The 144,179-nt window shown below is 45.1% G+C and overlaps 2 protein-coding genes across 11 annotated transcripts in view; both read left to right on the top strand.

Moving 5' to 3' along the window:
• Positions 1-23,434, top strand: part of pan (transcription factor pangolin) — a 227,348-nt gene extending 203,914 nt beyond the window's left edge. For 4 of the 5 annotated variants that reach the window (XM_089583200.1, XM_089583198.1, XM_089583202.1 and 1 more), the window contains 5 exons: positions 1,054-1,251; positions 3,037-3,415; positions 6,373-6,532; positions 9,450-9,522; positions 18,126-23,434. In XM_089583200.1, coding sequence (XP_089439326.1) covers positions 1,054-1,251; positions 3,037-3,415; positions 6,373-6,532; positions 9,450-9,522; positions 18,126-18,495 — 1,180 coding nt within the window. In that variant the 3' untranslated portion in view covers positions 18,496-23,434. The remainder of the gene's footprint in view (positions 1-1,053; positions 1,252-3,036; positions 3,416-6,372; positions 6,533-9,449; positions 9,523-18,125) is intronic. The other variant, XM_089583199.1, reaches the window with a different exon arrangement.
• A 34,586-nt stretch (positions 23,435-58,020) lies between these two features.
• On the top strand, positions 58,021-143,751 carry Tsc1 (tuberous sclerosis 1 protein hamartin). Of its 6 annotated transcripts, none has more exons than XM_089583194.1 (22): positions 58,021-58,260; positions 58,385-58,500; positions 58,898-59,001; positions 59,226-59,375; positions 61,143-61,290; positions 61,539-61,705; positions 62,674-62,747; positions 83,539-83,720; positions 84,154-84,267; positions 84,987-85,069; positions 87,808-87,913; positions 90,225-90,565; positions 95,006-95,315; positions 113,931-114,103; positions 114,268-114,333; positions 118,574-118,704; positions 119,096-119,192; positions 121,385-121,622; positions 121,729-121,817; positions 125,465-125,533; positions 133,987-134,095; positions 143,064-143,751. In XM_089583194.1, the coding sequence occupies exons 2-22, from the start codon at positions 58,404-58,406 to the stop codon at positions 143,339-143,341; spliced, it is 3,126 nt and encodes a 1,041-aa protein (XP_089439320.1). In that variant the 5' UTR covers positions 58,021-58,260; positions 58,385-58,403; the 3' UTR covers positions 143,342-143,751. The 6 variants fall into 6 exon arrangements, with proteins under 6 accessions (XP_089439320.1, XP_089439319.1, XP_089439318.1 ...); XM_089583193.1 differs by having other exon boundaries at positions 90,222-90,565; positions 114,271-114,333; XM_089583192.1 differs by having other exon boundaries at positions 90,222-90,565.
• Positions 143,752-144,179: the final 428 nt, after the last annotated feature.

Below are 144,179 nucleotides of genomic sequence, written 5' to 3'. Positions count from 1 at the left end.
ACTTGCACTAGAAGTAATTAGTGGAATTAAACAGAGTCAGTATACTTTACCTTTGTCACTTACGCCTAAATGATAACACGAAAAAAAAATTCATCAGAGATACTTAAGACTGCTCACGTGTGGGAATGCGAAACATTACTGTTGTGGGGTGTATTGTTTTTGTGTAATGTTTATACATGCATTAAAGTTATTTTGTACAGTTTCTGAAAGCCACAGTACCGTACAGAGTTCCTGGTGATGCCCACGCGTGTATGCTACCACCCAGAACGCTGTACGACTATTTGTTACATAACAATCTTGATATGAAAGTCTGGAAAGGCATACAAGAATATGTCCTCAGTTCGAATCCCTGTCTCAAGGTAGCTTCCAGCTGGACTAGCACACGTAAGCTATATCCAACGAGAAATGGCATGACACCACCCGGAATGCTGTACGTCAAATGGTTGCATCACAATTATAGTACGAATGTTGGGAAAACTGGCGCCACATTGAGGTTGGTCAGTGGGGAGTATATATAGACGAATGACACATATAGGATTGTCTGAGGTGGTGATGCTTGGCTTGCTGTGTGCATCATGCAGCCACTTAATGACATCACTCTATTTTTCTTGCATGGCTGGGATTTTCTGTACTATCTGCAAGTACACACACATACACACGCTTGTGTGTATACGTGTAAGAACCCCAGGTGGTCTAAATTATATCTTAGGCCCTCCACTGTGGCGTACTTCATAGCCCAAATGCCGTTTTCTGATGATAAGCTCCACATCACCCCTACCGTCGCTTTAAATGCTCTTTTTGCTTTCACCTGTTGATCATACTCATTTTGCCCTGTCCCTAAATCTAGCATGGGTGTTGAGTGTCTTGTATGCTTTGAGTATTACCACACTATAAATTAGGTAGTCATCCATGCATGTCTTCACAGCTGGATACTGACAACCCAAACCCTTGTAGCATAATTGAATGTAGGAATTGATTGCGTGCCTGATTTAAATTTTGAATTGTTTCATGTGGATGCACTTGTTGAGTCTTGTCTGTACCAATTTTTTACAGGCACTCAGCAGCTGCTGGCATGTACCCAATGCCCCCGATGGCTTCCGGGGGCTTCAGGGGAGGCAGCAGCTACGCACCACCTTTGCCAAGGCTGAACCCTCCTCTGTTGCCTCCAAGCATCATGCCACATGGCCTACACCCGGCTCTAGTCACTCCGGGCCCCAAGCAAGAACTCTCTTCCCCTCTTCCTGACACAAGGTATGGATGCACAGACATGCTGTAGCCATGTGGTGTGGACTGGCAAATTGCCACATTTTTCTTGTCAGAAACCTGCAGAGCCACTTTTTCAAGGGCTAAGTAGGTAAATACTCTTCTTTTTCAGTAGTATGCATTGCGAGTTGTTATTATTATTATTTTTTTTTTCCAGAGCTTGGGTTGCATAGCGTTATCCAGTATTCAGTATTCAGTATGGCAATATCCAGTATTCAGCCAACCTTCTGGGACACATTTTTGTTGGTGGTTGGAGAAATTGCATGGCTTTAAATTTAGTCATCCCCTGGAAATTTTGTGCTCTGTGAATGAAGATGTACGTTTTTTTTCATACTGCAACCCCCCTGCTGTAAAGCCTTCAGTTGCTGTGGGGTAATATCTGAATAAAGAATTACGAATTAGCAGATGCCTGCTTCAGGTCAGATGGAAATAGATCTGATCTTAGGAGTGCTTGTGCTAAATGATTTACTTACACTGAAATACAACAAGGCAAACATAAGAGACACATGTAGCGCACACTTTATTTCAACCTTGTTTTTTGTAAAGGATCTCAAAACGAGCTGATTGCAGACATTTTGACTATGGACAGAAAGGAGAGGCTGTAGGATTTGCAGTGCAAGGTATAGTCATTAGTCCAGTGCATTTTGGTGTGAAGTTTCAACTGGTTGGCATTCATTCCCAAGCCCTGTTTTAGGCATTCATTCCATAGCTATCGGCTACATAGTTATCGGTTGATATGGGTCCGGGATGCTTCCTGGCAGTAGATGTAACAGCTGAAGGCAGTAACTACATGGTGAGTTAGGGCGTCTCATTATATATTGTCTTCTGTTGCACGTAACTATTCCCAGGAACAACTGATATTTTTGCATTACCTTTCAAGGCATTTTATGGGGTATTTGCTTTTTGCCTCAAAGTGCAGAGCTGCTGTGTATTGATTGAAATGTATGAATGTACAGCCAGCAGTACCTTTAGCACTGTCTTGTGGTAGCCACCTGCAGCATTGGTGAGGCTGTGCACGTGAGCTGTACAAACGGGGCAGCAGGAGTGAGCTGCAAGCATGTTCATTTTTTTCAGCGACGAGGAACACACATATCACTCACTGGTTTTATCACTACACTGTCCACTAACATTCATGAAAAATGTGTTGTCACTGATAACTATGTTCCGAATATCACCACGTCTTACTCAAAAATGTCACTTCAGAAAGAGAAGCATTTTCTTTGAAAAGATGGATATGCTCATGTCCCACCACAACTGCCAAGTTCTCGCTGTGTGTGCATCTAACCTTGTCATGATGAGACTGTGCTTGAGGCATCATTGGTCACATGCTGTTGCGCTTCTATCAGCAGATTGATGCTGTATATGAACATAAATGTCTGGCTTTTTTTTTTTAATGCCATTTTCACATTATGAGTTTCACTTAGTTGCATTTGTGTGTCACTTGAAAAAATATCAGCCCTTCTCAGTTGAATAATTATCTTGACATAAAATTGCATCATCTAAGTTATTGAATGTTTTTGTTTAGAATTCTGCTCATTGAATTTACTTTAAGGCTTAATTTAAGGTTTGCAAGAACCCTTCTTGTTGTCTCTTTTTACTGTAGTGTTCCACTGCTGAGTATGAATTTGTGGATTTGATCACAGCCACAGCAACAGCGTTTCAGTGGATGCAAAATGCTAACATGCTTATGCACTGAGTTTTTGCCTGAGAGTTTGTGGTTGTGCTTGTGCAGCTCTACAGTAGGGCTTGGTTCTGTTGCTTCTACCAATGCAGTGTGGCCCCTACATTTCCCAGGCACCCTCTAGCCATGTACCACCCGCTGGACTCCTCCAAGTGCAACCAGGGGCGGCCGAGCTCACGCGGTGACCTTGTGAACGGCACGACAGCAGGCCTCAATGGTCATGGTGGAGGGCCACCTCCCAGCCAGCCAGCAGGCCACCCACCCAGTAACGGCAGTAGCAGCAGCAGCCAACCGCACCAACCACAGCAGCAGCAGCATAATGGCACGGAGAAGAAGCCCCAAAAGCCGACTAACCATGTCAAGAAGCCCCTCAATGCCTTCATGCTGTACATGAAGGAAATGCGTGCCAAGGTAGTCGCTGAGTGCACCCTCAAGGAGAGTGCGGCCATCAACCAGATACTCGGGAGAAGGGTGAGCCTCTTCAGTTTATTTTCATTGCTTGATGGTATAGCAGCCTTGTCTTCAAAACTCCCCTCAGAAGTGTCCCTCTTCAACAAAAAATGCTTAGACTCAAAGGAGTATAGCGACTGTTTGGCTGTGAAATGGAAAGAAAGAACATGACGGGAAGAAGTCTGCTATAAATTTTTCCTAGTCGTAGGAGGATTCCACACGGCAGTGTATATGTGCACATAGTTACAGAGGAAGAGCACACAACCAGAGTATGGTTTCTGTACTCCTTTAACAAAGATGTTTATCGGTTATATTCCAGCCTGCAGGGCTCTTTTTGCTGATTACACCCTGAAAATGAAACCACACTGTTACTGAAATGATACGCAATGTGTTGGTGAAGCAGAAGACAGTCCCTTCGGATAGGCATTTTGTCAATTTGTTGAATGAAACAGGCAGAAAGTGTACAAAAACCATGTCTCTCTTTTTTTTCTTTTTAAGTTTGAAGTTTATTCATTCTTTTAGTACAGGAGAAAGGAGAAAAAGCAAGAGTTAAAGGCATAGCCTGACAAGGGCTCTTGCTTCATCCAGCAGTCAGGGCGAACAGGGTGCATATGTACACGAAGGTTACAATAACAAAGCACATATGTAATAAATAGATATTTATACACATATCTTGCATAAAAATCAACGTCATGGAAAAGAAGGCAGTACTAGGATCAAAATTTCGGAATTATACAAATTCAAAACAACATATAGATATAGATACAGTCAGACATTACCATAATAATTTTCTAATAACCACTTTCTCAGTAAATGGTTTGATATACACGAGCAGAAATCAATGCTATGTTCGAATTTGTTAAGCAGAACAGGGACCTCGTAACTGACATGTTGCAAGCCATAATTAGTACGGATTCTTGGGGTTTTTAAAGTTTCCTTGCGCAGGCTGTACCGGCTGGGTGACTTGGGCATAGTATTCTCATATAGCTTGTTATGTTTTATGTATTTTGCTAGTCTAAAGTAGTATATTTGATTAGCTTTAAGTAATTCATGTTTAAGGAACAGGGGATGCATTCGTAAGTCTTGGGGTCGGCTTTGGTAATTTTAAAAAAATCTCTATCTTTTTCTGTAACATTGTTAATCTGGTGTAGTTTTTTTTTTTAGTTGTCGTTCTCCAGAAAGGCTACAGTATAACATCCTTGAATAAAATAATGTGTAATATAACATTTTCTTTAACGAAAAAGGTATCAAATTACTAAGTTTATAAAGGCACCCGACAACTTTGCTGAGTTCTGTAGTACATAACTTATCCACATGTATGTTCTTCGATAGATCGCTTGGAGACCGCACTTCTAAAAACATCTGAGTAACAACTTGTTCTATTCTAATATTATTAAATATTATATTTGTGTTTCTGTTAAAAGGCAAAAATATATATCTTCTTGTATTACTTGCGTTTAACTCTAGCTTGTTCATATGCAGCTACAGTGATAATGAAACCACATATTCATTAACCCCGAATTCTAAATTCGTAAGCGATGTGGATGCAGAAAATACATTGGCATCATCAGTGTACATAATTAAGCGAGGTGAGTTGGGTATATCTGTTGTATCATTTATATAAAGATTAAATAATATTGGTCCAAGTATAGACCCCTGCGGGACACCACTGATTACTTTTAGCCTCGGTGATACATCAGTCTAGCAGAAGAGTGATGCTTTCATAAAGTGCCTTTTCCAGCTGTAATCGGGCAGCTTCTGATTGTTTTTTTTTTAGCCTGTTAGAAGCAGTAAGTTCATGTAAATCTAGAGGTGTTTACGTGGGAGGTTTAGGTATGTGATGTCACAAAGCTGATCATGGACTACGAGAGGTGCCATAGTGGAGGCCATCAAATTAATTTTGATAACCTGAGGCTCTTTTGTGCACTGAAGTTGTGCAGCACATACATGATTATTAAAATGAACCTGCTGTGGCCAGGATACGACCCTGCGTTGTTGGGTTCAGCAGCTGAATGCCACAGCCACTCGCCTATCTGGGAGATCTTATGCAATTCTTGAGAAAGTCTGAAGAACTGAAGGCACCAAGACAAGCACATTTTGTCCATTTTTTTTAATTCTTTTGTAAATCTATGCTTCTTGCAAGGCTCCCTTTATATGCAATCCTTCCACTGAGTGTGCACATTGGTCATAGTATGTGTATTGTTTGTTAGTCATAAGGAATCGGTTTTGCTGGCCCTGTGTAATCCTAATCCTTTGTGTGTTGCGATGCCTAAAACTGCATTTTATGTGCTTTAGTCTAAGGCAAGCACCTATACTGGTACTTCATTGCACATTGGGGAACCATTCTTGTTGCTTGTACTGGGTGGAACTTCTTGGCCAAACTATGGCCAATTAGTGCAGAACATTGCAGTTGTGCTTACTGATTGCATTTACTCAAAAATTTTGCAGCATTGAATATGATTTGACACCTGTCGTGGTGACGCAATGGCTGTGGCATTCTGTTGTTGACCAGGAGGTTGAGGGTTCAATGCTGAGAGCAAAAGCGACATTTGAGTTGAAGCAAAAAAGAAATTAGTGTGGATTCGGCACTCTTGAAGCCCCAGTAGTTGAAAATTAGTTTGAAATCCAGCATGCCTCATAACCCAAGTGTAGTCTTGGCATGTAAGGTACACTAATTATTTGTTAATTGATATTAATGAGTACAGATAAGAGAATAAGTGGTTAAAGGCTATGTGATCACCTATTTTGGCACTGCATATCAGAGGTCCTTTCGTGGAAAAAAAAAAAGGCTTTACCATGTTGCATCTTGCACATTACTGTAAAATAATAGTTTTATTATTTATTATTTTGTCAACTATAGTAGCTAAAACCTTTTTTCTATTAGTGGAAATACAGTTTCCTAGATTGCTGGCCCCCTTGTTTTTGTACACAGCGTCTTCTTGCATGTATATATGTGCTTGTTTGTCCTTTCACAACAGTGGCACAGCCTTTCCCGGGAGGAGCAGTCGAAATACTATGAGATGGCACGCAAGGAGCGGCAGATCCATATGCAGCTGTACCCTGGTTGGACAGCTAGAGATAATTATGCCATCAACAGCAAAAAGAAGAAACGCAAGAAGGACAAGAGCCAGGATGGAGGTGAGTGACCACCTAGAGCTCCTATTGCTGGTTTAACCCATTGCTTATACTGGTAGCTCTTAACTGACTTCATGCTGTTACATATGAACGGGCAGTAAACATAAGCATAACATTGTCTCTAGCATCCGTTCTACCATAGCTAAAAGTAATTATAGGTAGGCAAATAAGTCCACTGCAGACTTGGAGAAAGCTAATTTTGTTTGACATGGGGTATCTGTATTGAATGACCTGTCATCCAAATTAAGCCAACCACCTCAAAGGCTAGTTCAGCTAACCTTTACTCAGTCTTCAGAAATAATTGCGCTGCTTTAGAAAAGGTTTTTGCAGTTTTATTGTGCATTTGCAATACAATAAAATCCTGCGTGTTTGTTATTCAGCAGGTGTATGTTTCTTTCCTATCAGCATTAATCTCAAGAATGAGCTATAACTAACACAGTTGACCGTACTTCATTCCTGTTTATGCATATCTGATATACATATATAAATGGACTTTTTGCCTAGTGCACTGCAGAAACCTTTCACTGATACACTGCGTGCTGTTATTTCTATTCATATATAGCAAACACGAAATGGTCTGGCTAAGCTTTGTGATGAGTGCATATGCCAAGTTATTTGCTCCATAGTACTGCTGTGTCTTCAGGCATTTTGCAGTCCTTTTTCATTTACAGTTACACTTGAGAGCTCAAAATTATTCGTCCTTGGCAAGAAAAAAATGGCACTTTAATGTGGCAAGATTTGTCTGCACCTTAGGAGCGTACAATATTTGTCTAGTCTTGGTTATTAGGCCATACATAAACTACTAAAATTCTAGGTGTGTTGTGACAGCAGCTTTTGAAAGTAAAACACAAGTTGCATCACGACAGGTTCGCTGTAAATATGCGGCTGAATGCGTGCGATGGTTTCTCATCATGTTCTTTCTAAATAAGTGTTTCATTAGCTAGTCATGTGCCTCTGGCAAACTAGGTCATGAGGTACACAAGGGTCACATTGGCAGTTGGCAGTATGACACATAGCAGAGCTACTGCCTTTTTATGTCACTGTTTTGAGGTACTTGTAAAGAGGGTGAGATAAGGGACTTGGCTTTTCAACTAGCTTTTTTTTTTTTTTTTTTGCACTTTGCAAGAACTCCCGTTTGAGGATCATGGCCTTGCAATCATTTTCCAAGCCATAATAAAGTGCATACTATGAAACTGAGTATAGTAGTTGCAGTAGGTATTGGCTCTAGAGCTCTATCCTTTCTTAAAATAAAGAGCAGTAATTAATGGCCTAATGAGTAGCTACTAATTTTGTCTTTGGGTTGTTTTTCTTTTATGTTAGGATGTCATATGCATGTGTAAGTAGGTGTGTGTTAGAGAACAGGCACTCCTCTAGATGTGTTGGGAGGTTTAGAATAATATCTGAAATGTGTGTCGATATGAAGATTGCTGTGTTCAGATCCATTTTAACAGGGTGTGATTGGGCTTCAGCTAGACATCCAGAAAATTTCACCATAAATGTTTATGTAGATGGGGCTTCTTCATGTAGATAGGAATTTACACGGGGTAGGACATAGCTACATTTTTGTAAACCTTGCTTTTACACAAGTTTCTTGTTTTGGTTCCATCAGTGCACTTTTTGTCAATTTTGTTTTGTCATATTCTGTTTTAGCTGCCTCCCGTACCTCTTTGCAAAGACCCCTTGCACTTCGCCCCTTATGTGTTTGCTTTGAAACATGTTTTCATGAGGCCTTTGCAGCTTTGGCTGCAGTATTGCCACAATGTTTTCATTTACTTTTGTCCACAGTGGCCACCAGTCTTTGCTTGTTTTATGATTTAGCAATGTGTCTTTATGTGCGTGTGCGTGTGTGTGCTTGTGTGAAGTTTTACACTTGCGTGTGTGTCTTGCTGCTTTCTTCTTTCGCACATTCCACACTAGTCTCTCATCATTTCTCTTTTTGATTGTGACTTGACTGTGCATGATCCACACGCCAGGGCTCCTTTCACTGAATGGCTCGTTCGTTTGTTACACTTCTGACATGCAGCTGTGGCTAGGTCAATGGCAGTGTAAGTAAGATTTTGCTGAAAACTCTCCTTCACACCCTTTTCAGTTTGCTTCATGCTTTAAGCCCCCTATTTTTCCCTTTTGTTTTCATATACCTGGGTTACTTTTGCGCTTGCCTGCATGTATGAGTTCAGAACTCCCCGCATGGCCATTGGCATGCTGCATGGTTCACCATCTTTGATACACCTACCCCCCATGTGTCTGGTGCATTGCAATAATTTCTGGCCGGAAAATCCACTCTACTCAACTTGTCGCTTCCCGCTTGTGTTTTCCTCATTGACAATTCATTATGCCTGCTGTATGCTTTATGAATGTAACACGCTTTGCTAAGTTTCTTTTCTTACATTCCCATCTTTTGACCACGTGCAGACTTTTTTTGGCTGATAATTACTTTTTAGGTATTGTTCAGGCATTAATATTCTTTTTATTTTATTTTACAAATAATGTATGTCCAGTAACCATCTTTTTACGATCAAAAAAGTGCACTAAGGAGCAAAAACTTTGCATTCATTCTCTTTTCAATAATATGCTTCATATACTTGAGCACAACTGATAAATTTAGTGCGCATGTCATGACTTGTCCTTGCTTTCTGGGCGGTTATGAAGCAAACGTTACGAGAACACATATATGATGTGAAATGACGTATGTATGCTGTTTTGCTTTTATTTTCTGTGGGCTTTGAACAGATGATCACGTTTTGGCATGTCATATGTTTATTCCAGATGAGAGTTATGTTCCAATATTCCATTGAAGTTCGATTTGGTTTTTGCACCTTGTCATTAACTCAGTGTGTGTGTGAATGGTCAATCACAGTGTGCCAACATATGCCTGACAGCATGAAACATCTAATGCCTTTGAACCCCTCAAATGTTGCAGATCTAAACAATCCCAAGAAGTGCCGAGCAAGGTATGGCTTGGACCAGCAGAGTGACTGGTGCAAGCCTTGTCGGTAAGAATGCATTTTATTGCAGCTTAGTTACTCTTGGAAAGAGTGGAATTCAAGTCCACAAATAGTTTAGCCTAGTCTCTTCTGTGTGAGCAGCTTTTTCTGAACGGTGACTTTCTTTGGGGTATTGGAAAATTGTCAACACAGCTAGTTGGCCTTTGGCTTGTGTTTTTACCCATAACTTTAAGCATCATTAACAATAACCAAGGCAGGTCGTTTAAATCAAAGCAGTTAATCTTGTCAGTAGAAGTGCAGTGGCGATTAGTTTTAAGCTTAGAGCCAGATGAAGTGTTGAGCTCAGGAAATTTGTGGGGATAACATGTATGTGGCTTGGGTGATATGGAAATAATTGGAGACCATTGGAAGAGGCCTTTGTCCTGCAGTGGACAGAACTCAGCTGGTGGTGGTGGTAATGATAACTGGCGAGGTCTTACAGTTTTATCAGTTAGTGGCCTTGATGATAAGAGTAAAATCCTGCTGTGAGAAGAGAAAATTTATTGGCTGCAATAAAATTGTCAAACCAAGTAATCATCTAGAGTGCCATATTTACACACATATAACACGTCCATGAATTTAATGCAAGGGGGGAATTTGAAGCCTCACAAAAATGAAAAATAAAGGAAAAAAGATATTGCGATTATAACGCAATCGCGTCCTGTTCAAGGCAACTATAAGCCAACTGTGAACTGAGGGTTCGGAAAAAACTGAAATGACAGATAAAAATACGGAAGCAATGAAAATTACCCTCAAAGGGGGACACTTAATCGCTGATTACGGGTGACTAAGCAATAGCATAGCCGCTCCTCATAGACACCCATAGTGTGACCCACTCCCATAGACAGTTCGACAGTTCGGGCCGCCGCGGTGGCTCAGCGGTTATGGTGCTCGGCTGCTGACCCAAAAAACGCGGGTTCGATCCCGGCCGCGGCGGCTAGAATTTCTTTGGAGGAGAAATTCTAGAGGCCCGTGTACTGTGCGATGTCAGTGCACGTTAAAGAACCCCAGGTGGTCGAAATTTCCGGAGCCCTCCACTACGGCGTCTCTCATAGCCTTAGTCGCTTTGGGACGTAAAACCCCCATAAACCATAAACCAGTTCGACAGTTCGACTCCTGACTAATGACTGGCGCAAATTGTGACCAGTAGTTCTGTGCTAGGCTTCACGCAGATTCGAACGCGGTCACTCCCGCTCTTGTGCGGCAATTTGGGGGCCCACAATTTTTGCCCCAGAAACTGCTGCCTCGGCGAGTGTGACAGCAACACAACAATGTCTAGAAAACACCTCAACGGACTCCTTATGCTGTCGCATAAATCGTCAGTATTATTTGTGAGGAAATGCTTCAGAAATGCACGCACAATCATTATGCGCAACAAAGCCTCCAGCACCTGAACGCCAAGCACTAAGCAGCAGCCGCCGTCACTTCCATGCCACCGCTGCTTCGTGTTTCATGCTGCCCAATCCTTTGCACGTTTGCCCTTCTTTTCTTTCCCCCTCTCCACTCAACTCTTTTGCTATATCTTCTCTTTCTCAACGGCCTGTGCTGCGGCCCCAAGGTGTTCAGAAAGCTGTCTTCTCCTAGCAGCTCCTGAGCTTAGTAGAGAAGTTTGCTGTAGCCTAATTGAGGACGAACGAGAAAAAAAAATCTGGGCATATTTGTACCTTGGTTCCGAACATAAAGTGAGATGCATTCATAAATCGATAAACTAAGGAGGAAAAGCTCATATTGTATTCCTGTAAGTGCAGTAATCATCCATAATCAGTAGATGTGTACAAATATTCTTAACTTTAAATAGTTTGTGAATAGTATTTACTATTATATTCAATTCGCACTGCACTTTCATTATTCGAAGCTCCTAAACATGCATAAATTACGAAATTCCTGTTCATCGAAACTGTCAGTGAAACGTTGTAACATTTTCAAGTGACAGTATCTTGCACATGTTATATGCAGAAATTACAAATGAGAAGAGATTTCTGGAGCGTGCTGTATCATGTCGATCTTGATCTTTAGGCAACCTGCCTGTGCATATGCTAGTGAAAGGCTGTATACATATGTTTCATACGCGTAATAAACTAGTTAGAAGTGGTGCTTCATCCTGTCATCTGCCTCGTGTTTTGTTCCATTTTTTGCGCCTTAAAAATCAAGAATGGACATGTCACACTTTCACTTTCCTCGTATAATTTTTTGCCAGCGTGCTGCTCAAGCCCTTCGCACATAACGCTAGGCCTTGTATAATATACTCTGACGTGCTCATGTATAAAAGCCACTGGCATGCTCGTGGGTCAGAAAACGAAGTGCAGCACCATATGGCGCGTCATTATGTCGTGCCACGATGCAGTTGTCAACCAGCTGGAAACTTGACTGGCACCAATCCTCTCTTTTTTAGATCACTACGATAAGAGGCGTGGCATGCCCAGAAGCGGCTGGCTTGTGGAGGATAGTGGAACGGGCGAAGTTGCGGCTCGCGAGCGCTGCTGCGGTTGTTTCGCGGCGACTACTTTATTTTGATCAGAATATAAAAATTGCATATCTTAGGCCACACAGGACAAGATAATAATGTCTGACAGAAACATAGGCCTCTAAGTCAGCTCGCACAACCGCACCACGCGTAGCGCAATCTGCACACTAGGGCATCTAGCAGCATGGTTTTGTTTTTGTGCCTTCGGTCCGCGACAGTGTATGGGCCCATCATGTAGCTTTCAGTCCAGCAAAATCGGCACTCAGTGGCTAAGCAGCCTACGTGTTGTCATGATGGCTGCATTTGGGGCAGCACTCCACAACTGGCACTTTGTCTCAGGTGTTGTGAACGAGCGTGGAAGGGAGGATGCCGTTTATTTCAGCTGAGGTTGCTACTCTTGTGTCCATTTCGCGATCCACCTTGTTGCGTTTTGTCAGCAATGCTTTGCCCCTCCGATATTCGACCACTGATGTCACTCCTCCAGTAAGGAGGTATCTGACCACCTTACAGTGGTTCATTATAGTATTCAGTAAGGTCCTCTGTAATATGAGCATTAACGGGACACTAAAGAGGAATACTAAGCAAGGCTAGGCTGATAGGTTAGGGTCAAATGATAGCAGTTAACTTTGAGTCCTTCTTGACTACATTCTTAAAAGAGAAAATGCAATAGCATCTGGATGTTGGCCAGCCGCCATATATTCTGAAAGGCCCCCCAAATTTTAGAAGTAGGCCCACCCCAGAAAATGGATTAAGGTGAATTAGTGGGGACTCGTGGTGGATTAATGTGGACTAGTGGGATTAGGTGAATTAACCCATATATGCCTAGCATCCTACATGTAAGACACCACTTTTTGCCCTGTAACTCTGAAAGTTTATTATGTAAAAGCTTGTGCTTGCTAGCATAGGTTCAAGAGGGTCTAAACTTTTCCTGTTCAAGGGTCGTGTTGTTTGCATTCAGTTTTGTGCATTTTGTGGGTTCAGAAAGATCCGGCAGTCTTCTCTGGATGCCATTTTTGAAATTCAACCTCACTGACTTTGTTGTAATTCTGCGAGCAAAACAAATTTTTGTACATTATCTAAGGAAACCACCACATGGCGTGAGATTTTAAAGTTTTTGTCAGATGTTTGGAGCTTCACCTCATGTGAAGCACCTCATGTGAAGCTCCTAGCGAATTTGCCTAGTATCCTGCTTTGTTGGACACCTCAAAAGTCAAGGTTGAGAAAAATATTTTCACCAATAAAAATATGATTCTTAATTGTGAAGTGAAATAAACATTTTATGTCAAAAAATATTTGAATTCTTTCAAATTTCTTAAGTTTCGGCAGACTATATGGGTTAATGTGGATTAGTGGGTGGATTAAGGTGAAAGAGTGAGTTGGGTTGGTATAATTTCATATAATCCAGTGGAAGGTACTCAAATATTCTAGTCCTCAGGTTCTCAAATTTGGTGGTGCTGATGACGTTGCAACCCCTTTGACCAATTGGGGAATTTCGTTACCGAGAAACCCAGAGGCTTTTGCAAGACAATCAAAATTCTATCAAATTTATATGTCAATTTTACCGAAAACGATGCGTTTATGAGCCAGAAAATTGTGTAAAAGCGAGGTACATGTGACACCACCACTTGAAGATACGTGCAGCAGCAACGAGTGACTTATTCGGTTGGTTGGTTGGTTTATGGAGTTTAACGTCCCAAAGCGACTAAGGCTATGAGAGACACCGTAGTGGAGGGCTCCCGAAATTTCGACCACCTGGGGTTCTTTAACGTGCACTGACATCGCACAGTACATGGGCCTCTAGAATTTCTTCTTCAAAGAAATTCAACCGCCGCGTCCGGGATCGAACCCGCGTCTCGAGTGACGTATTCGTGAGCTTTCTGGAGGAATGCTATTTTACCGTTTCGATAGGCAATTACTGTCGAAACATGGGGAAAGCAGCGCAGTGAGCATAACCGAAAATGCGAATAGTCTCGTAGTTAAAACAGTGTGAAACAGACAGCCGGGAGAAAGGTTAGTTAGAAACCCAAACGCCGAATCAATCGCCTTGCATTCTGTGGACTCAGGCTGCGCGTAGCCATTGTACCCTGCAAGTTCAGAACTGCAAGTTCAGAACTGCAAGTTCAGAACTGCAAGTTCAGAACTGCAAGCTCTCAATGGCGTTCACGCTGTGTGTGCTGGCTGCGTGGCCGGTGAAGCAGTTTCATTCTCACTTCAGCCATCAAATTGGCTACTTTGTGCAGGCTGCGGGCGTTATGAAATCACATCACAAAGTGTTTGTTTCTTTATTTTAGTATGTACTCATGCAGACATGCACATGCAGGGACGTCATCAATGTGTGAAGCGCTATGCGAGTGCGTGGTCTTCCATGTTTTCTGCGCAATAGAAAGGCGAATACACTTTTAGATATGCTGAAAAATATCTGAAAAGTACCACATGCATGCACGATGACCTTTCATTTGGCTCATAAGTTTCGCAGTGCAGGCCATCATTTGCTCAGTATGTGAGGTGCCAGCATGCAAGCCAGGGTTTGTCATGAGAAAAATGTTCAATTATCTGATACATGTTCATCAGGATTATGCATGAATCTCCTGCTCACAGTCCTAGCTGGCAGGTGGCAGACTACCGTTAGGCGGTGCATACCCTGATTCGTTTCTGTTTGCAAGCCACAGGAAGCAATTCACATACATAGAAATCGCAGTGCCCACAGCAGAGTCGAAGGGTTGTCTGCAATCATACTTACTGCTGAGTTAGTCTACAAACACGCGATAATTGACAGCACAGTGTGCTGTTTGATTAGAAATGCAGGAAGTTTTTCACTCAGATGTGGTGTTGAATGAATTACGTTAGAGCACGACTACTGCCGACATGATTTTGAGCATCCCTCGAAGCTTACATGTACGCTTCACGACAGCACACAATGCACCGAAGACCACGCACTCATGTTATCGTTGCCGATGTATACCTGTGTGAGTGCAGTCAGCAGTTGTTCTACAACCTGTGGCTGCCCTTGATAACTTCACGTGGTTTCTTTCACACCCACAGAGCCTATTTCTATTTAAATCGCAAGTTGCAACAAGATGCAGGTGCATGCAATGAAGCGGAGAACCCTTATCAAAAGAGTGGAGGGTGGAGGTGGCCCGCACTTGCACCTTGCCGCCATAACCCCTGTTCTGCTGACTTTCAGTTTTCAGCTTTCGGCCACAGTTTTGGTCTTAGGAAGTGGCGCCTTTGATTAGTCTGATCGCAAAGACGTCATACAAATGACGTCGCAGCAGTTTGTTTTTCTCAGGTGCTATTCTGTCCTAGCCACCTATCCACGCACAAAAAAACATCAGTAATATTCCCATGGAATAATCTATTTGCCTTTAGATTCCCTTTATGGTATGAGGCTGCCTTTAAAAAAGCAATATTTTTCATAAAATTCAATTTTTCGAATTTTGTTTCATAAAAATGCTGACCGATTCCTGAACAAACTAACGAAAACAATGCTTCTGATCAACATCGTTACAAAAATACAGCCAAAGTTATAACCGTCTGCATATTTTGCGAAACCGAAACTAAACGTTTTCCAGCCAAATAAACACCTAATTTTTGCATTGTTAGTTATTTTTTTCTTTTTCTTTTCTCAATTTAGACTTATATAATATCAGTTTGTTACCATCTATGCCTATTTTTGTTTGTATTTATGACTAAAACGCTCGCAAAAGCAGCACAAGATGTTCGGGACAGAGGTATGCTAGATGTACATTAGTATCATACCAGGTCCGCTAACACAGAAAGCTTGTCTGACAGGTGACCAGCAGTGCATCTGGAAATCTCTTTTGGTGTACTGGTGCCACAAATAATGCACACAAAAAAATGTAGGCTGCCACACGAGCAAAATCAAGGAAAAGCAAGACTGAGGAGGAGCTTAGCTGCAAATGTGGTTGATTTTTAAACCCCCAGGACTTTGGTTTATGGCATTTGTACCTCTTCTGACTCTTTGTTCTCATTTTTCTGGAAACTCACTTTTTTGCCATTCCTTCTTACGCAAGCAGTCCTAGCTTTATCCCCGTGTGAAATTTTTCATTGAAACTTTGTGCACTCATTTCTTATAGATCTAGCTATGCAATGAACCACAAGAAATAAAATCGTGCAATATGTTTTTTACTACTGCATTTTTTTTTTTCAAAATATGCCTATATGAAAACCATTGTCTTTGGTCAATCCCCTATTACACAATGACAATTGATGGTATCATGACTATTCTGGTTCATTGCACAGCTTCTGTCTTTATGTGTATAATAGCAAAAGCAATTTGACTTGCGATGAACTAGTTTAAAGTTATGACTACTTGCATTAGACACACATTTAGTATATCTGAAAAAATAAAAATGAAATCATTTTCATCATCTATTTTGACATTTTGATTAAGATAACATCCTTTTAAGACAGACGACTTATTTTCTGTTTTTATCTGCTATTAAAAAAAATTCAGAGAAGTGGCCTATCCAGGATTTGGAATTAACCGAGCTTGAATCATCGAGGTTTTATTGTACATTGTTTACAATTTTTTGAATAACAACTGCATCTAGTGAAAAGAAGTTCAAAACGGTGATTATGGACTTCTTTTCACATTTAGACATTTACACGGTAGTATATAGTAGTCGCAGAGTTTGTCCAATATAGGTAGCGTGTTCCCGCAACAAAATTTTTTTGCCTGGGTCCTATTTTTTTGCTCTGCTTGGTTAATTTGAAAACCCAGTTAAGCCAAATATTTTTCGCAGTCCCAGTCACTTCAGATTAATGCGGTTTTACTCTATTAGTCTGCAAAAAATTTTACTACTGCATGATTCCTGCTTTTTTATTTGATGCCTGGTAGGCAAGAAAGGTATACTATGCTGATGATGGGTGAAAACAAAATTTGTTTGCGGTATATGTTTTTTTTTTTTCATAGCTGTGTTTTGTGGAAATGCATTTATCTTTAGTTCAAACTAACTTTACTGATATTTAAAATTATTCTAAAACATTCAGTTGAATTCACAACCAATTTTTATTATTAGTATTTGCTTTGCAACCAAAAATTTTATATTTGCGCACCTCTAATATTCAGTGGCACCTCACAAATTAAAGGAAAGCGGTGAGCTAGAATGAATGGCTGTAATTTTTGCGATGTTCAAGATGCGTAAATACTTTCACATTTGATGCTTTTGTGTCTGCAGCCATCATCATTTGTGAATAGTGAAGCATTCAGTGCAACAGTGTAAACTAACCTGGCTTGGAAGTGTGTGCTGTACCTGCTTGCCCTTCATTGAAATTGAAGTCATTGAAGTGGTGATGATGTAGGCTTTGCATGACGTCATGATCATCATCATTGACCACACTAACGCCCACTGCAAGACAAAGGCCTCTTCCAAATCTCGCCAATTAACCCTGTCCTGTCCCAGCTGCGGCCACCCTATCTCCGCAAACTTCTTAATCTCATCTTCTTATCTAATTTTCTGCTGCCCCCTGGTACGCTTACCTTGTCTTAGAATCCAGTCCGTTACTCTCAATGACCATAGTTTATGTTGCCTTCGCATTACATGCCCTGTCCAAGCACATTTCTTCTCCTTGATTTTGACTAGGATGTCATTAATTCACATTTCTTCCCCATTTGACTCTGCCATTTTTCTGTCTCTTAATGTTACACGCATCATTTCCCTCTCCATAGCTTGCCGTGTTGCCCTCAGTTTAAGTTTAACCCTTTTTTATTAACCTGCACATTTCTGCCCCATAGGTTAGCGCCGGTAAGTTACAGTTGTTGTATACTTTTCTCTGAAGGGATGTTGATAAACTGATGTAAAAGAACCTGCCAAATGCGCTCTACCCCAATGATGTACTGGGGTGGAGTCATGTATTGGCAACAGCTGTGCCTTCTGTAATGACATGGCTTTGCCTTTGTGTTTGAAATCTCATCAGGAGGACTTACTCATAGTTTTACTTACTTTGGGACCTCCTACTGAATATTATCCTCATAATATGAACCCCGTACAAAAGACTGGATAAAAAAATCGGAATTTTAATTCGATAGTGCTTGACCATAGTGCCTTTTTGCTCCGTAAAGTGCTGAGTAGATGTAGACTTGTGCAATGCCCTCAAACTGAGCCCTGTGTTTCTCTTTGTGCAGCCGGAAGAAGAAATGCATCAGGTACCAGGAGGGACTTGATGGCAATGCAAACGAGAGTGAGGACAACATCGGGTCAGTGGAGGCCCCTACACCTGAGTCGCACACAAGCCACGGGGGTGGGGACACAACCACCACAACGAGCACAGGTAGCCCCTGCACCAGCTTGGGCACGCCTGAGCCAAGCCCTGGGCCACCCGTGCGACGGCCTGACTGCTACAGCCTCAACAAGCACCACCCACTGAGTGTGCACCACCTGACGGGCCAGCCACTTGTCAAAAGGGAGCCTGATGACCCCGTCGACATCTTGACTCCTCCATCTACAGATTCCTCCACGACACCTTCTTCCCTGCCCCTACTGACGGTCACATAGCGAGAGCTGCCAGTGGGGCCATGGCCTCATGCCCGGAGGACAGTGCACTGGCTGGGTGGCTCCCTACTTGCACATGTGCGCAGGACTCCTTCTCCGCTCCTCCCACACTCCTGGAGGCACTTCACGGGTGCCCTGACTGGAGTGATGTGAGTCTCGGAGACTGGCATCTGCACTCGAACAGTGTGGTCTGTGATGACCAATGTCCCCGTTCACTGCAGGCTGTGTCACATGTGTGTCCAAAAGCTCTCGAGTTGCTTAGCTGCCAGGACACTCAATGTTAGCAGTCCTTGTCACAGCAGAGACATGATCTTGCAGTGCATAGTTCTGCAGGATGTGTCAGCGTGTAGTAGAGTACACTTGCCTTTGGCCTTGTGACGTCTTTGCCCTCACTAACTTGAGCGTGATTTCTCACTCTTGATTGTTCACTGCATGGCAGTGTCACTGTGGCCAGGCAACTGCTGCAATGCACCCACCTAGGTGTAACACCATGGGGGTCATTGAGACAGTCTGTGGGGGGCTTCTTGTCCATTCTTCTTGACTGTGGAACCACATAAATGCACAACAAAAAAATTTTAGGTGGCACATGAAGTGCATCTGACAGCACTTTATGCATGATTTCCACTTCAGGATTCACGGTGGGCAGCCTGGGGGAAGAGGTAGCAAGTGGCTCTGTTCAAAGTATATGCAGCTGCAGCATGTTTAAAAGTAGCTGGATGCACCCCCAGTCAAAACAAGGCAACGCAAAGTCTTTCTTGACATTTGTCTTTATGAAAAAGTCTCGCACCTCCTCTTCTTTTGTCAAAATGTTAAAGCGAAAGCTATTGTAGCCTTGAAATATGACTACTGATTATTGTGATAATGGCTTCTAGTGGTTACCAATGACACCAAGCTATATGTCTTTTGTTACCATTGTTTCAGGAGAGCAAGCTGCCGGGCTAGTTGGTGAAGCATGTTAAATAGAATTCAGCGCAAAAAAGCAGACAAGGGACGAAGAGAGAGACACCGTGACCGTCTCATTGTGTCTCTCTTCATCCCTTGTCTGCTTTTTTGCGCTGAATTCTATTTAACTTACCATTGTTTGCTTTCTTCATATGCTAGGGACTGTTGCATGTTGGGTTCATTTTAAGCTGTTTGAGCAAAGTGCCTTGGCTACTAAACTTTTGATAACTTCCAAGGTTTTAACGCTGGTAAATTGGTTTTGTGGGGCAGCGGCAGTCATTATTTTAGGTTAGAAACAAAACAGAACATTCTATAAAGGAATTCAATAGGCATCTGTTTATTTAGCTGGGGATGATTTGAGTTTTTGTTCAATCTAATCTACTGCCAAGGCCCAGCCAATGTCATTACATTTTTGTAACTCCCTGTTAAGTTGGTCTTTGCACAGATTTATAAAGTTGTCTTAGTTTCACTAGGATCTAATGAATAAAATTGGGCTGTATGCTAGGGTTTATGATTTACCCTTACGTACACTGTTGAGAATTGCTAAATCAGATCATTCAGTGGCAACACATGTAACATACTAGGTTGTTTGAAAAATGATTTTGCCTTTAATTCTGGTCCTTAAAAGTTTGAAATAATTTTAAAGTGTAAAGGGGTGAAACAAACATCCCTTTGTACTGGCGAGTATAAAGGGATGCTCATTGTATACGATACAGTCATGTGCAAAAATGGTATCTGTATGCGGCTAATTAATGGAATTGACAATTATTAAATTTAGTGTTCCTAGCACTAACTGACCACAAAACATGCCCACTAGTTACATTGGTAATGGATGACATATAATATTGGCTTCATGCATCAAAAAGAAGTGATTCAGTGATGTATGCCAAGTATACATCTCTAGAGGAAATTGCTTTGACAGGGGCACTGAGGACCTTGCGCTGAATTCGCCCGAGAGTCAGAACCGAAGAGGAGTGAAGAGAGGAATGTCAGTGTTAATTAGAATGGAACGCATTTCATTTCCTTGCATTTCCTGATGCCCACTGAAGTGAGGTGCTAGCAGCGGAGGGTGGTTTGCGCTGTGCCATTCAATGTGGGTGACAGGGGGGGAGGGTGGCGTGATGCTCTCCCTCTGCTGCTTTCTCTGTTGGGCTGATCAGATGCTCCTCAGTGTGCCACCTGCTGCCTCTCCTGCGGCCTGCCGTAGAGAGACGTTCCAGTGTGAATCCCTCTCCCCCTTCCTTGTACATAGCTTTGACATGAGACAGACAGGACGCAGGGAGCTGGATATACTCCCACCTGTACAGTGATCAACATTGCGCCTTCTGCCTGTCTTGTTTACTCATATGCCATGCTGGAGAGGAAGCATAAAAATGATATGTGCCAACATTGGGATGGGGGAGGGGTTTGTTTCGTACTACAACATAAATGCAGTATTCTTCCCTTCCCCCGCATCCCAAAATGAAGAGAAAGTGTTAGCGGGGCCATGTACATATATCCTTGTCACTGTGAAGGCTCTTCAAATAATTGTGCAGTTTTCTTTCAACTCTCCAGTCTCGTCTCAGTGCGCCAGAGTCAGCATAGTGTTAAAACTGTCTGGAACAGAATCATTTTCTCTTGCCAACCTCATTGTAAACAGTCACCTTCACCTGTTTTTGATCTCAGCTATGAGGCGAGAGATGTTTGAAAGTACATGCTCAGAGAAAGGTAAACATGATGAAGGCTGCATTCTTGTACCAAAAATATATATATATATTTTTTTTCACTTGTGGCAGTCTGTGTCACTGGTTTTCTATTTGCAAGGATCAATGGGGGTAATAAGCTGTGTTACAGCACTTTCTATAACTTGTTGTTTTTGTTGTTTTCCTTTTACACTTGTGCTTTTAGTGGTATGTTTATGAGCTTTTAATTTATGTGTTAAGGGAAGTGTCACCAAGCGGCATTTTATTGAGCATGCCACCAAAACATAACAGTATCATGTGACAGGGCTTTCTTCACTTTATATAGGCTATGCTTAGGAAAACAAACTGAGGAAGCTACGCTATGTAGCTTTGTAGTGCGCATTCAGTGTATTCGGCAGATTGTGTTCCTGCATTTCAATTGAAGGTTTGATGAAACCTTTTTTTGGGGCACTATGTTACATGAATAATGAAATGTCGTAAGCAAATGTATGCTTAGTGCTGGTGGTTTGTTGTTCACCCAGTCTATTGCCACACTGCTGTCGACATGCTTTCACAACTCATCGGATGCATGGGGGCCAGGTTTGGTTGAGAAAGGGAAGGAACTGCTTGTGCAGTGTTGGCTTGTGACAGCCAGCTTTTTCATGATTAATATTTCTTACCTGTCACACTGGTAGTAAGTTTTTTTTTTCTTTGATCAGTGAAATGCAGTGTTACCATTGGATTACATATTCAAACTGTGTGCTCTTTACCAGATTTTTGGTTCAAAATACTTTGCCTGCACTGAGTACAAGGAGGTCAGGCTAGTAGGCTTACTAAAACAAAGCTTTGTTGTCTTCAGACATGCTGGTGATCAGAAAATATACAAGCAGATAGTATGCCAACCTCGGCCCCCCCTTTGTCATCCTGGTTAACATGTAATTTCTTGTCTAAATGTAGTGGTACATATCAGATCTATTCTGAGGTCTTGCACACAGAGAATAAGCTCCTCAGTGGTGTAAAGCTGTTGTTAATAAGCACAGTGTCGTCATCACACATAAGCAAAAAACGGGCGAAGAGGAAAAGAGAAATATACTCAGGTAATTTGTGTGACTTCAGTTTTCTCATCTACTTCTTAATTGCAGTGGGAAATTGGTAGACATATATATGCTTGACAATGTCTTTAACCAATTCTGGCTGAACCGTAAGTCTGAAACTACCGCATAATCTTGTGTAAAGGCCGCACTCCTGTATGGGCCGCACCCCGTTTTGGGCTAGATAATTGAGAAAAAAATATGGATACTTTTTTTTTGATCGATTATGGGCTGCACCTTCAAAATCCACACCCAAATTAAAGCAAAAGAGTGTGGCTCTTGCACAAGTTTATACGGTGGTTGATTTCTCATCTCAAATCAAATGAAGAAAAGGTACACATGCACTCTGATCATTTTTTTTAAACTCATTTCTACATTTCTACCGTACAATCAAAACTAATGCTGTGCATGCTGGCATTGTGCATACATATTTGGCTTCTTTTACATAAGCTACAAGAGAGTCGTGTGAGTAGGTGGCAACTGCATTTTTTTTAAACCTTGCTTTCAAGCCTTGTGTATTTAATGCAAGCGAAGTGATAAGTGTTTGGGGGGTGAAAGTGCTTTTGAAGGTTTTATGTGTTTACAACACTGCTGAGGAAGTGAGTCATTTTTAGTTGCATTGGTGTGCATGTGGAACTTGCTGTTTCCTGGTGTCACAACATGTTCGAGCATTTCTTGGGAAGTTTGAGAAGCCTGTGTGGTCATACATCACCCATCAACTGTCCAGTCTTAAGAATCAAAACTTTCCTTCAGAAATACTGCTGTCAGGAATGATATGCTTAGTTTGTTGTTCCTAATAGGGCAGACACAAAAGTGCATGCTTGCATTTTAGCTATGTGCAATGAATCCTGCCTGAGGTCATGTGCATTAGGTTTTTCTTTTTTTTTTGTAGTAAAGAAATAAGAATGAGGAAAAACTGTAATCGCCATGCCTGCTATTTCTCGTTTGTTTCCAGAGGTTGTGTGCAATTTTTGAAGAAAATGAAATGTGTACTTGCACATGTTGTCATGATCACAAGTCTGTCTGTTGCATTATCCCATATTCAAAGATTGATGTGTTCACTTTGATGCTATGTGTTTGTATCAACTGTTCTTTTTTTTTTCTTTAAGAGTGTATTGTGAGTGGGCAGCTTTGGAGAATGAGGAAACTGAGCAGAAAAGTTTGTAGAAGTAATGAAAAAGGATGTTGCATTTTTCATTGAGTTCATGGCTGGAGGAGTGCTGTAATGATTAAAAACAAATGAAACTACTTTTGTCCCTGTTTTTGTTTTTGTTATATGCTAATCCACAAAAATGATTTGAAAGGTGAAATTTTTGGTAGAAACAGAAAAGTAAAAAAAATGGTCTTGCGATCTACAGGGTCAGTCCTGAAAGTAATGAGACAAGTCACGGCATTGCATGTGCATGCACTAAATCGGGAAACCGCTTTTGGGGGAAGGAGGGGGAACCTTCAGCTTCACAGTGCAAAGACCTCAGTTGGCTTCGAGCAGGTCAAGCGAGTGGACGGGTTCGAACGTGTACCCCTGTTTCGTCGCTGCATCGAGGAAACCATGGAGCGAACGTTGGAACGCTCATGAATGATGAGCGGTAGGTGCGTTGCCTGTAACGATATCTCGCCATTAACGTCATTAGAACACAGTGGTGCAGGCGTGTCCAGACGCTCGAGTACATCCTCGCCGATCTGGTGCAAGAAGAAAGCCAGCGCAAATGGGCAGTGGCGATGAAGAGGAGAATACGCGAGAATACAGAATACGAGAGGAGAATACTGTGGCGAGAGGGGATGGCGTTAAAGTCCAGTCTGCAGCATTATCGGACACACAAGCAAACCATCGCCCCCGAACGCTTCTACGACAACGGCGTCGGGAGTGCTTTGTTTTGTGAAGCACTCGTGGGTGCTCTCCGCACCCTGACACACCGGCGCCATTTCAATCCCTTCCCCGAAGTGCAAGCTACCCGCCGCGGTGGCTCTGTGGTTAGGGCACTCGGCTACTGAGTCAGAGTTCCAGGTTCGAACCTGGCCGCGGTGGCCGTGTTGTTATGGAAGCGAAACGCAAAAATGTGCCCATGTGTTGTGCGATGTTAGTGCACGTTAAAGATCCCCGGGTGGTTGAAATTATTCCAGCCCTTCACTGCGGCACCTCTTCCTTTCTTCTTTCGCTCCCTCCTTTATCCCTTCCCTAACGGCGCGGTTCGGGTGTCCATAGAGATGTGCGACAGTTACTGCGCCATTTCCTTTCCTCAAAAACCAATTTTCATTTTTTCTGTGCTGGATATGCGGAGAGGAAGAAACCATGGACAACCTCATACTACTATGCACCCTGGCCAGTCCCCCGCCGTGAGTATGTGCCATTAATCCTGAGGACATAATCATCATACTACAGTGTACAGGTTTGTCCTCGCGGCACCAAAGAGCATGTTAGAACGGACGGTGGTAGCCGCACAGGGCATTATCCCCGTACCTTGAGACCAGTGGGCGCCGAACACGCAGAACCTCCCCGCACGACGACCTCGGAGGGATTATATGCCCTTTCTGGGAAAGGGGTCGGGACGGTCGCGGTGGGGACGGGAGATAGGGTTGTCATGGCGGTCAGTGTGTGTTGGGAGTGTGTGCTGTGTTATGGACATGCCGTGGTCGGTGATATAGTATGCTGCCTTTTCTCATCCATGTAAATAAATGGTGGTTGTTGTGTTGTAGAAAAAGAATGTGTGTGGTGGCGAGTGATTAAAACGCCAAACGGATCACTCCGTTGCTACAGAGCATCACCCTACCACAACCCCTGGTATAGTGCTCTAGAGTATTCTAGAGCAATATCCCTGGAGTTTGTCGAGTCCGACTCAACCTCGCCGCAAGCATGAAGATCACCAAAGAAAGGCTTGCGTAGTGGTGGAACACAGTGCGACATTAATCAGCAAGTGTGGTTGGGTGCACATGCGGGCACCTTTTTTTTTCTTTTTTGTGTGCTGTTCTTATAGAGGCCATTCCCTGCATTTAGCCGTCTGTCTGTCTGTCAAGCCGTTTTGTGGCAGGCTGCTCATCTGCCCACCCTCACTGAGCATGAGCAGCCTGCCCACCGTGTCGGGCGTCGGATCAATACATCCTTAGAGGCTGTTTGCGAAGAGCAACTTGGATAGCAACCCAAGCCCCCCGATGGCAGCACCTGCCATAGAAGGGCAGTGACGCATAGTTTGACCGCTGCACCACTGTGCCAGGAGAGCTAGGAAGACTCCCAGGGATATATGAATGTAGAGAATGGCCAAAGATCCGTGAACACTGGACCTGAACACCGGAACCGAAGTGAAAACCGAACTGCTAGCGCACCTAATTCGCATCTGGCCTAACTACGCAAATCGACCATCATTCTCTTCTATATTATTTCTAAGCTAGGGCGCAGACTTTTTCGTACCCGCCCGTTACAAAGGAAAAAGCCACACGTCATCATCGTCATCTGCTAAGGTGCCCCGATGGGCCAGCGCCGCTTTCAAGGGTGGCGTTACGAAGTAAGAGCATCACCGTGGGAGACACGACTCTCGTTGGCGCCATTTTGATTTTACTCTCCCGCTTGGTTGCACTGAGCGCAGTGCGGCGGTGGGCTTTTTGGAAGAGAAATTTGCCATTTATTTAGAAAATTCTGCACGTTTATTACTCTAACAAGTTGTACCAGAGAATGATGAAATAACTAATTTTTATCACCCAAATGTCCCCAATATTTCACTCCATCTTCCGTGAAGCTCGATGCCTTGTGAACAGTCGTCAGCTTCAGACTACAAATGTAACATTTCCACGGAATCCAGTGACCCGCGCATACTCAAATTACGAATACTTTTCCAAGAACCATGAGTGCTTTATTTTGAGCTGCAGCACAGCCGCACCCCGCCCCACTCCCTCCGGTATGAAATAAACGGCGGGAAGTGAGGGAAAGGAGGTTTTTTTCGTTTGCGGGATGCAAACACAGCATAGCTGAAATCCATCGCGAATGTTTTGTGCCGGCATACGCCATAAGCATGGAGGTGCCCATAAGAAAATGGGGATAGATTTTATTCATTGATATACCAATTACCCGGCGTGCCTATGTAAGCAACCATATTACGCGCAGCAATATGGCGGTCACTTAGCGTCGTGGCCACACGAGCGAGGCAATCGTGTGGTCCCGCAAATCACCTTGGCCCCGCCTATGGCGAGGCGGAGGGGACTTTAAGCGCCCCTCCCCATGTCCTTTTGTGCAGCGTGTTTTGGGCAGCGAGCAGCTATCAGTTTTAGCTTTTAGTATGGTCCCTACGTGTAGTTTTGAACTTCGCAGTGGTATGGCGGTTGGCAGGACACAGTGTTACCACGCTGGAGCCTCCTGCCGCGGGGAGCCGGGACATTTCACTGCCAGACCCAGAATTGTCATGCGCGTGTGATCTTCATGTCAGTCCCATGGAGGAACAACTTCGTCTCTGGAGAAGGACGCGGCGCGTAAACGAGTGGCCATGGCTCGCAAGCTGGAAGAGGTGCCAAGCGGAGCTATGGAGCCCCGGGAGCCGACCGTGTCACCAACGCGATGATCCTAAATCTAAGCCTCGATCACATCCAGGCCCTTACCGAATATCTCAACGATGAACAGTGGCTCAACAGCCAGGTACCATTCCAGTGGCGCCTCGCAGAAATAATCACCATTCCTAGACCTGGCAAACCTCCTTCCTTGGACGCACTCAGACCAATTTCCTTCACGTCACGCTTGGGCAAGGAACGAGCGATCCAGACAAGACTCTAAAACTGTATCGAAGACACCAGTTTGCTACTCACACCATAATCCTTCCGCCCCGGACTGTCGGCCCAGGCCGCGTTCCTACTTCTAAACAAGTCTTGACCAAGATTTCGCGTGGTGGAGAACACCTTATAATGGCCCTCGACCTGAAAAGGGCATATGAGAACATTTCGCATGAAGCTATTCTTTCCTGACTAAACATCCTAAGTTGCGGTGAACGCAATTTCATTAAGTCAAGGCTTTACTATCTGACAGAACAACCACCATCAAATCGGGACCACCTGCTCCGACCCCGTCAGCATCCACAACAATTAACGGCACCCCACAGGGCGCCATTATCTCCCCCATTTTATTCAACATCGCCATGCTCTTCCTGGCCGGGGACTCCACATCCTGTCTTACATCGGTTATAGACCCTATGTCGATTATATAACCGTATGGGCAACCAAGGTTTCTCTCTCCCAGAAAGAAACCGCGCTACAGGCAGCAGCGACGGTGGTTGAACATTTCGCCCAACGTAGCGGTATGCGTTACGCTCAGGCAAAACCGAAATTATTCGAGTCCATGGAAGAGGTTACGCCTCCAGGCTCGGTGGACACCTAAATAAAGAGTCACAAAATCAAAGAGGTGAATATCGCCTGCGTCCTGGACCTGTGGATTCAGAGCAACGGGGTGGGCTTCTCACACAGTCAAAACCCTCAAAACAAGTGAACCAAATCAGCCGCATAATCAGACGCACCATCAAACATCGCGAAGGGCTGAGAGAAGAGACTTTGGCTGGTGAATGCCCTCGTAATCAGCCGGATCGCCTACGCTTTCCTCTATCAAGCCCTACACAAAACGGAGAGAAGCAGATTGATCCAATCATTCAGACTGCGTACCAGACGGCCCAAGGCCTACTCATCAATAGTTCTAATGAAAGTCTCTTAGCCCTCGGACTTAGCCCTTTTGATGAATTACGTGACGCAGTTCTCATATGAAGACCAGGCTCCACCCACCGTGGCGGGCAGAGAGATCCTCAAATGGGTAGGCACCCTGGAAGACCTGTGAGCATGCACTGCTATCCAAACAATTGCTCTCGCATGGGATCGGCCACCATATTCAGGTGTCCCAAATACCAAAGCATGCACCTTGAGCTGCACGCAGGCCGCCACTTGGCCTGGGTTCGGCGCCTACGCAAAACGCTGGAAACCGAATAGACCACAGGCGTCCGAAGAATCTACGAAAGACTTCCGCTACCGGATGTTCGGATGTCAGATGGACGCCGAGTTAGACCCCGAATAGGAACTGCGCACATCCCTAGAACCATCCCTGGGACCATCCCATTTGAAAAAAAAAAATGCTGGTGGTTTAGGTCGCGGTTAAACCTAGTGTGTACGCGATAGCTTCATGCACATGGTTATACGTGGTAAAACTCTTTATTCAGCAGACGGTGTTTCCTTGGTTATAGCTATGAGGACACTGCGGTGATCCGTGAAGAAGTTCGTCTTGGTTTCAGCTTGGCGTATCTGTAGGTTAGACTGCACAGTTTCTCGCTGCAAGATCAAGTTTATACAGGACCCCACTGCGTCGTACACCTACTGAGCATGCGCGACGTGCGCAGCGAGGCTGCGGAGTCAGCGTCTGTAGCTACTACGCATGCGCGACGCGCGCAGTGAGACTGCGGAGTCGGCGGCGGCAGCGGAGCAGCCGGCTGCGGCGCACCTGTGGCGTCATACGCGGGGCACCTGTTGCGCGGCGCACGCGCAGTAGTGGCTTCGGCTCGGCCCGGTGACCTTGGCTTTACATGGCGTAGTGAAGCTACCGTTTCAAAGGACTCCGCGTGTCGATGGAATTGCATAACCAGGCCTGGGGTGTGAACTGATATCGGAGACCACAACCGAGAACCCTCGGCCCTTGTCCCCAGCGGCTGCGGAGCAACTGACCAACTGGCCAGGTCTGGCGGCGGTCAGACCTGTGACGCAGCCGAGGGTGCTAAGAATCTCTTGCTCCGAACAGGCCGCCATTGGAAACAACCTGCCAACGTTTAATGCTTGAACCTTATCCAGTGAGGCTAGACAAACAGTGCTGTTCGAGGAACTGGCTGGTATTAAGTGGGATGTGATAGGGCTCAGTGAGGTTAGGAGGACAGATGAGGCGTATACAGTACTAAGGGGGGGGGGGGGGGCACGTACTGTGCTATCTTGGATTAGCGGACAGACGAGAACTAGGTGCGGTATTCCTCATCAGTCAGGATATAGCTGGCAACATCGCAGACCTCTATCGCATTAACGAGAGGGGGGCAACAATCGTAATTAGGCTTAATAAAAGGTACAAGCTGAAGGTGGTGGCGCAGGCCTACGCGCCTACATCCAGCCATGATGACTAGATCGTTGAAAGCTTCTATGAGTAGGTGGACTAAGCGATGAACATAGTAAAATCACAGCACACTGTACTGATGGGCGACTTCAATGCGAAGGTAGGCAAGAAGCATGCTGGAGACCAGGCGGCAGGCGACTATGGCATATGCTCTATAGGAACAGCAGGGGTGAGTTATTAGTACAGAAATAATTTATGGATCATGAATACCTTCTTCCGCAAACGAGAGAACAGGAAGTGCATGTGGAAGAGCCCCAATTGTGACTTCATATTATGCGCCCACCCTGGCATCGTGCAAGATGTGGAGGTCCTCGGAAAGGCGTGGTGTAGCGACCACAAATGATAAGGTCTCGCATTAGCTTAGACTTGAAGATGGAACGGAAGGATCTAATGAAGCAGAAGCCCATTAACGAGTTAGCGGCAAGAGAGAAGGTAGAGAAATTGGGGATTAAGCTGTAGAACAGATATTCCGCTTTAACTGAGGAAGACGACCGTAATGTTGATATAATGAACGATAATCTCACAGCTGTCATTACAGAGTGCACCGTAGAAGTAGGCGGTCGGATGGTTCGACAGGATACTGGCAAACTAGCTATCTCAGGAGACGAACGGTCTGATTAGGAAACGCCAAAGCATGAGAGCGTCTAACCCTTATTAGGATCGGGTGAGCGTGGTCGGGTCGGAGAAGGGACGAGGAAGGCGGGAGACGGGGTTACGAGGAGATAAACAAGGAAGGAGATACTTTATGCAGGAATATTTACATTATTTACAACAAAGGGTAACTGAGAGGGTCTCTCAGTGTAAGAGAACGTCTTCAGGAGTCAACAGGAGTGCTCTGGAGTCCTCAAAACAACACCCGTTAAATAACGCACGGAAGAATGACGTGTCCAATCAGACGGACCGTTGTGGATACTGTTGATACCGCCCACGGCAGGGCGGCGCTGGGCCGTGGGGCTCTCCCGCAGCTCGGTTGATGGGAGAGGGTAGGGGCTCAGTAATTAAACACTGCTGTCTTTCACTCAGCACACCACCACTCTGTTCGTTGACCCGAGGGTCGACTCAGCCACGGAACGCCGCCATCGTCGCCGCATCTTCGGCCTTCGGCGGTCATTGACCTTCGCCGCTGCCACCATGGTCCCACGGTCCTGGAAGGTCGCTGCCTTAATCCACTTAGGCAGGAAGGGAGCGCGAGCTGCCTTAATCCACACAGGCAGAGGGGGGGGGGGGGGCATCCCAAACCCAACACCCTACAGACAGAATAGATTTGGAGAGCTGTCAAAGTTAATAAGTGCAAAGTAGCCGGCATAACAAAGTTTAATATGGAGAGAATCGACCATGCTCTAAAGATAGCCTAAAATCGATGAAGAGGAAACTAGGCATAGGCAGAAACCAGATGCATGCGTTAAGAGACAAAGAGGGCAGTGCCATGAGCAATATGGATAAGATAGTTAAAGTATCCGAAGAGTTCTGCAGAAATCTATACAGTACACAGTGTAATCAGGACATTAATGAGAGAGGCAGTAGCGCACAACAATGGGACATCCCGCCAGTAGTGAAGAGAAAGTAAAAAAAGCCTTAGAAGCAATGCGAAGGGGAAAGCAGCGATCAGGTAACAGCAGGTTTGTTGAAAGACGAAGGGCAGATTGTGCTAGGAAAGCTAGACACCCTGTATACGCATTGCCTTATGACCTCGTACATACCAGGAGCTAGGAAGAACGCTAACACTCTCCTAATTCATAAGAAAGGAGACTTCAAGGACTTGAAAAATTATAGACCGACTAACTTAATGTTCGTTGCCTGTTAGGTATTTACTAAGATAATCACAAATAGATCTGTCACGACAACCTTAGACTTCAGTCAACCAAATGATCATGCAGGTTTTCGTAAAGGATACTCGACAATAGACCATATTCACACTATCAATCAGGTGATACAGAAATGCGCAGAATATAACCAACCCTATATATAGCCTCATTGATTACGAGAAAGCATTTTACACTGTGGAAACCTCAGCAGTCATGCAGGCACTGCGGAATCATAGTGTATAAGAGTCTGATGGGAAAATACTGGAAGATATTCATACTGCACAGCTACCATAGTCCTTCATAAAGTCAGCAATAGAATTCCAATAAGGAAGGGTGTCAGGCAGAGAGACACGATCTCGTCAATACTATTCGTTGCCTGTTTACAGGAGGTATTCCTAGACCTAGATTCAAAACAGTTGGGATAAGAGTTAATGGAGAATACGTAAGTAATCTGCGAGTCGCTGATGATATTGCCTTGCTAAGTCACTCAGAAGATGAACTGCAACACATAATCAATGAGTTATACAGGCATAGCAGAATGGGTCTAAAATTAACATGCAGGAACCCAAAGTAATGTTCAACAGTCTCGCAATGGAACAGGAGTTTACAGTTGGTAACCAGTTGCTGGAAGTGGTAATGGATACTTAGGGCAGGTATTGACCGTTGATCCGGATCGTGAGAGAAAAAGAACTAGAAGAATAATAATGAGGTGGAGCTCAGGTTCCACCAGATCATGAATGGCAGTTTACCAATATCCCTTAAGAGAAAAAGTACAAAACAGCTGTACTTTATTGGTACTCACCTATGAGGCAGAAACGTGTACGGTTCAGATTAAGTTAAGGACAATACAGCGAGCTATGAAGAGAAAAATGATAGGTGTAATGTTGAGGGACTGGAAGCGGGAAAAGTGGGTGAGGGAACATACGCGAATTAATGACATCCTAGTCAAAATTAAGAGGACGAAATTTGCTTCTCCATACTAAACTTCCTTATGTCGGCTACCTTGGGCTTATTTATTAACTTCGATAGCTCTACTAGTTCTATTCTGCCTGCAGAATTAGTCGCTCTCATGCTTAGGCGTTTCTTAATCAGATTTTTCGTCTCCTGAGATAGCTTGCCGGTATCCTACCGCCTACTTCTACGGCGCACTCCGTAACGATAGCTGTGAGATTATCGTTCATTGTTTCAACATTACAGTCGTCTTCCTCAGTTAAAGGGGCACTGAAGAGGAATTTGAACTCGACTTTTTACCGCGGGAACTCAATCTACATGTTCCGAGCATTCTTAGAAACTTCGAATTATTGTCCTGCGCGGCCGATATCCATAATTTAAATCGGATTAAACATCCCGGCTCCCGCCTTTTTTTGAACTCGCCGCAGACCATAGGGGGAGTCAACTAACGCATGGAGTGCCTTTCAGGCAGTCGCGTGAAGGCTTCGCTTTCGCTTTTATTTTTTTTAGCTTTCAGTGAATAAGTAGACCCAGTCAGAGGCAACATAGCTGCAATTTAGGCCCACGGAAATAAAAATACGCGTGGGCACTTTGCTTTCGCCGATCGCTACGTATGACTCCGCCGATGGCAGAGAGGCAAGTCATCACTGGACTGGCTGAGGGTAGTTGACTCCTCCTACCGTCTGCGGCGAGTTCAAAAAAAGGCGGGAGCCAGGACGTTAAAATTATTGATTTAAACCAATTTAAATTATTTAAATTTACCACACAGGACAATAATGAGAAGTTTCTAAGAATGTTCGGAACGTGTAGATCGAGTTCCTGCAGTAAAACGACGAGTTCAGATTCCTCTTCAGTGCAACTTTAAAGCGGAATATCTGTTCTGAAGCGAAATCCTGAATTCCTCTACTTTCCCTCTTATCGCTAAGTCGTTAATGGGTTACGGTTCATTAGTTTCCTACGTACTCTCTTCAAATCTAAGCTAATACATCCTTACCATTCTGTGGTCGCAACAACGAACCTTTCAGTGGACTTCCACATCCTCTACGATGCGAGGGTGAGCGCATAGTATGAAGTCTATTTACAGACAGTATCTGCCAACACTGTCTACCGAATGTCTACCGAGTGTGTAGACAATATCTACCCACTCACTACAGCCAAGAAAAAAGGAAAAGTGAATTTTTAATCAATTCTGCTCTTTGCCCGCATTTCAAAATGTTTACGGAGGAAAATTCTCTGTGAGTACCGCAGATGCCCCGATTCGGCCCTCCGTTTCCGGGCGTATCTCGTTCTTTGCGTGTATGTCCGGATATGGTACGGAAATTCCGATCTTAGTTGGGCGTCCGTGGCAGATTGTTAGCCTTGTGGGGTATTTTCGCAGGCAATGGGCATGAAAAGTACACTCACATGACATTAATTTCGCTGCAGCTTCAAAAGCTGTAGAAAGCTTCATGAAAGGCACCCTAACAGCAGTTATACCCCACCCCTCCTCTACACCTGCCGTGGAGTTCATTGGTTGGGACCACGTGATTGTCTAGACTGAGTGCTCGAGTGGTATGGCTCGTTACGTGCCGGAGATGCTTGCTGCGGGCCTCTTGGATTGAAACTTTTTTTTCATGTGTGCCCAGCCAGTCGTTTTACTGCTCCGTGTCTCTCTGGTGTGCTATCGTTGACGCCAGAGGCACTTTGTGTGAAAAGCACAGGCGACAGGGGCATGCACGTCTGCTGCCCTTGCACCAGAAAAAGAGCTTGTGGCGTCAAACACAATAGTGAAACTGGCAACTATGCCTGAACCGGATGGCAGCCCACCGCAGTTGAGCAATCCGCTGCTGACTGGCTCTTACAGGATTGGAACAGATGTTCTTTGCGATCTGTAGTTGTATGACGGCGGAAACGAGAAACGCAGCGCATTTCAGCTCAGAAAAATTTGGGTGCTCACTGAGATATTTATCCTAACAAAACGTGTCCATACGCTTTGAAAACTGAACCTTGCATACGTGCTCATAAAAATTGTCGGAGAAAAAGAAGTTCAGTGGGTGACCGCGCCCATGTGGGACAAATTCATACGTCCAGAAAGAGTGAATCCGCGGGACATCTATGGCTTCACTGTCAGCGGACTTTCAAAAGCGGATATCTGCCGGACATTCGTTGGTTCACTAACGGTGGACCTTGATTGTTGTCGATAAAAGACATACGGCAGACATCCTGTGAACATCCAATGTGGCCCTCGTACGTTCGGATCGGGAAGAGACACCGGAGAAGTGTATGATTTCGCAGCCTACCCGGACGGTGACACATTCATGGTAGCGGCCCTGGATCATAGTTTCAACGCGGTTCTAACAGCCTCTATGCGAACCGAGAACACAGCCACAGCAGAGGCTGCTGCACTGGAACTGGCTATCAAACATTTTGATAACATCGGTACCCCTTCCCACATCATCACCGGCTCTCAACAAGCCTGCCTCGATTACACGACAGGCCGACCACCCATTCGAGCGACGATCATCTTTGGCTGTCACCTTGCAGAGTATCATCGCACTACGTGGATCCCAGGCCACGAGGGCCTCGAGAGGAACGAGAGGGTTAAAGCTTTAGCTCGCGATCTTACCAACCATGTGGAGCTGCCTATCCTACACCCCCCCCCCCCCACACACACACACACGCCCGTACCTTGTCCCCCTACTTACTACCATGCGTGGCAACCCTCTAGCCCCTCGGCCGCCATACTTTTGCGAGGCTCCATCTGATGGAGGAAGGAAGCTCAGGAGAGGACCTCGCTAAAATTTTAGTTCACTTTACTACCGTCATTCATTCATTCATTCATTCATTCATTCATTCATTCATTCATTCATTCATTCATTCATTCATTCATTCATTCATTATTTTCCATTCTCACGGACGGAGGAAGCCGAGGTAAAATATGCATGCAAGCAGTTTGAAGAGCCCTCGACTCCCGTACAAGGAACAGCAGCGGAGGGCATACACACTATCCGAGCTGAGCTGCACGCCAAAAAGTGTGCCGGCAGTCACGCGCTTTCGCAAGGACTACTGGAAGTCTGGCTGAGCTCCGCGGCGTCCGCTGCATTGTCTGCTGCTCAAGCGCGCTCAGACGGAGGCCAAGTAGGGGGGGGGGGGGGGGGGGGGGGCAGGGGGTAGCCTTCTCACCCGGCTTCAAAAAATGTGACGTAACGTCTCTCATGAGTGTTCCCTTCCTTCCATGAGTGTTCCCTTCCTTCCATGAGTGTTCCCTTCCTAAATGGGAGTCGAGGGCTCCTCAAGCAAGCTGCTCGCGCTGCAGCTTGAGGAGAAGACGCTGCACAAAGGAAGATGGGGAGTGGGCAACGCACCCCACTTCTCTAATGGCGGGCCGAAGGGCGATGACAAAAGACCCCTCCGCTGTAGTGCTCTGGAGCACCATATACCTCCGCCACGCATTTGAGTGGGGGTCATTACCGGATTTGCCGGACAATAGGATTGTATCGCTTGTGTGGGCGCGGCTATGCTAGCCACCATATAGTGTACTAGAACGTACCACCATAGCGCGGCTAGGGAGCCTTCATGTGCCCTAAGCGCCAACGTTAATGGAACTAGCGTTGCTGAGCGCGGCACGATGTGACCGCCATCTTGTTGCGCGTCATGGTTGCCTGCATAGGTGCGCCGTGCAAATGACGTCATGTGAATAAGCTCCATTCGAAAACCTTCAGAATATTCTAGTACATGTAATCCAGCGGCTCGACTGCTGTATTTATCCACCACCACACAGGCGCCTCGCCTCAGAGGAAGCGTACGCCTGGCGTCGAATTCAAATACCATTGTAAACCTCTCTAGTGTCCACAATATGCATACCACTCAATACCAAAACATCTGCCCTTTGTGCAGCACTAGTCCGACATTCTTTCGTATATCATGGCGGAACCAGGCAAAACCGCAACATTACAGACACCGGACACGTCACTCGAGCAGTGGGAGGTACAACTGACCAGCGTCACCGTGGAGAGCAAAGGAGTGCTCATCCAACTGGTGCGCTCGTCGGCCGCCAAGGTCACCGGGGTCCTGGATCGAGGACTCCAACCACCAGCTCAGTCAACACCTTTTTTGGTCATTAAACGTTTTTTCTCCTTTTCCTGCTCCTCCACGTAAGCACTCGCAGACGAAGCAGTCGGCCGAGGTGAAACGCACAGCGCGTGCATGCAAACGCAGAGATGTGGGTGCGCGAGCTGCAAGCAGCCCGTGAAGGACGACACCATCCATTAAACGCGAAAACTCTACGGAAAACCGCATCGCGCTCGTATCAGCATTATCATGAATGGGCAATCGCCATATAATTTTAATGCGAACGCATTATTAGCCTCATAACCTGGAAAATGCGGTTGTAGGGTGAAGCCTCTGAAGTTAGTCACGTGCATCCGATCACGTCTCCCGCTAAACTGCAATACACTCTCGCGCTGTGCATTGCGCGTAGCCGTCTTCAACTTCCATCTGTACGCAAGCCATCAAATGAAAGGAAACTCGCTTTCAGGTACGTGGCGTTGGTGTTCACCTGCAAAAACCTGCTTTGGCACAACATTTTTTGGTTAGTAACGCTAAACCGCCAGCAATATTTTTATTTATTTTGAGGTTCGTATTTTAGAACGAAGGGCTCGCTTCATGTGTTTTAAAGCAAGACACCCATTACGCAGTTATTATTCTAATAGGCAAAAATCGTTAAAAAAACATGTCACGTGCATCGCCTTCCAGTCTTGCATGCGAGCACAGGCCTGCATAGCATTTGCGAGTTCACTTTTCTCGTACGTCGCTCCAAAGGATCCAAGCACAAAGACTAGCACCACTAGCACCACCTGTAGGGGCGTAACTGCGAGCTGCCGTCGCAACTGTAGGGTGAGGCTACAAGCATGACCGACGTACAGGGTTGGTCAAAAGTTCCCAGGCCGACGCACCGCTGCATGCGCGTCTGCTCTCCACTGTCGCGGCGCTGGCATCACAGGCGCGCACCGGCGTTCACCTGCGGCGAGGATGGACGCTGCGAGGGCATTCGTCCCTCTCAACTTTTTGCTCTCCTTGGTAACAAAGCTGTATAGACCAGATTTTTGAGCCTCTCCCGGGCGCGGCCATTTTGCGCCGACCGGCGCGCCGCGGTGCGGGCGTTTCTTTGGGGACTGCGGGGCCGCGGCAGTTCCGCGGCCGCGCCTGCATATAACCGCGCTTCGGGCGCTAAAAAAACATTGTCGAGCATACTTCCGCTGCGTGGCTGTGTTGCATGAAGTATTTATGTTATCAAAGCGATAACATTGACGCGTTTTAATGACATTTAGTTTGATATTCAGGTTAATTGTGCCGGCGGTTAGAACGCGCTCGTGCTTATATCGAATTCCGTCTTGGTGCTCCACCGCAAAGAAACTTTTTGTTCAATATCAAGCATTAGGTGTGCGGCTAGCATGCAGTTCCAATTCCCATGCACTCTTATTCCTTCCTGCCGGCCGGCCATAGAGCCCCCCCCCCCCCCCCCCCCCTTCTACAAACAGGGCTTTCTTGTCGCCGCGCCAGTTTATCAACAAATTACCGCTGTGCGCTCAACTGAGTCGCAGCGCCAACAGAAAACAAATTTTGTCATCGTTTATGCAACCTAGTGCATAAAAACGTACTTTCGCTTAATTTATCAAAGCTTGGATAGATATGAGCAGCTAATTCAGCTTTCACTAATTCTGAGGCTCGAAGTCGCGTTATTTTATTCAGGAGCTCTCGCCGCGTGTGAGAGCGTTGCGTAGCCCTTTCGATAAGTGTGGAAAATGTAATGAAATCGCGCATAGTATTTTCCTATGAATAAGGTAGATACCGCACCGCTACGGTAGCTCAGTGGTTACGGCTCTCGGCTCTGACCCAAAAGACGCGGGTTCGATCCCGGCCGCGACGGCCGAATTTCGATGGAGGTGAATTCTAGAGGCCCGTGTTCTGTGCGATGTCCTTTACCCCCCACATCGCTCTGACATGCGTGCGGAAAAAGCAGCTGAAACCGCTAGCGGTCGTGCTTGCAATCCTGTGCATGAAATGTGTTTAATGGGAACAAGAGCAAGCTCAGCGCAAGGATGCCGAACACGTACTGGTGATCGAAAACACGCGCTCCGTCGGGACAACCTTCAGTCTGCAGCTCGCCTATCCAGTTACTACTCCACTCAGTCAAATCAATAGATCTACATTCTGATGCATAAAATTATCATAGATGACATCGCACGTAAAAGGCGACAACAAACGACACGACAGCGCAGAAATCTGCTTAGAATTGCCGGTTTCCAGTCCGTATACACTACCTGGTGGACTACCCTTGGATGTCACGTTAACGAGTAACTGCGCACAAGATAACCGCAGTACTGTCTGGAAGAGGGAAAATGCGAGTAGTGACGCACAGCACACACCCTCATACGTTAGGTGATGGAGCACAACAACGGCAGAAGCGAACACGTAAACATGCGTTCTGCGCGCGGCGCCGGCGCGACCCGCAGTCCCTCGGGCCGCGCGCGCCGACAGACGGCGACTGGTGTCGAGAGTAGGAGCGCGCCCGCAGCCTGCGTGCGAGGGTAAAAAAATCTACTTTTGAGCCTCTCCTGGGCGCGGCCATTTTGCACCGACTGGCGCGCCGCGGTGCGGGCGTTTCTTTGGGGACTGCGGGGCTGCGGCAGTTCCGCGGCCGCACCTGCATATAGCCGCGCTTCGGGCGCTAAAAAAACATTGTCGAGCATACTTCCGCTGCGTGGCTGTGTTGCAGGAAGTATTTACATTATCAAAGCGATAACATTGACGCGTTTTAATGACATTTAGTTTGACATTCAGGTTAATTGTGCCGGCGCTTAGCACGCGCTCGTGCTGATATCGAATTCCGTCTTGGTGCTCCACCGCAAAGAAACTTTTGTTCAATATCAAGCATTAGGTGTGCGCCTAGCATGCAGTTCCAATTCCCATGCACTCTTATTCCTTCCTGCCGGCCGGACATAAAGCCCCCCCCCCCCCCCCCCCCCCACCCACCCCTTCCACAAACAGGGCTTTCTTGTCGCCGCGCCAGTTTATCAACAAATTACCGCTGTGAGCCCACTGAGTCGCAGCGCCTACAGAAAAGAAATTTTGTCATGGTTTATGCAACCTGGTGCATAAAAACGTACTTTCGCTTAATTTATCAAAGCTTGAATAGATATGAGCAGCTAATCCAGCTTTCACTAATTCTGAGGTCCGAAGTCGCGTTATTTTATTCAGGAGCTCTCGCCGCGTGTGAGAGCGTTGCGTAGGCGTTTGGCTAAGTGTGGAAAATGTAATGAAATCGCGCATATTTTCCTATGAATAATGTAGATACCGCACCGCTGCGGTGGCTCAGTGGTTACGGCTCTCTGCTCTGGCCCAAAAGACGCGGGTTCGATCCCGGCCGCGGCGGCCGAATTTCGAAGGAGGCGAAATTCTAGAGGCCCGTGTACTGTGCGATGTCAGTGCACGTTAAAGAACCCCAGGTGGTCGAAATTTCCGGAGCCCTTCACTACGGCGTCCCTCATAGCCTGAGTCGCTTTGGGACGTAAAACCTTAATAAACCAAACCAAGCTAAGGTAGATACCAACAGCAGAAAGATACTATAGATAAACCTTTACCCCCCAGATACCTCTGACATGCGTGCGGAAAAAGCAGCTGAAATCGGTAGCGGTCGTGCTTACAATCCTGTGCATGAAATGTTCTTAATGGGAACAAGAGCAAGCTCAGCGCAAGGATGCTGAACACGTACTGGTGATCGAAAACACGCGCTCCGTCGGGACAACCTGCAGCTCGCCTATCCAGTTACTACTACTGAGTCAAGTCAATAGATCTACATTCTGATGCATAATATTATCATAGATGATATCGCACGTAAAAGGCGACAACAAACGACACGACAGCGCAGAAATCTGCTTCGAAGTGCCGGTTTCCAGTCCGTACACTACCTGGTCGACTACCCTCGGATGTCACGTTAACGAGTAACTGCGCACAAGATAACCGCAGCACTGTCTGGAAGAGGGCAAATGTGAGTAGTGACGCACAGCACACACCCTCATACGTTAGCTGATGGAGCACAAAACGGCAGAAGCGAACACGTAAACATGCGTTCTATGCGCGGCGCCGGCGTGACCCGCAGTCCCCGACAGATGGCGACTGGTGTCGAGAGTAGGCGCGCGTCCGCAGCCTGCGTGCGAGGGTAAAAAAATCTGGTCTATAAGGTAGTGCGGCGTCTGCTTCGACTGTTTACGCCTCTAATTCCGCTGCGCTGAGGGGCATAGCGCAAGAAAGATTTTGCAGATGCCAGCTGGGGCTCGTCAAAATTGGCATCTAACTGCAAATCAACAAATAAACCGCGTAGTCAGGAGAGGTAAAGAAGCCTAAATAAGTACGAGTGGCGTTTTTGCCGATACCGTGTTGAAGAATTTAAGTCTTTAAGTCTACATTAGAAGATTGCTGATGTAAGCTGTCAAACTACGCGTGCCTAAAGCACTTTAGAAAAATATAGGTGAGTTCGTAGAAAGGCTCCGGTTCTTTGCTTCCGATGTCGAACATTAATTCCAGAAATTCCCTTGTCTCTTGTTCATATTCTTCAGGGCTGAGTGGTTCCGGATTTAATATATGGGTGTGTTCAGATAAGCACGGTAATTTATGTCCCATGACCATTTTTTTTTTCAATGCAATTTTTATATTTGATGGACAGATGTGTAGAAACAAATTAATATTACTTAATTTTGCAAGAACGCGCTTTGGTTTTCTCGGGAAAAAAAAATCATATTTCACGAAAGATGGAAAACGTCGCTTTTCTAATTTCGCAAAATCGCAAGTTTGAATGCTTGCAGAAAGAAAAATAAATCTTGGGGGAATCTGAACATTTTTTCAGCAAATATATGCAAACTCTTCTGTTTGAAGCAGGGAAGAATTTTTTTCGCCCCTTATTACAAATTCGCAAACATCGTTTAAAAAGTTGTGTGCCAAGAAGGGCACAAGAAGGAGTGAGAACGTGAAGCTGAATATTTTCGATAGTATTTGTCGGTCCATCTTACTGCCGTCAGGGAAAATTCCTACTTCTTGAAAGGTTATATTTTTTTAGTGAGGTGTTAAAATCTTCTGAAACATTTCGGAAACTGGCCAAATTTGACTCGGATTCAAAAAAATGACTCAATTACGATTTTGTTTAAAGTTTTTCTAGCAGTCTTTTAATTCCTAGGCCAACAAAGTGTTCCATTATATTGTTTTAAATTATAAATTTAAATGCCTAATGCAGACCATACTTCGTTCAGTTACGATGGATATTGCGTGTTTAAAAGAGTAACAGTAACGAATTAGACCACGAACTTCGGACATGTGGTCGAATTCTAGTTAGCATATAGGCATATTGTCAGAAAATACTTTCGAAGAATGTTTTTGCTTGTTAGTCTTGCTTTTAATTCGTTCAGTGTGTATCGCGCACTCTCTCGGGGAGCCATATTCTGCCAGGTGACTTTTTTAACGCTTACAGATCCTTCTTTTAAAAACAGTGAGGGATACCTTGGTGTGGTCGGTGCACTTGGACAGAACAGCAATGCGGACATTATGTTCGTGACGAAGTACTAAAATTAAATAAAATTAATTAATCAACCTTTTATTTTTAGTTTTAGGACACAAAATTGTATCGCGAAATTGAAGATCGTCAACATCGAGGACCAGCCAAGTTTATTAATTTTCTGAGTCGGCATTGTGGTTCGAAATATCGAGCATCAAAAATGCGCTTTTGTATGCTCGTTGAGTTGGCTTTCCCGCATCAAACTTTTATAAACTGGCAGCGCTCGCATTTTGAACACAGTAAGTAGAGACTCAAAAGAAGAAAACATATGCTTTTGGCGACGATACCACGCGCAGCAACACCAAATGTGGAATGCGGGAAAGCCGACTCAACCAGCTTACAGCAGCATGTTTTTAACGCTCGATATTTCTAACCACAATGCCAATTCAGAAAATTAAAAAAAAACTAGGCTGGCCTTAGATGTTGGCAGCCTTCAATTTAGCAATATGATTATGTGCCCTAAAACCAAAAAATAATAAATTGATTAGCTAATTTTGATTAATAATCATATTTTAGTTGAACTTTATCGCGTACATTGTGCACCTTGCTGTTCAGTCCAACTGCACAGACCGCACCGACGTATCTCTCACTGTTTTTAAAATAAAAAACCGTAAACATTTTTAAAAAATCGCCTGGTATAAGGATCCATTCAATTTCATTTGGTGTGACGTCATCAAACGAAAGCATCAAACGAAAGCAGCAAGCGGCCATCACAGAAATCACAAGGTGTCGGGACCCCACGTCGACGATAGCTTTCGCCACTCGCCGCACCCGCCAGCTAATCATTGGCTGCGATATGCAACCAATGGTGAGGTCCGGTTGCCACTGAGCCAATGGTCTGGTCATTTCCCACGGACTCCTGAAAGCCGCGGCGACGTCAGCGAACAGCAGTGACCAATGCCAGAGGACCGAATGGATCTGAAATGAAGTGTATAATGGATCCTTTTATTTATTTTATTTATTTATTTATTTTATTTATTATTACCCTCAGGGTATAAACATTACAGAGGGGAGTGGGTTTTAATCAATAAACAAACAAAAAGTATGCACAGCAACAAGAACATACAAGTAATACTGTAAGTGGCAGTTAAGTTTGGTTAAGAAATGATCTAAACAAAGTCCCTAAACACTTAATTAATATAACACAATGAAATTCGCGATAACGTTTGAGTGTACACAGTGGTGAAATTAAATAATATATGAACACACAGGAAGAGAGGTAGGTTTTATACAATGTTTAAGAAAAACTCGCGTGGTCTATATTGCGCACGGCAGACTGAAATAACCAAAATTTATCGATTGTTGCAACGGAAGAGGGAAGGCGGTTCCCGTCTTTAGATGTGCGGGGTATGAATGAATCGGAAAAACATTTAGTGTTGCATGAATTTATGCCAACCTTGTGAGCGTGGTCAACGCGTGATGATACATATGAAGGCGGAATGAGCAATTTACCGTGTAAGTCATCATGGTAAAATATCTTATGAAAGAGGGATAACCGTGCATGCTTTCGACGAAATGTGAGGGGTAGCAGATTGAGATTAGATTTCATTGAGGATACACTAGCGGTGCGGTGATAATTAGAGAAGATGAAACGAGCTGCATTATTTTGAATCATTTCTAGCTGGTTAATGAGATCAGTAGTGCCCGGGTCCCGAACTGAAGATGCGTATTCAAGTTGCGAACGAACTAACGTTTTGTAAAAGAGAAGCTTGGTACTAGAAGGGGCCGAGCGAAAGTTCCGTTTTAAGTAGCCTAGCATGCGGTTAGCTTTGTTGACAGTGAATTCGACATGACTGTTCCAGATAAGGTTAGAAGCGATATGAATGCCTAGGTACTTGTATGACGCTACTGATTCGAGAGCTACATTGTTAAGGTGATACGTAGGTGAGTTGCTAGATGACCTTGATACGCACAGGAATTTACACTTGTTAACGTTTAGCGTCATTTGCCATGCTTTGCACCAAGATGAGATGTTGTTAATGTCAGTTTGAATTGCGCGTACGTCATCGTCGGTTATTATTTCACGGAAAAGGACGCAGTCGTCTGCAAATAAGTGAATTGATGATGTAACACAATCAGGCAGGTCATTAATGAATATTAAGAAGAGTAAGGGCCCAAGCACGGTACCTTGAGGAACGCCAGAAAGAACGGGGTGTAAATGTGAGTTAGTTCCATTAGTTGCTACAAACTGCTGACGGTCTGTTAAAAGCACTCTAGCCATTTTAGTACGTCAGTATCGAGCCCTATCATGCGCAGTTTTAGTAGCAAAAGCCGGTGACAAACTTTATCAAAAGCCTTGGCGAAATCTAAAAATATGCAATCTGCAGTGGAACGATGATCAAGAATTGCATGCAATTTATGAGTAAAGAGAACAAGTTGCGTTTCACATGAATATGACTTACGAAAACCGTGTTGTGCATGATGAAAAAACGAGTTTGACTCTAAGAAATTTGCTATATGTGAAAAAAGAACGTGTTCTAGGATCTTACAGGGGATGCTGGTGATTGAAATAGGCCGGTAGTTGTAAGGTGAGTGCTTGTTTCCAGATTTATGTACTGGAATCACCTTCCCTATCTTCCAGTCTGCCGGCATCGCGTTATTTTCTAGAGACTGCTGAAATAATTTAGAAAGAATAATGGAGTAATATATCTTAGTGCTTTTCAGAAATTTTGAGTTAATGCAGTCGATGCCGGCGGCTGAAAATGGTTTCAGGCCGTCAATGATTTTGGCGATTCCATCCGGGTTGACGATAACAGGATACATTGGCAGATAATTATGGGCGCAACAATAAGGTAAGTCGTTTGGCAGGGATTTCGTGAAGTAGCTGGAGAATACATCATTTAATACAGTGGAGCATTCATCGTCAGGAACAGGTTCGTCATTAGCGCTTGTTAAAATAATTTTAGACCGGTCTGTAGGATTGATAACTTTCCAGAACTTTTTAGGATTATCTACCAATATATCGGGTAAAGTCTTCGCAAGAAACATTTTTTTAGCATTTTTAACTAATATAAGCGTCGTTTGCAGTACCATACAAAGACCAACGAAACTGACTACATGAGGTGTTAGCAAGCCGGTATAAGCGCTTCTTCCGGTTAGATAAGCGCCTAATGTATGAGTTATACCAAGGTGCCTTTGGATTATACGAGATATTTCGGATGGGAATAACTCGATTGATAAGCTCGGTAACCTTATTCTTGAAGAGTGTCCAGTTCGTTTCAACAGAGCGTTGCTCGAAGCCTTCTAGGAACTTTGTTAAAAAGAGGCTTAACTCACTGTTGATTTGGGTAAAATCTGCACGGTGATAATTGCGCAGTGTTTTAGTTGTCTTTACTCTCTTTTGTTTGGGTATGTTAATAGTAAAATTCAATGCAAGATGGTCACTCCGCCCTGGCAGGTATATTATTTCTGAACATAATTCAGGGCTCGAGCACAGGACTAAATCTAATATATTAGCAGTGGTGTCCGTTATTCGGGTAGGTTGTGTAACTATTTGCGTGAGGTTAAAGCACGAACAAAAATCTGTGAATTCCTTGGAAGTAGAGGAAGTTGAATTAATAGAAGCAGTACTCACTGACCAATCAATGCCAGGAAGATTAAAATCGCCCAGTAAAAATATAGGTGTTGTCGGAAATCGTGTAGTTACGATGTTGATACTGTCATGAAGCTCAGAGACAAACGTCGACGATGCGTTTGGTGCGCGATAACAAGCCCCTATAATGAATTGACGGTGCGTCAGTTTCAGATATACCCATATTATCTCTAATCCAGTCGTGACATTAAGGGCGAAAGATTCGAAATTTTTGTTAATGGCTATAAGGACGCCACCGCCTTGCCTTGCATTCCTATCACAACGATAAAATTGAAATTTGTTAGGTGAGTCAAGGATTTCGCTGTCGCGAATGTGCCCATGAAGCCATGTTTCGGTTAGTACTAAGATATCAGCAGAGCATGAATCAACAAGAGATGAAAGTTCAGTTCTTTTCCTGATGTTGGTATACAAGACGGACACGTATGTTGGGGGAAGGTGGCAGCCACTGCCCCTCTGTAACCACTAATCACATGATAACGCATTTTGTTCCTCGGAAGAGGCAGGCGGGGGTGCAAGACTAGGAAGCGGGTTACGGGTGACAGAACGTTTCGGGCTAGTGTAGGGTAACTCAGATATAACATCTGTAATAGGATTGTACGTAAAGCACTTGTTATCGATGACTAGCTTATTGTACTTAAGCTTGAGAAATGGCAAGTTTGGTAGGGATTTGGCATATTCGATCAGCCTCTTTCTAGTTTCACGAGTCGCTGGTGAAAAATCCTCAGTTATGCCGATTTCGTTTTCTTTTAGTTTAGCTTTTAACTGCAAAACTTTTTCCTTTGATTTGTGGCTGGCGAATTTTACTATAACGGGGCGGTTACGGGAGGGGTGGTGTTGTCCTATTCTATGCGCGCGCTGAATGTCAGCTGAAGTTATCTGGTTACCGAGCAAGTTTAGCACCTTCTCTTCGGTCTGTGCCCATGTTTCGTTTTCATCAGGAATTCCGTGAAATAAGTTGTCTCGCCGGCTTCTGTCCTCGAGTTCGTTCATACGCGATTGCAAAAGCTCGTTTTGTTTCCTAAGATCGTTGATAGTGTGTTCCATATTTTCTTTAAGACTGTCTATGGCTTCCACCTTGCGCTCAACGTCCGCAAGCCTGCTGCCCAAGTTCCCGAGAACCGATTCGATTTTTTGCTGACCTTGACGGACTTCTTCAATACTTTTTTTCATTTCAAGATTACTGGCTGTTATTGAAGCAGACTGGTCCTGTAGCACTTGGAGGATGCGCAGTATTTCGTCGTTTTGTGAGGTTACTTCTGAAGTATTAGCCGTAGATGGTTTGACTTTATCGGGGGGGCTATCTTTCGAATCTTGACGGATAACATTGCGTGTCGAGGGGCCGGGGTTTTCTTCGACATCTCCCGACATCAATAACAGAAGGCAATTGTTTAGACACTCGGATAATATATGAAAGAAAACCCGTGGGCACGGGAACAGCAACAGGCAACGATTTGCGTTCTTTTTTGCGTATACAGAAATACAGTTACGCACCTGGAGGAGTAGAACAGGGTGTTTGTCAGACATGGCTGGCGCCGTGCTGTCCTTGCCCACTGAAGGGTGCAGGGCGTTGCTGTAGGTTTATATCCGGCGGTTCCCAGTGTGTAGATGATGATGCAGCTTGCCACGTGAAGAAACGGCTATCGGGGATTGCCAGGAGCGCTTCTGCGTCGCCTGGCGGCAGAGGGATGTCAGCCTGTAGTTGAACGGGGTTGGCCGCAGGATAGCGGCTTTCGATGAAGCAGTTGGGATTGGGTCCACTGCCGAGCTGGAAGCCACCGTGCACCAAGACAGAAAGCAGGACCTGGAGCAGTAGAACAGGGTGTTTGTCAGACATGGCTGGCGCCGTGCTGTCCGCGTAGTAGTACGGCCTCATGTATTGCTGATGCCAACAAAAGACAAATATTCTGTCTTCCTAACACGAATATTTTAATTTTTATTTATTCTTAGTAGTGTACAATTAAAATATTTCTTTATCTATTGTTGTATTATGCGAATATTATATCGCAGCTGACCTCCCATAAAAATTGTTGCTTATTCTTTTTAAGACGCCGACTCTTTCGAATGTGAATATCAGTACCCCGGTGTGAAAGGGGACAGCCTTTGTCAAAAGTTTGGAGCCCAGGCGGTTTGCTTCTGAGCCACACTGTGTGGTTCGTAATGCATCTCCAGCGCTCCAAATTTCCTGAAGGTAAGATGATTTCTAGTCCTGCCTCCTCCAATGGGTAGGGCTGCCACGAATGTTACAGGAGTCCCACTGCGAGGCTTAGAAGCAAACCCCCTGGGCTCTAAACTTTTGACAAAGACTGTACCTTTAAATCGCGATTTAATTTTGGCTGAGGTATAAGCCGGGGCCGGCTATGATAATAATAGAAGTATCACTTCTTAGAGTTTCACTGAGAGCGAACATTAGCCCATTAACGCTCTCGTCGCTTATGTATATGGTGTTTTAGCCAACCAAACAGGGTCAAATGAAAATCCTACTGGCTCAAAAACGAGCAATTAGACTAATGGCAATTGTACGATGGTGTATTCATACGGACCCCTGCTTCATAAGGTTCACTATAATGAAAATTGCGCAGTTATATGCATACAAATTACTGTATAAAAATGCTGTTTCAGCTAAGGATGAATTTATTTCATCAGGTCTTAACATCACTCGTTCTATTTTATCCTACCATATACGGCGCCAAATCACGTGGCCAATATCTTTCTGCCGCAGTAATTATCGTAACCAGTCACTAACATATAATTTAGCACGCTATCTTAATGTTTTCAAAAGAACGACATCATACTTGGAGACTTCAAAGCGTGAATTAATCACAGTTATTCACGTTTTTGAATCTACATAGAAAGGACACCGCGATTATAGCAAATACGTACTGTCTGCATACTTTTGTTTTACTTGCAGTGTATGTGTGCTGACTTCAAATGAATTTCTGAATATAACATTGTGAAATGCGCCCGTCATAATTTTATGCAGCGATAACAAAGTATGAATTTCGTAGAACGGTTAGGTGCAAATATTTTTGTGGTTGTATTTATTTTTATTTTTTTTTTTTGTGAGAGCGCTCTCCCACTCCTATTGTGATCAGCTGCTGGGGCTATACGCCCCGGCAGAGGTCGCAGGGTGGCTTTCGAGCAGCTTTTTGCCCTGCGTCCTTTCTCCTTTGTTACTTTGTAATCTTGAGAGAGTTATTAAAAAAACACTTCAAGACTTTATGACTTCATGGTGATCTTACAATGCAAAGTCTATGGACAAAATTTATTCTACGCATCGCAAACTATTTCAACGTTCAATGTTCAAGCAAAAAAAGAAGGAAGCAAACAAACAAGCTACACAGCAAAAAGGCAAGGATATGCAAATAAACAGGCAAAAAACAAACAAAACGATCATTAATTGATTTGTCAATCGATTAATAAGCAACGTTTTGTACACTTATAATTTCAGATATAAGATAACCGGTCAAGCCAATTAATTAATTATTCGTAAGTGTGATTTAAATAAATAAATAAATAAATCCCTTGCGGCAAAACTGTCTCGGTTTCTTTCGCATGAAAAAGGCATGTTCGCCGAGGCGCGCGTACCTGCGCGCTCGGTCCGCTGGCTGCGACGGCTGCCTGTCCGACAGGAAGCGTGATCTGAGTAGCGTTCCCAGCGTCTCTCGCTGGGCTTCGCGTGTTTTCGGCCGCGAGGGAAACGCGCGCCGCTCGGGTGCAGGGAGAGGGGGAGGGCGAAGATGTCTCCGGCACTGTTCGGGCGCGTAACGCGAGTCCACGGGAGGAAGAGCGCGATGCGTGCGAGCTACCGGATCCGTGCATCCGACGCACGTCGGCCCTACACACTGACGCTAGCCAGGGCGGCTGCTACGCCGAGACCGCGCGCAGAACCTCCGGCTACGCCCAGACGTCGTCAGCTTTAGTCGTCAGGACAAGGTGGCTGTTCCACGCGACGCTCAGGTCCCTCTCAACTCTACTCTTCGTTGGAGGTCTCCACGGCAAGGTGCGAGCCGAGGTCCGATGATGGGCGTAACAGCCAGCGCCTTAGAAAGCGCCGAAGCGACTCCTCCCATGAAGGCCTCGACGGTACCGTTGCTCCTTTTTCTCGGCGGGATCTGCTGCGTCATCTCGAATCTTCGCCACGACTCGAATCTTCCCGAACCCTCCGGCGTCTCCGGAAGTGCCCAAGGCCACGTGGTTTCCTTCAGCCTTCAGCCTAAGACGACACCGCCTATGGGAACGAACACGCCAGTTGAGGAAAGGAAAAACTTTCCAGCACTCCTCAAGCGGCAGACTATACTGGCGCCCATAGCTGCCTGTATATCGCCTGCAAGCGGCTCTAACCATTCAACGGTGAATATACTCGCGTTTTTTTGTGTTTTTTTTTCAAGTCACGGGGCGGCAATCGAGAGAATGTGCTTTCACCGCCTGCCTGCAGCACCTATTGAAGTCTGCGGAGAGCATCGCAATCCATTCATTTATGAGCTTGACCCCATAACGTTTCGCCGAAGCGAGTGGGATCTACACCGTCGAGGTGATCGTGGCCACATGCTTCACCACGCTGAGAGCACCTTCGCCGGGCCACAGGGCAGGCCCGTTTCACTGCGGTGCCCTACGCGTGCGGACTTCGGCAACGTTGGAGGGCCGACACGCAAGCCGCTACAATGGGTAAGTGTACGCGGCCATTAATTGAGTCTTCATTCAGCGCGTCTGAGAAGCAGACTGATCCAAATTGCTTTCACGACCTGCGGGACTATTGGTGTCGTGAGCTAACAATTGCATGTCGGGATACGAGAGGCGATGGTATCCCAGGTAGCACCGAAACATTACGATAATTTATTAAACATACGGTAATGTTATTTCAGTGTACTTAATGTCCTTTTATTCCAATGTTCTTGTAATGTTAAATAGAAACGTTAGAATAACCTTCCCCGAGCATTAATGAAATATATAAACAGTATAAATTTAACATCCCGAAAATGGCGAAGCAGCCCTGCACAAGCATGCAAGTCCGCCAGTTATGACGTCACATACCTTACAACGTTTTTCAAGAACCAGCAGCGAGGGCGGCATTTCAGCTCCACTATACAGCACAACATGCAACTCGTATTCACTCACCTCCGAATGGACATCATGGAGTCAAGGTATATATACCCATTAGTGAGGGATGTCCCATGAGTGTGGCGAATGGGTAATAGCCAAAGGTTTCTGACAAAATAATGGGGCTATACATGCAATCTATGACGAGCACTAAGAGATAGGTTGCAATGTACTATAGTTCTAGAGATCATAATTGTTTTCTTGTGATAAAACTTCTTGTTTACGTAACAAAAACGTTTAAGCAGCGGACTACGTTTTCGTCGTGGAGGAATTTTGTGCGCGGAGGCTGAATGTGGGCGGAGCTTCACTGCAGACTTAAGTTGTATCCGTCTATAGCTGAAAAACATCTTTACTGTAAGAGCAGTGAGAAAAGTTCTGGGAATCAGTGCTCGAAATATATTTGTAATGTTGTTTTATAGTTATGACTCTATAACATTAAAATAAAGTTTAGAATACTATGCTAAAACATTGTTTTGTTTTGAACGTCAAAATAACGTTTTGCACATAACTCATAACGTTATATGTGAATTTCTAACCTTAATGTAAAGTTACAATGGAACATTTCTGCAACTTAACATTTTATAGCACTATTCTAATGTGCGGTGCTAACCGTGATGATCTACAGCATAGCTATAGTATGAGCTATGTTTCAGCGTACACCCTTTTCAGCCGGCGCTCATGTATCGCAGTTTCATTACGGAACATATGCTGCTTGTGAAACACGCATAACGAGCTACTGCATATGCTGTGATAATTCGCGGCTTTTTTTTTTTTTTTTTTTGCACGCAACACCGTCTAGCCACAGACGTGAGGTTGACGTTCGCTTGAAAGCGAAAGAGAAGCGGGGAACATCACAGAAGAAAATTGTGACCCTAACGACACAAACATATGTAGTATGTACAAATGGAGAAGAAATGATAATGAATAAACGCGGCCCTCGTCATTATCTGTAGCGCTGTTTTTACATGCCAAAGGTTTTACAGACTTCATACTATGCGCTCACCCTGGCATTGTGCAGGATGTGGAGGCCCTCGGAAAGGTGCGTTGTAGCGACCACAGGATGGTAAGGTCTCGAATTAGCCTAGACTTGAAGAGGAAACGGAAGAAACTAGAAAAGCGGAAGCCCATTAACTAGTTAACGGGAAAGTAGAGGAATTCGAGATATCATTACAGAATATATATTCGGCTTTAACTGAATACGACGACCTTAATGTTCAAGCAATGAACAATGACCTCACAGCTATCATTACGGAGTGCGCAGTAGAAGTAGGCGGTAAGACAGTCCGACAGGATATCGGCAAGCTATCTCAGGAGACGAAAGATCTGATTACAAAACGCCAAAGCATGAAGGCGTTTAACAATAGAACTGGAAGAGCTATCAAAGTTAATCAATAAGCGCAAGATAGCGGCTCTAAAGAACGAATTTAGCCTGAAAGTGGTGAAGCGGTAGCACAGGCAAAAACCAGATGTATTCGTTAAAGAGGAAATGTCATTAGCAATATGGGTAAGATTGTTAAAGTATACGAAGAGTTCTACACAAATCTATACAGCAGCAAATGCAATCAGAACGTTAATGGGAGAGGCAGTAGTGCACAACAATGGTACGTCTTGCCAGTAATGAAAGAGGAAGTAAAAAAAGCCTTAGTAGCAATGCAAAGGGGTAAAGCAGCTGGTGAGGATCAGGTAACAGCAGATCCGTTGAAGGACGAAGGGCATATTGTGCTAGAAAAGCTAGCCACCCTGTATACGCAATGCCTTATGACCTCGAGCGTACCAGAAGCTTGGGAGACCGCTTACATTATCTTAATCCACAGGAAAGGAGACGTCGAGGACTTGAAGAATTACAGACCGATTACCTTACTGTCCGTTACCTACAAGATGTTTACTGAGTAATCGTTAATAGAGTCAGGACAACCTTAGACTTCAACCAACCAAATGATCAGGCAGACTTTCGTAAATGGTACTTGACCATATTCACACTATCAGGCACGTGATAGAGAAATGCGCGGAGTATAACCAACTCCTATATATAACCTTTATATATCACAAGAAAGCATTTGATTCAGTCGACACCTCCGCAGTCATGAAGGCATTGCGGAATCAGTGCAGAAGAGCCTTATGTAAAAATACGGGAGGATACCTATAGTGGGTGCACAGCTACCCCTCCATAAAGTCAGCAATAAAATTCCAATAAGAAAGGGTATCCGGCCGGGAGACAAGGGATAGTATAGCATAGCGCGATCCCTGATCTGCTACCGCGAGGCGCCACTGCGCATGCGCGCCTGCCGCGTCGAGCCCAATCAGTGCGTTCCAAGTCGTGCCCCGCGGAAGCGGCGCGGACCACGCTATGCTATAACTCTCTAAGATCTCACCAATGCTATTCACTGCCTGTTTACAGGAGGTATTCAGAGGCCTGGATTGGGAACAGTTTGTGATAAGAGTTAACGGAGAATACGATTCGCTCTAGACATTGCCTTGCTAAGTCACTCAGGAGATTAGCTGCATAACGTGATCAATGAGTTAGACAGACAGAGCAGTTATGCGGGTCTAAAAAAGGTTATGCAGAAAACCAAAGAATGTTCAACAGTATTGGAAGGGAACAGAAGTTTGCAATTGGTATCGAGGTTCTGGAAGTGGTAAGGGAATACATCTACTTAGGGCAGGTAGTGACCGCAGATCCTGATCACGAGAGTGAAATAACTAGATGAATAAGAATGGGGGGAGCGCATATGGCAGGTTTTCTCAGATCATGAATGGCAGTTTGCCAATATCCCCCAAGAGAAAAGTATATAACAGCTGTATCTTACCGGTGCTCACCTGTGGGGCAGAATCGTGGAGGCTAACGAAAAAGGTTCAACTTAAATCAAGGACAACGCAGAGAGCTATCGAAAGAAAAATGGTAGGTGTAATGTTAAGAGGCAGGAAGAGGGCAGAGTTGGTCACGGATCAAAATACAGGATTATAACATCCTTATCGAAATCCAGAGGGAGAAATGGACTTGGGCAGGGCATGTAATGCGAAGGCAAGAAGCCGATGGTAGCAGTCTGGATTCCAAGGGAAGGGAAACGTAGCAGGGTGCGACAGAAAGTTATATGGGCGGATGAGATTAAGAAGTTTGCTGGGATAGGGTGTCTTTAGCCTGCACAGTACTGGGTTAATTGTAAAGATATGGGAGAGGCCTTTGTACTGCTGTGGGCGTAGTTACAGTGCTCTAGAGCACTGTAGCGTAGTCAAGCTGCTGCTGCTGCTGCTGCTGCTGCTGCTGATGATGATGATGATGATGATGTCCAGACGCCTCGTCCTACACACTGACGAACGATCTATTTTTCGGTAGTTCGACGAGGATGCCTTGTTCAATATTTGTTCAAAGCCTCAGGATCTCGAGTGTCGAGGATGTTTGCCATGTTTTTCGATGTTCGTCACATTTTGCGAGAGCGAAGAGTGCCACGAAGCAATCCCGGCTGTGCAGCTGTAAAGCATGGTCCAGTAAAAAAAAACAAAAAACAATTGACTCCAATTGGCCTTGGCAAAAGGAATGAACTGGAACCAGTTGGAACCAAATGGAAAAGTTGGATTTCCAATTGGGTGTGATTGAGTCAGGAGGGTAACCAACTGAGTCCAACTAACTCACCAGCCGGAGTTAACTCGAACCTTTGGGACTTCCATTTGGTTGTGATTGAGTCAGGGAGAAACCAACTGAGTCCGACTGAACCTGCCAAGAAGAAACCGTTGGAGCCAATTGGGGAATCACACTTCCATTTGGTTACGATTCAGTGAGTGGAAGAACCAATTGAGTATCACTGGGCTTGATAAAGTGGAAGGAGTTCAAACAAACCAAGAAAGCCTTACTTTTGGTTACGATTTGTGTCCAACCATTCCTTTCAGCAAAGCGAGTTGGAACCATATGAAAAAAAAAAAACTAAAACTGTTCCATTTGTATACTCAGTTGAGTCAGTCTTTGCCAACTGCTGAGCCCACTTGGTTTCACTAATTTCATCCAATTGGTCTACCCACTGCATCATACGTACATTGCAAGCACGGCAAAACTAATCTGGTTCTTACGATAAGAACTGTCCGCAGCTTAATCTGCTAAATGGTACACATCATTTCTGCTATTTCTGCAACAGAAATTAAATTAGCACAGACACCCAATTTGGGTTTATGTTTTCTTCTCGATAATGATGCGGAAGGTACTACTATTCATGAATCACCACGTGGTATCACGTGGTGACTTAAAACTTAAATCACCAGTGACTTAAAACTACTTGTTCAGAATTGCCGAGGTAACTGTCCAGCTGATTAGCTTACGCACTTGCGTATACCGTTGTACTGCGAGTGAGTACTTTCATTGGCTCTGGGCACACTATAGTTATCGCGCCCGTTGGCGGAAACTTCGCGGTGCTACCGCTACAATTTAACGGAGGCGTACTTTATGCGATTGGCGTACACATCGTAGTTTAACATCGGCGACATACCAGACGGACTGTTGGCTTCAGTCCGGTTGGCTCCTATCTATTATATACGCAGTTAAAGAAGTGGGCGTGCCTGAACAAACTGCCATTATTTCCATCCACGAGCTGTAGCAAGCGGAGGAAATGTCCGTGGGGCGATGCCCTGACGTATATGTGTGCCGCTGTGAAGACCATGTAATCAGGCATAGGCGGTAAGTTTTGGGCCTAGCCTTATTCGCCCCCAATTAAGGCCCGCAGACAACGTTCAATATTCTACTGATTGAGAAATTGACGTAACCTATCGCTTTCACGACTATATATAGGAAGGACGGCGATAATTTTGTCTCAAACTCCAGTAAAATAATGACGGGTATACGCTCTATTATAGGGCAATCAGAGACAAGATAGAGGAGGAAGGAGCGGTTCGGTTCCAAAATGCTACGGGTCTTAGCGGCGACAACTTCCTCGTAGTTCTGGAATTCTACCTGAAGTCAACTGTTATTGAGTTCGACGGCAAGTACTATGTCCAGAAAGATGGCATATGCATCGGGTCGTCCCTGGCATCTGTCCTGTGCAACATCTATCTCGAAGCGATGGACAAATGAATAGCAAAACACCTTCTTGGCGCAAACGTGACCAAGGTGTTCCGGTATGTGGAGGCGCACTGGATATTCCAGCGATTATAAGCCTTTTCGAAGATAAATCTGGTGGCCTTACTTTTACTTCTGAGCCAATGCAGAACAACCACATCCAGTTCCTAGATTTATGCATCTATTTTTCAGAACGCCGCATCTGTTGGAAGTACAACCCTAGCTCAAGTAAAGCCCCCTTCCTTAAGATAACGCCCACTCTAAGCTTGTTAAACGCGCGATTGTTAGTAATAGCCTCCTTGACAAAAAGCTGTGAGCATTGTGCAAAGGAAAGCTTTGAAGGCCAAGTGAGGCGTTTGAGAGGTGCTGGGTATCCAACAAATGTGATTTCCAGCGTATCAGAAGGCATTCTGCAAAAGCTCAAGCCCAAGAAACAGCGTGTAGGCTGCAAGATAGGAGTCCTGTGCACGTACGTCGTCCCGTACTACCACAAGCTCTCGCACAATTTGAAGAAAATAGCCAGCAGGTACAAGATTAATCTAGTATATTCTGCGCCGTGCAAGCTGTCTACCATCTGCAGCATGATGACGAAGACAAAAGAGCGTGATGATCGCAGAATCAAACATGCGATACAATCGATGAACTGTACCACGGGAGTCGTGTACGAGGTTCCACTTCTGTGTGCTGGTTCCTACACAGGGCAGACTAGTATGTAAATGAACGTTTGGCGGAACATGGACGGTGTGTGAATGGTAATGAGGGCGGACATCTGTCGGACCACTGCAACTTTTGCGAGTATGACTGCGGATCGGACGGCGACTTCAAGTGCGAGCCTCTGTTTGGGGAGTCCGAAATTAGGGCCAGAGTGAGGGACCAATGCCATATCTTAACTGGACAAACTGGTTTAAGGAACAATTTCCCAGTTTATTCCAGTTGTTTCCAGTTGGCTCCCAATTGAATACCAGTTGCATCCAACTGGAAATCAACTGGGAAATTGTTCCTTAAACCAGTTTGACCAGTTACGATTTTCGCCTGGGAGGTGATCGAGGCCTGATCCAGGGGAGGTGACTGGTGCGTAAGCAAACCATCGATTGCCTTATCCTAGAAAGAAATTTGGTTTCTGGATGGTAGCATTGGTTAGCCTCGCCTTTGTGCTTTTAGGTTTCCCTTCGCTGGGTGCCTTGTTTTCTCGTACTGTTTTCTCTCACTTCCTTGCGTTTACTATACGTTTTTAAGGTTTTACTTCTGTTGTTGCCGGGGGGTCTCCTGGGGTGTTATTTCGTTGTTTTGCTTTCACGCGTTTGGCTCTGCGTTTGCTACGCTTAATGGCTTCAGTGTCTCAGCCTTTGATACGATATGACTTCCTGTTCTGTTGTTTTTAATGATTCATCCGTTTTTTGAGTAGCTGCACATGCCGTCCCGTGATTTTCGGGCTGTACGTTGTTCACGCCTTCTGTGATAACCGTTTGAGTGGTTTGATGCTGGTCATACAACCTTATGGCGATTCATTATCTTCTTGGACATGTGGCCTGTCTGTATTTAAAGCTCTGCCGTTTTCAATAAAATTTCAGTCGTTAGTTCAGCGCTAGTTCTGTTGTTTGTGTCTTCTCTGCTGTCCCTATTTTTTTGCGCTGCATATACTTTCCTTAAGATGAGCCACCGACTAGCCCACACCAATATTTTGATAAAAACACGCCCTGACTAGACAACTTGCATGTGAGAGTTCGCGCTTGCATTGTTTTTGTTTCATAACTTTATGTTGACCATAATTAAAAGTGAGTGAAAGCAAAATACTTGCCGTTACGGACCTGCTTCAGTGTCTCGTTTACATTAAGCAGTACATGCGTTTGTTTTCTCTGATTTCAAAGCTACGCGCCATATCACGACGTTTCATGAAACTCAATGCTTTGCCGATTTCATTTCCGTTTTGCCCTGCCAGTAGCCGCATCAATTTCGGTTTTGCTTTTTGCGGTCTTAACAGCTCCCGTCCTCCCCTTTCTTTTAATTGTGCAGCCTTATAAAATTGATTCTTTAAAAGCCTTCAATAATTTATCGCTATCAAAACTCCGCGATCACATGTACTGTGCGATGGCAGTGCACGTTAAAGAACCAGGTTGTCGAAATTATCCAGAGCCTTCGTAGTCCGAGTCGCTTTGGAACGTAAAACACAATGAAACCAAGCCATTTTTGCCGTGCACAAGAATCAAATAAGAATCAAGAATTGGTTTGTGTTGTAGGCTGTAAACAAATGTCACATGATTCTTGCGATCATGCGCAGTATGTGGTTCGACTTGTTTACAAGGTAACGCCAAAAAACAGCGTTAGAGGCGCTACAGCACATACCGTCTCGCTCCATGAGAGTGCAATACTTTGTTATATCTCTACCTAATGTGTTAGCAGTGCTCGCTATACGTTACCTCCTATCTTAAAGCTACGCTGGCGCAACAGAATGTAGTTTTGTTATGAAAAAGAGAAACAAAAGCACCCACTTTCAGATGAAAGAACTGTACAGTGCTTACGATTATTTTTCATTTAAGGCAGTTTTTGTTTTCAATGTTACTTACTGTTGTCAAGGCTTTAATCCAAATTCTCAACAAGTTTGCGGAATAATACGGTTAACAAATCTGGACCAACAGAGCCGTGGTGGCATCTACTGTTACCGCGCTCTGCCGCCACGGGAGGAGCAAGAAAGAGAAAGCATGAAAGCTCTCTGCGTTGCAGCTTTACTTACTTTCTGAGTAACAATGTTTCCTGGCGTTTGTATTTTTTTTATAAGGCTTTGCACTTGCTAGAGTCCCAGCTGATGTGATAGAATGCTGCGGGGCTCACTCGTAACCTCAACGAGTCGCTACAACAACGGCACTTGACTACTTCGCCTGCTGTCACGATACGTAAAGGTTATTTTGATTTTTTCGTTTTTGGAAGTCTGGCGCCGACGAACTACTAGCACAGCCCACTGAACTTGCGGTGCACCGCTGTGGTCCAGCTGTTTGTAATGTGACCGTGCTTCTCCTCATGCAGCATGAACGTCAAATAAGTCATGGCTCTTCCAGCAGAGTTATTAACAAGCTTGGAATCCTGCGACGGCCGCGACGTGGAGGAAATCAAACAACTTGTGAATGAGAGCCTTGCCAACAGTAGGCCACATTTATTTTACGATTTTATGCATTATCGTGCCGGTTACCGCGCCTGCCACATTGCAGCTTGGCAGTGTTAATATTGTGGCTTTGTCGCGCTTGTGGGTGTGTATAACCTTTCTCCCGTTCCTTTGCGTGTCCGAGCTTTTACTTAGATTTTTTTTTTCACGTGTGTCTATTGTGTTTTTTTTTCTTTGTCTTTCTTTTGGGGGGGGGGGGGGGGTATGTGGAGGTAAGGTAGGCAAGGGATATATGTCGCTCACAGTTCGCCTTGGTTGTGAGAGCTTTGAGCTATGCAGTACCGGAAGAAAAAAGCTTGACAAATCTGCTTGTATTATTTGCCGGGCAGCATGCCTTCACGGTTTAGGTGCACTTTGATTTGTTTTCCTGTCAACAGATAAAGATGCATCGATCCTGTCCACTCTGGTTGAATACTACTTGTCATCACGATCTCAGCGGTGTTTGGATGTCTTGGTTGCCATCAGAGAATCCAATGCCAAGGTCTGTTGTTCCTTAAACATTTAACAACTTTTAATACCGTTTTGGGCTGTTATGGGTCATAAGAGTGAAGTTGTGCATGTGAGTTTGCAGTCTTGTCATGTAGAGAAATTTATTATTCATAGTAGTTTGGGTCTGATGGAAGGTATTACAAATTCCTCTAATGCAGTTTCTTTTTCTCAGTAGTTTGTTGTTGTGTGTGGTCATGCTTGCTTTCTCTTTTTCAGTACCTGTTTGACAAGCTCCAAGACTGTCTTAAAGGAAAAACAAGGCACAGTACACTTAAACTCATCACCAATATTGTGCATAGGCAGCCACCTTGGCTTCATCACATTACGAGTCACAGAATTCTAAGTCACGTCCTTGCTGTCATTCGGGTGAGTCTACAAATGCTAGCTCCTTTTTAATTCCATTTTAGGTGCTTGAACATGTGTGGATACAAATGTATAAGTGAAAACGTGAGCATCACAAGCTTGCTGTGAGCATGGAGCCTGTGTCCATGTGCCATGGCATTAAACAGTTACGAAGGCTGGCACAATTGTCATTACACCGTTTACTTCTATGAAAATATACCCATCTGTTTTTCTATGTAATATCCTCAAATATAGTCTGCTACTGCCAGCAGCAATGTAATAGCTCAGAGTGGACATGCAATCATGGCATGAAAAGTCTGTGTTGTGTAAATGTCTTCCTTGAACTGTTAAAAGCATTGCATAGAGTGACGTGTTGCATAGCAGGCAAGAAGAAAAAAAAGAAACAGTGTTCGTATGTGGGGAGTTGGCAGGTTGGAGCAGGAATGGCATATCTTTTCGGCAGTGGACCCCATTTTGTGCAAGAGCAGAATATTGCACTGGAGCATTTTAGAGCGCAGGTTTTATGCGCCCGTTCGTGAGTTGAGCCGGGTCACCGTTGCTGCTGTCGGTGAAACCAAGCAAACGAGAGTACCTCTGCTCGCTCACAGATGTCACCAGAGTGGTGCGCGCCGTCGTCCATCACCTCTGCATGAGCAGAGGTAGGGTGGCTAGGGGAGGGGAGGTTTGTCTGTGGCGGCACACGCAACCTGAGGAGTCATGCCGTGAAACTGGATATCCTGGATCTGCAGCACCGGCGCCGATGGCCACTGCGCGCTTCGTTCATGACAGACTTGCTTGCCTGCCTTGTACAGCACAAAAATGTTAATTCGACATCACAACGGCCATTTTAAACACAGGAGAGCCTTTGAGCAGGACGTCGCTAGCAAGGATGGCGCTTGATGCATTGATGGCAGTAAAACATCAGGTCAATACTTGTTTTGGCTTGTCATTTCTAAAACACTCTTTTTGAACCTACCTTCAGATTCAACCAGTGCATTGGATAACAAACGTTAAAAGATGTTTAAGACGCTCTCTACAAGGCTCATTTTCAGGTAGAAATCTGTTCGGGGCACAAGAGTTGGATAATGTTGGGTTTTATCCAAAAATGAAGGGCCCTACTTATAACTGATGCATAGCTGTTTGATTTAGTATTTGATTTGGCTGTAGTTAAAGGAATCACATCTGTGCAGCTTTTTTTTAGTAGTGCATCCAAGTAATTAGTCTCTTGGAGTAAATGTGTATCTGTGTGAAATACTGACTTACATGCCTAGTGCTGATATTTTTTTTTTGGGGGGGGGGCTGGAGACAGCAAGTAGATTTTTTTTTTTGAAGGCTTAAATGTAATGAGGTTAAGAAATGGGCTTGGGCAAGGCATGCAATGCAAAGGCAAGGTAACTGCTGGTCCTTGAGGGTAACAGTGTATTCCAAGAGAAGGCAAGTGTAGCAAGGGGCGGCAGAAAATTAGGGGGGGCGGATGCGATTAAGAAGTTTGCGGGGATATGGTGGCTGCAGCCGGCAAAGGACAGGGTTAATTGGAGAGACATGGGAGAGACCCTCGTCCTGCAGTGGGCGTAGTCAGGCTGCTGCTGCTGATGATGATGAAATGTAACTTGACTGCAGAAAATATCGTCCGTGTTTCCTGTGCCTTTTAGTGAAAATTATGATGACTGCCATGGATGTATAATAGTAGCCATCAAATTCCACCGTATAAATTGAACTGTCGAGATATCCAACAAAGGCATGCAAGGAAGTATTGTAGTAAGCACAGTTTTTGTATTTCTCCTTTTCCAGAATGACACGGAGCCAGTGCATATAGTGCAGGCCAGCGTGATCATTTTCAGTCTCATGCCAATGCTGCCTGTGCAGTTTGGAACATCTGCCCTCCAAGAGACATTTGAGGCTTTCTCAGCCCTGGCTGCACTGTGTACAAGGAAACCTAGTAAGCCTGTTTTGCACTGGTCCCATTTGAAGCCCCTTATTGCAGAGGTGCCCTGCAGGCTGCATTTTATACTGGCCCACACTAGTGAATTAGTTCAAAAGAATTGTCATGCCTGGCTCATGTTGCTCCTCATTGGAGCATTGTGTGCCAACATTTTGATAAACTGATGATGAGTGACTTTTCTTCATAGCAAGTGCCAAGCAGGTCTTGAGCAAATGCGTGGCATAAAGTGGAGTGTCTGATTTCAGGTCATGTTCATGAAAGCCATGTGGTATACTTGAAGCTGAGCCTGCAGATTCTGTTTCAATACCTCTACGGCATGTACCCATGCAACTTCCTTGCCTTTCTGCGTGGCTACTATGGCAACCAAGACTACAGTCGTGAAAGCCTTACTGTTTACACCAAGACAATCCGGGTGAGATCTTCAGTGTCAGGATGTACGAGGCATTGTTACAGCTCTGCTATGTGTATTCAACTGCAGCTGAAACATTGTGCTCGAAGCATGTGTTGCCTCAGAACTGCAGCAAACAGCTGTTGCTTTAATTTGTTTATTTTTTTGAGCTGAGTACTTTTTGGTTCCTTGGAAAGCAAGAACAAGTAAATGTGTCAATATTATTGCATTTTTATGAGCATTATTGTAGTGTAACTGACTGCTCAAGCATTGGACTTGAAAATTTGCCCTTGGAAATGGCAGTTTGTCGCTTAGTGATGGAAGGACGAGATGTATGAATTTCTGACCTCTTGTTGTTTTACAAGCATTTCGTCCTCCCAGACTTTGACCTTTTGAGCAGGTACTTGTGATTTGGGCTGATGTCACTTTGTTATGTTGTCTTTTTCTGGAAGTACCAGAGTTGGACCACGTAGTGAGGCTTGCTTCTGTAGCATCGGCGAAGTTCCATAGCTCTAGAGCTCTAATCAGCAGAGGACACTTTTGTTTGTTCTTGCAAGCTTTGGAGTGCTAGGAGTGCCACAGGAGCCCCATAGCGCTCGGTAGCGGCTCCTGCCATGTGTGCTATAGCTTGCATATTTTCTGCGACAGCTGTACATGGATTCTGTACTTTGCTAATGCATTGTATAGCCTGCTAAATCTTTAGCTAGCGTGTGCGACAGTCGCTTTATTTGCGCTCCTGCGCTTTGAAGCAAACTTGCGGAAAACTCAACATATTAAGCATGGGCTTGGCGAGCCTGTGCTTAGGTTTGATATTTTCGCATATTTGCTTCATCATAAGGTGCAGGAGCACAGAAAAAGCTGCCATCACACATGCTAGCTAAAGATTTAACTGACTGTACCTATCATTGACCTATTAATGTCAACCATATGTCTAGTTTTGCATGCTTTGAGTTCGTTACTGGTAGTCTTGCTCATGGTTTCTTTTATTTCAGCCTCTGCTTCAAAAAACTCGTGTTCATCCCCTGCTAGTCACTGCTTCTAAAGATGCTGAGCTGAGTTCAGCAAGGTTTGTACCTGTTTCTGCCATTCTGTGCCCGCTTTTGGTGAGGCATGAAATGTGCTCACATTCCATAATGCTGTTATGAATTTTGCACTATCTGGGTCAAGTTTAGTGCAAATAGATGCTGAACCTTATTGGTGCACTGAAAGGTTCCTGTGTAAGAACCATAGAGTAAAAGAGGATATTTTGGGCCAAATTTTTCACGTCTGTGAAGCTAAGGTGGTTCACGTGAGGATCACAGATAGAGAAATGTCAAGCAGATATTCATATAAGCTGTGCGACATGGCTAGCTACTTGGCCTTTGAAAATTGGCTAGCATTTATGGTCCCAGCCATGTGTTTTCCGACTTAGCAATATGCACTTCAAGAGAAGTAGTGCAGAGTTTCTTCATGAAACTTGGTAATGCAACTGATACTGCAGATAATGCATTCTGGGATGAGAGATAGTGTGAACACTGAAGGTTGGAACTGTGTGTACAGGTTGAGGTGAGGATTTATATCCTTGAAGAGAGTTGATGGAATGCAAATTTAAGTTTCTAAACAAACAGGATGGAAATCGACTTGGACTGAATAAGTTAACAGGACAGTGACATTCGGTGTATCTTTGCAATTGGTCAGTCAGTGGTGGAGGCGAGACAGATGTGGATTTCTGACCTCTTGTGTTGCAAGCATTTTTCTCTTCCTCCCAAAACTGGCTTTGACCTTTTTAATAGATGTCACTATATATGAACAGTGAAGTCCTGTGCGCCGCCGCGGTGGCTCAGCAGTTATGGTGCTCGGCTGCTGACCCAAAAGACGCGGGTTCGATCCCGGCCGCGGCGGCTAGAATTTCTTTGGAGGAGGAATTCTAGAGGCCCGTGTGCTGTGCGATGTCAGTGCACGTTAAAGAACCCCAGGTGGTCGAAATTTCCGGAGCCCTCCACTACGGCGTCTCTCATAGCCTCAGTCGCTTTGGGACGTTAAACCCCAAAAACCAACCAACCGAAGTCCTGTGCATCTTCTTTGGCCCTGTGTGGCATCCTCTCATTCTGTAAAGATAACAGATGATTACCTAATACTCTGCTTTAGGTGCTTTCATTCTTTCAGAGGGTCAAATTAAGAAGGGATTGATCACTCCTGTTTGAGCTGGTTTTGAAACTCAGCTGAAGGAGAAAACAAGCTAGACATTCGAGAGTTCACCCTTGTCATTAGAATGTTGCCTTAACTTGCTGAGCTTAGCAAGTGAACAATCAATAATGCAAACAAGGACAAAACACATGAAAGTAGCCAAAACAATGACCTCTGACTGTCATTCTTCTACTTGCGTTTTGTTCTTGTTTCGCACTTTGGAACATTTGTAAATGAGTCTAGCCCAGACTTGCACTCTACTGAGGCAAACGAGGACAAAACACATGAAAGTAGCCAAAACAATGACCTCTGACCGTCATTTTTCTACTTGTGTTTTGTTCTTGTTTTGCACTTTTGAACATTTGTAAATGAGCCTAGCCCAGACTTGCACTCTACTGAGAAATGAGTCCGATCGGATTTCTACCTGAGGTGGGCGCATTATTTATAGCAGTAATTAGATGTTGAAGGGAAACTGCGAAGACCTTTTGGGCTAGCACTTGAAATAGTGATGTAATCGCTGGTTAAAATCGCGACGCCCTTCAAGCTTCTCCGCAGTGCACAACGCCAAGTGGGGAGCGCATGATGACGTCATCGAAGGTATCTGTACATTTCCAACGCACAAGCGCCTGCTTTGAAGGAAAAAAACCAACGCCTTCGAAGGCAAACCCTACGGACAGTTGTTTGGCAGTGGCTGACGACAGCGGTAATTTGAAATCATACCTGCCGTGACATCACGCTGAATTTCCCTGTACTCCTCCAGTGCATTGAGGAAAAGCGCAAAATTGAATTGTCGATTACGTCGCTATTTTAAATGCTAGTGCAAAAACACTTGGCATGCTTTACCTACAGCCTATATAGATTTGAATCCTTGAATACCGCGAAATTCTCAAAAAGTGCTGCAGTTGCCCTTTAAGGCACGCCTACCATATTTTGCTTGAACAAGGACTGAAATGCAGGAAAATTCTAAATTCTAGTTTGATAGGTTTTGTGGCAAACTGTCCTGGCTGCTTCCAAATGCTGATGTGGTTTTATTGTAGCTGAGTCTTGTTTGTTATATTTTTTTAGGAGGGTGTTTTTGCTCCTAGGAATTGGACAAGAAACTGAAGCCACACAATCACTAAACAGCCTTTATGGGTTCTAACTGAAGGTGGACACAGTATGCAAAAATGAGCATGGTAGAGACATTTGAAACAAAGCTCTAGCAGTGCACACATGAAGCACACTGCAATTGGCATTCACAGTGATGGTGCTTCTATTTGGAAACAAAACTTTGTCTAGCTTTCAATGGGCTGGCCTTAAAATTATTTCTGCTGTGGGACTGTAGACCCACATTCAAGTCGTGTGATTCAGATTGCATTCCTACAAAGCTCTGCTGAGCTGGCCGCTGTTGCTTTCTGTTGTTTTGTAAAATGTGTAGTTACTTGATGAGGATGCCATTTGGTTGTGAGTAGCGGAGTGAAGATGAGCTGATTGAATGGTTTATTGCTGTGCTGCTACTTGGAGGGTTCCCACTTGAGCCAGTCAGTACTACTGTCAGAATAGTTTCATTTGCAAAAATTGCTTTTTATCTGGCATGTCGCATTGCATAGCATGCTTTGTACATGGTCCTTTAGTAAGAAGAAGAAAGATACTTTGTCCTGTTAGCTCCTTGTGCTTTTTCTTTATACTGCAACAAAGGTGTAGCAAGTTGTGCAACATTACATGTTGCTGTATTTTATTTTGGTATAGTCGTGCAACTTTGGTAAAAAGCTTTCAGGGCACAATGCTTGGTTTCGAGCTGTGTATGGGGCAGTTGGCACCCCTGAAGCTCGAAATGTTCGGAGAGGTGAGGGCAAGAGTTTTTCCACCCCCTCGTGAGGTTTGCAACTCCGCATGTGCTTTAACTGCCGAGTAATGCGGCTCAAAAGCACACTGGGGCCTGAAGGCTTGATGAAGGCTGTACCTATCTTCACAATACCTATCTACACTCCTTATGCAATACTCTGACCTCGGTATCTTCGCCATACACATTAGCTTTGCTCTCCCTTTCTCAGCCCAAAATTTTAAATGCAGATTGGCTGTTGTGGTGCTTGATACGAAATGGGCAATTTTTTATCAGTTTGTAGGGCCACATTTGGAGCAATCAACGATTCCTATGATTCAATACATGAGCCTACAAAGATGTCTTATTGAAAAGTTCAAAGTTTGTTTGCAGTTTTATTAATGAATGAAAATATTAAAATGTTATTACTGTATAGTAAGAAAAAAAATGAATGAATGAATAATTAGTAGTCCTGGTTAAAGACAGCATAGTTGCAGCTTTGCTGGCATCAGGATAGGTTAGGATAGGTTCCAGTAGCAGTCTGTTTGGTCCCAATGGTGTTGGTCCCAGTGGACCCAAAACTAGTGTATGTGATGCCAAGTGATGTGTCAGCTCAAACTACACTGTGCCTGTAGGCACTTGACTGATCGTAGTTGGAAATACACGCAGTGCAGTTAGACCTCGGGTGGCTCTGGTGTGAACCACACTGTGCACAGTTGGCGATTGAATGGTCCCTGTGAGAAGGCACATAGTGCAGTTTCATTGTAACTAACTCTGCCTGGAGTTTCACAGTGTCCTTGTTACTTCTGAGGGGTTCCAGTTGAAATCATTTGGCATCTGGTTTGCGTCCAGCTGAAAATACTGTTTCCAATTACTACCTAGAGAGCTGGATTTGGGAATTGGTTGCTTTCTATATAGGAGCAGCCAATTTCCATTAGTCCTGCTTGTACTTACAGCTGCCTGCTTGGTATTCAGCTGGAACTAGTTAGTTTTCAGGTGGGACCAGCCAGTTTCCAGTGGGATCTAGTTGATCCCAGTTTGATGCCAGCTGAACTACAACTGTCAGAAATGGGACCACTTCTGACATTTGTTGTGGGGATGTTGCGTTACATTTTCTGCACTTTCATATGAAATGATATTGCTAGGTTTCTTATGATGGGGCATTTGGGAGAGAGAGAGAGAGAGAGAGAAAGGAGTGACTGGAAAAGGTGGAGAGCTTGGCCAGTGGTAACATGGCCCTGGCCTGCTATTGGGATTTGAGCCTTGTGCAGTGGGCTAAGGTTTGGCAAGTTTAATTGGCAAACTTTTTGATGAACTAAATTTGGCTGTTTTTTGCAAGATTCATTATAGTGTGCAGCATGAGCAGAAAACAAATAATTGAGTACCTGTGTCACTAATTCACTTTATATGACTATCATTATGCCCCATGGTCAGTTCTGTTCTCTGTTGCTACTGTTGATGTTGAAGCATAGAAAGAAGTGGCAAATTTTCTTCTTAAGTCACTTGATGCACGAGCAAAGCTGAGACAGAAGGAAAGTGGTGGTGATATATGCCACCTCCCTGTTATGGCACATATCTTGTGTCTAGAGTGGTTATAACATGGGGTAGTTGTATGTGCTTATTCGGATTGCCCCAGGGGACCTTTCACCTCCAATTACTTCTCATCAACCAAAGCTTTTTTGTTTGATTAATTAATGTTAATTAATCACCTTATAATGTATTTCAAACCTTCATCCGGCTTGGTTGCGTATTTTTCCACAATTTCGACACCCAAGGCTGTTTTAACGTCCACCCATTATATCGACGTCCGTGGCTATTTCGACGGCTAATTGACTTTTTTGCTTTAATTAATTAACCGATTACTCCACACCAACCAAATTCGGCGCACAGTGACATTTTGTCATGCTCTATCTCGTACAATCATTCTTTTACACCTAACTCTTTATCGAACGATGCAAGGCCTGCGGACATGTTTTGCATTCACTTTCATCTGGCACGAAACTGTGAACATAGCTAAGTAATGCTTTTGCATTAATGATGAATGTGACAAAGTTCATTGCAGACCAATGCTTTGCCTCTTCGAGGTCAATGCCTGTTGCTTTGAAGTGCCTTCATAGCCAAGATATTTTGTCACAAAGTGCGACCTTGGTCAGCTAGTCAGAGAAGGCTGCGAGTTTTGCAATTCAGACATTGTGCTAGTTCTGCGTTAAATAAGGCTCTTCGATAAGCCCAGCGTCGTAGCCTCGGTCCCTGCGCCACCTCCCCCTTTTGTTGCAGCTCTGCACCCGGCTCAGACTGGACCCCCCTAGTGACTCCACTCTCTGTAGCATACAGACATAACTAAATTTCACCTCACCATCCCTTTAAAGTGGCATTGTAACACAGGTGCAGAAAGAACTACACAAACAGTGGAGTAAATTCTGCATAGCTTTATAAGAAAAGAAGAGAGGCCATGGAAAGATGTTAAACATGGTTAGGCGCGTGACAGTTAGCCTGCAGTTTACTCCAGTGTTAGCCAACCAACTAGCCCAAACACAAACTCTACTTAAAGGTGGAAAAAGCAGTGCAAACTTAGACAGAAAACACAGAAAGAAGGGGGGAGACACTACAAGCGCTGACTCGCAACTGAGTTGCGAGTCGGCGCTTGTAGTGTCTCCCCCCTTCTTTCTGTGTTTTCTGTCTAAGTTTGCGCTGTTTTTTCCACCATGAATTCACACCAACTAGCCCAAATGTCTGCTTTGCTACTTAAAGGGCCTCTGAAAGGGGCTCTCAATTAAGTTGTGGCATGCCTAGGGTCTTGAAGGGCGCTGCTTCATGAATGTCCTTCAGCAAGAATTTTTAAAGTGTGTTTTGTGGAAGCTGAGTTATCTGTAGTCGAAATTCGAATTTCCATGTCCTTGCGCCTTTCCTTCTCCTTTCATCACTTTGTGCACGTTGAAAAGTTGGCGGTCCTCCGCTGGCTGCCGTTGTGCACAGCAATTTCCCTGAGGGCAGAGCTTCCAGACCCACCGGAGTGGCCGTAGCCACAGTAGTTGCCTGATGTCCGAAAGAGTTGGCACGGCGAACAAACAATAGCTCTTCGCAGCTGAGGTAACGAGCGCTGTGTGACGCTTTGTACGCAGATTCGGGCCCCGTCACCGATGGTTGCCGCGAGGCGTGGAAGCGGGAATTTTTAAAAATGCATTGTAAATTATCAACTAGCTTTTGAGGTCCTTTATGCGGCATGAATGCGCGGTGGCCTTTACTCTACACAATGCAAGCATTTTGTAGCCAACATCAATCGCCCTATTCAGGGACCCTTTAATAGACCAGATGTACTCAAATGAGAACATGAATTGGGCACTGGAAGCACTGCAGTGGAATGCATGGCTTACGATTCCTGTTTCATTCTCTTGATAGCAGCATGATTCTGTGGAACTGTTTGAAGCCGCTTATCCGCACATGTAGTTCAAGTTTGCATTCCATGGTTGCCTATTCCCTGTAAATCATTTTTGTGCAAACTGGTGGCATTGTTTATATGGTTACAACAACCATATGGGCTGCACCACAAAGTTTTGCAGTCACTTCCATAGAACTTCATTCATTAGTGCAAGGTTCTGCTAAGAACATTGCACATGATTTCTTTCAAAGGGCGGGGTAGAGGGGAAGAGGGATACACTGTCTAGTGCTCGGACCTCAGCCCTCCTTCCTTCACCCCTGCCTGTAAACCATTTCTCAACTCCTGGAGCTACTGAGTTTTTGGGCTGTGGGGAGAGCTTGTGAGAAGCTTAATCCCCATCTCATTCGTGTGCTATGACTGAGCTCGGTCCAGTGTCCGATATGCTGTCACCTTTCAACTTCTTTTTGAAAAGGTGTATTGGCTCTCTTGAGAATTAGGCAGGCTTTTGTTGTTTATGAAAAGTGGTAATTCTGTGCAGTGCTGTCTCCATCCCAAGGTTTTATTGCTATCATAGTGTCACTCTCTAAAGAAAGGGCAGAAAGTAGACTGATGAAGGCTTTGAAACGAAACTCTTTGTTCAGGCCAACTGGTGCTCACAACGAAAAATAAATCTATTATGGTGATAGCAACTTGTGCATTTAGGGGTTGTTGGGATCAGAATGTCCAAGGCAGTAGGCCACAGTATATTAAACATGACTCTGATAGCACATGTACAGCGTCATGAACAGTCCTGAACATCATGAAATTACCGGTATGTGGTTGTGGATCTTCTGCGTACAATCTAGTGGCATCTAGTGTAGGTGCAGATTTAAGCCAGGGGAGACGACGATCACTTCTCCTTGAGCAAGAAGTTTTCTGTAGAAAACTGCATTGGCCCTGTTCTGTGGTGAAAGCTCATGCACTGAATTGTGCAGTTAAGCCTGCCTCCTCCCTCCACTGCAACTTCTGCGTGTAGCAGTTTCCCATATGCATAAATTGAACATTTCATACTCTTTTTTTTTTTTTTATGTCCCATCCCAGTGTTTTGCCTTGAACTACGAGCCCCTGGTCTTGTAGGCATACACCAAATAACTGCCCTGCATGGTGGACAGAAAACATTAAGGCTGTGACAAGCAAGGGACACCAACAAAAACAGACAAATGTAACAGCTTTGTTGCTAGAACTGCTGCTGGAGCTCTGGTTATGGAATTCGGCTGCTGTCCCAAAAGACGCGGGTTCGATCCTGGCTATGGCGGTCACATTTCGATGGAGGCGAAATGCAAGAGGCCCGTGTACTGTGTGATGTCAGTGCACGGTAAAGAGCCCCAGGAGGTCGAAATTTTCCGGAGCCCTCCAGTACAGCGTTCCTTATAGCCTGAGTCGCTTTGGGACGTTAAAGCCCATAAAACCAAAAATCAAGCTTTGTTATGATAGGAAGAATGGGTTCATGTGCAGTAAAACCTCGTTAATTTGGATTTCAAGGGAGTGGAAAAAAACATCCGAATTATCCTAATGTCGAATTATCGAATGGCCCCCCAAAACTGGCAAAAATCGTTCGAGTGAAAGCGAAATTTATTTGGTAGGAACCAGGGCAGTTGCTATCTCCTTTTAAGACCAAAATTGCGTGACAACAGCGATTTCTCGCAGGTCCGCCAAATGTTTCAATTCATGCATGCTATCAGGAGTGGCGGAAGCATAAGTGCTCCACAATGGTAATGGTCCTCGCGGCTTCTTTCAGTGTCTGAAATGGTAGCACTTGAGCTTTGTCGCATGTGGTGCCACATGTGAGGCAGCTTTACCATACAAACTGCAAACCGCACGTGATGAGTGCAGAGTTTCGGCGCTGGAAGAACAGGAATACCACGTGGACGGAAGCGAGGGAAGCAAGTACATTGGTGCCGGAGTGGCAAGACGCCTTCGAAAAACAAAAAAAGAAATGGTAGGGTTTTAACGTAGGTAAACCTAGTGGGACGTGCGAAAGCACTTGAGGCGACACCGCATGAAAAGTCGCTGCATGTGCAGCATGCATCCATTGCCGCCGTGTTGTTTCTCGCGTGATTTTGGGGCCGATCGCTCTCGCGCGTCGGGAGGGGGGACAGTGGAGCGTGCCGGCAATGCAAGGCGAAGAGTCCGTTTCCTGGAGCAGCAGCGGCCGGCAGACCTAGAGAGGGAACATGTGGAAAGAGGCAGCTCCGCTGCCGGTCCACGAATCCACCACCACTCACCCTACCCCTCTCGTAGTGGTGTTGAGTGAGCTGTGGTGGATGTGGTGACTGCTGTTGCTGCAGTCGCGCTTCAGTGCGCGGGTTGGGGTGCCGGTTCCGCGCATTGACGGAGCAGCTACGCAAGTCCTCCGCCGCTGGCCCGTCAAAGGTTCAGGATTCCCTTATACCTCAGATTTTTCAGCTTTGCTCGTCAAGTGGCGCTTTCACGCTAAAAAAAAAAAAAAAAGATCAGCAACAAGGCAGTCGTCGTACCAAACGCTGTGTCACTTTGCTGGCTCGCTGATATGCACAGCAGATAACCGCCATCGCCGCAGGCTAGCAGGTAACAAAACTACGCGGCCAGACTATCTCTCAGCCTATCGACGGCAACCTACTGACTGTCAGCACACCTGCCTTTGCGCACACATTTCTGTGAGCGCGGCAGACATTGTAATATGCAATTTAGGCCTGTGGACGAATATCTGGACAGTCGAATGTCGAGCATATCATTTCTCTACACGGTGCCTCATTGGGGGCCTGCCCGAATTAATCGATGTGAGCCCCGTGGCGTCCAAATAAACGAGCTTCCGATGCCAAAGACTTGCATGGGCGTTTGGCTGGACTCCGGCGGCAGTCCAAATTATCTGAATTAATGGGGGCCAAATTAATGAGCCTTTACTATATTAATATAGTAAAGGCTTGTTAATATAGTAAGGCTTTTATACTATATTAATATAGTATAGATTGTGACATCTTAACTCTAAGATGTCACAATCAGCTGTAGCTTTCAGCGTCTGCATAGTTAGCTTAGTATGCAGACATGCAAAGATGACAGAGTTGGAGGCCACGTGTTGTACTGTTGTGCAAAACTGAAATTAATTTTTTTGTTACTTGTGTAACCACAGATATTCTTGAGTTAATTTGGGCTTCCTAGATGTTTTTTTTTAGTGTAATATTCTTAATGGCTGCTGCTTAAAGTTTATGGTGCATTATGCTAGAACATAGTTATGAAACTTTTATTTCAGACTCTTTGTGCCACCTTTTGTATCTTGAAATGCAGTGGTGGGTATGCTCCACCGATTGCGCCAACCTGCACCATTGCATTCGGCCTGCTACATGCTGCTACAGATAGGTGGTTTTTGGTGAAATTGCGCCAACAGTGTGCCAAAATATTGCTACAGCAGCCAAGAGCCATGATGAATGCAAGGTGGCGGAAGCTGCCATCTAATTTGCACTGGCATGGTTTATTCTCTCGATGCATGATGAAGATGACCGATGGAATCCAGCCGTGCCTCTTTTTGCTTTGTAGCACTTTACTGCCTGCTGTTAGCATGTGGTGTATGTGTGGGCTTTGCACGGCTTCCTCGACAGCACTGCTAACATTGTCCTGAACAAACATAGCGAATGCGTATACAATTAAAAAATTCATTTTGGGCGACCTAAATTGTTGTAATTCCAGTCTCCATACATTCATAGGGTTTTTGCATAGTGCTTTCACACGTCGCATAGGATTACTGTGTATATTTGAAAGGTGTGATTGCTGCGCCAATTCCGCCAAACTGCACCAAAAAGCAAAGCCTGCTACATGCTGCTTCATGATGAAAAAACAGAAGTAATCTGTGCCAAGCCTGCGCCAAAACTCTGTACTTAGTTCAGAACAAAATTCTAAGGCACCGCTTGTTTCCCTTCGTGAACGGATGCATGCTGCACATCATGCTGGCCGGGTCTGTTGTCATCCCACATAATGAAAACTAGCAAAATAGGTATGCAGCACTCGGGGATTTACTGTAGTCAGGGCACGCTGGAAATGCACATGACAAAAAATTCACAAACAGCGCCGGTCTTTGCTTGGCTGAAGTGGGGAAACTGCATGCTACTGCAAAGTTTTCAATGGGCGTCGATTTTCAGGTTCACTTTGTTGCCCTACCAAAAAAAGCCAGACAGTCCTGGATAATTTTTTTCACTCACGTCGAACTGTCTCCCTGCTGCATGGTTCCCGTTCTCCAGCGCATATTCCATGGCACGCATCTTCAGCTTGGCATCGTAGCTTCTTCGCATCGCAGGTGGCGTCTTGTTGAGTAAAAAGAACGCATGACGCGTACGAAAACATATGTATGCAACGCTGAGATCTAAACTTTAGAGAAAAGACTGGACTGGATGCAGCGGCTGCATTCAGTCTGGTTGTCGTGAGATTATGTGATTCTAGCAGTATCGTAACGTTTAAAATGTTTTACGTGGTGCGTTCTGCTACCATTAACCGCATCTATTGTAAGCTATCTGTGCTGTGCAGATGGTGCTTGGAGCATGCACCGGCCACTGCGCAGGCATAGTTGGGTGCCCGCCTGGCTCCCCAGGGAAGCGGATCATGGTTGCAAATTGCACTATGCTAAAACTGTATAACTACTGGATTCTTCTTTTTGCACTTAGATTTTCTTTTCAAATATAGTTAGTGGCGCCATTTTTCACCAACGGAAAAAAAAATAAAGCGCGACTTATACACCGGAAAATACGGTATATATCTGCGCCAAACGCTCACTTTCCTGCACCAATAGGCACTTTTGTGCTCCAAAAGCTGCTCCAAACTGACATCAGCCAATCACATCACCAGTATTACTGCGAGTGAGGTTTCAGGCATGTTACAGCTGATAGCTTGATTTCATGAACCTCACTCATGGTTGCTTGAAACAGAGTCACCTGTAGCCAAGCCTCTGGTTTGTTTGTGTAGTACAGTCATGTTAATTCCAACTTTGGGGGTTGAAAGTTGGTTCGATTAAATAGGACTAACTAAATTGAACCACTTTCAATGATAGGTTGGCATTCTCCATGCTTTGGCATACGTGACCACATTATGAATGAATGATCTTGAGCATGTGTCATTGAAGGCTGACTTCTGCGATGTGAGCCTTAATTATGTTTAAAACGTGAGGAAATCATTCAAACAGAGAGTCCTTTCTTCACAAACACTTGAAGCAGCATAGTGCATGAGACAGCAGCGCTGAAACCGTGAGTGGAGAAAAATGGTGATGCTCCTTAACTCTTTCCTTGCCACCTGCATTCAGTGAGCATCATTAACCCGCTAACGTTGACTTCGCACACTTATTTCGGAACTTTGCGCGTTGCTTACGGGCACGCTACATATGTGAACCGTAGTCAAAGAACCGAATTTTCGTTTTCAACGTTATTTTCTTCCTGCAAGGAGGCGTTATTTTAACGTGCTGTGTATAGTGGCTCTGGCAGTGCAAAGGCCTGAACACGTGGTACTGCGCTCATTGCCTGCTAACGACGACTTCGCCGCCTGACTTCGGAGTTCCATGTTGCTTACAGGCACACTGAGTCATCTTTCTAGTAATTAGACAAATAAAATTTAGTTTTTGATTTCCTTTTTTCCTGCAACGGCATTTTTTGGGCGTGCTCTGAAGACATGGTAGCGTCAAAGTTGCTTGGCAGTCTCCGCATGTGGGACGCATGCTCTAAAACATCGCAAATCTTGGGACACTGCTTTGTCTCTGATTTATATTATCAGTAACGAGCAGCAGCGAGTCTGAAGACGCTACCTTACCTTTTCGTCGGGATTCAGTTCTGACATTGGCGACAATAGCAACCAGCCTGTAGGCCGCCGCGGTGGCTCAGTGGCTATGGTGCTCGGCTGCTGTCCCGAAAGACACGGGTTCGATCCCGGCTGCGGCGGTTGAATTTCTTTGGAGGAGAAATTCGAGGCCCATGTACTGTGCGATGTCAGTGCACGTTAAAGAACCCCAGGTGGTCGAAATTTCCGGAGCCCTCCACTACGGCGTCTCTCATAGCCTCAGTCGCTTTGGGACGTTAAACCCCATAAACCAAACCAAACCAACCAGCCTGTCTTTACAACCAGAGTGTCTTTGCAAGTTTTGTTCATTTCCTAAAATTTTGATCTCTGCAAATAAAATTTTAGGATGCAGCATGCAATTTGTAATTCAATCCTGTATGCCTAAAAATCTAATTTATTTAACTTTGTTTTCGTGTATTGAGTTAAATTTTAAAGGCAGTAGCTTTCACAGAAAAAAAGGAAGCTTGTGAAACCTACTAAAAACAGTCATTTTCTCCAAAGTAAGTAAGGAAAGAGTTAAGGCGAGGACTGCGCTTGCATGCCAGAGCACATCTCAAGCGGCTCAACCTTGTTGAACTGCAAGAAATTATTTGTGCTATGCTGGGAATCTGCGACAGCATGGTCACGCTCCTGCTGTGACATCATGACTCCAACAAAGCAAAGAGCCCGCACTCATTGCTGTGACCAGTGGCTTGCTTATACATTGCGCCTTTCTTTAACTGACTTCATTAAATCGGAGCATATTTGAAGGTGCAAACAGCACAACAGGGGAGCACATAGTCGCGTGACAATTTTTAAACCTAAGTAAACTTAAGTGCTCTCGGTAAAAATTGATTCTGTGGCTCTTTCTTGCTACGTTGACGTTTGTCCATCAGCAAAAGGTGTTTTCATTGGAGAGAAAATTGGTTTAAAGAATAATGTAACGAGAAGTGCATTTACAAAAGGGGAATGGAGAAAGTGCAGGGAGAGACAGCTGATGAGCCGAACAACAATGGGGCAAGTGGATGATGCCGAACACACACTTCATCCTCATCGTCTTCCACACACATGCACAGCACTTTGTCCTCATTGTCCATGCCTGTGGCTGTGACACTACTCCCGGTGGCAAAAGCACCGTCCTGGTGCTAATTGCAGGCAGCAGAAGGTGTGAGTTTGAGACTGACCACATGAATGATGTCAGTGTTGGGGCGGGTGGACGATGTTGGTTGGAGAATCAAGGGCCTATGGGGTCCTGCAGTGAAGTAAGCCAACAAAGTGTGTCGTGGTCATTAACAACTGAGCAAAGTCGGCCAAATAGGTAGAGTTGGAATTGAGCTACGGTCCAAACAAGGGCGAGACACTCCCGCTTTCCAATTTAGTAATTGTGCTCAGCGGTAGAAAGTGGCTGGCAATTGCAATGACTTGGTCTTGACCTTGTTGGCGTTGGGTGAGCAGCGCTGATTCTATATCTGCATTCATCTGTACAAACTTCTGTCGGAGCCAGCGAGTTCAAGTGTGCTAGAATATATGGGGAGGGGAGCAAGTGGATTAGCGAAGAAAAGGCCTCCTTGTGGGCAGGGCCTCAGGCCGCCAGTCAGTTCAAACTTTTGACTTTCTTACTGAAAAAGACTGGTTGCCACCATTGAGAAATAATTTGCAGTGTAGCATAGCCTCTGGGATCCATGAAAACTAATTGATGGTGACGCACGCATTTTACTTGTGTCCAGCTCTCTTGGACATCACGAAATGATAACGTCTGTCGGCCGCCAGTTGCGAACGCCGGGTAATGGATTCGGAATATTTAATCTGTAATTAAAAGTAAAGCCTCCTGGGAAATTTTGCGTGAAGTGATACTGATGACATACTTTTGGTGCGCACTGTAGAATCTGGTATTCTGCGCTCGCAGTGAAGAGTTTTGATGGTCATAGGAAACCTATGCGGTGTACAAACATTCGAAATTGCTGTGGTAATTTTTGATGCTCAGTACCGTGCAGCATGTGGTGGCTGTACTTTTCGTCTTTAGTTCCTTGCAGGACTGCCAAAGCTGCAATGGGGGCTGAGAAGACGTTCTGGTGCTGCGGAATGTAATGCCAGTGTAAAATTGGCATATGGTTATAAGGGATAGCGTCTTTTAAGGTGCACATGCTCCAAATGCTACTTTAAATCTAGCCCTAACATATGCTTGTGTTATGTACGCTGTTTCCCTAGTTTAGCACGTGCAACCCTTGCGTACGGTAAAATAACTTTTTCCAACATGGCGGCGTGCTTCGGAGCAGTATGCCTCGCTTCAGAGTGAATTCGTCATCGTCACTGAGGTTTTCAGCACATTCACTGGTCACAAATGTTGGATTGGGCTTCATTTTATCTCACCTCGCCTACAGCAAAACGCACGAGTGATAAATTTTTTTCATTTAGCGCAACGGTTCTTCTACCTCTAGGCCTGAAAGAGAATATCGTTTTGTTAGAAAAATGACTTCCATTCTAAAAGCTAGATGGTGCCACAAAGCTCGTTATTTTTTGCCTCCATTTGCTTATGCTGAACTAAAAGTGAGGATGCGACAAACAGCATAACGTCCCACAAATTGCTTGCATTTAATGTATGTAAGCGTGAATGTGTTATTCTAAAACTGCCTAATGTTCCTTCATTTTCTTTTTGCATTATATCTGCAAATGCCGCAAACAGATGAGGCATGCAAGAACACTTTGAATGCGCTCTCATGGTTGTCTGAGGAATACTAGCTTTTACAGCACTGCAAGGAAATTATAAGATGGAGTATAGAAGTGCTAGTCCAGATTTCTTGGGCTTGAATTGGCCGGTGGCGATACCTCTGTTTGTTTTTTTGTTCTTTTCTATCTTGTAAAATGCCATTTTTGATGAGATAGCTTTCTGTACGATTAGAACACAAAACTCTATCAATACAGGTCAATTTTTATTTGTCTTCAGTGCCCCAACCTTAAAAATAAACCTTGCTAAATTTCCTTTCAAGGAAACAACTGAAATGGCATTTCTGAACATGCTGTGCAGCATTTGCATTGAAAATTTTGTGCGAGACTAAACACTAAAAGTCACTAGCACTAAAAGTCACTAGCACTAAAAGTCACTAACACTCAAAGTCAAAGAAAACATATCTTTCAGGGAAGCGTGGAAACGAATTTCGTTGGTGCAAAATCCAAGCTGCTCGACCGGGATGCGCAGCATCACAGCGGCATTCAGCATCTGCCCAGGTCGCATGCAGTGAGCCTGGAGCAGGGCCACCCACGCCCCTGGTGGCAGCAGTTTGCGTTGTGCCACCACCCACAAAACAGGCTGCGCAGACCTCTAGGTCAGCGGGCCACAAGGCCCCTCCCCACATGGAGAGGCTAAACAACATTCGTGTGTGCTGCACGGATGTCCAGCGTATCTGAGGATGCGATGCACACAAGCCAAGGCAGTCTTGTACCGTCAATGTCGGATGGACGGCACGGCTCCATTGGTCGACAGAAAAAAGAGAAGCCCCGAATCAGGGCGTTTGAAAATATTACCTAGTTCTTTCTCCCCACACATATATTACAACATGGCTTTTATACATTGGAATTGCAGAGGACTTTTACATAACTTAAGTGACATAAGCGGCTTTGTAGCCCCACACTCACCTGTGGCCTTGTGTTTACAGGAGATGAACTTGGGCTGTCAACACGAAAACATTCTCAAAAGCTATAAGGTCTTCCACCGCAACCGAGAGCAGGCAAGCCAGCTCTCGGGTGGTGTTGCTATCATAGTCAAAAATTCTTAAAACTAGATTAGAAGCTTGCAAACTTAAAACTAGATTTGAAGCTATGGTGGCCATCCTGCGCACATTTAAAGCAATTGCAGTGTGCTGTGTATATGTGGAGCTGCATCTTAATGTAACCATTCATGAATTGGAAGACCTTTTAGAGCAGCTACCAGAGCCGTATTTAATATCAGGAGATTTTAACACGCACTCCAGCTTTTGGGGTAGTGACAAAACTGACACTAGAGGTCAATTTATTGAGGATTTTATTCCTATAATAACCTTTGTCTATAAAAAAATTGGAAAACCAGCCTATTGTTCTCCTAGCTCAGGAAAAATGAGCTGTATATATTTATCTTTTAGTTCACCCTGGATGTCTTAGACAACCCATATGGAAGTGATCATCTGTCTGTGCTAATGAGCTTAGCATCTGCACTGCAAGTCATCCCAACAAAGCTACGACATTGGAAGCTCCATTTAGCTGACCAGGCACTGTTCCGAGAAAAGGCCAGCCAGTTGCAGACAACTTCAGTGTAGATGAACTAAATGAACATTTCACAAACCGTATTATAATTGCTGTGCGCCTAGCCGTCCCTCAGTGCTCTGGAGTCATAAAACAAAATCGCAAAGTGTAGTGTAACGAGAATGTTGAGAAGCAAAAAAGAAACAAAGCATATTTTGGGGAATTTTTCATAGGTATCTAACGCAGAAGAATTTAATAAAATTTAAACAGGCAAGAGCGAAAGCCCGATGTAACCACTGCAGTGCCGAAAAAACTTCTTGGCAAAGTTGCGTGTTGTCTATAAACAGCTCAACAACATCAAAACAAATCTGGGAGAAAGTTGAAAAGCTGTATTGCAGGTACTACCCATTCACAGTTCCCTTTCTGACAGCCCCTGGTATACAGATATATACTGAAGAACAGGCAAGCATTTTGGGTGAATACTTTTATGCAGTTTCCAGTTCATGACACTACACAGAATCATTCCTAAAATACAAAAGCACAGCTGGAAAACACACTGCCAACAAGTGGCAGTGCAAATGAACTTTATAATAATTTAATTACATTTCAAGAAATCCATATCGTACTTTCCGCTGGTAAACAGACTGCACCCAGCCCAGATGAAATGCGTTATGAAATGCTAGACCATCTCTCTCAACCTGCCGTAGAGGCAATTTTGAGATTTTTTAACAAAGTTTGGGTATCAGGGAAAATACCCAAAGCCTGGCAAAAAGCTATTATTGTACTGTTTTTTAAACCCAGGAAGCCACCAACCTCTCCTAGCAGTTATAGACCCATAGGTCTTACCAGTTGCCTCGCCAAATCCTTTGAAAGTGTCCTGAATATAAGATTAACTTTTGTCCTTCAATCCTGTGAACTTCTTGACATCCATCAGTGTGGTTTTAAAAAGGAATGCTACACTACATATCACTTAGTTCATCTTGAAAATACTGTCCGAGAAGCTTTTGTACACAGACAACACTGTCTTGCTGTCTTTTTCGATTTGGAGAAGGCATGACAACCTGGAGGTTCGGAATTCTTCAGGACTTCGTTGCACTTGGCATTTGCGGCAGAACGTTGAACTGCCTAAAAGACTTGTTATCTAACCGTCCTTTCCATGTACGGCTAGGTTCAACCTTTTCGAGGAATTTCATTCAGGAAAATGGAGTACCCTATGGGTGTATTTTAAGCCCAACATTCTTATGTTGTAAAAGTAAACTCTCTTAGTAAAATAATCCCAAGGTCTGTTATGTATTCAGTCTATGTAGGTGATATCCATATAGCTTGCACATCCTTCAATGTATCAGCATGTGAAAGACAAATACAATTAACAATAAATAAACTGGCAACATGGGCAGGCAGAAATGGTTTCCGGTTTTCTCCACAAAAACAGTGGCTGTTCTTCCTCATTCAAACGAAGCTTACAGGCAGATTCCAACCTGCACTTGAACGAAACAGAGTTACCGGTAAAAAATGAACATAAATTTCTAGGCGTAACATTTGACAGAAAATTCACTTCCCTGCCTCACATAAATGCACTGAAAAAGAAAGCCTCCCGATCCTTGAACAGACTCAAAGTACCGTATTTTCCGGTGTATAAGATGCGGCTTTTTTTCAAAAATCTTGCTGGTGCGTCCTATACAAGGGTATGTCTTATATGCGAATTTTTCGTTTTAGTTGTGAATTCAGAAATTACTCAGGTTCATTTTCAAGCTTTTTTTACCGAAAAAATATCACTACCAATGATGCGGTTGTAACGCGGTTAATGCTTCAATACAGGGACCGCCGTTCGCAACTTTTTTTAGGTAAACTTTATCATGAAACTACGGGGATGACGACTTCCGGGGATCACAAACACGCGACCGTTTTGGAAGCCCGAAGCAAAAATAATGTGAAATGCCGAAAGATGACGACAATCACGCTTCTCGCCATTGCCAGGACAAGCCGGCGTTCTTTTTTAGCCACCCTTTGCAACTTTGTTGGCTCCGTCTACGTAGTGCGAAGAGAATGTTTCAGTCGCGTTGCCTCCAGAAATGGACAAACTTTTTGATAGCGCATCCGGAGGTGAAGACTTCCAAGGTTTTAAGTAGAAATAAAATGTTCTTCTGGACGTATGGGAGAGTTTTTTCGTTTTTCCTTTCTTTTTTTTTCTAAAACGTGGGTGGGAATGGCGTGAGTGTTGCCTTTTCGGCCACTTATAATTGCTTAAGAATTTCTCACAGGTACGGTGAATTTCGTGATGGTCGCGCAAGCGTGTTTAATTGATCCTCACTAGCCTAACTGGGTAAATTGGAGTGCGTCTTATATACGGGTGCGTCTTATATACCAACTTTTTCAATGACAGCCTGCATATATGGCAGGTGCGTCTTATACACCGGAAAATACGGTACTGCTACGAAAACACTGGGGATCCGATAAAACATGTCTCTTACAAATTTACCGCTCCGTTTTTTGCAGTTTGCCTACAACGTATGCATACCATTCCATCCAAAATTGCTTCTAGGTGAAAATGCGCTTGTTAACTTCTCACAAGTTCCTAAGTTTTTAAAGAGAGCAGATGTTCTAAGCAAGTTGCAGATTTGATGAAATGTAGTCAACTTATTACCACACTTTTTTAACCACATCTCAGCCACTTTCTCATTCCTGAGAAGAAGGCCGAGGTCTTCATTTTATTTTTTGGGAGCCTCGAGATCCTTGCCCAGTCAAGGATGGTGCTCAGGTTACCTGACTCTTTTAAATCTTGTAATTCTAGCCGTTTGTGACATTTTTACCCTTTGTTATCACTAGGTGCTGTGCGAAATAACCTTTAGGCCCTTTACACCATCGTTGTTTTACACCTTTATAAAGTCCTGCACCCAGCATTTTTCTGTAGCTTGAGTTAGGCGCATGATAGCCTTAGATGCTTATGCACCACTAAACCCAACACAATACGACACAGCACAAATTAGGTGCATTTATTAGTGCCTGGAGGATTATGCTTCTCAGTAATGCATTTATCCATCGTAGCTTTTGTACGAGTTTTTGATTATGCTCTTGCGATTTATGATAGTGCAAATTGTAAATTTGCAGTTGCTCCTTTTCTCTTATTTCGAGGCATGCTTGCTATGGGTTGGTGGGAGGGTCTTGGTGTGTGTTGGCCCTGTGTTGATGTAATCGCGTAGGGCCACGTTAGCGGCAAGGATATAAGGAGTACTTGCCTGAATTGCGTCAAGGTGCTGGTCAAGTGGCTAAGTACAGTGGGAATGATCTACCAGCTATGCTGTAAGAATATGCTAACCTGGCCAAGACGACTGCCTACAACTCTGCATATTCAAAAATTTGTAGAGCGCATTGTCGTTTTGTGCACCTTGGCACATGTCCGCTGTAACACCCTTTATATTCGCATCTTGACCTTATTTCTGAGTGTTGGGCTCTTTCTGCAAAACACGAGAAAGATGCTTCAAATCGAATGTTCACCTGCCACAAAGCCTGCTCCAAAATGCTCTTGGTCATTGCTACCACTGAAATATGCTGTAAATTTTTGTGCCCGGAATCTATTTAGAAGAAGATTGCTTCAGCAAGTTTTGGTAGGTTTGGAGCATATGTGATGCTTTCTAAGCTACCAGGGTAGCTTGTTGTGGCATTAATAAGTAATCACCAAATTTAATAGACAGTATACAAGTAGCAGTGTTGTATTTAGGGGCTGTTTTTACTTGTCGCAATGTGGGGTCAGCAATTATGTACTGAACTGGCTCAAAACGTCTGGCATCTCAGGTACATGGAAGCACTAATCTACTTGTGAAACGGGAACCATATCTATAACTTATCCTTAGCCTGGTTTATAAGCTAGAGCTTTTTCTGAACTGGTAACTTTTAAATGCAACATCTGCTTTTTCATAACACTTCTTTTCTGGGAAGTTATGGAAAATCCTGTTGAAGCATTTTTTTTTTTATTTTTCGTTGCATTTTAACTTGGAAGTCTGCTTTTCACTGCTACTTTGTTTACTCGGGGCAAGGAAGCACTGGTTGTCGTGGTTGAGGCATCTGTTTATGTGTAGTAAATGGGACAGTTGGAAAGTAAATTGTGAAAATATTTTTTAGTGTGCTTAGTTTGTGAACAGGAGCAGTGTTTTATTTACTTGGATTTGAAACAAAATTTTGTCCATTGGAAACGTATTGGCACCACATCATCATTTGTTGATAGCTTATATGTAGCACTTTCGTGGAGCCGTGATCTTGTTGTGGAATGCAGTACAATATTAGAGTGGAATTTCTGTCACATCTCTGGATATTGTGTCAGCAATAAAGTAGCGAGTGGTGGTTTCTTTGTGACACCTTTTTTTTTTTTTTTTACTGCCATTGCAATGGAAAAAAAAAATCTGTATCAGTAATCTTGGACACGAGGCCAGGTAACTGCGCATTTTGTGTTAATTTTCTGCGCTGATTGATCTCACAGTGTGCTTCCTGCAGGTGGAAGAAAATGCAGCCCTACGACATTCTCATGGAATGCGGCCACCACACTCTGGACCCAAAAGAACATGTGACAGATGATGGTGAAGCTTCTTCACCCCCGCCTGTGGCTGCAAGCGGAAGCACTGCAACTTCGCCACTGCCCCTCTTGCAACCTCCTCCAAAGGGGTCCCTTGCCAAAGGTGCCAGGAAAAGAGCAGTTTCATGCTCTGTTCAGTATCATCTCTGCTGCTTTTCTTGAAGCTTTGACTTCTGGAGCAAGCTTTTTCCAGGGCAGTTTTCTCTCATGGTGTGAGCAAGCATGCTTTCCGGGAGAGGGGGCCTAACTGTTGTTTGAGATTGCGGCAAGAATGTAGTGCCATTTATAGCAAGTAAGGCAGCATGCCTTGTTCACATTGCTGGAACGCTTTGTTGACATGACTTCAGAAATAAACAGGTGAACATATGCTTGGGGAAGTCAGTATGCAGAGGAGCTTTACATTATGTGCCTTTAATAATGCTAGGAAAGGTCACAAACCAGCGCAAAGCTGCAAGAGTATGTTGCTTTTTTTCCGAGAGACAGAGTTAACTGAGCGGCATGACGGCTTTTTACCTTTTTGACACATCTGTATGCAGGGGAGCCTGTAATAGCACCCTCAGTGCTTTCAGCACCTTGCTGGAGTCCTGTGGAGTCCTGTGACTTGGCTTCTGCTTGGAGAACAGTAGGTTACTCTAGGTCGCTGTCACGTGGTGAGCACATGTTTTCTGCTGTAGCTACAATTGCTTGCCAGCTACGAAGTGTTGTTTAGTCTTTCTTTTAATTACAATATTTATTCCAATATAGATTAACCTTTCTTTCCCAAAATGTTGTCCACAAGTAGAGGGGTTAACTGTGACTGAATAGGGTCGACAAATACTAATTGTAGTCAGAGAAAGCCTGCCTGTACTCATTACCAGACAGGAGCTATTGGTCTAGCTCATTGTAGGCTTAGCTTGTCTTGGCTCTTCTCACTTTCATTTGCTCTGCTTCGTGGGCACTGCATTCCTCTGAAGCCAGTACCAGTGGAAGCAGCTCTCCAACTTTTTGAATGCTTGCGTTGAATGCTTTGAAATTTTCAGTTATCGGAATTTGATTAGAGGTGAATGTTGATTTGCCTCCCATTTAGTTAGGTATCTGAAAGCGTCAGATATTGTTGTAAGCCTATTGCTAACATTGAGTATGTTCTTTGCACATGTACAGTGAAACTGACATGTACTATCAAAGCATGGGCTTCCCAGTTACAATAAATAGCATTGCTTTGTGAAAAACTTTAGGTGCACTTACTGTCAAATCACCTTCTACGGTTAAAAAGCAAGGGACTTTTTTTTTGTTTACCTCAATGTCTGTGTTTGTATGTTTCGTGCCGAAAATAATTTTCCTGTTGTAAAGCTGTTGATAAGTTTGGTTGTCTTTTTCTTGCCTTTCCAAGAAAAACCCTACGAGAATACAGAAGCTGGTTTGCCTCTTGATCTTGCTGTGGAAGCAACACCGGAGGAAACAGGTTGTGTGGAGGTATGGTGATATTGATGAATTATTTATTTTGTGGTGTGTCCATGGTAACTTTGTCTGTGTAATGCCTAAGGAATCTTCAACTGGTCATGTCGTGAGTGCTGCAGAACACTTTAGTGAGCTACATTTTTTTTGCTTTCAAATAAAATCAAGGTTTATTGAATCCAGAATTGCTACGACACATAAACTGTACAGGCGAGGGCCCCAAAGTCAAACGACTGTACCGGGACAACTCTACAGTCAACCCTCGTCAATACGTTCCTGGTTTATAAGATTTCCCGGTTGGTACACTCAAAATTGCAGGCTTAAAAATGTCTTGTATAGTTGCATTATTTTTCTTATGGGTAATATGTTCCCAGGTGACCCACTTTTCCTTCTGTTATGTTTAAAATTTTGGTGAATTGTATTGTTATAATTAGTTCATCAACCAACTGCACATGTGCAAACATACTAGTAAGCTGAACCTAGGGGCACGTAACATAAAGTTGTAGAATGCAGCGGTAGTCACCCGCCCTGGTGGCTTCTTGGCGGTGCAGAGGTGTAAAGAAGTGCAGCCCCCTCCCCCCCCCCCCCCCCTTGAAAAAAAAAAACCAACAATGGTGCGCTAACACACAAGCGGTTGATTCCTGCGGTCACGCGAGACGAAGACGAGGAACACAGCAGCTTCTTCGATGTGCCTAAGGACAGTGGGGTGAAGCATCTGAGAACTGCAATGATGCGCTTACATACGAGCATGCCAGGTCTTAGGAATCCAACGTGAAAAGCAGCAACACTGCGACAGTCAGCTGTCGTGGTGGCTTCTCCGCAAAACCTAGGTGCAAGGGGCGAAGCATCTGAAAACTATGAGGAAGAGATTTTGTCTACATTTGCTACTGCTGTCGATGGATTGGCTGAGCAGGTGCACACTGAATTCTGTGAGCATTAGAAAAGGAGCTGTTCAGACTTTGTGCCAAAAAATGTAAATGACAATTTCATGAAGTAAAATTGTCAGTCAATGCGTTTCGGCCTCATTCAGCAGTTACTTCTCAGATTTAGGCTGTTGGGATCATATGTTTTTATGGATAATTCGCTTTTCCCTCATTTTGCCTTAAAACGTATCAACGAGGTTTTACTGTACTCAGCTGGTTGAAATAGGGCACCCTTCATGCGCACGTCTGGTTGTTTTTAATCATTTACTTCTGGCCCAGAGCGCTCTCGGGTACTTTCGGTATGGATGTCTGAGCGCTCTGGGTCATGCACGGACTTCCCACCTGGTAGCATGACGCTGGCACACAGGGCAATTAGTGATTGTAAGGTGGCAGGCAACTGTGCTGTGCAGTTGTGCATGTGCTGTTTAGTGTACATGTACAGTGTAAAAAAATCTGTGTGTGCACGGTAAAAGCACAGTATTTTCTAATTTGAAGGGGGTTAGCACAAATAAAAGACAAATCAAAGGAGGTGGTGACCACAAGCACTACCAGGTGGCGCACACAAAAAGTTTAAAATAACGAATACAGAGGTGCACACGTTGTTGGCAGCTGTGCACCGTGTTTCAGAGGGATGGTGGTTCTTGGCAGAAGAGCTGATGAACATGTCCTGCTGACCCTTGAAACCTACCACATAAGGAAAAAGGCAACAAACTATATTAGTGACACATCATTGCCTTTGTATACAGCTGAGTAAGATTTCTTAAATTTGCACCTCAGACAACTTGGCTCAGAATGTGCATTACAGGTGCATTATCTTTTTTTTTTAATGCTTGTATTGCGCATGTGTTGTGACTCGTTTATATGTGTGTTCTTCCAACAAAATAAACAGTTGCTAGTAGCGCTTCAAAATATTATGCACCACTTTGTCCAGACTGAAGCTCTGCAATGTTTCTTTGGTTTGTGGAGTGGCAATATCATCCAGCAAAGTAATCCAACAATGATCACACTTACTTCGCTCGAAAGTCTAGTTATGGAAAATTTAAGAGTGGGTTGGTGATAAAGATCTGTGCCAGTGACAGCTCTGAGAAGGGAGTACAGATGCGTTTTGACAAAAGGCTGAGGTATTGAATAAATAAGATGCACCTAACACTGCTACTGATTGATGCTACTCAAAGGGCTTCCGTTCTTTGTGCCTGTCACTTGACGGCTTTTAGCCCTTTGACACACCATATTTTATTTCCATTGAAATTAAATATTTTTTCTACTAAATAGTAGTATATTCAGGCCTTAAGAAACACAATTTGTTAGTTTTCCAGTGCAAAATAATAGCGGTTAATTTTTTGCAGTGGTGTGCCAAATTTCATTCATTCAGTTGTCGAAAAAAGAACAGCATCGAAATCAAGTAAACACCTAAAGGATTCTGGAAATAATTTCTATTTCTAGCAGATGACGTGCTACCCTACTCACTGTTTTGCGAATTATTATTTTCTTCGTTCGCTATATGGCATAAGGAAGGCTGTTTGTGAGATGAGGGATGCAAGTTTCACCTGAAACAAAGAAATCACTGCTAAGTGTAACCCACTCGCAGAAAAAGCTGAGAGTTTGCTGTACACAGTTATGTACATAGCATGTTGAAGGGTTATAGCAGCTTGCATGTTTGGCTTGCCAGTGCCTTCTTTGGCTCGGGCTCAGAGTTCACACCTGATCTTGGCACTCTGTGTCAGAGGTTAAAAGCGATTAATTGGAGGTACGATTAGTTTTTTAATTTGGGGTGTCAGCAAGTTTTGTTTTGCTCGTTTCTGTGCTGCTGCTGAGAAGTAATATTTGTTGCAGAAAACAGCGGTGGAATCTGAAGTGGCCAGGAGCACTACAAGTGCAACCAAGGATGACATACCTCTCAGGGATCTTGGAAACAAAGCACCTTTGCACAGTGGTGATGGTATGACATCAGTACTGACAGCGTTTGCTTTTCCAATCTCAGGAAAATTGCTGTATCATGTTTTTACATCGTAGGGCATCCATTAGCTTACTTCTCTATTTTGTCTATCCAGTAAAACCTCATTATTTGGACCTAAAGAGGCCTTTAAAAATGACCAAATTATCTGAAGGTCCAAATTAGTGAATGGCTCCCAAAAGCCTGCCAAGAACAGCTTGCATCAAAGTAAATTTATTTGGTGAAAACCTGAGTGGTGGTTTTCTACTTTTGTGATGAAGTTTGCGCAGCAGCGGCAGTTTTTCGCAGTTCCATCAAATGCTTTACTTCGCCCACACAGTCAAAAATGTCGAAAAAGCACTGCCCTCTGCAGCCTCAGTGCAACGACGAGGACTGCCGCACGTCGTCACGCCTGCAGCTGCTGCACGTGCGTCAGAGGTGTACAAGCAGTGCCACACTGTGGATTTCAGGCTTGAAGAGGGCTATTTTGGGTTATCTTTAGCTGTTCCCCTCATAGCCTGACACAGTTCTTAGTGAGGAGCCTAAACAATATTGGCATTTAGTAAAAATTAAGAAAAATAAATGTCCTGGCCCGTGCGGCTAAGTCGTTCAGGAGCCTAACTGAATTCGCCGGTACAAGCCCAGCCGCATCTGAAACAAGCGTCTGACCCCATAGGCTTGCATGGGCGTCGGCTGGGGTTCTGCCGGCAGTCAGAATGATCCAAATTTCTGAATTAACATGGGCCAAAGTAATGAGGTTTTACTGTGGGATAAAACCTCTTTAATTCAGACTGCAAAGGACCAAACAAAAAAAAAAAACAAGTGAATTATGAGAAGGCCAAATTATTGAGTGGGCCTCAAAAACTGCCATAAACCATCCGTATCATAGTAAATTTATTTGGCGAAAAACTAGGCAATGTTTGTCTTCTTTTGAGATGAAAACTGTGCAGAAATGAAAATTTTCCGCAGTTCTGTGAAATGCTGTTTTGGGCGCACACTGTCGGAAGTGTCAAAGCATAAATGTTCTGATGTGTTACATAGCGGCTTCTACAGCTGCTTTCACAGTGAGACATGATAGCAATGGAGCCTCCTCTGTAAGCAGCAGTCATATCCTCATCATCTTCATCAGCCTGACTACGCCCATTGCAGGGCAAAGGCCTCCCCCATGTCTCTCCAAGTAACCCTGTCCTTTGCCATCTGTGGCCACTGTATCCCCACAAACTTCTTAATCTCATCCACCCACCTAACTTTCTGCCGCCCCCTGCTACGCTTGCCTTCTCCTGGGATGCACTCCGTTACCCTTAAAGAGCAGCGGTTATCTTGCCTGCGCACTGCATGCCCTGCCCAAGCCCATTTCTTCCTCTGTTAGTGTCACCGCACTAATAGTGACTAGCTTCTAATGAGCATGCAGTGATGGTGTGCTGACGTGGAAGTGGAGGGAAATATATTAGCATCTGAACTGCGAAATGCCTTTTAAAAAGCAAAGACCCACGACATGCCATCTGAAACAATACATCAGCGTCCAAAGTGGCACTCAGCTGAGTGTGACTGGCTTGTTGTCTGTGCAGGTGGGCTGCGAAGCTTGGAAAACGAAACTATGTGGCCCGAATATTTTTTTTACAGTTTAGCCACGTTTCCTACAGTCATGGTTGCGCCTACCAATGCCTGCCATGTCGTGGGCCCAATTGGGTGTGTGGCCAACATGTGGTTTAACTTCATGAGGGATATATTTGGACGATCCCTTGCTGTGCCAGTCGCATCTGAACACAGCCTCCACTTGGGAACCTGTCCGAATTAACCGGTGCAAGCCCACCAGTGTCCGAATTAATGAGCGTTCAACACTCTAGACTTACATGGTCATTGGTTGGGACTGTGCCAGCTGTCAGAATAAATGGGGTCGAATTAACAAGGTTTCACTGTGTTGTAAATTGTAGTAAACGAGATTGTAAGTGATCTGATGATTTCAATTGTGTTCTAGCACATATAACTATTGCTCACTCTTACTCACCTTTGGCATTGCTGGGCTTCATGTGTAATTTATCATGCATAGTTGGTAAGGGAAAGAAATGTAAACTGGGCCATGTAGATAATATCATCCTGCCTAACATAGAACTCGAGTTATGAGGTTTTCAAGTCGCCACCTCAGAAATGGCAAGATGAGTTTGTGTCAGTTTTCATAGCTGGCCATTTTTACAGTGCAGGCATTTTTTCTGGCTTTCAAAATAAACTGCGGCTGTTGTGTGTATCTTGGGAGGCGCTCCTTTGTGGAGACCGCAGTAAGTTGTTCAATGGGCTTCCTGTGCCATTGCCACAGCAGCTTGCACAACGGAGAAGCCTGTTCCCCCGGCGGTGACTGGTGCTGCCTCAACTGGTGGCGCTTCAACTGTGGGGTCCGAAATGCACTTCTTCTCGACGACCAACAACCTGACCACAGAGCCGCACAACTCCGTGTCCGAGCTCCCCGAGTATCAGGAGCAGCAGCAGCAGGCGCACAGCATGGATCGGCTGCGCTACTTCAGCCAGTGCCCCATGCGATGCTGCAGTGGCAGCAGCAGGGGCAGGCCCGGCTCTCGATCGACCCTAGAGCGCAGCCGTTCGTGCCCCCGGCTGCAGGAGCCATTTGTGCGGCCTAGGCGGCCAGCTGAAAATTCAGATCAGGTGGGTGTCCCTGGTGGAGCAGGTCTTTTTTTGGCTAACGGGGCCTTAAAGTCGCCTTTCAAATGTGTGTGAAATATTATGTTAATGGAGAGAGTGTTGTCGTCCTGGAGTACTTTCCAAAAAGGTAAACTGATAGACCCTTGAAAAATTGCATGACACCGTGTGTTACCCCACAACTTCCAGCTTTGCAATAGGCTCTTTTTAGAAATGCTGCATTCACTGCTTTATGACGGTGTTTGCAAAAAAGAGAGAGAGGGGGTGTTCCCATCAAATGTTGTCTGTTCATTGTAGTCTGAAAATATTTTTATTGGACTGTTGATGTTTGTACCATATCTTTATTTATTTTCTCACTCAGCTATACTTGGCGTTATTATTTTTTTTTTTTGAATGGCAATATTTTCTTGCACTGTGAGCATTTTTGTTATTCTTTATTCAATCATCTCCTCCTCCCCCAACTTATGCCATGACTTTTGGGCCCTTAGGGTGTCAGCTAACAAATAAAATGAAAAATAACATTATGTGCCATATTTTAATTTCTTTTATTACAAGATACTTGTGAGCAAGAATATTTGTGAGATCATTTGTTTTGTCTAGTTAGCAATGCATTGTGGACAGCTTAGGAACCTCAATTTTTGATGGAATGAAAAAAATTGGAGTCAATTAACGCGTGGAGTGCCTTTCAGGCAGTTGCATGGCGGCTTCGCTTTTTTTTTTAGGTTTCTGTGAATAAATAGATTTAGTCAGAGGCTACATAGCCGCAAATTAGGCCCATGGAAATAAAAATAATATGTGTGGAGTCTTTGCTTTCGCCGATCACTACGTATCACTCCGCCACTGGCAGAGCGGCAAGCCGCCACAGGACTGGCTGAAAGGTTGGTCGACTCCTCCTACCATCTGCGGTGAGTTCAAGAGAAAGACGGGAGATGGACGTTTCATCTGATTTAAATTAGGGAAATTGGCTGCACAGGACAGTTGCACAGAGTTGACCCTAGATCGTGAGCCCAAGTGAGTTGTAAGCCTGAGTGAGTGAGTTCATGAGTTCGAATGAGCCCGGGCCTCTGAGTTTGAGTGAGTCCGTAGGTTGATCTAACTTTTGTGAGTGAGACTGAGTAAGCTCTCATGATTTTGCCGAGGTATGAGTGTAGCTCAAGCTGCATTCTGCTAGCTAGTGTAATCCACTACTCGGGGACCTAGCTGCATGTGCTGTCAGGTGTGCATCCGCATGTGGTGCTTTGTTGAGCCGCCGCGGTGGCTCAGTGGTTATGATGCTCGGCTGCTGACCCGAAAGACGCGGGTTCGATCCCGGCCGCGACGGTTGAATTTCGATGGAGGAGAAATTCTAGAGGCCCGTGTACTGTGCGATGTCAGTGCACGTTAAAGAACCCCAGGTTATGGGGTCCCTCATAGCCTGAGTCACTTTGGGGCGTTAAGCCCCAATAAACCAAACCAAGCAACTGGCCCTTCGGAGCCATCTGCACATACATGGATAGCTTCCCATGGAAGTGAATCACAGATTGCACCATGCTAAAACTCTAATATAAGCTCCATAAACATTGTTGGATGTGCGAAAATAGACAAATTGGCGACCTGGTATGTTTCATGCATTGCCAAAATAAATTTTCATGTTTACTTTCACTTTGCAACGCAGTGGTGGCCTAGTGGTCGAGCATCCGCCTTGCATGCGGGACGTGCGGGGTGCGATCCCCAGTGCCGCCGAGTACCCACCGGTGATGCAATGGGCACAAACTTTCCCCTGGTCTAGTGCTCAGCTTGTTCAGGGTGAAATGCTTGGCAAGTGGGTCTTTGATAGGGGTGTGCGAATAGTGGTTTTTTGATTCGAAGCGAATAGCAATTTTCTTCGAATAATTTCGAAGCGAATAGTTCGAATAGTACTTCTGGCACTAAAAAAAAGGCTGAATGACAGTAGGCCTTTCCAAAACCATTTATTTTTCTAACACACGATGCCATTACAAACTGCACTGAGGCTTTATTTAAAACCATGCTTCAAAATTTTAAGAGAGCACCTAAAGTGAGTTAAAAACAATTTTTACCGGTTTGGTAATAAAAAGTTATAACACATAAAAATACCGCCTGCTTTCTAATAAGAAATTAGAGATAAAATACAAAAAATAACAGTATAACAGAACAGTGCCAGTAGTACAACCAGTAACTGAAACCATAGGAGTAACTGCACTACACTGCAGCAAGAGCGCTGAGAACAATAATGAAAAAAAAAAGGACATTCTGCACTACCGGTGACCAGTGGTCGAACGGGTCGAATGTCTAACACTGAGCTAGGCAATCACGTTTGGTGCACCGACTTGCCACTTGCGTTGCTTGCGTTTCTATAGTTTAGGATCGTCACTTCTTGGCTTGGATTGCGCTTTCTTTTCGGTTACGCCGATGGGACTGCTGCGTCCAAAGATGTTAAAATGGAACATAGGCTGACCGGACCTCCTAGCAGCACTAGCAGCATCGCACCATCGCGTATCCAAAGCTCCCACAGCACCGATAGGTTGGCCGTACTGTCGGGGACATAGCGTTCAGGACGCGCCGCCCATGGCTCAAATGCATCGCCATCACCTTGCGGCCGGAGATTGGCGCGTCTATTTCGCTATCCGAGGGGTGCTCGTATGGAAACGTCGGCTCTGCTCTGTCTCTCTTTGGTTTAGGGCGGCAAACTGGCGCTCTTCCCGGCCTATGCCGTCACTCTGACAAGGCGTGTCGCACGATGCATTTTTTTTTTTTTGCATTTCACTAGCAGCTCGTGGCTGATGTTTGCCGGAGCGTTGCTTCGCTTATCAAACTGAAGGATCGGAACATTGTTCCGGTTACATTCCCAGACTAGCAAGAATGGAAGCGGCTGTACAAAACTCTAGCGCCGCAAGCGAAACTTCATTCGCACCGCTCGCGCCTCCTGGCAAAATTGTCCCCGGTAGTACCTCCGAGCAGCACTTAGCATCGCGCTTCCAAGAATGCTCTGAGCCTCCAACGTACCGGAGTGCCCGAGTTGCGGCGACGGAGTGCGGCACACCACCGAAGACGGCTCAATGCCCTGATTACGACGGCATTCCGTTCCCACCAATGCGCAAGCAGTCAGAATAGCAAGAAAAGACGCCAGTCATGGATGAATGTTATCATTTCGATCTACTAAAGTTCGGCAGTCACGTATGCGTCCGCAGCCCCCCCGATGCCGAGCGTTAACGGCAGTAATCCTCCACGGGTGCACAATAAGCTTGGCGTTATCACACGCTAAATACGCCCTTCCCATTGAAGTAAGTATACACTTCGGCGACATCGAGTCCCCGCGCTGCCGCTGTATTTTTCTCGCCTCCGCCGGTAATATGATGGCTTGCTTCAATGCTGCCGAGGGAACGGTCGCCCATGTTCGGTACGCATGATTCGTCACCTGATAGGGTGAAGCGATAGCGTGGTAGGGCTGCGTGTTTATCGTCGCATCTGTCTTATCAGATATTTTCGGCAGCTCTATTGGAAAAAAAAAGAGGGCGGGAGGGGGTGAACGCGGCAAGGTGATGCCCGCGTTCGAATACTTGCGGCGTCCGAGCTCATCGATAACGTCACCGCCAGCCAGAGTATAAAGGGTTCGCTGACAATAAACGGAGGTTTCTTGTTTTGAAGCTTAGACGACTGTCGGCTGTGTTCTTCCTTCATTGCATCTGCCTCGACACGGTGGTAGCGACGCGACTTATGGCAGCCTTAGTGCGGAGGTTCGAAGACGGCCAGAACGCAGGATCTGTCGCAAGAGCGCGTCGCCCTCACCTTTCTTTCGTTTGTCGCTGGGTTCGCACCCCGGCCTGATCGTGATTTGCGTATTGACTGACCCCCGAGCGTTGAAAGCGCGATGAAAAAAAGGCCATCTATGCGGCAATACTCGGAACCGAAACCACATAAAGCAAGCGGGCAAGCGTCCCAGTAACTCTATTCGCGTGAGACGAATACTTCGAAATTTCGAATACCGAGAATTCGGTTCGAAGCGAATATCGAATACCGTGCTATTCGATCGAATATTCGAAATTATCAAATATTCGCACACCCCTAGTCTTTGACCCCACCTTGAGAAGATGAAAAACACCTTGTGCCATGTCGCTCTTTGGCCGCAGATGCCCTTGCGCCATAAAAAATTCATCATCATACTTTCACTTTGCAAAAAATTCATTGAACTGGAATCCCGCTCTGAAAGAAGTTAGTTATGGGGGAAATTGCAGCAAACTTTTTCGCCGGTGCGCATCCCCATTTCTCCTCCCTTTTTCATTTGCCTTGTGCAGGGTAAGTGATTGACAACCTCCCGACTCTTCCTGTACACTGTCAGTGCTTCCCTGCTAATGCTGGTTGTCAGATTGGGTCTTGGTGTGTCGCTCATGCACTGTTTGCAGCTGAACTGGTGAGGAGTGTAAACTATTTTGCTTGTTTTTGTGGCAGGGACACTCTGTGGACGCATGCAGCCCTCGTCGGGCATTTGTGGCACCCCCGGCCGAGTCCAGCCTGCCACCTGAGCAGTGTGTCCAGGAGGAAGTGCCCCAGCCTCAAGACGTGTCAGCACCTGAGGACCCCTTCAGCGTGCTGCTTCCATTTTCCCTGTCGGGGGGGCGTCAGCAGGGGGCAGGGGACGCCTCCTGCTTGGCCCTCGCAGACATGTCTCCCAGTGAGCTGCTTGAGAAACACCTCCAGCTGGCTAGCAGCTGCTACATGCAGCAGGCAGTGCTGGCAAAAAAGGGAGCGCATCTGATGGGTAAGACCCACAATTTCTTCTTGGGGACTGTGCTGCAAGCTTGTGATAGCACCCGTGGAAGTTGGTCAAATGTTTAGGGGAATCCTCCAAGGTGGAGTAGATTTGTAATAAGGGAGTAATTACTCCCTTATTACAAATAAGGGAGCAGTCTGGAGCGACTGTTCCGGTGAAGCGGTGGTCCCGGGCTCGAACCCCGGACCAGGACGAATTTTTCTTTAACTACGAAGTTTCTGAGAAAGCTGTATAGCCTTCCTTTGTAGCCGTATGGCTGCGCTTGGGTGGATGTCAGTGAGTAATTACTCCCTTATTACATATCTACTCCACCTTGGGGGATTCTCCTAAACATTTGACCAACACTGCTCCCACTTCGAGTTATTGATCAATTCGCTCTCACCCTACTATAAGCTTGCCATCCCGGTTAGCTCAATTGGTAGAGCGACTGCTCCGGTGAAGCGGTGGTCCCGGGTTCGAACCCCAGACCAGGACGAATTTTTCTTTAACTACGAAGTTTCTGAGAAAGCTGTATAGCTTTCCTTTGTAGCCGTACGGCTGCGCTCGGGTGGATGTCAATGAGTAATTACTCCCTTATTACACCTGTGGATGTGTATTACTCCATTGTAGCTGTCACTATCCATCAATGGGACGTTCTACAGCAGAACCCCATTAATACATCGCTGTTTGAGGTACCGTTTGTGCTTAAGGAGGGACACAGAAATCGAATCGCAAAAATCTCGAAAAAAGGAACAAATTTTAGAAAATGCCAGATTTTGTATCTGTGCGATATTTTTAATCATATCCCGAAAAATTTTCCCCTAAAACAACCCAGAAAGGAATTGAAAGAATGTTTTTGTGACCGTAGGTAGCAAAAAACTGGCTGAAATGTCCGTGGAAATGCAAGGTTTCTCAAAAGTGTTTTTTGATTTGACTGCCTTGCTTTCAGAAAGCATAGCATGACAGTTGTGTCGTGGAATTTCATGCGGTTTGTTGCACTGTGTTCCTTGATAAATTATTAATGCAGTGGCGGTCCTAAATCTCTGAATTACTTTCTCAGTTTTTCACTCTGTCACTAGTTTTTCATGAGGATAATGAAAGCATTATGCAAATGTGGATATAACGTTTTGCGTAGAACGAAATCAAGGCGATGAAAATATTTGGAGAATATCGCTGCATTAACCATTGCCTTGAGTAAAACTTGAGTGACTGCAGTCTCCTACGATGTTTTGTTGTCACGGTAGGCTTTCTGCAAGTTTGGTATAGCAACGAAGCATATAAAAATGTATATGTCAAAACTAATTGCAATATTTCTGTGAAATTTTGTATTTAAGCATTCAGTGGACTTCCTAATAAGCATGGTAAATTTCATTGCTCTAGACCAAAAAATAAAAAATTTCACCTCCAATCTCCACATCCCCCCTTGAAATGTAGTTGCATCGATTTCTTGATGAAGCCACCATGAATATTAAAGCATATTGCAAGCATGTGCTACTGCTCAGTGTGCACTTGTGCTGCATTTGCTCCAGATGCATGGTTCTATGGTATAAAAATACTTTCATAGTGCCATTTGCTAAGCCCATTTAACTTGTTTCTCTGAGTGTAATAAAGCAGCAACAATTTTCTGGCTGCCCAGGGTCCACATACTGTCATCTTTTTGCCTAGCAGATTCAGTTGCTTTCGTTTTGCTACAATAGTGATTCTTTAATATTGTGTTTTCTTTTTTTTCTGATGTGGGTGACAGTTTTGTTGCCTATAAGATGTGGTAGTGAGGTGTTGGAAGGTTTTGAAGGTGCATTGCATGCATTATTGCACCTTGCATAATAGGCTCACTTCCTTTAATAAAAAAACAGTGTGAATTTGGAAGGTGCATTTATTATGTGAGTGCGTTTGTTATATGAGAAAGTACGGTATCGCAGTCCAGAGAGTTAGACAGAATGCAGCACAAGCCCTTTTAATGTGTTCACTTAGAAATGGCTTTGGTTATATGTCTGTTTGCTGCTTGCACTTTTTTTCTTCATCCTTATTTGACACCCAAAGCCGCTGTACAGCATGTTGTTATTTACTTGAGCCCATCTGCAGAACAAACCCAATTTATTTCATACCGTGTTAAGAATGTAAGCTGCTTCATTTGGCTAGAAGCATGGGAGGTTGGCTGAGGCCTTCCTTGCAGCATAGACATAGTTTGTTTAGACCTCTTCTCCTGCAAAAGTAGGTCTCTTAAATGCAGACATTAATGCAGCTGCAAACGTATTTCAGTGAGGAGGCTGTCATTAAGTGTCTTTGTGTAATGATGATAGTCTGCATATGCTGCTAGTTTTCTCACAGTCCAGCTGATATTAGTCATCCACGATGTTAGCCATGCTGATGTTAGCCTAGCATCAGCATGGCTAACATCAGCATGCCGTGCTGATGTTAGCATGGCATGGTAAAAGGGTCAGTACTCTTGGCATGCAAGGCATAGCTGTTGAGTACGAGTTACATTCAGAGTTCAGAAATTAACTCTGTAGGGAAGCGAGGGGGCATGATGTGACGGCAGTATTGTTAGATTAGCAGCGCAGTTGTGGAAGTTGAGGTATTGCTCCGCTAGCTTACACGCCTATGCAGACCGGGAAGCACCACCTGCTCGCCGCGTGCTTGTTAAACACTTTGTTCTCTATCATCACCCGCTTAGGGCAGTTAGTCGGTTAAGTAGGTTTATCAACTGCATGCAGGATACAGATACAAAACTGTGCATGGGTGTCAAGAGAAAGTATCATGTTCTGGTTACCGTGACAATTGAGTGGCAGTTTCATTGCTGCCATCAACATGAGGACTTTGTGATGCCTCACCCTTTTTCTCAGCCCAGCGCGACAACCCAACAATAACGTGTCAACTTAGTTTATAGAACTAAACTTCCACTTGAGTTTTTGTCTGCTGGCTATCTCATCTAATGTGATTTACTCCTTTAATGATGGTAGCCATTCTTTCTATGAGCACAGCTTCATGTGCTGCCATTTGCAGTTAATTATTCATAAATCAACTGTTCAGGCTGACAAAAACGCCGAGATAGACTCTGGCTTTTGACCACACAAGATTGCTGTGTTAAAATGCTGAAAAAAGACAGTACTTCATTCGTTGAAAATAATAATTGCCGAAAAAAAGTGACACTTGTGTTCTGAAATAAGTACCAATAAAGGGTCGTCCGATTTTTCAGAAAGTAAAAACCGAAAAGTCCATTGCCTAGTTATAAGGAGAGGGAAGCAGCTGTAACTCCCTCACTTGCGGTGGACACCTGAACCATACTGTGAGGGAAAGGATAAAGGTGGTAGTGGAAGAAAGAAGAGAGAGCGGCATCATAGAGCTGGGCTGCGGGCTAGTCAGGTCTGTGATTAAAACATGTATTTGTGAAAGAAGTGGCGGTGAAATCTATAAAAACGGAGAGCTGCGAGGTGTAGTTCCGTTAGTGTTTATCTGTTGTTTTCACAACGGTTCTCTACACCCCCCTTCCCCTTTATCGCCTTCCACCACTGCGGGCTAATTTTGACCACCTAAGGATCTTTAACATGCATTGTTCCATTGATTTTGATCTGAATGACTGCAAAATAAGTCTCTGTGCTCAGAAGGGGCCCTTCCTTTCATTATTTTTTTCTTTCCAATAGTAAAGCACTTGTGATGATGCTGTTTCAAGCCCTTCTGTGCTATGCTGTAAAGATACATTGCTGTGTTTTTACACTACTTTGGCATAGTGTAACATGTTTTACAAGGTATTTCACTTCTGTGAATACACTCTAATGTAAGCTGTACGGGGGGGGGGGGGGGGGGGGGGGGGCTTGTGTCACAGGCAGTTTTAATTGTCAGCTATATTCAGGGTCCAAACCTTCCCAAACACGATGGAGTTGCACTGCAGCTACATGGCAGAGGTGATCGCTGTTAAAAGATTTGATAAGCACACCAGGCACTTCTGGCCCACCATTGCCACTAATATTTTGCAGAATTAATTGGGCCATAGTTTAAACCCGTTTTAGTCGACGTTTAAAATCAGTGCCACGATTTTAGAACATGTGCACTTGAACAATTGTCAGGTGTTTCGTTCGACTGACAGCGTAGAGGTCCTGATGGAGGCAGTGTTATTTTAGCCAGGCTGTCCTTTATTCTAAAAATTAGTGCTTTCCTTTAAGTTAAGCAACGAAGTCATATTTCAGTGATGATACTGCTATATCTTTAGTTTGTAGTGTGTAGCTGTGAGCACACTGTGTCTGGAATAGCATGCTGCTACCACTTGAAGGCTTTCAAAATTTCTCTGGAGTTCTGCACTGGTCTGTCAACTTGATGTGACTCAGTGGCCATTAGAGCTGTTTGTGTATCAATGTTTATTTGGCCATTGAATTGATAACTGTTGGTTCCAAAACCTATAAAATGCCTGTGTGATGCCAGTTTGAGTTCCTGATTACCTTGCAAAATAGTGCAGTTGATCCTGGACATATCGAACCCGGATATATCTTGTTATTTTCTGCATCAGACAGTCAGAACGTCCCCTGAAAATTTCATACAAAAGTTTAGCACTGTTGTATGCATTTATTGAACTCCCATTCAGCAGAACATTAAACATATCAAATGATGTGCTGTGCTGCATCCTGCAAGTGGTGCTTCTCCTAATGGCACTCCTGTGATCTTTTGCTTGGTCTCAAAATAGGAGGAAGCACAGCTGCTTTGGCTGCGTTGTTTTGGTTGTTCTAGGAGTGCTAGCCAGGTGAAGACATGAAAAGGGGTGCATGCTATGTGATCGGGTGCAAAAGGCTACAAAGGAAGGAGAGCTGTCAGGGGTAGGAAACTTCCATATGTAGCATTATCCAGCAAATCCAGATGTTAGTGCCAGTTACTCCGGCAGTGTTTGGAGGAAAGTCAACTGCGTCGTATTGTTGTCATGGTAATGGTATCCAGCTGGAAAAAAACTTCTTTCCTGAGCAGGATTTGAACCACTGCCATTGATAATGAATCAGCATTCCATGCCTCAGACGATTTGGCCATCGCCGCAACCTGTCGGGCTGCATGCATGTCCATGATTTATTTTTGTAAACATCAGGTCTTCTTCAGTCTACTGGTGCGCAAAGTGGTTGAAACCGAAAGTAACGGGAGTTTCCTACTCCTGGAGTGGTGGTGTGGTGTGTTTTCTGTGCTCCATTTATGGTGTCATGTTCCATAAGGTAGGCATCACCTGTGGCTGTTAGTGCAAGGTAACTCTCTGCTGGTGTGTTTGTCTGCACAGTTTGCTACTAAAGGCACAGCAGTAACCAGCCTCGTTTATGTGAAATTACTGCATTTGTGGTAAACTTGTGAAGAGATTAGATGTTCTTTGCTAAGTGGGGGCTACTTCCAAAGCACTACCTGCTGTGGCTTTGATGCAGCAGGCTAGGCTTAGTGACATCCAGCAAACGGTGCATGTACCAGCGCATGCCAGTGGGTGGCATGCTGCTGCAGGAAGTGTGTGGCTAGGGAGGTGCACCCTATAGACAACCTCTAGTTCCCAGGTGGTGCTACAGTTGTTCGACTGTGCGCCTAAAAACTGCTGCCGTCAACTGTTTGGGTCACCATAGCCATGAGACCACATTCTGGAGAATCCTTTTTTGCGCTAGTGATCTGCGCATGTGCAAAACACTAGCGGCGTGTGGTGAAACGATCTGGACAGCGTTGCTCCGTGCCGCTCCCATTAGAAACACATGAAAAGCAATGACAATGGCATCGCTGCTGCCAAGTCTTTGTGTGTAGTTTGCAGTGATCAACATGTGAGTGATGCTGAACGCTTTGCGAAAAGCTGAGCTACAGAAAAAGCTCTAACGTGCGTTCATTGCTCAGCGAAGCAACGACAAGCAGGTGGCGGTGGCAGTGTAGCAAATGAAGCAAAATGAGAGTCCAGGATGTCGCTGCACCTCGCTGGTCACTTCAACCAATAGCAGTCGCCTCTCACTTGGCTCCTCCCACAGCCGCGCTGACACAGCTGCTTCGTCTTCCATGCACGTTGCAGTTGTTGCTGTTGGCATCTGCTTCTAGCTTTTGTTTACATCCTGCTTTGCAAACAGATTGGTAATTAGCTGAAGGAATGTTTAAAGACAGTACTCCGTGAATAAATATCTACCTAGAGAGAGCCTATTCTCCTCAAGAAAGTAGCAAAGATTTGCTTTCGCTATGCGATAACACTACAAGAAGCGATGATACTGTCGCATTGCTGGAAAATGCTTCAGAGCCCTTGCAGTTTGCGAGACCGGCTCGCCTGTTATTGCTTAATGTCCTTTCATCTTGCGATGCCACCAGTATTTGGTTTTCAACTCTTTAGCAAAAACTATATTTGACGACTTGCATTGCACAAAATGTCCTTTCGATATAGGCGAAATTCTATAGGCCCGTGTACTGTGCAATGTCAGTGCACTTTAAACCCCAGGTGGTCGAAATTTCCGGAGCCCTTCACTGCGGCGTCCCTCATAGCCTGAGTCGTTTTGGGACGTTAAACCCCCATGAAGCATAAACCATTTGCTTTCCACAGACGACATTGATGAGTGCTCTTGGCCGCGCCTCCAGCAACGCTCGGCAAACACCCTGCTGATCTCGCGTAGCACCGGCACTTCCTGCTAATAGCATGCGCACACTTAAGATATCTTCTATTTTAGGTCGCTATTGACAAAATGATAGCAGTGCACCATTTCTAGTGTGGAAAATTGCTGAGTATGCTCTCCCAATTGCTGCATGAAAGAATTCCGCAGGTTAGGCTTATATTCACCGCAGGACTGAGCCACCTTTGATTAAAGTATAAGGGTTGGGGAAATGCTTACTGCTGGTGGGTATCAAAGTGGTCAATGCTTGCTTCAGATTACCCTGGCTTTTTGGGCTTTGTCGACTTGAACTCCTGTCACAGTGTGATGACACTCAGACGGCGATCATGCTGACATTTTTGTTGAGAAGTTTGCCGGCTGCCTGCCAACTGGCGACACTGGTGTCGCGTCTGCATGTGTCGCGTCTGCCTAGTGCTGGTGCGTTTCCATAAAAAAGTGCAATGATTCAGTCTGTCTTCCCGCAATGCCTTCATTTAGTATGCAACTCAAGCAGACACCTGTGCTGCGTGTTGGCGCGCTGATTGTTTACAATGCTGTTCACTCCAGGCCTGCGATTTTTCTCAGATTCTTTCGTCCTTATTTTTCAGGTAATTCTCATCGCATACTTGCACAAAATGTGCATTTGTTAGTCAGTTGAGTTGGGGTCGTCTTCTGCTGCACTTTGCACCACTCTTTTTCTTCTTTGCAGTTGTACAGTAACCCGTAACGCAATGTGTTCTGAGTGTCATCTGTTAGGCCACTGTCCAGTTTGTTTCCTAGCAGTTCCTGTGTGGTGGCACCACACCCGTGCGCACAAAGTGGATTAGAGGCATGCATTTGTGGGATGACATTCCTTGCCTGGGAGCTCTCGATGTAGCCCAATTAGTTGAGCATGTCACGTGTGGCTTTGACACAGCATGGAAGCTTGTGCCTTAAGCACAGGCAAGTGTCATGGAAAAACACTGTGGGTCCGCCTGAGAAAATCCTTGCTTCTCTTGCTAGGCTGTGTGTTATGGCCCTGTGATTGACATGGCAAACTCACTTACAGGAAGGGTTCGACTTTTTGGTTTAAGCCGAAAAAAAAAAAAACGATAAAAGTATGCTGAATTCACTTTTCAAAATTCGGTTTTAACCGAAAAAGGTCAGTATTTTTGGTTTGCAAGCCATAGCTAGCTGGCTGTTCAATGTGATTACACTCAAAGTCGAAAATGAGCTTAGCAGGGTAGCCAGGGGCATGATGCAAGGACGGTATTTTAGGATAAGCAGTGCAGCTGTGTGATTTCAGGCATTGCTCCGCTCACTTACATGCCTCTGCAGACCAGGAAGCCTCTTCTCCTCGCCGTCTCCTAGCTGAGCAGGTTTTTTTCACTCTCATCGCCTGCTTAGAGCAGGTAGTTGGTTAATTAGGGTAATCAAATGCATGTAAGACATTGACACGAAACTGCCAATGGGCGTCTTTGGCAACTGCGAAACTTGAGCGGCAGTTCCATCTCTGCCATCGACATGCAGAGCACATGATGCCCCGCCCTCGCTCTCAACGCAGCGTGACAACCCAATGATAGCATGTCAACCTAGCTCTTAGAAGTAAACTTCCACTCCCGTTTTTGTCTACCGGCTCGCTCATTTAACTTGAGTTGCTCTTTTATTGAGGGTAGCAATTTTTTCTACAAGCACAGCTCCAAGTACTAGCATTTTCACGGTAATTACTGGTGAATAAATTGTTCAGAATGACAAAAATACTGAGACAGACTTTAAATGACTTTTGACCACAGGGAACCGCTACATTAAGCTACCGAAAAGTCATTATTTCATTCGTTGAAAATAATGCTCACCGGAAAAAAACTGCAAGTAGCGCCCTAAAATAAAAACTGAAAAATCCAACCCGAACTTGTAGGTAGCGTCCTTTGTTTTCGAATTTTATTTTTTTCAGAAATTCGAGGCAGTAAAAATTAGGCAATATTTTTTAGCTCAAATTTGGGTGCAGGTTGGGTTATTCAGAAAAAAAAATTCTGTAGTTCGGGTTTTTTCGGCTTTTTTTGCAGCACAAGACAGTTTGACAGTTCGTTTTTTTGCTAGGTATAAAATACCCTATTTTTGCTTGTTATTTCATAAATAACATGGAAATTGCAGGTTGCACTGAAAAATTGTTACGTTTTTGTGCCTTTTCCATCGGTCAACTGCTTCATAACACTTCTTGAACCAGTTTTCAATTCTACACAACTCAAGTTGTGTAATATGGCCAAAAGAATGAGGTTAGGATGCGTGCCACATTCGAGCTCTCTTTACAAAGCACTTGGTGCAACTGTGTACCCTTTTTTTTTTCTTACAGAAACCAGTAGGCCTGTGCGAATATTCTAGTTTCGAATATCAGGTCGAATAGTGAACGATTCGACATTCGATTCGAAACAAACGTTTGGTATTTGAAATCTCAAAGTATTCGTCCCGAGTGAATAAAGTTTCTGGAACTCTTCCAGGATTGCAACGCAGCATGCGCCCTACCAAAGCCCCGATTTTCAGCTGTTTACCTGTGCTCCTGCACGTATGCTGGAGCCAGTTTGCGCATGCTTGTGGCAAGAGATGCGAGCAGGCGGAAGCGCGGCGCCCAGATCTGTACCTTTCAATTGTCTGTGGCCGCGCTACCTGTGGTGTGCAGTCGCCGTAACTAGCACGGCAGCGTGCATCAATAGATTTAGCATAGTGCGATCCACTTTTGTGTGCTTCTAGTGCGCGCGCACTAACTGTTCCCAATGGGGCAGGTGTGAAAACAGCTGGCCGCCACCTGGTGCTTTCTGGCGTCCTCGGGGCGATCTGCACGCGTGCAGTGGCTCCCCGCGGAATCTGATCACCATAGTGGCCTCCAATCGGAGGAAGTGTGGTTCTCTTGATTTCCGCGGAACGAGTTTGAGCAGACTGCAGGTGCAGCAGCTGCTCTTCTTCGCGGGAAATTTGCGAGTCAAGCGCGACGGTGCAAGCATGAGAGGAGACTAATGCCCCTTTTAGACGCCTGATGCTTGGGGTGGCGCTGGGTGTGCAGTGCATACGCCTAACAGGTGTTCATAGAGTCATCGCTTAAAAGCAATAGCTGCACTATAACGCAATCGCATTCAAGACCAGCTCTCCAGGGTCTCATAGATAAGTCTAACACCCCACAAATATGTCAGCTCCGCATGTAGGCCAACTCCGCAATTTCCAATGGCCACTTTTTCAGGACGTCAACATAGCTTCAATGAGTGTGGTAAAGTTCAATGCATTCTTTTTTTTTTTATGTAATGCCCTTGGGTGCTTGAAAAGTACATGATTTTTAAAATGCTATTGTTCCATTCTACTTTTTTTGTGCGCTAGAAGTATTGGAAATGTTCACTTCGAAAATATTGGAAGAAAATTACTATTCGATTCGAATTCGCCTCGAACCACAAAGAAACACTATTCGCACACGTTGTCTAAAAACCATTGGTCGAAACAGCTTGCAAGTGATTCCTGGAGTCATCCTTAGTGCAATCTTACCATTAGGAGAAGGTAAGTGACGCCAACCAAGTAAAATACAGGAAAAACACGACGTTTCGGGACCGGCTCGGCCCCTTCTTCACGGTGTGACTACGGGCGAGCGCAGCTTGGCTTTTTAAGCCCCTGTGTGGAGGACCTGCGGGTCAATGGCCGCAGCCCATGGACGTAGGATGAGGGGAGAGTCCCCAGGGAACGATTAACATTCTCTCGTGTTTGCTGTATGTGCCACGACTCGAGTAGAAGCCTCCTGCGTGGGTTAGCTTCCGTTTCCAATACAATGGTGCTGTCGAAGTCAATTGGGTGGTCACACCCTTCACAGTGTTCGGCCACGGCGCTGCGTTGACGATTCATGTGACGGACGTCCGCTTTGTGTTGGTTCATCCTTTCCGCGAAGTTCTTCGTTTCCCCTATGTACGACGCCGGGCAGACGGAACACGGAATTTTGTACACGACGCCCTGGGCCTTTTCTCTGGGCTGCCGGTTTTTTGGGCGGGGGAGAAGGCGACCGATAGTGCTGGTCGGTTTGTGCGTTGTCAGCACCCCTTCTTTTCCGAGAATGCGACCGAGCGTCTCGCTCACGCCTCTCACGTAGGGGATGCAAACACGTTTCCGCTTCTGGCATGCGTCTGAGGAAATAATAGACCGGATTTTGTTTTGCCTTTCTTGTTTCCTGATAATGCGCCGGATGAATGAGCTTGGGTAGCCGTTCTTTTGGAGGTCAGAAATGACTCGGTTCTTCTCCTTCCTTTTATCTTCACTTGAGGAACATATGGAGTCGGCTCTCTTCAGTAATGACGTCACGACAGATGCTTTGTGCGGGATGGGATGGTTCGAATCGAAATGTAGGTACCGTCCTGTGTGGGTTGGCTTCCTGTGCACCGAGGACTGCAGGCCTTTGTCGTGCCTTGTAAGTAGGACATCCAGAAAAGGCAGGCTGCCCTGCTGTTCATGTTCAACAGTAAATTGTATGGCCGGTTCAACTGAATTTAGATGACTCTGGAGGTTTTCTATCTCTGAGGTTTTCACCACACAAAAGCAGTCGTCTACATAACGGAGGAATAACTTTGGCTTGGGATTAAAGGAGGAGAGGGCCCGGCTTTCGACGTCTTCCATGGTTAGGTTAGCCACTGTGACTGAAATTGATGCCCCCATAGCAGTTCCGGTTGTTTGCTTGAAAAATTCTCCGTTGTAGGTGAAAAAGGTACTGCGCAGACAGAGGTCGAGAAGGCGACATACCTCATCGACGTTGAGTGGAGTTCTCTCGTGCAGCGTTTGGTCGTTTTCGAGTGCGCGGCGAGCAACGGACACAGCAAGGGGAACCGGTACGCAGGTAAATAGCGACACCACGTCAAACGAGACTAGGCTTTCGTCTTCCTCCACGGTAAGGTTCGAGACAAGTTGGACGAAATGCCGCGAATTCTGTACATGCGTGGGTGTTCTGCCGGCGAGCGGCGCCAGTACCTTGTGCAGGTAGTCAGAGAGACGTCGCAGAGGAGACAGGGTGAAGTCTACAATTGGCCGAAGGGGGACGCCAGGTTTGTGAGTTTTAGGTAGCCCGTAAAAACCTGGAGCTGAGCCGTTTCTGGAGATGAGGCGGAGGTAAAGCCATTTGAAATCAGGATGCCGCTTGAACATCTCTGCCAGGGTTTTGTTGAGTGTTGCCTGAGTGTTTGAAGTCGGATCCTTGCGAACCTTCTCATACGCCCCACTGCTCAAAAGGGCTGACGCCTTCTCCTCGTAGTCGCGTCGGTCCATCACCACTGTAGAGTTGCCCTTGTCTGCCGGGAGTATGACGATGTCGGTGTCGTCCCTGAGACCGCGTAGGGCTTTTCGTTCCAGTTGAGACAGATTGCTCGGAAATTTGGGGGGTACCTTGGCGATGACACCAATCGCTTTCAGGCGGACCTCTTCCCTGACGTGCGGCTCCAGGTGCTGGATCGCATCTTCAACAGCCGCGACTAGTTTTGGGAGGGCGGGACCAGATGATATGTTGAATCCATGTCCTTTTGCGAGAACCGAGGATTCGGGCGGTGTTAAGCGACGGGAGGAGAGGTTCTTTACAAAGCCAGAGTTATGGGGGTCAGGCTGTTTCTTCTGCCGCTGCTGTAGGGCAAACAACTTCTTGTTTTGACACTCACGATGTTTGTTGGCTGCAGTGGAGGCCGCTTCCATGGCAAAGGCGTCCACCCGCGGGAAGAGCTCAGGCATCCTGTGTTCTAGTTGGCGGCGCGCGAAGAACCGGTCCAGCTCCTTTTTGCGGAGAACGGAATGGCACTCGTGTATCCGCGCACTTAATAACTGTTGCTCCGTTTTGGACACCAGCCGTAGGCCCTCTGCGGTGGTTACAGGGCGCTTTAGGCGAAGGCTCACGGGTATCACATCCTTTTCCTTGCAGGTCTTGTTGAAGTTTAGATGTGTCCGGAAGACAGCAATACTCTTGGTAATGTTGACGTATCGCTTCACTAGCTGCATGGTCTCGATGCCGAAGTCTTGGCGTATAGACTCAAAAGAAAACATTCGACAGAAGTCTGTCTGGTTGGGAAATTTAATGTTAGGAGAAGGTAAGTGACGCCAACCAAGTAAAATACAGGAAAAACACGACGTTTCGGGACCGGCTCGGCCCCTTCTTCACGGTGTGACTACGGGCGAGCGCAGCTTGGCTTTTTAAGCCCCTGTGTGGAGGACCTGCGGGTCAATGGCCGCAGCCCATGGACGTAGGATGAGGGGAGAGTCCCCAGGGAACGATTAACATTCTCTCGTGTTTGCTGTATGTGCCACGACTCGAGTAGAAGCCTCCTGCGTGGGTTAGCTTCCGTTTCCAATACAATGGTGCTGTCGAAGTCAATTGGGTGGTCACACCCTTCACAGTGTTCGGCCACGGCGCTGCGTTGACGATTCATGTGACGGACGTCCGCTTTGTGTTGGTTCATCCTTTCCGCGAAGTTCTTCGTTTCCCCTATGTACGACGCCGGGCAGACGGAACACGGAATTTTGTACACGACGCCCTGGGCCTTTTCTCTGGGCTGCCGGTTTTTTGGGCGGGGGAGAAGGCGACCGATAGTGCTGGTCGGTTTGTGCGTTGTCAGCACCCCTTCTTTTCCGAGAATGCGACCGAGCGTCTCGCTCACGCCTCTCACGTAGGGGATGCAAACACGTTTCCGCTTCTGGCATGCGTCTGAGGAAATAATAGACCGGATTTTGTTTTGCCTTTCTTGTTTCCTGATAATGCGCCGGATGAATGAGCTTGGGTAGCCGTTCTTTTGGAGGTCAGAAATGACTCGGTTCTTCTCCTTCCTTTTATCTTCACTTGAGGAACATATGGAGTCGGCTCTCTTCAGTAATGACGTCACGACAGATGCTTTGTGCGGGATGGGATGGTTCGAATCGAAATGTAGGTACCGTCCTGTGTGGGTTGGCTTCCTGTGCACCGAGGACTGCAGGCCTTTGTCGTGCCTTGTAAGTAGGACATCCAGAAAAGGCAGGCTGCCCTGCTGTTCATGTTCAACAGTAAATTGTATGGCCGGTTCAACTGAATTTAGATGACTCTGGAGGTTTTCTATCTCTGAGGTTTTCACCACACAAAAGCAGTCGTCTACATAACGGAGGAATAACTTTGGCTTGGGATTAAAGGAGGAGAGGGCCCGGCTTTCGACGTCTTCCATGGTTAGGTTAGCCACTGTGACTGAAATTGATGCCCCCATAGCAGTTCCGGTTGTTTGCTTGAAAAATTCTCCGTTGTAGGTGAAAAAGGTACTGCGCAGACAGAGGTCGAGAAGGCGACATACCTCATCGACGTTGAGTGGAGTTCTCTCGTGCAGCGTTTGGTCGTTTTCGAGTGCGCGGCGAGCAACGGACACAGCAAGGGGAACCGGTACGCAGGTAAATAGCGACACCACGTCAAACGAGACTAGGCTTTCGTCTTCCTCCACGGTAAGGTTCGAGACAAGTTGGACGAAATGCCGCGAATTCTGTACATGCGTGGGTGTTCTGCCGGCGAGCGGCGCCAGTACCTTGTGCAGGTAGTCAGAGAGACGTCGCAGAGGAGACAGGGTGAAGTCTACAATTGGCCGAAGGGGGACGCCAGGTCGCTATTTACCTGCGTACCGGTTCCCCTTGCTGTGTCCGTTGCTCGCCGCGCACTCGAAAACGACCAAACGCTGCACGAGAGAACTCCACTCAACGTCGATGAGGTATGTCGCCTTCTCGACCTCTGTCTGCGCAGTACCTTTTTCACCTACAACGGAGAATTTTTCAAGCAAACAACCGGAACTGCTATGGGGGCATCAATTTCAGTCACAGTGGCTAACCTAACCATGGAAGACGTCGAAAGCCGGGCCCTCTCCTCCTTTAATCCCAAGCCAAAGTTATTCCTCCGTTATGTAGACGACTGCTTTTGTGTGGTGAAAACCTCAGAGATAGAAAACCTCCAGAGTCATCTAAATTCAGTTGAACCGGCCATACAATTTACTGTTGAACATGAACAGCAGGGCAGCCTGCCTTTTCTGGATGTCCTACTTACAAGGCACGACAAAGGCCTGCAGTCCTCGGTGCACAGGAAGCCAACCCACACAGGACGGTACCTACATTTCGATTCGAACCATCCCATCCCGCACAAAGCATCTGTCGTGACGTCATTACTGAAGAGAGCCGACTCCATATGTTCCTCAAGTGAAGATAAAAGGAAGGAGAAGAACCGAGTCATTTCTGACCTCCAAAAGAACGGCTACCCAAGCTCATTCATCCGGCGCATTATCAGGAAACAAGAAAGGCAAAACAAAATCCGGTCTATTATTTCCTCAGACGCATGCCAGAAGCGGAAACGTGTTTGCATCCCCTACGTGAGAGGCGTGAGCGAGACGCTCGGTCGCATTCTCGGAAAAGAAGGGGTGCTGACAACGCACAAACCGACCAGCACTATCGGTCGCCTTCTCCCCCGCCCAAAAAACCGGCAGCCCAGAGAAAAGGCCCAGGGCGTCGTGTACAAAATTCCGTGTTCCGTCTGCCCGGCGTCGTACATAGGGGAAACGAAGAACTTCGCGGAAAGGATGAACCAACACAAAGCGGACGTCCGTCACATGAATCGTCAACGCAGCGCCGTGGCCGAACACTGTGAAGGGTGTGACCACCCAATTGACTTCGACAGCACCATTGTATTGGAAACGGAAGCTAACCCACGCAGGAGGCTTCTACTCGAGTCGTGGCACATACAGCAAACACGAGAGAATGTTAATCGTTCCCTGGGGACTCTCCCCTCATCCTACGTCCATGGGCTGCGGCCATTGACCCGCAGGTCCTCCACACAGGGGCTTAAAAAGCCAAGCTGCGCTCGCCCGTAGTCACACCGTGAAGAAGGGGCCGAGCCGGTCCCGAAACGTCGTGTTTTTCCTGTATTTTACTTGGTTGGCGTCACTTACCTTCTCCTAACATTAAATTTCCCAACCAGACAGACTTCTGTCGAATGTTTTCTTTTGAGTCTATACGCCAAGACTTCGGCATCGAGACCATGCAGCTAGTGAAGCGATACGTCAACATTACCAAGAGTATTGCTGTCTTCCGGACACATCTAAACTTCAACAAGACCTGCAAGGAAAAGGATGTGATACCCGTGAGCCTTCGCCTAAAGCGCCCTGTAACCACCGCAGAGGGCCTACGGCTGGTGTCCAAAACGGAGCAACAGTTATTAAGTGCGCGGATACACGAGTGCCATTCCGTTCTCCGCAAAAAGGAGCTGGACCGGTTCTTCGCGCGCCGCCAACTAGAACACAGGATGCCTGAGCTCTTCCCGCGGGTGGACGCCTTTGCCATGGAAGCGGCCTCCACTGCAGCCAACAAACATCGTGAGTGTCAAAACAAGAAGTTGTTTGCCCTACAGCAGCGGCAGAAGAAACAGCCTGACCCCCATAACTCTGGCTTTGTAAAGAACCTCTCCTCCCGTCGCTTAACACCGCCCGAATCCTCGGTTCTCGCAAAAGGACATGGATTCAACATATCATCTGGTCCCGCCCTCCCAAAACTAGTCGCGGCTGTTGAAGATGCGATCCAGCACCTGGAGCCGCACGTCAGGGAAGAGGTCCGCCTGAAAGCGATTGGTGTCATCGCCAAGGTACCCCCCAAATTTCCGAGCAATCTGTCTCAACTGGAACGAAAAGCCCTACGCGGTCTCAGGGACGACACCGACATCGTCATACTCCCGGCAGACAAGGGCAACTCTACAGTGGTGATGGACCGACGCGACTACGAGGAGAAGGCGTCAGCCCTTTTGAGCAGTGGGGCGTATGAGAAGGTTCGCAAGGATCCGACTTCAAACACTCAGGCAACACTCAACAAAACCCTGGCAGAGATGTTCAAGCGGCATCCTGATTTCAAATGGCTTTACCTCCGCCTCATCTCCAGAAACGGCTCAGCTCCAGGTTTTTACGGGCTACCTAAAACTCACAAACCTGGCGTCCCCCTTCGGCCAATTGTAGACTTCACCCTGTCTCCTCTGCGACGTCTCTCTGACTACCTGCACAAGGTACTGGCGCCGCTCGCCGGCAGAACACCCACGCATGTACAGAATTCGCGGCATTTCGTCCAACTTGTCTCGAACCTTACCGTGGAGGAAGACGAAAGCCTAGTCTCGTTTGACGTGGTGTCGCTATTTACCTGCGTACCGGTTCCCCTTGCTGTGTCCGTTGCTCGCCGCGCACTCGAAAACGACCAAACGCTGCACGAGAGAACTCCACTCAACGTCGATGAGGTATGTCGCCTTCTCGACCTCTGTCTGCGCAGTACCTTTTTCACCTACAACGGAGAATTTTTCAAGCAAACAACCGGAACTGCTATGGGGGCATCAATTTCAGTCACAGTGGCTAACCTAACCATGGAAGACGTCGAAAGCCGGGCCCTCTCCTCCTTTAATCCCAAGCCAAAGTTATTCCTCCGTTATGTAGACGACTGCTTTTGTGTGGTGAAAACCTCAGAGATAGAAAACCTCCAGAGTCATCTAAATTCAGTTGAACCGGCCATACAATTTACTGTTGAACATGAACAGCAGGGCAGCCTGCCTTTTCTGGATGTCCTACTTACAAGGCACGACAAAGGCCTGCAGTCCTCGGTGCACAGGAAGCCAACCCACACAGGACGGTACCTACATTTCGATTCGAACCATCCCATCCCGCACAAAGCATCTGTCGTGACGTCATTACTGAAGAGAGCCGACTCCATATGTTCCTCAAGTGAAGATAAAAGGAAGGAGAAGAACCGAGTCATTTCTGACCTCCAAAAGAACGGCTACCCAAGCTCATTCATCCGGCGCATTATCAGGAAACAAGAAAGGCAAAACAAAATCCGGTCTATTATTTCCTCAGACGCATGCCAGAAGCGGAAACGTGTTTGCATCCCCTACGTGAGAGGCGTGAGCGAGACGCTCGGTCGCATTCTCGGAAAAGAAGGGGTGCTGACAACGCACAAACCGACCAGCACTATCGGTCGCCTTCTCCCCCGCCCAAAAAACCGGCAGCCCAGAGAAAAGGCCCAGGGCGTCGTGTACAAAATTCCGTGTTCCGTCTGCCCGGCGTCGTACATAGGGGAAACGAAGAACTTCGCGGAAAGGATGAACCAACACAAAGCGGACGTCCGTCACATGAATCGTCAACGCAGCGCCGTGGCCGAACACTGTGAAGGGTGTGACCACCCAATTGACTTCGACAGCACCATTGTATTGGAAACGGAAGCTAACCCACGCAGGAGGCTTCTACTCGAGTCGTGGCACATACAGCAAACACGAGAGAATGTTAATCGTTCCCTGGGGACTCTCCCCTCATCCTACGTCCATGGGCTGCGGCCATTGACCCGCAGGTCCTCCACACAGGGGCTTAAAAAGCCAAGCTGCGCTCGCCCGTAGTCACACCGTGAAGAAGGGGCCGAGCCGGTCCCGAAACGTCGTGTTTTTCCTGTATTTTACTTGGTTGGCGTCACTTACCTTCTCCTAACATTAAATTTCCCAACCAGACAGACTTCTGTCGAATGTTTTCTTTTGAATCTTACCATTTGTATGCTTGTGAGACACGCACGCAGCTTGCGCCTTGTATAGGGTTGATATGCATCTATGTAAAAGTAGATAGCTATGGTGGGCTTATTTTATTGTCTGAACATAGCTGTATGTATGAGCATATCACATTTTCTAATTTACACTCGTATGTTTATGTAGCTAATTTGCCATGTTATGTTTTTTTTTTGTACCTCATATATATTAACTTATGTTAAACCATATAGATATATTGTTGCGGTTATAGGCTTGGACAAAGAAGATGACGAAGTATAGTGCTTGTGTGGGGTGGACGAGGAGGACGAAGTGTGTTTGGGCGCCGGCCCTTAGTGTAGGCTCTGTGGTGATGTAGCATAGCACTATGTTGGCATGTGAGCTACAGACAAGCACACATTAGTTGTCTTGCTTGCATCTTGACCTGGCACCGTTTTGCTTTGTTCCGGAATGTGACCTTCGTGGTTAATGTTTAGTGTATGATAACTTGGTGTGTTTCCTTATTATATTTTTTTCTTGTGTATATTACAGAACAGGGAGATGATAAGCTAGAAGAAGTGGAGTGTTTGAAAGGCCAGGTGTGCCTGCTGTATGCAGTGCTACTCTATGAACGGCACCGTAGAGATATTCACATGGAACGGAACCGTCGGCTCCTAGCCAAGGCCAAGAAGATTCTGGCTCTCGAAGAGGAAACTGCTGCCTATGTGAGCATTTTTTGATGCATTGGCCCCGTGACAGTGTTGTTACTGCTTCAGTTTAGGTTTGCATCCAGGGGTTGGGATGGGTGTGATAAGAGGCAGTGCCCCACCCCTCTCAGTAGGCACGGCAGGGCGCACATTTTGTCCTGTAATCTCCCCCTGCTTCCCAGAAGACACGAACCGGAGGGCACTTCCATGGAGTTTGCTGCTCGGAGCCACTGCACTACCCCTTAAGTGTGAGACTGCCCTACGTGGTTTGTGTTGTTAAATGTGCAAGAAACGTTACTGCTGCTTAAATTTGTGACTTTTAATGAATATACAGTGTAATCCACTTATGACAATACCAGATATAAGGATATATCACTTATAATGATCAAATTGCCCCTGTGCAAAATTAACTGTGTATAACGATACAATTATCGGTAAAATAACCGATACAACAGTAGGATTCTGGCCGCCTGTAAGGTGTTTACCGCCAAAATTTGTCTGAAAGTTTGATAAAAAATAAAATAATTTGAAGCGAATGACGGAAAGACTCTGCAAACGGATCGGCATGGTAAAATCTGTGAGGGAGCGTTGCCTACGTCCTTGGAAATCAAGCGCTATCACCGTTATAATCGCTAGAGAAAGGAGCTTGCTTAGCCGCTGCCGCCGCCACGTAGCGCTGTCTCGCACAACCGTAGTTTCTGCCCGTTTGCATTCAGGAAGTGGGTAAAAGTGCTGGCGACAAAGCTAAAGCGATATCTCTGACCTCCCCCCCCCCGCACACACTTTTGGCGTTGAGATGGTAGAAGGTAATACTTGCACGCATGGGAAAATATGTCAGTGAATTCTTTTTGCTTTCTTTTTGCCAGTCCAGATATAACAGTAGTTGGTTATAACAATCAGATTTGCCTGTTTTCTCAGTATTGTTATATGTGGTGGATTGCACTGTATTATGTGTAACCATCCAGTGCTGTTGGTGGTTAGCTGATAAAAGTTGTACACGGTCATTGTGCATGTCACAGTAGGGTGTCCTGATGAGAGCCTTGTGATATTCAGCTCTGGAGTATGGGCCTTATGTATTCAACTGCAGCGTAATTATCAGAAGTAGTGCTGCTGCCAAGCTTCTGGCCTCAAGTGGGGATGCATTGAAGGTTGTATACAATAGGCAATGTGCAGTGTGTATGCTCTAAGTCTATGTGCAGATGACACTGTAAAAGCAATGTGCAGTTACATAGATTACAGTCGCCGACTGATTTTTTGGACTCGGCAGGACCCGGAAAATGGTCCGAATAATCAAACTGTCCGAAAAATGTGTGAACTTCAAAAAAATAACTTTTCTGCGAAAAACTGGCTTTCAAAATTGTAAAAATAGCCGCTGCCCATGTTCCGCCTGCAAACAATAATATTCGACTGTATCTGAGCCATGGGCATGCTTTCGTCATCTCTGCACCATCTCGTGTCACAGTACCAGACAGTGCGACACGGCCGCAAGTCATGCCGGGAACAAATGCACTCGCCATGCGAAGCAACAACAGTCAGTTTGAATGGGGCAACGACGCTCGCGAAGACAGAGAGGTAACCCACGGGAAGACTAGAGCAGTGAGTGTCTCCGAATGCACTCCCCCTCCCCACCTCTACCGCGTTTGCTGCCCCACACCGCAGGGGGCGTCATCAAAGCTGCGGCGGACGCTGCAGCTGTCCCGCTGTCCCATTTTCAATGTGGTCGTGCACTCTTTGTAGGCCATCTCAGTGGCAACGGAGAGCGTCCCATTATCTCAAATGGCAAAGATGGAAAACAAATAGTCAAGCCTATCCAAGCCAGTCCGTCCGATTCACTCCATCAGCGGCCACCAATTCTGTTTAAATCCAAGATAACGCCTTTCACGGCATTGAAGAGTGGGTTGGTTGTGACAGCAATGCCCGCTCGCGTCTGTGTTGGGCCAAAATAACGAACTTTTGGTTGAGAAACGATCTCCACAGTATTGCTGGCGTCTATTTTAATCTGAAAAATCGAACTTTTAGACTCCACTCAGTCCGAAATATTGGTCATGAAAATGTACACGTTCCTATGAGGTGCGCGACGGTTCCTCAGCAAGTCCAAAATTACGTAAGTCCGAATTATTGGAGTCCGAATAATCAGTCGGCTACTGTAGTTTCATCTGAGTTGCTATTTGTTGACAACCAGTGAGGTGGGTATTGAGCTCATGGAGTGGCCTAGTTCTCTTCAGCCTGAGCTTGGTAGCTTACAACTCATGAGCATTAGACTCCGTACTCTATCTGATGAAGTGTGGCTACCAGCTTACATTGCATCACATCGGTGGAGCTTTGCTGCGCTATGCCGAAGGTTAGAAAGTTGAGTGCGAGATGTTCACCATTACTGATTTTGATCAACACAGCAGTGTTTCACACTGAAGCGTTTCTGGTGTGCTTGATGGTCGTGATTAGTTTGAGGACACAGCCATGTCAGTGGTACATCTAATTTCTAGCCATGCAGGTTGTTTTGTTCACATCGCATCAGCTCATTGCTACCTTATTGCATTGGTTACATCCTAAGTTATAATTTTACTTTAAAGGTATGCGATAGAAAGATGGGATGCGCACATGAGACAATCACAAGAAAGAAGACGGGACGGGCGCAATCCGTCTTTTTTCTTGTGATCGTCTCATGTGCGCACCCCATCTTTCTAGAGCAATATGAACCAACTTGCCCAACAACACATCCTGCTGAAAAGGTATGCAAGCACAGTAATGTTGACAGAGGTGGTATGGTGTGGTTATATCTTGCAACGTTTTAAATTCGCAGGGAGCTTTGAGAGCTGATATGCTGGTTACTGGCACATGGTGTCTGCCCTCCAGTATCTGAACATCATCTGTATCAAGGCATTTAACTCTGTATGTGCACTAATCTACATGCTGGTATGCCTTCATGTATGTGATCTTATCTTTTCAGCTTTCAGGTTTCATGTAGGGTAATAATCAAAGCTTTCATCTTGGCCTGTCATGGTGTTGCCTCGTCTCTTGTGTTTGTAAAGGCTTTCCTCATGAATAAGTGGGGTGACCTTGACTGTCCATTGACAGCTAGTTTGAAGAAAGCCAGAAGAGACCTCACTTGCTACTGTCCATCAAAACCATGAGATAAAGTTTGACTTTTTGGGTCTTGGCTCTTCTTATTGTGTTCTAAAATGTCCAACTGTGAAAGGGAAAAAGAGAAATTTTCCAGATTGACAATTTGAAATTTATGGCAGTAAGAGAGCCAATTTTTTTTCTTTAGCATGCGAGAATTGAGACATCAGCGGAGGTTTTATTTTGGGAAAGGGTAGAGTTGGATGCGCGGGTGTTGGGTGGTGTATTGAGGGTAAGGTGGGTGGTACTTCTGAAGGGCGGAGGCTTCTTGCTTGGGCTTGCTTCCAACAGATATTAGATTCATCAGATTCAGGCTTCCACTGACATCAGAACTCCGAGGAGTTCTTGCAAAAGCGCATGACTTCCGGCGTACTTTTTGGCATGCAGCTCGGATAGCACGTTTTCTTTCCTCTATATTCGCGCATCAGGTCGGTTGCATCATGTCGGTCAGCCCGGAAGAGGGCTGCAGAAGTGTCTTCTGAGTTGAAGAACAAAAGCTAGGAGCAGGTCCAGCGAGGTCAAGCTTTGTTGGAACAAGGGAATTTTGGCCTTGCTGATTCACTTCGCGAGCTTGATGAATTGGCAAAAAATTTCACGAAGCGTTGAGATACAGTTAAACCTGAATGTAACGAACCTCCATATAGTGAATTGCTCAATATTACAAAGTTTATAAAATCCCCAGCGCCGCCCCCATTGAAGCGCGTGTATTTCAGACCTCCATGTAGCAAAGGTTGAACTTTGCTGAACTTGCGTGCAGGCATTTTCAGAGCTAATAAAATGTTTTGTAATTGTTTTCTGTGAACACCTTCATCTGTTTTTTTTTTTTCTTCCTAGCTACGCATGGTTGAACCTTATCTCTTTAGGAACAAACTCTTCCTTGTGACTCCTTTATTCCGCTCATGCTGCTCCCGGGTTGCTCCAGGATTATCTTTCTGATACAAAGGTGCTCCAAAATGGATATTTTTCTGCTCCAAAAATTGCTCCAGAACTTGAAATGCCTGGACCACCACTGATACATGCACCAGCTGTGTGAAAATGTGGGCCTTCCAAGACCCATTGCCCAATCAAAAATGAGGTGTATGTTTACTACATTATTGTAGATACAAGATGTTAAAATGGTTTGGCTCCTCTCTGAATTGCTTGCTGTCTTTTGTATGTGCATCTACCAGTGTACACCGTTGGAAGCGCAGCTGGCGGTCAGAAATGTGTTTGTATCTTTGACAATTGTTATGATGCTTGGATAGGTGCAGGCCAGGCAGCTCACGTTACGACTGTTCTGCATGTTCTTTACCTTGTTGACTTGATTTTCCAAAGCGTTGTGTTATGTTCGGCTCTTCTGATATCATATTTCTGCCTCTGTTTCTGCAGAAGGACCAATTGTATTTGCTAGAGTTGGAGATAGAGAATTACAAGGAAAGGCTGCTGAAGTCCTCTCAGGAGGCCAAGAAAGAGAAGGCTGAACTGGAAGGGACCATAAAACTGCTGGAAAGCAAGACGGCGTAAGCATTCTTGTTTGCTCTGTCAGTGCTCATGTGGAGTGGTTCATAAAAGAAAACACTGTTACCATATCAAGGTTCATAAGGTCTTAGAATTTAGGTATGCTAGGAATGGCTCTGTAGGTTGTAGCTGCATGATGCAGGTGCTAAAATGCAAGTGCATGAGTGTGGTTTTGCAGTGCTGAAATGGCTCGTTCACTGAGATTCTTAATCGACGAATTTTCTAAATCAGTGCTCATAGAAGGCACCCGCAGACCAGCTGCCATTTTTTTTCCTTTTAGTGGGTGGAAAGTAGGCAGAATGCAATTTTTCTGGTCGTAGTGATTGTTGTGCTTAGAACACTTTTATCCTGCCTGGCACGGAGATGCAGTTGAGAATTCTGTCTGTGATGCAGGGAGTTGCATATGAAGAATGAAGCGCTAACTCGAGAGAACAGGTCGATGGCAGAGCAAGTGCGTCACACAGAGTCGGCAAGGGCTGCCCTTCAAAAGGTTGGTGTCCAGTTTCATTCTAACCTTGTCTACTTATTTTGGCATTAGGAATGATGGTTGCTCATTTTGACTGACCACCAGCCGTGCGGACATGGTGAATTTTCTCTCTTTAATTTTGGGTGTTGCAGCATTACTAAATTAAGGATGCCCAGTGCTTAAATTCAACCTTGGCTTAGTGCATGAGTATTTTCAGGCTTTGTGGAAATATTCAAACCTTTATTTTGGTTTCCCTCTTAAAAAAGGCAGAGCAAGATGTCCAGTGGGAGGCATTGACAAAACTCGTGTGGAATAGTGTGGAAGTTATCTAATGCGATTTATATTTTGAAATATGGAAGAACATACCACAACCTCATTAAGCCTCATTCAGTGTGAGCAAGCAGTAAATCCTGTACTTTACTGACATATGCAGACACAGCCAGCTGTGTTAGACAGTCAGTGCAGCAGCTCATTTGAGTGGAACTTGGAAAGGTGGGAACTTGGAAGAGATCAAGATTTCGCATCCGCCTTATCAGAAAAACTAGACAAGATGTTTTGGGCTGAGAGATTATTTAGTGGATTAAGGGGGTTTAACATCCCAAAGTGACTCAGGCTATGAGGGACGCTGTAGAAATTTCGACCACCTGGGGTTCTTTAACGTGCACTGATATTGCACAGTATACGGGCCTCTAGAATTTCGCCTCCATCGAAATTTGAGCACCGCAGCTGGGATCGAACCCACGTCTTTTGGGTCAGCAGCCGAGTACCATAACCAGTGACCCACTAAATAAATCAATTATTTAGTTGTTGGATGGTAAAAGCACTTGTTGCTTGCCATGGTAGGTATAACTAGGGCAGAGAGAAATTTTGGAGCCTGAAATATTCTGAGGTACAAGCTAGGAATATAATTCCAGCTAAAAGAGATTTTACATAGCCCTCAATGTCGAAATGGCGGGCAAAGATCCAAGGCCTTGCATAGACTTACTGGCATTTGAACTTGTTGCCAGTTGACCAGCCACATGTGCCGTGTGGCTTTCAATGGAGCATTCTAAACTGAAAAAAGTTGCTTAGCCAGTTCATTATGCATCAGTATAATTGGCATTGATTGCATGAAGTTAAATTATCTGCTTCTTCCTGTAGCACATCGTGCCTTTGTCTTCAGTTATACCAACTTTTCTTCAGTTATACCAACTCGCCCAACAACTTACCTTGTCTTCAGTAAGCAGTCTGCTCTGCTTGAAGCAACATACCAAATACAAGTAGCTAGTTTGTTTTTCATTACAATGCAGAGAATATGTAGGTCACTCATCGCTGGCTTGCAAAGCCTTGAAAGTCTGGTCAAATCACTAGCTTCAATCGTGAAGTTCTTGAAAGCAAGTGGTACATCATGAAGTCTTGTTTGTGTACTTGATTTGTATTCTCATTTTCCTTTCAAGATTCATTTAGTTGCATTACAGAGCTTAGATTGTCTTACACTAATGATGCATATGTAGGACACTTGACATGCACACTCCATCTTATATATGCGTACGTGTGTCCTATGACCAGGTCAGCTGCAGTCAAGGCATGAGGACTTTGAAAAAATATGGAGGAAGAAATAAGGGACTGCGCAGCATTATTACTGTCTCTTTTCGAGTCACCCCAACGACACTGCGGCAGCACTTTAGAAATGCTCCCAAAATCATCAACCGGAACAAAGCTTCCTACGCGTTAACATACGCAGTTTCCCTCAAAGCTGTGGCTGTTTAATGCTGTGTCACACCACTGCTGCCACTGCCACACCGCCGCTGTTTCGTGCTGCCCATTTCTGTGCCACCTTCTTTCCATGTTCTTAGCTGCCTTCCCCTTTCGCACATGTGTTACCGCTGGTAGCTTTTCCTAGCAGCTGGTGAGTGTGGTGGTGAAAGTCGAAAAGAACAGCAAGAAGAGGAAATTCACATTACATTGATACCTTGATTACAAATATAAAGAAATATCTTCTGAAACCACTGAGGTGAGGAAAAAACTTGCTATATATATTTATACAAGTGCAGTAATCGGGTGATTCTGATGACTATCACTAGGTGCTTTCTTCATTGATTGTGTATGATAATGGCAGTAATTGTGTTGAATTTTTGGGCTTAAGAAAGTACCTTAGTCTACTTGCAAAGCAGCTAACTTAACATTTGTGCCTGGCTTCTTATGCCATTCCATGGGCCTGACTGTGCATTGGGCAGGTAGTGGATCGCAATGCTAATGACCTGATGGAACTGGACATGGAGCTGGAGACAGCACGCAGCCGAGCTGCCATGAGCAACAGCTACAGGCAGCAGGTGGAGTCTCTGCAGAAGGAGCTGGTATCACTGGGCGAGATGTACAAGCGGCTGGAGGCACGCTTGCAGGCCAGTGAGCCACGGCACCAAGTCGAGGCAGAACTGGCCATTCTCCAGCAGGCAGCCCTCAGCGAAGTGGCAGGTGAGCATTTTATCGCTTGTATTTGTGTATTTAATTGGAAGAAATGTCACAGGGTGGCATTTGTCCAACCAGAGAGCACTGTAATTTTCATTTTGCTGTCTTTCAGATATAAAACATCAGCTAGAAGCCAAGCAGGTCCAGGTGGAATCGCTAAGCACCAGAGTGAAGCAGCTGGAGGCAGCTGTTGCAAACAAGGTATGGAAGATGAGTTTTAGTACGGTGCTTGGTTCATGGGGCAGTTTTTTTAGAGAAGAATGGAGAAATGAACATGAGGTAATGTTGGAAGGTGTCTGATGGTGATGAACAACAGCAAACGTCTTGATTCGTAATTATTGACACCTACAATCGCATTTTGCACTTAATGCATCTTGCTATTTTGCTAAGCCAGATTTTTCTACTACCTTGTGCATAGCCTTGGGCCTGGGGCCTTGCCAGGGGTAGGAAACTCCGGCTAGTTTTGGTTTCAACTACTTTAGCGCACCTGGCGACTGGAGATGAACGGATGCTTAAAATTGAATGATTCCTCCCCATGCTCGTGGCGCGATAAGGCTATGGTCGTGGCCGAATTGTCTGAGTGAAGAGTTCGAAGGTGCTTTTTTTTCGACGGTGCTGGTTCGAATCCCACTCGAGGATGAAGTTTTTTTTTTTTGCTGGATACCGTTGTCATGATGATGATGCGACGCTCCTGTTGGCTTCCCTGTGGCCGCTATGCGAGGAATTAGGCGCTTACTTCTATATTTGCTGGACAGTGGTGTATAAGGAAGTTTCCTACCCTTGGCCTTGCTTTCACTAAGGCCCCACACTGGGGAAGGGTGAAAGTTCGGAGTGGGACGATTTGTTAGGAGGTGCGAAGAGAAATAACGGTGGACAAGGTCAGTGGAAAAGACAGGGTGACACCATTGAAGAGTGGCTGGTAGAGAGCATTCTGTGGACCTGTTACTCTACCCATTCTTTCCAAATTTCAACCTCAGTGCCTAAGGGAAATTTAGTGGGAGGGGGTGCCACTTTTGTGCTTCTGCGTGCTTTTACTGCCGGACTGCATGACTATGGGGACTAAGTAATGTTTAAGAGGACAAATTTCACCTTCTTTGACAGCCAGATAGAGTCACAAGTAGATGAAGCCAGTAGCATGTTTGGCACATCTGGTGGCCAAAGACAAAACTGTACCGCTGTTTGTGTGTGTAGGCAACTGGGCGGCAGTTCATCAAGTGTCATTTCCTCTAATGACAGTGTTTGAGTGCTCCTGTCTTGAGGCTGGTAGTAGACCAAGACTTGCTCAGCTCTGCTGCTTGCCTGGCAGGTTCTGCTGAGCTCATGCATATTTTATTTGGCACTAGGTGCACTGAATGCAAATACTGTATTGCCAGCGTAAGTTTGTTAAGGGGAAACGCGGGTCTTGAAATGGTAAAAAAAATGTGTATATTTCAATTTTTCAAAATTGGGATTTCGGGTTCAGTATACATTCAGTAAGTACCTACATACAAAGTTTCAGGGTCTCATTCGACCTCCAACTAATCAAAAAAATTTATTTAGTTGGCAGCTCTGAACCCTAAAATAGGGAGTTCAGAGCAAAATGTGGCAGAACTTCATACCCGTTGCTACCTGCAACCACATCCCCAATGAACGCCATCTTGGTCTTGTTTGAAAGCTGGCACTCTTCTCTATACTCCATCCCAGTAGTTCCTTGCAACACTACCAAAACTGCGATGGGTGCACAGACAACTATTTGGCGCTGTGGAATGTAGTGCCAGTATAAAATACACATTTGGCGTATGGTATAGCCCGCTTTAAAGTGTGCATGTGGCAAACGCTATTCAATATTGAGCCTTAACGTACGCTTGCGTTACTTGTGCTCTTTCTCGAGTTTTGCATGCGTGACTCTTGCGTGCTCTTAAACATTGTTTCCAATGTTTCCAAAATGGCAGCGCCCTTTGATGCAAGGCCCCTTGCCTTGGACTGAATTCCTCATTGTTGCGGCCGTATTCAGTACATTCACTGGCCATAAATGGAGCACCGGACTTTCGCTTCGTCTCATCTTGCCTATAATAAAGCGTATGAGTGATAAATTTGTTTTATTTTTTTCACAGTGATGATTCTGCCGCTTTTAGTCCTAAGAAAAGCGACGATTTCTTGACAGAAATGCTTCCCACTCTAACCGCCAGGTGGCGCCACTAGGCTGAACTTGTCGTTCTGTCAATGTTTGCATGCGCTGAACTAAAATCACGAATGTGACAAATGGCGTAACGTCATGTAAAATGCTTGCGTTTAGCATACGTAAGCATGCATAGGAAGATGGTACGTAGAGAGCGTCGATTTATGCTTTTCTGTAACCATATCTATGTACTAACATGCAATCCTGATTGGCTGAGGAGGGCTCTGCCTTTGGTAGTTTTGCAAGTTAGTTATAGGATGGAGTATACATCCTGGTATTACTATTTTGAAATCTTCTTTGAGTGCCTGCATTCCATTGTTTTTGGAGTCCTCTGCTATGAACTCTGAAGTGCAATTCAGATGCGATTTTCGCAACTTGCACTTTTTGCCTAGATGACTATCCTTATTAAAGTTTTTGTTTTTATGGTGCAGTTTAAATTAACCTTATACTGTTGAATTCAAAAAGATTGGTTTGGTTTTATGGGGTTTTAACGTCCCAAAGCGACTAAGGCTATGAGAGACGCTGTAGTGGAGGGCTCCGGAAATTTCGACCAACTGGGGTTCTTTAACGTGCACTGACATCGCACAGTACACGGGCCTCTAGAATTTCTCCTCTAAAGAAATTCTAGCCACCGCGGCCGGAATCGAACCCGCGTCTTTCGGGTCAGCAGCCGAGCACCACTGAACTGAACTATGTAGCTGTGATTTTTTTTATGGCTGAGTTGAACATATCAAATCTTCAGAACAGTAATGTCATCTAATTCTATTTCATGATTGTGGTGCTTCGACGTAACTGAACATTTTTGTATGATGGTATAATATCTAAGTAACAAAATAAATAGCATAGCTGTGCATGGCAGGTGTTTGGGTACAGCTTCATTGAAATTGTAACCAAAAATATTGAAAGTGTTTTAACGACTGGTAAGAATGACCTGATTAGGCTTCAGTTATTTTTTCGTAAAATGGAAACTAACATATACTGAAAATAATTGCATTTTTGGAAAAGGGAGGAATAAATATGTGTGCACAGCTGATTTAATTATGATATCTTAAATAATAAAAATTGTTTTAGTACCAACATCTCTCTTTTTAAAAGGAGGTTACTAAATTTGCACAAGCTCTAAATTCGTTGTGATGTGAGAAAATTACTTATTGCACTTGATTGGAGACCTGATAGCGGGCAAGAGAGCGCTCATGTCTGCTTTAAAATGCTGATGAAGCAAGTTCCCTATATCCCCTCCCCCCCAAACACACTTTTTTTTTTCCTCCATGCTTGTTATGCACCACAAGATGCCTCCACTGCATGCACACTCATGTGTGCCTTATTTTTTTGTTTACATGGTGCTTGCACCAGTCGGAGTTTACCCTCTTCAATATTACGGCTTTGTGGATAACCAAGCTTTGTTAACAAAGTTAACCACAAAGCTTAACCAGGCATGATAGGCCAATTGGTTCAGATGTTGGCACAATTGCACTTCCAAATGCTGCAATGCCTACCTTCGCATGGTGGTGCATAAGTTTTGCAAACATGTCATGGCACAGTCGCGAGGTGGACATCTTATTATAGTTGTGGGCAGTCAGCCAGGCTAGTGGGTGGTGGAAACATTTGCTGCCTGCTCTAAGGAGAACCGTAGTTGGCCGAATTACTCTTCTGTTGTTGTTTCCTTCAGTAATCTTTTTCTCTCTTTTAGGATGGTAGGATTCATGACCTGACGGAACAACTTCAACGCGTGGATGCCATTCACAGGGAGCAGCTGCAGGTCTGTGTTGGTACCAGTCATTTCTGACTTTTTTTTTCCTGTGGCTGGTTTTTCACAATTATTGTTTTGTTTCTCAGGCTATATGCTCTTGAAACATCATGCGGCTGTGTTTTGGGTCTCCCTATATAGTTATAAAGATTTCATTTGCGCACATCTGAAATCAGGAAGGCAATTGCAACCAGTGAATGTTCCCCCACAGCAGTCTGAAATCTGCAGGTGTTCATTGTGATGCAACACCACAGATTTGGCCAAGTATGGCACGAATACTTGCCCATGCCCCTAGACCAGGCTGGGCTTATTCAGTGGAGGAAAGGGGATCATGGTGGTTGAGCCAGCGCTGCGTGTCTGGACCTTTAGGCGCAGCGACAGAGGTGACGTCACTTTGGCCCCGGCTTCTTGTCGATACTCCTTGGCTTGCCCATTCGAATTGGCTGGTTGCCTTCTTTTACACCGTGTCTACTCTCCGCTGTCCATTTTCTTGAATTTCATTTTTTTGTCTTCACTACCTGAATTTTTTTGTGTTCTACATGGCGGCTGAGGGTATGTGCAATAGCCGAGCTTGATTACTTCATATACAGTCAAACCTCGTTATAATGAACACGGATATTACGAATTATTGGCTGTATCGAATTGGTCCCTAAATATTTTCAACAAACACATGCATTTCTTACTTTATATATAGAATGCAGGTTACCATAAAACGGATATATTGAACTGCCGAGCGCCAAGTTACGCCTGCTCGGATGGCAGACGGCAGGATTTGCCTCACTACATGGGTAACTGGTGGTGGTTCAACAAGCGTTAGCCCCATGGTTCATGCTTTATCTCACATTAGCTAACAGCACCACGGAAGATATATTATTGAGAACAGCAAGTAGCTAGGTGGTCTGCACCCTGCTGCGGTGGCTCAGTGGTTATGGCGCTAGGCTGCTGACCCGAAAGATGCGGGTTTAATCCCGGCCGCAGCAGTCAAATTTCGATGGAGGAGAAATTCTAGAGGCCCGTGTACTGTGCGATGTCAGTGCACGTTAAAGAACCCCAGGTGGTCTAAATTTCCGGAGCCCTTCACTACGGCGTCCCTCATAGCCTGAGCCACTTTGGGACGTTAGACCCCTTAAACCAAACCTAGGCGCCTGTTTGCGCCTCTCGCTTCCGTAGATACGTAGTGCCCAAGAACCAGCGATATGTTTGGTTGTTGTAGCTTTCCAGCAACCATCTTCTGCTCACGTCGACTGTCACAGTGCCGAAGTGGTGGAAACAGCGATAGTTTTCGCCCTGGTGTCAAATTTATTATACAACACTGCTGTAATGCGAAGAAGCCACTCTAGCTGGCATTTTAGCCGCTACCGCTGCATGCTACGGTGCTTTTCAGGGAAGCCAGCCTAACTGGCATTTGCGGCTCGGTTTTCTGTCACCTCTGCAATTGCTGCAAGCAGCTTCTAAACAATGCTAAAGCTGCGTAAAAGGTCTCTCCAAGTTGCCATTCTTTTGCTGATCAAATTTTACTTCTCTAGCTTGAGTTTTTGGTGAAATTTTATATTACGAATTTTGGCTATATTGAACTATTTTACGATTGTTTACTGATTCACTATAATGAGGTTTCGCTGTATACAGCCATTCATTGTAGTGATGTATAGTAGACATGGGCCGAACCTTTTCAAGATCCTGCTGCATTCCACTGTCTTCTTGGTAGGTGCGTGGTTTCCTTTCCAATGTCTAGCGTACCTAATTTTTTCTCCTGAATTTCCTTTTCTTGCATTTGCCGTTTTGCTGTACTCTTGTAAAATGGAGCGCATTTCTGCACTACATGAGTGGCCTGAGGTCAGAGCATTCATTCCCGCTTGGTCAAATTGGCAACGCCGACCAGACCAGTCTGGTTTGATATGCGTAGTAAGAGGACAGTGTCCACAAAACGGGAGCCTGAACAGGTTTGCCTGATGGCTACAAGCAACCTGCACAGCCATGTCACAGTCATGTTTTCTTGTATGGCAGATGGTCACAAGCTACCACCCTTTCTTCTGTTCAAGGCGAAAACAATCCCGACAAAGGAAAAGTTTGCATCTAAAGTTATCGTGCAGGTGCATGAAGAGGGGTTTATTAATAATGGAACTATCCTCGAGTGGTTTCACCTTTTGTGGTGTAGGCGTCCGGGTTCATTGCTGAGCACCCACGATACCCCTTCCGCAGCCAAATCAGAGACCATGTGAAAAAAGCACTAGCAGATGCTGGATGTGACCTAGTCATCATTCCAGGAGTATTGACGCCTACTGTATAAATTCGTGTAAAGTTCACATTTTCTAAAAAAAATTCTGGCGTGAATTTCGAAGGTGAGGCCCATACACAAAATTAAAAAACAACCTTAACCAATTTTTTTCTCAATTATCTAGTCCAAAACAGGGGGCGTGGCCTATACACGGGTGCGATCTTTACTCGAGATTATACGGTACCATGAAACCTCATTAATCTGAACTCATTAAGACTTCGAAAAATATTCAAATTAACTGACCGCAGCAAAAAAAAGTGGACCGAAACAAAAAATTTCGCTGTAGGAACGTACTTTCTTTACTGGACGAACTTTGTGATTATCATATATTTCTGTGTAAAGGTCGACCGTCCAGGTCATACCATTTGCTGGCCAAAAAAAAAAAAGTTGACTGCAAATGTAGTTGACGCATACCAGCCCCCCCTTCCTCCCCGCCCATGTACTTCGTCTCGCCGCCACATTTTGTTTTGTTGTTTCCCGCAGAATTGCATCACTGGCTTGTGTGAATGCAAAGAAACAAACGCGTAACGTGTAACAATGTAGTCCCAAGGACAGCAGTCCGAAGCCAGAGGAGAACAAAAGTGAAAAAGCAGCGTTCCACCCCGCCTCCACACTTGCGCGCGGCCCTACTGACTAGCAGCATGCTGAACTGCAGACGGTTCTGTACTTTCAGATTGCGGCACGACGCACACCTTTGAGATTATCAGATTTGGAAGTTTGCCCTCGCGCTACCTTCCGCTCGTCCAAGGAAGCGACTGCCAGCGCGAATGATCCGGATGAATGGCGTGAAATTAGAATTTCCTTCAGCAGAACCAATTTACGTTCGAATTAACAACTTTTTTTGACACAAGGAGCCCCATTCGTCTTTCCGGAAATGAGCACCAGCATGGGGCACATAATACCTGATGCTCGTTCAAAATTACCTTCGACACCAGAAATAGGCCGGCTCTTGCATACAGGTCTACCCCGAGCTTTAGGATCATCATTTTTTGAAGAAAGGCCGACCTAACCCTCTAACCACAGCATCTTTCTCAAAGAAATGGCGCAGGCTGGCACTGCGTACAGTCACTCATCGCGGGCACGTTGCAAGAATGATTGTGTCGTGGGACACTCACTGACGCCGTTAGGGCCAGGAGGTGCTTCAATGTCAGTACCCCCCCTAGGTGCTGTGCCTTGACAAATCACTTAGAGTACATTACTTTGAGACTGCATGGTATCCACGCCTGTGTTGCAGTGAAGCACATGTTCTCCTCTGCAGGCATGTGCTACAGCGGTCTGCCAGTCGTACCAGATTTGTTTTTGTTTTTGTGCCAAGAGTACTAGAGTTGAGGTGCTTCCCATATTGAGCATCGGCGTTACTAATCAGCTGCACTCTTTAGCACTGCCTCGCAGCTGCGAGGGGCCATCACTTCGTCGGTCTGCGGTGAAGTCGGGATTGGACATCCTCTCGTAGCACTTAAGATCTTCGTATTAACCGGGGTGGTGCACGCTGCCGCTTCGAATTATCTGGTCAAATTTGCATTATAAATTACGGGACCGCAGAAATTCTTCAGATTATCAGAGTTCAAGTCATTGAGGTTTTATTGTATTCTTCAGCCACTGGACGTGGCGTTGAACAAGCCATTCAAAGACTGCATCGATGCATTCTACAGCAGCAAAACCCGAAGCACCAATAGGGCAGCTGAAGCATGCTTCTTTGAGCAAAGTCGCGCAGTGGGTCAATGATGCCTGGTATGGGCTGCCAACCGACGTGGTCTGTGGGGCGCTTTCCAAGTGCGGCATCTCAGCACCACTTCCAACGACCAACAGCAGCAGTTGCTCACAAGGTGGTGATGACCGCAACTGCGTCCTTCTCGCAAACAGCGACGAGTCGTAAAAGATGCCTCGTGGGCAAATAAGTATTTCTTTGCATGACTTGGTCTTCTAAAAACCTTGTTGCTGAGCTAGGGCCGCAGGTGATACAGTGTTCGACCTATATTCTGAGTCAAACTTTTCTTTCCTCGAGGGGGAACGCAAGCTAGGGAGGTTGACTTATAGTTGGCAATATATGGTACTTCCTTCATTTTCAATCCCCGCGAAAACAACCCACACGTATGTTCAAATTTTTTTTTTTTATGCTTCACCTCTTTCATGGCGGGTCATGGCAGGTGAATGCCTCTGCATTTCAGCTGTTCATGTTGCGTGCCCCTATGTTCAACCCATTGGTATGTTTGCACATGTGTGGTTGGTTACGAAACATATTATACAACCACAGTTTGTTGAAAATTTGAAAGAAGTAGCCAAAAAATTGTGTTATCTGGGAACATATTAACCGGAAGGAAAGTTATGTAATTCTGTGGGTCATTTTTATTGCCCCTGATTTTCAGCGTATGAACTGGGAAAGTATTGACGAGCTTCTCCCGGAAGGAAAATAATGTAATCAGTCATGTAACTGCTGCAGCAATTGTGCCAAACTCCACCAAAAGTCAAAGCTTGCTACATGCTGCTTCATTATGACAAAATATGAGCAATCTGTGCTAAGCCTACGCCAAAACTCTATATTTACTTAGGAACAAAATTCTCAGGCGCTATGTGTTATCCTTCATGAACGTATGCATGCTGCATATCAAGCTGGCCGGGCCGGTTGTCACCACGCTTAAAGGGCAACTGAAGCGGTTTTAGAATTCGATGAGTTTAAGGTTTCCGAATGTGCGAAATGTGCTGGTAAAGCCTGCGAAATCGTTTTGCTCTAGCATTTGAAATGGTGACGTAATCGCCGAATAAAGTCGTCGTCGGCGTACAGGCTTCTCTGAAGTGCACAGCGACGGCCAGAGGCCCCGATAATGACGTCACGTATGACGGCACTACGTTTCCAGCGAAGAAATGGTTATTCCATGGAAGAAAACCGACGCCATCGAAGGCGAAGCTCACAATGCATTGTTTGGCGCCATCTGACGACGCACAGCAGCATGCAGGAGTAAGCAGCGGTCATCTGAAATTTCGGCAACAATGACGTCACTGCCGAGTTTCCTCACACTCCTCCAGCGTAGTGAGGAGAAGCCTAAACATCGTCGTGGTTTTAATCGACGATTATGTCACCATTTTAAATGGTAGTGCAAAAATACTTTGTATGGTTTATCTAGAAGATTGATAGATTCGAATTCTAGAATAACCTCGAATTATCAAAAAACCGTTTCAGCTTCCCTTTAATGAAAACAGAGAAGCAAAGTAGGCCTGCAGCGCACAGGGATTTACTCTAGTCACCTGACGGTGTGGAGGGCACGTTTGAAATGCACAAATGCACATGGCAAAAACATTCACAAACGGAGCCAGTCTTGACTTCCACATCCTTGCTCTGCTGAAGATGAGAAACTGCACGCAGCCGTGAAGTTCTCAGTGGGCGTCGCTTTTGTGGTTCGCTTTGTTGCTGTATCAAAAAGAGGCAGATAGCCCTGGATAATTTTTTCACTCATGTTGAACTGTCTCCCTGCTGTGTGGTTCCGCTTCTCCAGCGCACATTCAGTGACCTTCAACATCAGTTTTGCATCATAGCTTTTCCGCCGCATAGGCCCTATGGAGTAAAAAGAACACACGACGCGCGCAAAGCCATAAAGATTAGATGCTGAAATCGAAACTTTCGAGAATATGACCAGACTGGATGCTGCGGCGACGCACTTTTTGTGCCGCCACCGCATTCAGTCCGGCTGTTGCAAGATAGTGTGATTCTAGCCATAGGACAGCATTTTAAAAAGTTACAGCATAGTGCTCTGCTATCATTAACCGCATCTGCAATCTGAGCATGCACAAATGGCCCTGATGAGCGCACACCGGCCACTGCGCAGGCGTAGTTGGGTTCCTGGCTCCCCGCGTAAGCGGATCACGGTAGCAGGTCGTGTTGTGCTAAAACTGTATAATAACTCGATTCTTCTTTTTTACACATCGGATTTCTTTTCAAGCATAGTTACTAGGAATGGCAAAAGATGGTGCGTGGTGGCACGTTATTTTTTAGTGCAAATGAGTTGCAGCGACAAAAATTTTAAGGGAAGGGGGACTTATACACTGAAAAATACGGCACATATCTGCACCAAACCTTTACTTTTCTGTGCCAAAAGGCACTTTTGACTGCTCCAAAAGCTGCTCCAAAGTGACCTCAGCCAGTCACTGTGAAATTCTATGGGCCGTTTTTATTGCCTGCGATTTTCAGCGTATGAACTGGGAACTTATTGACGAGGTTCGACTGTAGATTGGTTAGATTGCATTACGAGGGAAATGTTTTAGATTTCTTGTTTTGATTCAGTGTACAGTAGAGCCTCACTGATAGGAATCTGAGAGTAATGTGAAAAATATCTGTATTGTCAAAAAATGGGTAGAATTCATATCCTGAAGCAAGGGATAATGCACTCACATAAATCTGTTCACGGCTGCTGAGAGTTTAGTCGTGTGACCACTGCTCAATGCTCGAGGTGCGTACTGTGGGACTAGCAGTCATGGCGTCAGTGATGTGCAAGCCGTACGCTATGCTGCTTTGTGCTCACTTTTGTGTACTGTGCAACTGGGAATCGCGATGTCAGCAATGTGTGGGCCGTTAGCACCGTTCAGTGCTCGCGGTGCATGCTGCATGACTGGCAATAGCAGCGCCAGCAGTGTGCAAGCCACACGCCACCACTCAGTGTTTTTAGTGAGTACCATATACTGCGGAACTGGCGATTGCGGCGTTGATGATGTGAGGGCATTGCTGCTGTGGGTGCAGTCACAGTTCCCATGTTCATATCCGTAGTGGAGTGAGAGAGTGTTTGGGACACCTGAAATTTTGCACATTTTTCTCAACGCTCTTCAGCCAGGGAAGTTTACGAATTCATGTCAGCCGTGATTGGATCACCTAGATTCTTATGTATTCTAATTGTTTCAATTCCGTGTTGACATGATCATGCTGCCTGTTTCATTTTTTTTTTGTTAGCACTAAATCTAACCATTGTGTTCATTCATAGGGCACTGCTGCGAAATGTGATGAGGTGCTACATGTTTTTGCCACTGAAAGTTTTCTAATTCAATGCTCCCAATAATTTTTGGGAACTTTCACTGCGAGGGGGGATACTTGGCTATAAAAAAAAATATAAATAAGCAATGGCGTATACATTGAGTGTCGTATAGGACTTATACCCTTGCCAAGAGCATAAAATAAAGTGCACTTACGGGGAGTGTGCTTCAGCCCCTCGAATGCACTTTATGCTATTATGCTATGCGGTGATAAATGAAAAAAGCAGAGTGTGCTCGTAGATACAAAAAATGGCAGCTGGCTAAAAACTAAATTTTTCAAAATGGCAATCTGTAAGCGTATCCTTCAGAATTATGCTCGTTTAGAGCAGTAGAGCTTAAAAAATGAACATAACAAATTTTCGGCCACGACCGGTAAGCGTCCGGCGCTCGTTCAGGGCTACATTCAAGATGACTGTCAACAGCACGTCGGATCGCAAGTTCAATGTCTCGGAATGGGTGATACAGGTGTGGCGGCTGCAGCGAGGCAAAATTTTCAGCTGTTCCACGCGATGTCGTGGTGCGACTGTTTGTGAAGTGCAGGATTTTGCTGTACAGTGACATTAGAATGGTGTGCTGTGGGACCGCAAAAGCAATCACGATGGCAGTGCTAGTGAGGATCACGGTGCAAGTGTGTACGACTGCAGTGACTAATACTTTTCGTTTTGGAATGTGCCCTCGGGCACACCCGCACGCGGCGGCCGATTGCAGCTGACGTTAAGTGGTGGCGGCTGGATAATGCTGTCGCTTCTACTATTAAAACGGAAGCTTATGTGACCCCCAAGTTTTTTGTTTCCGATGCGATGTGGGGGGGTCGATTTACATTAGAGTCTGTTTACAATCTTGTAAATACCCTCTAAGTGTGTTCTGTGAATGTACTCCGACCTGAGTGCACACTTTGGCAAGTACACTTACGTTATGTTGATTAGCTGTGCCTGAGTGCACTTTTAGCAAGTGGCACTCTTTGTAAGTGCACTTCATTTTGCACGCTTGACAGGGATGTAACACCAACTGCAAGTAACCCCTTCCAGCTCGTTCATAAAACTTTGAAAAACTTTGATAGCATTATTACAGCTAGGGCATTCTCTATTTTGTAGTAAAGCATGCACATAAGTCTTGTAATGTGTCAAAAATAATCCGTTGGAAAAAGCCTTGCTATTGCTGTCCATCTACGCAGAGCAAGGAGGGACGAATCGAGGCTCTTACCAACATGTGCCAGAGGATAGAAATGCTCTTGGTTGACGCCCATCCATATACAGACCAGAGGAGGGAGCCCAGCTCAGAAGGTGAGAGAGGTGTTTTCCAAACGGCTTAAGTTTTTGTGTTTTTTTTTGTTTGTTTCTCTGTGATGTTGCCAGCAGTATTACGAGATGGGTTGGAGATGAAGGCACTGCTACACTGCCATTGGCGATTTGCATAAGCACATCTCTAGCCTAAGCTCGTGGCTCAAATTTCAGAGACATGGTGCTTGGTCCTGACATTTGTGTGGTGCCTTGTTTGGCAGTGGTGCTTGCTTACTTTGTCTGGAATAAATGACAGTGTGCCACTGTTTGTGGTTGAGACTAACTGAATACATAGGACTTGCTTCTCAGATTGTAGTGGTGCTAATAGACTGGGTGTAAAAGAGGCAGGGAAACATTCCATTATGGACAGGTCGGGCCATCGCATTTTGTGCAGCAGGTATTTGGTCACAGACTGCGGATAGCATATTTCAGAGCTGTACGCTTTGTATGGAGCAAAGGGAGCCTGAGTAGTGATGCTAATGAAGGGGCTTCAGGCATGCACATGTCTGCAGTATAGAGCACTGCACGGACCTACTTTTTGAGGCCCGGGCCCTCTGTCTTCATTATCTTTTATGTCCTGGGCCCGACCCTACAGAAGGCCGCTGTTGGCGCGGCCATGTAGGCATGTAGCTCCCACCACCCTGTCAACTTATGGGTGAAAGGAATACAAAAGACTGTGGGGCATCTCATGCAGCAGGCACTACAGCCTTGTGGAAGTTTCTTTTCTTTCGGTGAATCACAAGTACTTCAATGTGCACATATAGTGAACAAGTCCGAAAAAAGTTCACAAATCCACTGTCATTGCATGAAAAACTGCTGCTGCAAGACAGTTCTATGCAGCTAAATCCCTGGAATATTGTACAATGTGGCATATAAGTGCTATGAAATTAGGACAGGGGTCATACAGAGCCTTCCTCTAATATAAAATGTATGTGCCTAGAAACAAGCGGAAAGGTTTAACATTCGTTTAACACTACAGAACAAAAGATTACAGGTTCATGTGCCACCAATGCAATGTAAGAAAATAAGATGTGAAGTCAAAAGGTGGAAGCACTGCTCTACAATTGCATATTTTTGTAAAAAAAAAAAAAAAAATTGCCGGGGACTGCTGCTTCAGGCTGATGCACCTTTCATTCATCACATATCCTGTAGCACTGAGATTTCTTCCTCTGCTGGCACCATAGCACCCTTTTGAAAAGTGCTGCAAGTTGATTGATTGTGTTCTGATGTGACTGCCACCACTGCAGTACATCAGTCATGTGACCTTTGATGTGGTACTGTGTAGATAGGTGTTCCTCTATTTTGTTATTGGCTTGGGCACTACTTCTTCATTGCACCATTCTTGGAAATCATCCACACATGTGCAATTGGCTGGAGGAGCTAAGTATTCTTCAAGGAGAAGGCTGCCTTTAAACACCAACTTTTTTTTTGTTTGTTTCTTGAGCTATCTGAATGAAATGTTCTGTATAGGCTCATAGCGCAAACATTTGAAGGACTACAAAGTTTCTTTAGAGCTGTGCACACTCATTCTCAAGTTACGGGAGCATATCAAAATAGTTCACATTTTTGCGTTGTACCAGGCCCGGAGAATTTTCAAAATGTTTAAGCGCTGTAAAATTTATTGTGGTGATTCCTAGATTGGTTCCGCAGGGCAAATATGTACTTTTCCAAACATCGACTTTTTTGAGGTTTTTCGGCTTTCAAAGCCCGCGTCCCTGCTTAACATCACATTCTCTCGTCTCATTCTGGGACACCTTGTGGATGACAAGTTTCTGGGACTCGGCTGCCGCGATGGCTCAGTGCTAGTAGCACTGGGTTGCTGACCCAAAAGACACAGGTTTGATCCCGGCTGCCGCAGTCGAATTTTGGTGGAGGCAAAATTCAAGTGGCCCGTATACTGTGCGTTGTCAGTGCTCGTTAAAGAACCCCAGGTGGTCGAAATTTCTGGAGCCCTTCACTATGGCATCTGTCATAGCCCGAGTCGCTTTTGGGACATTAAACCCCCATAAACCAGTTTCTGGGACACATTGGGGATGACATGGGGTTATATAGTACAACCTTGCAAATGTGCACCCACTTCTAAACATGAAGCTTTCATCGATCCTTTGCAAACTGAGTATGTCATTTTGTCCTCAGTTGCAACCCTTAGTGCCTTTTTCATCAACATGTCGTAAGACAGTGACCAGTTTGAAAACAGTTATTGACACTGATGGGCATGACCACACAGTGTAACGGCACTGAAAACAAATTTTATACAGGAATCTGGATAGTTGGATAGTAGTATTGGCGACGAACATGAACACAGGCGGGAATTACTGCGCCCACTGCAGGACAAAAACCTCTCCTATATTTTTCAGATTTACCCGTTCCTGTGCGTGCCGTGGCCACGTTACCCCACTAAACTTCGTGATCTCATCCACCCTCTGATTTTTTGCCACCCCCTACTATGCTTGCCTTGTCTTAAGGAAATCTATTCCATTCTCCGTTTACTAACTGCATTCCTTAAAGTCCCGTATTCCAATCATTCTAGCAGGTTAATAGCGGCTCTTCAACGCCACTTGCCATCATCCTTACTAAAGTTCTTATAAATGACAGAGTGGGCTTTTTTTTTTTCGAAGGAAACGAACAGGTTGGATGGCAAAACCATGCTTTTTGTCACACTGCAACGCAACGAGTTTTTCACTTGAGTGCATCACGGAATTGACTCAAAAAAGAAAAAAGAATATAACACAGTGTTAATGAAAAAAGTGCAGAGGAAAACAAGAAATATGTCAGCGGGGTTGCTTGATATGGGTTCATTCTGTGTTACTTTTTTGCTTGGTCAGTGCCTTACTTCCTCATGAAATTTTCATCCTGCGGGGAGTTTCCCATTGTTAAACAGCAACAGAGCATGACAAAAAAACCATGAGGGTGCTGAAGGACATTCACCATTTGACACTTATGTCACAACAATGATAATTTGTGCGATTTGTTAAGCCAGTTATTCAGATAATTTGAAGGCTGCTGTAGTTCTTCCACTTTACAAGCATAGTGACTGCTGTGACCCAGGCTTTTATGTTCGATCTCAGTTCTTAGCATCTCTAATACAGGATTGGAAAAATTGGTTGCTAAAAAATTCTGAGCCCGTTTTGGGCAAAGTGAAATCATATCTCAATAGCTACGTGCATCTAGACAAAGTAGTTTAACATTTTGATCTGTAATGGCTCTATTTAACAGCTACGTGCATTCATGCATAGCCATTGATAGCCGTATTTTTGTTGAGCAGTACTTGTTGCTGGGGCTTCTCATCTCGGCAAACTGTTCGCAGGCTCCCCACGGGTAGATCAAAGCCATTGTACTATTACTATTTTTTCTTTAGGTTAGCAACTTGGCATATATTTTTGGCGCATTCCAAAATCCCTATAGACGTTGCTGACGCTCCGTACCTTTCAAAAGCAATGCACTAACCAAAATTAAAACTCGGATCATCTAACAGTGATTTTCTCCCACATCTCAACTCTGTATACAGCTACTGGCAATAAACACAACTAAGAAGACTAGTATGTACAGGTGCCGTCAGAAGTAAATGGAAGTCAATATTAACAAAAAAATTTAATCATTGCCCCCCCCCCCCCCCCCTCTAATTTATGCATCCTTGAATACATATGTACAGCCTAATTATGATGTGCGAATTGCACTGTGCACCAACAAACATGGATCATTATGCTTTAGATTTAAAGAAATTAATTTTTTTTTTGTCAAAGTCGCCTTCCATTTACTTTTGACGGCGAGTGTACATCCATGTCTAGACACAAGCGTATCAGGCCTATTGAGTAACATATCTGCCTTGATAGTAGTTTTATTGTGTAGGTAGAGTAAATACCTTGACAACACATTGTAAATACCATGAAAGGGTTACCGTATTCACTTGATTCTAACTTGGCCTTGATAGTAATGTGCACCTGTTTTTCACGCCGCCGATGGCAGTAGGATGTTGCTGATGTAATTTAGTTTTCTTACTTGATCCTAACATGCATGTCATTTTCAGACTATTTTTTGCGGAAAAAAAGTGCGGCTTAGAATCGAGTAAATACAGTAACACTGCCGGCATTGTAAATTAAGTTTTGGAATGCAGCTGTGTTTGTTATGAACATAGTATTAGTCATTCATGTTTCCTTTCCTTGGGGACAGCCGTTTTTTAGCAATGCGGCAGGGGCTAGGCAGGAAAGAGAAGGAAGTGGGCTCCTTAGCACTATAGCCGGATACAACTCAAGAGCAAAGTGACTTTTCCCCATCAAAGGACCTCCTTCCAGCAATGCAGGGAGTGGCCAATGAAAGGGGATAGCCCCCTCCTTCCTGAACCAGGGATAGTCCCCACCTTGCATTGTCACGCTAGCAGGTTCATGAGAAATGGGCAGATGCCATTGGGTGGAAGGGGAACTTTTGACGCAGAAAAGTGACTTCATGCTTGAGTTGTATGCAGACTATAGCCACCCCCACACTCTCTCTCCAACTTCTCCTTTTCACCCCTGGCACCAACTCCTCTTTTTCACCCCTCAGTGCCAGCTGGACAATGAACAATCCTTTCTCCGTGACTTGGGGACAAAAGCCTGTCTCCTATTCTTTCCTGCCTAGCCTCTGCTGCTATGCCATTAGAGCTGTCCCGGAGTATAGTTAACAGAAGAGGGTCTGCATGAAGTTCATTTTGCTTGTATTTTTAAAAAACATGCAGGGTAGGGGCACACATGTCTCTGAGTAAAGGAGGGAGAACGGAAAGCTCCCTCCTTACTGCAGTGCTGATGCCCCCCCCCCCCCCCCCCCCCCTCATATCAACAAACATCTGCTCCCTGAAGAAGAAAAATGGGGTATTGAGTTAGCTCATTTCCACAAAGGCAGCGGTTTCTTTAGCTGCCAGTTTCGGCGCCTAAGAAAAAGGTAGAAGTGATGGGGGTGCTTTGCTTGCTGCTCACAGTGCCTATAAGAAATTCCACGAGGGGGGCAATTTGTGGCTTTGTGGGGAGCGATCCCCCCCACGGATCCGCCACTGGGTGGGCACTGTAAGTTGACATGAGAGACACTGCATGTTTCTCAACCTTTCACTGAGGGAGAAACCTGCATGAACACAGCCACAGCCCAGGTGGACATAGTAGATGACCCAATGGCATGCGGCTCGATCTACCTGGCATGCATTATCATGCAGGCTGCTCTTTTGGTGTACCCAATGCCTTATGACCTCGAGTGTACCGGAAGCTTGGAAGAAGGCTAACATTATCTTAATTCATAAAAAAGGAGATGTCAAGGATGAAAAATTACAGATCGATCAGCTTACCGTTCGTTGCCTACAAGGTATTTACTAAGGTAATTGCAAATAGAATCTGAACAACCTTAGACTTCAAAATGATCATGCAGGCTTTCGTAAAGGATACTCGGCAAGAGACCATATCACTATCAATCAGGTGACAGAGAAATGCGCAGAATATAACCAACCCCTTTATGTAGCGTTCATTGGTTATGAGAAAGCATTTGACTCAGTGAAAATCTCAGCAGTCATGCAGGCATTGCGGAATCAGGGTGTAGAAGAGTCATGTGAAAATACTAGAAGATATCTATAACAACCGCACAGCTGCCATAGTTCATAAAGTCAGCAATAAAATTCCAATACGGAAGGGTTCAGGTAGGGAGACATGATCTCACCAGTGCTATTCACCGCCTGTTTACGGGAGGTGTTCCAAGGCCTGGATTGAGAACAGTTGGGGATAAGAGTTAATGGACAATACCTAAGTAATTTGTGATTTTCTGATGACAATGCCTTGCTAAGTCACTCGGGAGATGAGCTGCAAAGCATGATCAATGAGTTAGACAGGCAGAGCAGAACGGTAGGCTTTAAAATTAACATGCAGAAAACCAAATTAATATTGAACAGTCTCACAAGGGAACAGCAGCTCACAATTGGTAGTGAAGTGCTGGAAGTGGTAAGGGAATACATCTACTTAGGGCAGATAGTGGCCGCTGATCCGAATTGTGAGAGGGAACTAACGAGAAGAATAAGAATGGGGTGGAGCGCATATGGCAGGTTCTGTCAGATCATAAATGGCAGTTTACCAATATCCCTCGAGAGAAAAGTATACAACAGCTGTATCGTACCAGTACTCGCCTATGGGGCAGAAACATGGAGGCTTACGAAAAGGGTTCAGCTTATGTTAAGGACAACGCAGCGAGTTATGGAAAGAAAATGATAGGTGCAACGTTAAGAGACTGGAAGCGGGCAGAGTGGGTGAGGGAACAAATACGGGTTAATGACATCCTAGTCGAAATCAAGAGGAAGAAATCTGCTTGGGCAGGGCATGTAATGCAAAGCCAAGATCCTTAAGGGATTCAAAGAGAAGGCAAGTGTAGCGGGGGGCTGCAGAAAGTTAAGTGGGCGGATGAGATTAAGTTTGGGGGATACAGTGGCCGCAGCTGGCAAAGGTCACGGTTACTTGGAGAGACATGGGAGAGGCCTTTACCCTGCAGTGGGCGTAGTCAGGCTAATGTTGATGATGATGACTCTTAGTGCCGCACGCACTAGTTTTGCACAGGTTGGATAGCTTGTGAAGTGCCAGAAGTGTGAGCTGCATATCAAAATTTCCTTCACCCCCCTTCAGACTCTGTGATGTCATGTATGCACACATATGGCACAAGCTTATTCTTTCTTCTTATACCAGTTGCTTTCCCATTGCCATCTTTCAAATCTGCATCTCCATGCTTATTAGTACTGTATTGGCCTTTGGCTTTTCCAGCTAGGCCACAGCAGTTAGAAGGGCCAAAGGGAAGCCTGCTTTGTTCAGGCAGTTAATATGGTTTGCATAGCTAGTTCTTATACATGTGTGCAAGCTGACTGCTATCCCTCATTAGGTTAGGTTTGGATGAGGAGTGGAATCAAAGCTTCAGTGAGCAAGTGCCCAATGAATTTGGTTGTCTTCGTTGAGGTGGAGGACCTCATCTAGGAAAGGAAGGGCTTTTTCAGGCACTTGAAGAGTAAATAAACTGAGGGACCTTAACAAGTTTGGAAGCACTCAAGATTTTTGTGAGCGGCAGACTTGACTTCACCTCCAGAACAAAGTGTCACTGTGACATGAGAACTATATAATATCCAAGGACAGTTATAAATTTGTGGTCACTGGTCAGGGATGCTGAGAGAGGGTGGTGAAACATTAAAAGAAGCATTTTACTCAAGATTAAAGAACACTAGAGCCAGTGCAGATTCCTCTCCTTTTAGAGCGCAGCTCTTTGGCGTCCGTTCCTGGGTTTCGCGTCGTCGTCGGTCTCGTAACCAGCTCCGCCCCCCTTTCATCCCCCCAGCGCTAGCAGCGACCGACTGATACCGCTGGATGCCGCTGACGCCGCTAGAGAGTCAAGATAACGTGACTGCATAGAACACCGTCGCCGCCATGCAGAAAGAGGAGGAAAGGGTCCCCCCCCCCCTGTTCTTGTGTGGCGGATAGGGTGCTCTTCAGTTGCCGACGCGCCGGTTATTTCACGTAGGCCCCGGCACGTCGACGAATACGTGACCACCTTCCCACGGCTAGACCTGGTTCTTAGCGCTGCGGAAGCGAGGGTATCATATTGTTTGTGTCGGCATCGGCGGCGTTGTCCCTGAAACCAACTCCGCAGCTGGGGTTGACTCACTATCGGCGTCAGCGGCATCAGTCAGTCGCTGCTATCTCTTCCCTCCTCCCTTTATCGTGTTGTCCGCTTGCTGCGCGCGCTTCTGCCCCCATCGTTTGCCGCTGGGTGTACACGCCGCCCCCCTCCCCCCTCTTCCTGCGAAAAATAAAAAAAAAATTCTGTGATAGCGTATACATGTGTTGCTCGATTTCTTTGCCTCAATCTATCGAAAAGGTGAAACAGCTTATTTGCTGCGCTCAAATTTCGCATTAGGAAGTAACGTAATCGTCGGTAATTTTTTCGTGTAACATTTAGTATCGTACTACCTAACCAAAATTGAAGTCAAGTAGCAAATCAGTAGCACTAGAAAGCTATCAACTGTAGTTTACTGGCATTTTGGGATGAATCTTGTCCTGAGCCCTCATTCAGTTCATGCATAACGGTGAACAGTTCTTCATGCAGTAAAGCAGTACACAATGAAACAGTTCCTCACCATTCACTCCTGCCAAACTTGTCTAAACCTGTGCATGTCACGTTCTGTGCTGTTGACTTCAGACGAGCCATCTGGAACAGTGTGGCTTAAACGAATTTGAAGGATCTTGCTGGTGGGTGTTTGCCAGCTACCTCTCTTCTTTATTTTTTTTTTTTTTTTGTGACGGAACAGCGCAAAACACTGGGACAAGAAACAAGCGCTGTCTCTTGTCCCGGTGTTTTGCGCTGTTCCGTCACAAATGAATAACCAACATGCCCAAGCTGCTGTCCTGGCTACCTCTTTTTGTTACACTAGCCTTTCGAAGGACAACCTGACTTGTGCATTTTCGCTGCAGCTTGAGTGTAGCCAACAGTGTGATGGCATTTCATTTGCTTTGCCTGCTTTTATGTCTCCATGTATCTTTGTTCTGTCCAGCTGACTGCCATATTTTCTATTGCTAGACAGCAGCCAGAAAACTTGGAAAAATTCTAATGCAGAAAACCTTGAATAAAGATAAAATGTCTGTCATCTGTTGAAAGTGTCACTAGCTACATTCCCAAAAGGTCAGCTGGGACTGCCACCTGCGGACAGTTTGAGAAAACATCTTGGGGCTGGTGGTTGTTCTCAGCATTTTGGCCCCTCTTACCATGCTCTTTTCTTTGCCAGCTTTAATAGCTTATGAGTTTTGTAAATTTTGCAAACTTGGTAGCTATGGCCATGATCCTTTGAAATGGCCATGAATGCTGTGTAAGGCAGTTATGCAGTCTACACAAAGATATCATGCAGAAATGTTTTACCCAAGTCCTCTGTAGTAGATGTGGAAACGACTAGATTTTTACTTTCCTCTTATTTTTTTTTTCTCCTCTTGCACAGCATCAGGGGGCTTTGATGATGTGTGTGCTGGCATGGAGCTTGATGGAAGTAGCCCAACAGTCGACCCCACTGGACTGCTGGGGTCATACACATCCAACACTGAGATGACACCGGTCTCTGACATGCTCAAGGAAGCCGAAGAAGCACTGTACTCTCCTGAACGGCAGCACAGCCCCCTGCTAGAAGAGCTGGAGTTGAGTGGCACTGTTCAAGTGCCAGAGGAAACACCCGAGACTAGTGTTGCTGTTGCATGTGAAAAAACTGATGACGTGCAATGAGCAGGCTCAGTTAGGTTTTGGATGTAGATTAAAAGGAATTGGGTTCAGAGCAGAGCTGCTTTCGTTAGCCTGCTAATCAGGGCTCTACATTTGCTAAATGCTCTTGGGCTTTAGTACAGCATGTATGCCAAGGCAACTATTCTTCTGACCAATTACATGCTTGCTAATGCTATGGGGCGCCTTAGATAAAAACAAGTTTCCTAGTTTTTTTCTCTGTTTTCAAGGTGATAAACTAACTCTGCAGCTACAGATTTGCGTACATAGCTTTAGCCTTTCAAAAGTTTTGAAAATACTTTTAATCACTGTGATCGTTGAAGCTTTGTATGAGGCAGGGAAAAGATTGCATGTTGGTAATGTTGGCTGTGAGTGTAAATCTTATTAATAAATGAAGTTTTGTACATACATAAAAACAGTGCCCTGTTTGCCAATTGTATATACCGGGTGTTTCAGCGAACATTAAAAAATTTTCAAGCACAGGCTTTTTGGGGTAAAATTATGGCTTTTGCGGCACAGTATTACCAGTGTTAGTGAACACCAGAAAATCAGTGAATCATCTTAAGTAGTAAGCTGATTAATTAATTTTTAATAATTAACTTTTTAACTAGTAGAGTTAGACGATTAGTTGCATCTAGAGGTTTGTAGCCGGTTGTTAGTAAAAGCCATATCAGTTTTTAGAATTTCGAAAACACCTTTACCCTCACCGCTGTGGCTCGACAAAATTTGGCTGCATCGTGCGAAAATACATGCGCTTTCGAAAGCATGCAGGCAAAGCAACCCCTCCAGTGCACGTAACTAGTTGAAAAAGCCAAATTTTGTGGAGCCACAGCGCCAAAAGTTA

Source organism: Amblyomma mixtum, chromosome 3, assembly GCF_055824585.1.
Source record: "Amblyomma mixtum isolate Tamu chromosome 3, ASM5582458v1, whole genome shotgun sequence".
Lineage (NCBI taxonomy): Eukaryota > Metazoa > Arthropoda > Arachnida > Ixodida > Ixodidae > Amblyomma > Amblyomma mixtum.
This window is presented reverse-complemented; position numbering and strand designations above follow the sequence as displayed.

Bases quoted from the DNA above. Each gene is read 5' to 3' on its own strand.
- Tsc1 (XM_089583192.1), top strand. From the start codon at position 58,404: ATGGCTCTTCCAGCAGAGTTATTAACAAGCTTGGAATCCTGCGACGGC. The intron at 58,501-58,897 runs GTAGGCCACATT...TCCTGTCAACAG, and splicing joins GAATGAGAGCCTTGCCAACA to ATAAAGATGCATCGATCCTG. The intron at 134,096-143,063 runs GTGAGAGAGGTG...CCTCTTGCACAG, and splicing joins GAGGGAGCCCAGCTCAGAAG to CATCAGGGGGCTTTGATGAT.